Source organism: Grampus griseus (genome assembly GCF_964374135.1).
Source record: "Grampus griseus genome assembly, chromosome: 1".
Lineage (NCBI taxonomy): Eukaryota > Metazoa > Chordata > Mammalia > Artiodactyla > Delphinidae > Grampus > Grampus griseus.
Genome location: NC_139017.1, coordinates 48315789 through 48458444, shown reverse-complemented (window position 1 = coordinate 48458444; position 142656 = coordinate 48315789). Strand labels below are relative to the sequence as shown.

General features: G+C 49.0%; 1 protein-coding gene across 6 annotated transcripts; it reads left to right on the top strand.

The window, feature by feature from the left end:
• Positions 1–72240: 72240 nt before the first annotated feature.
• Positions 72241–142043, top strand: NFASC (neurofascin; the record flags this gene model as incomplete). 6 transcript variants are annotated; one of them, XM_082658411.1, is made up of 29 exons in its annotated part: positions 72256–72346; positions 78423–78440; positions 79061–79166; positions 80939–81135; positions 81605–81727; positions 84853–85023; positions 95653–95764; positions 96205–96389; positions 97708–97839; positions 100320–100463; positions 101124–101235; positions 101531–101697; positions 102194–102341; positions 103573–103697; positions 104597–104641; positions 105887–105988; positions 106279–106476; positions 107296–107366; positions 108711–108933; positions 110911–111026; positions 112649–112853; positions 114025–114147; positions 115212–115385; positions 123258–123479; positions 126976–127092; positions 128276–128428; positions 135890–136021; positions 138283–138352; positions 141812–142043. In XM_082658411.1, 29 exons carry the CDS (start codon positions 72256–72258, stop codon positions 142041–142043), a joined length of 4014 nt encoding a protein of 1337 aa, XP_082514537.1. The 6 variants fall into 6 exon arrangements, with proteins under 6 accessions (XP_082514538.1, XP_082514537.1, XP_082514539.1 ...); XM_082658412.1 differs by lacking the exons at positions 110911–111026; positions 112649–112853 and having other exon boundaries at positions 72241–72346; XM_082658413.1 differs by lacking the exons at positions 78423–78440; positions 123258–123479; positions 126976–127092; positions 128276–128428 and adding an exon at positions 89539–89589.
• Between the last annotated feature and the right edge of the window lie 613 nt (positions 142044–142656).

Here is a 142656-nt window from a genome sequence, read left to right as displayed (position 1 = left end):
CTTAGGCTGGGCCAGGCCTACGTCGGGGGCTGTCCTTGCCAAGTGCTGGTGGTTCTGTCCCCTGCTGCTCACCTTGGCTCAGGTGAAGGAACCCAGCAATCTCCTGGCTGCTTCCTGCCGCCACCCCCTTTAGCTCTGGGAGCCAACACTAGGTTGGATGCTCAAGGTTCAGGTCTCCTTGAGCCCTGCCTTTGGCCCCATTTACTCGGGGTCTCTAGAGGTGAGAGTCCTCCTCTGGTTTATGCCAGGTTTCTGACTTCATGGGTCTTCCTCACAGCTCAGCTGTTACCAGCACTTTGGGGACCTGGGAAATCGAATCATGGCTTTCTTCCGTCCCCTCTCTGCCCTGTGCCAGGCTCTCCAGGGCCCTGCCTACAGTTCTAACCCACCGTCCTGCACCCACCTCCCTCCTTACGCCTTTCTGTCTCCTGGTCCTGATTGCATCTGCCCCAGATCCTGCCTTTTCTCTGCCAGCACCCTTCTCCCCTTCCCACCTCTGTCTTGTCCCTGGTCTGAACCTCACCCAGTTTATACTTCTCATGGATTCTGGTACACTTTGCATGCCTAAAGCAAACATCTGTTGACATTTAAAAGTACTTCAAGGCCCACATTTTCATTTCCGTGTGAACGCAGCATACTCTCTTTCTGGTATGCAAAACTTAAAGGAGGCCCCTGTGATGGAGTCAGCCCACATTTATAATCACTTTTGAAAAAGAGAGGTAACTTTCCATTTTGCTCTGGACTGAGCAGGGTCAGGATGAAGAGGTTGGGTGGAGGAGGGTGGCATAATGCTCTCTGGCTGCCTTCAGGCACTGCCCTGTCCTTTTTTTTTTTTTTTTTTTTTTTGCCCTGTGCTTTTGATGTATGTCCTCATTCAGTTCCTTCAATAATCTGAGGAGGCAGATACCGCAATCCCCATTTTATAGATGGGGAAACAGAGAGGTTAAGTGACTTACCTAAGGTCACACAGTGATTAAGTGAGAGAGTCAGAATTTGAGTGTGGGTCTGTTTAATTCTCCAGGAATCATGCAGCCTCTAGAAGAAGGTGGATTGGATAGGGGATGTTAATGTAGACATAACTGAATTTTGATTACCCTGGAGCTGGATTTTTGACCCTTAGCAAATCCAAGCATCCTGTTCATGTCCCTTCCTTGTAACTCTCCATCCCTTCTCTGTGGAGGGGAGACCCCAGCCTCCCATTGCTCTCTGTCAGCCTCCAGGTTAGACCAGGAGTGTGGGGACACTGCTGAAGCTGTGAGCTTCCCAGAAGTCATGCGTCCCTGAGAATAGACTATATTTTGCCGGAAGAAGGGAAAAGAAAAATAGGTCTGGAAGTGCCTGAATAATACAGTAATAGAAAGTTGAAGTGCTTCCTCTCCCAAAAAACAGACTGTGAATGCAAAATTCTTGCGGATTGTCCAGGAGCGCTGAGTGTGGGCACCTGTGCAGTCCATAAAAATCACTGCTCCCAGTCTCCAGGCTCTGGGCTCTCCTTGGAGCTTTCCCATTCTCTAAGCCTCTTAGCTCCCCTGCTGGGGGCTCTTTGTAAGGGAAGATGTAAGTGGCAGGGTAATGGGCCTAAGCACACACTAAAAGCCAATGGGAGGGACCAGCCACCCAGTTCCCCCCTCCGCAAATTCCCAACCAAGACAGGATGTTATTAACTACTTCTGAGGAAGCATTTGGAATTCTACTTCCATCAGCCTGAGGAGAGGTCCGATGGGGTCTTTGTCTGCCTGACTCTGAAATTCTGGGGTTAGTGGGGAGAGGCGGAGGGAGGAGGGGTCTGTAGGTCTCTTAGACTCAGCACAGAATTGTCTGGTAAATACACAGTCATTTGGGATGTATCGTCTTCCTTACTGAGCCTTTAAGATTTGCCTTCTAAATTATTACTAAAGCATGTGACTTTCTTACCCGAGCTCTTTTTTTTTTTTAACTTTTAAAATAAACTGTATTGAGGTATAATTTCCATTCAATAAAGTGTACTCATTTTAAAGGTATAGTCAGATGAGGTTTTTTTTTTTTTTTTAAATAAATTTATTTATTTATTTTTGGCTGCGTTGGGTCTTCGTTACCGTGCATGGGCTTTCTCTAGTTGCGGCGAGTGGGGGCTACTCTTCGTTGCAGTGTGCGGGCTTCTCATTGCGGTGGCTTCTCTTTGCTGTGGAGCACGGGCTCTGGAGCACAGGCCCAGTAATTGTGGCACACGGGCTTAGTTGCTTCTCAGCATGTGGGATCTTCCCAGACCAGGGCTCGAACCCGTGTCCCGTGCATTGGCAGGCGGATTCTTAACCAATGCACCACCAGGGAAGTCCTGTCAGATGAGTTTTGATAAACTCCAATCAGGATATAGATTATTTCATCTCCCCTAAAAATTCCCTCATCCCACTTGCAGTCAGTTTCCCTCCCGGCCCTGGCCCCAGGCAACCTCTGAGGGCTTTTGGTCATTGTAGATTGTTTCTGCTGTTCTAGATATCTGTATATTTGTATATATAGGCTGGTCTCTTTGTGCCACTTCTAGAGTTTGATAAGCCTCAAGGGAGAGTAAGAGTGATTTGATTTCCCCAGGTCTCTGCACCCTCTCAGTCCTTCCCTGAGCCCTTCAGCCTGTTTTTGCCCTCATTTGTGGACACAGATACATTGGCAGGAGAAAGACACTCCCTTCCCTCTGCTTCAGCAGTAAGTTTAGGGAAAACAGAGGGAGAGGAGATTTCGGGGAATTCTGGCAATGGCTGAGGAACTCCGGATGTGGAGGATTCTGTTCTCAACCATAAAGTGGATGTGGGATCCGGGTTGGAAAGCATGCGGGGCTAGGGCTGGGGCAGCAGGGGTCTGTCCTCTCTCCTGCTGCAGGCTTTGCTGCCACTGTTGCTGCCATTCTTTGCATCGAAGTGGGTTTGAAAGCCGCTCTCCTGGGGAACATTCACCCTGGAGTGCCAGCGTGCTTTTGAGTGAATCGAGGGGCAGGGAGGCACAAGATGCAGACCTCAGAGGGCAGCTTCTGGCGGGGTGCTGGAGTGAACAGGCCAGCTCCTCACACCCTGGTCAAGCCCAGCCTGAGGGCTCTGGCACTGAGGTGTGTGTGTGTCCTGCCCAGCAAGGAGGTGCCAGAGGACAAGCAGCAGGGGGCTTGGGGCTGATCAACACCACGCTTTTCGGCGTGTGTCAGGTCTGCAGCCCACCCCGTCCTCGGGCAGACAGGAAGGGCAGCAGACAGGACTGACTCTTACATGGCAGTAGCGATCCTAGGTGGCAGCCTGCTGGAGAAGGACACATTGCTAAAGATTTGCTACAGTTTGCCTAACCTTTCTGGGATTCAGTTGACCCATGCTACAAGTGGGCCTATTTGAGGATATTTTAAGGTTGTTTCAGCCCTTGGGAAAAAGGGATACAAACTAAAACCAGGATGTTGTCATTATAGTATTTTTTTTAATCATCATCATCATTATTATTACTTTATTATGGTAAAATATATACAACATAAAATTTACCATTTTAACCTTTTTTTTTTTTTTTTTTTTTGTGGTACGCGGGCCTCTCACTGCTGTGGCCTCTCCCGTTGCGGAGCACAGGCTCCGGATGCGCAGGCTCAGCAGCCATGGCTCAGGGACCCAGCCAGTCCGCGGCTTGTGGGATCCTCCCGGACCGGGGCACGAACCCATGTCCCCTGCATTGGCAGGCGGACTCCCAACCACTGCGCCACCAGGGAAGCCCCATGTTAACCATTTTTAAATGTACAGTTCAGGGGCATGAAGTACATTCACTTCGTTGTGCAATCATCATCACCATCCATCTCCAGACCTTTTCATCCTCCCCAGCTGAAACTCTATACCCATTGAACACTAACTCCCCATTCCCCCGCCTCTCCCAGCCTCTGGTGACCACCGTTGTACTTTCTGTCTCTGTGAATTTGTCTACTCTAGTAATCTAGTAAGTGGAATCAGTATTTGTGTATCTGGCTTATTTCATTTAGCATAATGTCTTCCAGGGTCATCCATGTTGTAACAAGTATCAGAATTCCGTTCCTTTTTAAAGCTGAATGTTATTTCATTGTATAAATAGAGCACATTTTGTTTATCCATCTGTCAGTGGCTATCTGGGTTGTCTCTACATTTTGGCTATTGTGAATAATGCTGCTGTTACGAACATTTGTGTACAAATACCTGTCTGGTAATCATGGTATTCAAATGCTCAGCAGTCCCTTCTAGCGTCTCCTCTTGCTTAAACCTACCGCCACCCGAGGCCTGGGAGAGGGATGCATTTCTCTTTCCTAGCCTGCCGCCCTATCCCTTCTAACTTAGTGCCTATGACAAATGATGCGCTTCAAACACTTCAGTCTTGGATGGGTATTTGGGAGCTCAGGTTTCCCAGGCAATGGAGTCGAGTTCCTTTCTTTAGAAGCCTTCTTTTTAGTGTGTCTTAGTTACTGTTGTCCGCCAGCTAACTTCTGGAGTTTGATTCCACTAAGCTTCTTAATACTAGAATACAATAGAACATCTTTGTTCCATTAAGGGACGAAAAGAAACTAAATTTTATCCCGCATCTACTATGGGCTAGGTACCGCTTGAGGTGCTGTCACAGTACTACAAGCTTCACTTCCTTTGCCTCACTGGACAGCCCTGTGAGGTAGGGACAAAGCCTGAGTTTTAAGGGTAAGGAAGCAGAGGAGAGGCAGAGAGGTTAAATTACTTGCCCAAGCTCACAGAGGCCAACATTCTTTCTATATACCACCTAAATACCACCCTGACCTTTCAAATGCCAGAGGTATTTCCTGGAACTTTTCTTTTATAATGGAAATCCATGTCTGGAGTTCCCCCTATGATTTGAAAAGAGTAACCCTTTGGGGTTCCTTGCCCTAGTTCTGTAAAAGGTGGAATCATTAATCAAGGTTTTGTTTATTTTTCAGAATATACAAGAGTAGAGACAGTAGTATCATGAATCCCCATGTCTCCATCACCCAGCTTCAACAAGTATGGACACTTGGCCAATCTTGTTTCATTGATCAGGTTCCTCTTTTTGATCTGTGGGGTCCTCCCAAGTGGAGTGGCAGCAGTTGGTGTTTTCTGGAAGAAGGAAGGGGAATCAGTAGATCTGGGCATCATGAAGCTAAATCTGTTCCCAGCTGGAAGAGTGTTAATTGCTACCGGTTGGAATCCTCTCTGATGGTTCATTATTCGGCTGGGTACTGAACACCATCCAGGAGGCAGGGGGAGGGGGAAAAATCTTTTGAGAGCCCTGGCAAGTCCTGGCAAGGTGTTGTGCAGAGAGGTTTCCCTTTCTTCGAGCATTTTCCTTCTTCTGTTTGTTTTATTGGAATTTTTCTGAGTAGGAGAGAAGGTTATGTGAGGATAACCATTCCCTTAGGGGAACAGCCAAGGCAGTCTTAGGATGGAGCGGGGACCAGTGGGAAATAAGCTTATGGCCTCTTCAACTAGATTTATTTAACAAACATTTTAATTTTAATTTTTTTTTAAATATCCACCATGTGCCAGGCACTGCGCTAAATGCTGGGAATCCAACTATGTACTGTTGGTATCTGCTCTCGAGAAATTTGTGGTCCACAAAAATAACAGCCAGTAACAACTAACATGTGTGTGTGCCAGACACTTTATGTACATTGTCTGATTATACCCCCCAACACAGTCTGTAAGATGGGTACAATTGTGTCTGTTTTGTAGACAAGGAAACTGGGGCTCATTGCCTCCCACGTAGCTGGCAGGGGGTGGAGCTGATTGTGTTTGTGCTGCCCCATCTGAGCAGAATGAGAAGTTCAGGCACAGGTGGGAGAAGGTAGAGGGGGCCGGGGACTGTCTCTTGAGCTGCAGGAACGTGCATGTATAAAACCCCGCGAGATGTGCTTTCTCACAGGATTGGGGGCAGCCAAATGGTAGGTATATTTTTCCTCTCGACTTTACAGAGGACTGTGGGATTTATTTTTATTTTGAAGACGGGAGTTCTTTGGGAGGAGGGGAAGAGTGAAGACTGGAACTTCAGAAAGAGTTCTTTCCTGAGGCTGCAGAAAGGGATGGAGAGAAGAGAATGAGCTAGGTTTGTTCTGTTTTTATTTAAACGAAGATTTGGCATCTTTCAAGGGAGAGGAGTTGTGGGAACGAGAGAAGTGGTTTTAAGTATAACGAAGGGACAGTTTCTGATCTGGTTTGACTTAGTCTAGGTATCAGATGGTTTTGGGTTCAGTCACAAGAGCAGCTGCTGGTGCCATTCCTCTCTTTCTGGGATGAAGTCGGCTTGGTGTGCCCAGTTTCTTTCGCATGGAGGCCTGCTTTGAGTGTGAACATATTTTCGAAGGTTGCATCAGCAAGTACCTCTGTAGCAGGGGGCAGTAAATTATTTATTTTAAAAGAAAACCTATGACTCTCTTTTCCACTCATCCCAGGAAGCCCCTCATCCTTACCCATGTTTAAGCTGTAACCTATAGTGTAAGATAAATGTAGAAAGCTCTGCCTGCCTGACCAAAAAGAAATATGAAACGTTGAAATCAGAGTCCCAGGCTGGGATCTCTTTTAAGGAAAGGAAAATGTTTATTATTAGCATTTTAATTTAGTTTTTAATTCATTTTTTTTAAGTTTTTTTTTTTGCCGTGAGATGGGGCCAGGGGCCATCTGGCTCAGAGGCAGGAGAATGGAACATCTCAAGTTCCTTCCAGGTGTGTGATTTGTTTTTTTTCCTAGTTTCCCCACTCTGAGTTCCCAGGTCATATAGAAGCAAGATTTTATGCAGTATCAGCTTCAGATAGAACCCAGGAGAATATCCCATCTTCAAATCAGCATAGCATCTCCATTTGCACCTGGCTGACAGAGAGAGGAAATAGATGAAAGTGGATGAGGACACCTCTTTTTTTTTTTTTTTTTTTTTTGCGGTACGCGGGCCTCTCACTCTTGTGGCCTCTCCCGTTGCGGAGCACAGACTCCGGACGCGCAGGCTCAGCGGCCATGGCTTACGGGCCCAGCCGTTCCGCGGCACGTGGGATCTTCCCGGACCGGGGCACGAACCCGTGTCCCCTGCATCGGCAGGCAGACTCTCAACCACTGCGCCACCAGGGAAGCCCAAGGACACCTCTTTTAGGAATTGAGCGCTTCCAAACCAGCAGGAGAAAAGCGTGTCTCCACTCAGAATAAATGGCAAGAGTGATGCTGCCTGCCCTCCAGGGACTGCAACTCACAAATGCTGGTTGCTCTGGATACGGGCAGCTGAGGCTCCCTTGGGGCAGTGGTGGCAGTGGAGGCCTCAGGCTGTTGCAGTGATACAGGGCTTGGTGTTGGTGTGTTCTCCATGACGGCGCTTCAGCGTGATGGCAGGGACCAGCTTTGCCTGAGCTGCCACCTTGGCTCCTCTAAGGGCCTCAGGTGGCCCAGCCGGGAGTTGGCGGGGGAGGGGGGGGCAGCGGTGCACCTGAGGTAGGCCACACCTGTGTGGAGCTGCTGCACTTTAGGTGGCAGGTAGGGTTTAGGGTTTGGGCCCTGTCCTGGAGGCTGAAAGGAGGTATCAGAAGGAAGGGGAAACATAGTTTGTGCCTTCAGGGAGCTCCTGGTATGAGAGGGGAAAAGCCCATGCGCTCAGTGGGCTTCCAGTTTGATGCGGACAACGAGATGCACAGGAAGACACAGGGTAGGGGACAAAGAGAAGGAAAAAGCCATGGCTTCCTTATTTTAAGCCCTCCAGTGGCCTCCCTGCATGCTTCCCATAAAGTCAGACTCACCTCCATGGTGTACTCAGTAGTGTACCTGGCCCCTTCCCACCCGTTCCTCCCCCAGGCTCCCTGGTTTCTGCCACACTGGGCTCTGGGCTCTTCCTCAGGATTCCAGCTGGCTGCTGCCTTGGGGCCCTTCCCTGCTATTCCCTTGGCCTAGAGCTGTTTCCCCCGTCACCTCCTCCTCCTTCACCTTATTCAGGCCTCTGCTTTGATATCACTTCGTGACCACCCTGTGTCAAATCAGCCCTTCCTTTCTTCCCACACCCCTCACTTACCTCTTTCCCTACTCTGCTTTTCTTCACAGCACTTGTGTATTTACTTGTTCACTGTTTGATTGCCTCCTCCCCTCCTGGAAGGTCTGCTCCTCCGGAGCTGGGACAATGTCTTGTTTACCCCTGAATCCCATTGCTAAGAGCATCGCCTGGCACATGTGAAAAAGTCAATAAATATTGGATGACTAAGTGACAAACTGTGTAGCTCAGAGGATTGCATTTGATTCTGTGAGAATGTTTACAATGTGCTTTTATATTACTCCACCAGCTGTAAAGAGAAAACTTCTGTAAGTCAGAAAAAGAAAGACAAATACCATATGATATCATGTATATGTGGAATCCAAAATATGAACTTATCTATGAAACAGAGTCACAGACATAGAGGACAAACTTGTGGTTGCCAAGGGGGAGAGGGGTGGGGGAGGGATGTATTGGGAGTTTGAGATTAGCAGATGCAAACTATTACATATAGAACAGATAACAAGGTCCTACTGTATAGCACACGGAACTATATACAAACTCCTGGGATAGACCATAATGGAAAAGAATATGAAAAAGAATGTATATATATGTATAAATGAATCACTTTGCTGTACAGCAGAAACTAACACAACATTGTAAATCAACTATACAATAAATTTAAAAAAAAATTTAAAAGAGAAAACTCTTTTGCAATTCTAATTTGCAGTTGAAAGACATTGTTCATAAAATTAGATTTTGGTTTCTTTAGACAGTACCTCTTACACTGGGGTATACAGACCCCTGGGGGTTCTTGGATGTGCCCATGGGAGTCTGGGGATTTTTTTCCTTTGGAAGTTGTCTGTATATTAGTCAAGTTTGGGAAATCCATGTGTAGCTGTTGGAAATCATGCACATAAGGGCTCACGAGGTAGGGTGCATTGGAGGTGGACTCTGGAGGACTTTCTGGAAAACAGACCTTAAGCAGTAGTTAGAAGAAAGGGGCAGGTCTTAATACAGGACAGAAGAGCTTTGGGTGACTCGCTTTGAGGGCCTGGTTTGTAACGCTAAGAAGCCATATGGGGCAAGCCCTCACGGGCCACTGGGGAGCATGTGTGCCTGGCCGAAATGGAATCTGAACTTGGATAGAACAAGGTGAAGCAGTTAAGTTGAGGGTACTTCATGCTCTGAAAGCCTGAATTTGAGTGACAGCTGTGCAAGGGCTGGGACTGCAGTGGAGCCGTAACCCATAAACTCTGCTTTCTGGCCTCTTCCTCATCACTTATGTGTCACTGAAGTCATGTTGGCATGATCCCCTCCAGGGAGCATTGGCCCCCCTCCTGTGGCCTGTGCAGCTGGGGCATGGAGGGTGCGTGGGAGTCAGCTGGCAGGTGGAAGATGACCCAGCCCTGGGGAAGACGGTCCCCAGCTCACCAGCTTGCAGTCCTTTGTTTAACTGGGAATCAACCAGACCAGAGGTCAGCATTTTCCTTGGGAGACTATCAAAGCTCGCCTGAGGTTGAGGGGGAGCGGGGTCAAGTTCCCAGGGAGTGGGCCAGGATACGGCCCTATCTCCTGCATCAGCTCTCCGTTGTCTGCAGCCCGGCTGGTGCAGCAGCGTGTGATTGGCAAGGTGGCTTCCCAGCCTGGTCACAGGCTGCAGACCTGAGGATCTGGGAGGCCCTTTACAAGCCACGCAGCGACTCCCTTGTTGTAGGGATGGGGTGCTTGAGGCCCAGAGAGTGACAGAAGAGTCAGGACACCCAGCTCAGTGCTCTTTCTGCCGTCTCCTGTTTAGGACAGGAACCCAGGTGGGCCACGAGATACGGGCAGCAATACCTCAGCACCTCGGTTTTCGCCCGTGCATCTCACGCATAAGCATTGAGGTTTGCTTTGAGAAGTTAAAATAAATGTATCCTGCTCTCTGCTGGAGTGACAGTTATTCTCCTTGGACATGGGGCTGTGATGTGGCTTCCTCACCCTGTCAGGCTTCAGGCAGGACTGTGTCTGGGGGACTGTCAGCCCTGCGGGTAATGTCTGTGTATAGAGTGGCTCCCGAGTGGAAAGGCAGCTAGGCCTGAGAAAGAGGATGTTCGTGCCCCGTGATGCCCTACCCTTCTCTGTCCACAGCTTCCTGTCCCCCTCCACTTGTTCTTCCAGGGTCAGTCATCCTGGTGGAGGTTCCTAAAACCACCACGTGGGCTTTGAGGTCCCTTCCTCCTGCCCCCTCCCCCCAGCCTGGAGGCAGGAGAGTGTGGAGGTTAGGAAGGGAACAGGCAGACCTGGCTGGAGCAGGAATACCTGAAGTAGAAGATGAGGTCAGGGGTTTTCTAACTCGTTAATTTAGGATCTGGAGAAATAGGCCATGTCTAAGTGTTCAGAGCTCTGGTTTTGGAGTCCAGGGAGACATAGATTTGCACCCAAGCCCCTCCCTTTGACTTTGAATAGGCTACTTAATCTCCTTGACCTTGAATAGGCTACTTAACTTTTTTGACCCTCAGTTTTCTTATCTGAAAAGTGGATTTAATAGCCCCTGGCACCTCGCACCATGTGGGGATTCACTGAGATAATCCATGTCCACAGGGCACCTATCTGAGTACCCAGCCCCAGAAGGCAAACGTGATAACGTAACTTAGCGTCCCCATCAGCACCACAGGACTGCTGAGTGCCTGCACGGTGCCAACACTATGCAGGATGCCGTGAAAAGTAGAGAGGATCACGCATCAGCCACTGGGCACGTAGTCTGGCTGGAGAATTACACATAAAACAAAGGATAGTGCACAACATACATAGAGATCTCAAACGGGGAGAGATCTGCAAAGGGAAGAAGAGGATTTGAAAGACCTTTTGAGGAGTTACGGGTGGGATTAAGAAAAAACTTGATATATATTCAAAGTAATATTCCACTTTTAGTATGTCCCCGCCCCCACAAGTGAACACTTTAGAATAACACACGTGGAGCAAGGAGAAAGTCCTCCCGCTGAGGGGCAGGCAGAAGTTCCGAGTGGCCAGTAGCCAGGGGAACAGAAAACTCCATCCTCACCCTCGCCTTGCCCTCCCAGGGGCTTGGTGCATGGGTGCCTCCTTCCCAAAGGCCAGAAAGTCTGTGTGGCTAGATAGAGGAGGAATCTTTCACACTCTTCACTCTCACTGGACTCTGTGGGATGCTAGAAATATTTTCCAACCCACCGCAGGAGAAAGCATCGACCAGGGCTGGTGCCAAAATATTCGGTAAATTCAAAAGAGTCTATTGTTTGCTGAAGAAAGCAGCTGAGCTGGAGACTCCTCTTCCGATCTGACATCATAGCCTGGTGGGGTGGGCCTTCCATTCTTGTCCAGCTCCCACTCCCAAGCTCCAAGGTCTTAGCCTATGCAGGGTTCTTTAGGAAAGCGCAGTTCTGGTTCCACCTGTTAGTTCCCTTGCCTTCGGCAAATCCATCAGCCCCTCTGGCCTTAGCGGTTTCACCTGTGAAGTGGTGATGGCCGTTCCACTCGCTCTGAAGGGAGGGATTGGCCAGGTGGGGTGGTCTTTTGCTCCACCGCCAGCTCTCAGGTCTGAGCTCAGATGCAGCGAGTGTTGCCCCTTCCCAGATGGGCACTCTGAGATGCCAGACACACGCGTCTGTCATTATTTAGAACACGTGTGAGCTCTGCTTTGGAATTTGCCTCTGAGCCTGTGGCGCGTTCATTCTTCCTCAGTGAGGGGGAGTCTTCTTCTTAGAGGGAATTTGATTTCGGGGAGCAGCCTAATCAAGAAAATAAGTATAGGATCAAGCTGAATGAAGATACTTTTAGTTGCAAACAAATGAAGCTGATTTCATCCAGCTTCTACACTGACTCAGAAACGGTTCCAAATAAAATTTTAAAAATGTTTTGCTCAAGGACTGCATCCTTAGAACACAGGTGATATGTTCTTATTATTTTAAGGACAGTACTCATTTGGGTACATTAATTCTGATTTTTTTAAATGATTTTGCTACTTTATATTTACATCTCATGTTTTTAAAAAGCGATTATCCTCTTCATTTCCTAATGCATTTGTTTTATGTGTTTGGATATTTGTGCTTTTTATTTTATTAAAAATGTGGCTTGGGCTTCCCTGGTGACGCAGTGGTTGAGAGTCCGCCTGCCGATGCAGGGGACACGGGTTTGTGCCCCGGTCCAGGAAGATCCCACATGCCGCGGAGCAGCTGGGCCCGTGAGCCATGGCCGCTGAACCTGCGCGTCCGGAGCCTGTGCTCCGCAACGGGAGAGGCCACAACAGTGAGAGGCCTGCGTACCGCAAAAAAAAAAAAAAAAAAAAAAAAAATGTGGCTTACTGAGTTCATTATCAATTATAAAAACATAAAATGTTTTATGTTAGTGGTTCTCAAACCTCTTAGCTTATTCAAACCCAGGTGGCTGGGCTCATGCACAGAGCTTCTGATTCAGTAAGTCTCGGGTGGGGCTCGATAATTTGCACTTTAATATACTCCCAGGTGATGCTGTTGCTCCTGGACCATGTTCTGAGACCCCCCCGACCTAACTGAAAGGGGCTTTGGTCATCAAATCTAACCCCTTTATTGTACATGTCGGTTAACTGAGGTATAGGGAGGAGTGACTCCCTCACCAAGTGTTGTATAATTAGATTAGTGACAAAGCTGGATCTGAAACCCAGGCATTCAGTAAGCCCAGTCCAGTGCTTCTCAAATTATTATTTCTTGGTTGGAGATAGTTAACTTGAGTGTAAGGTTTTAAGATTTTGTACGACCTTCCTGATTTCAAATAATCTGGCCTGTTATCCCCTTTAGTACAACTGTGTCATGATTTTTATTTCATCACAGGAATAACTTGTGTTTGATTTTCTTTTTGAAACATTGTGATAATGTTAGACCTTCGCAGTCTCCTAGGAGTTTCGACTCGCCCAGGAAACAACAAGAGTCGGAAGCCGATGCAAAACACAAGAGGTTTATTGAAGGCCGGTGCACCGGGGTTCCTTGGTCCTCACGCAGGAGGTCGAAGAAGGAACCCCTTTGGGGCGCGAATATGTCAGTTTTATAGGTTCCCACTTCCCCGTATGTAAATTATAGATTTGGTTGTGTTTTCCTGCTGATTGGTCCCGGCTTAGGCTCGGACCAGAGAGGGAACTTGTCCCCAGCTTCCTGATTGGTCTTTGACAGATACCTTTTTTACATTTTGTTTATCTCCCTCCTTCTCGGAAGGGGGCCGGACATCCTGGAAATTCACCCATTGTCTAAGAAGCCCCTATTGTCTGGAGAGTTCTTAATCATTAGCTGGAACAATGTCCCTCGAGTCCCACAATAAAATACACACAACACAAAATTTAATATTTTAACCGTTTTAAGTATACTAAGTACACATTGTTATGAAGCCATCACCACCACATCCATCTCCAGAACATTTTTTATCTTCCCCAACTGAGACTCTGTACCCGCTAAACAGCAACTCCCCATTTCTTTGTCCTCCAGCTCCTGGCGACCACCATTCTACTTTCTGTCTCTATGACTTTACTCTAGGTACCTCATGTAAGTGGAATCATACAGTATTTGTCCTTGTGTGTCTGGCTGATTTCACTTAGCACAATGTCTTCAAGGTTCATCCATGTTGAAGCATGTGTCAGAATTCAGTTCCTTTTGAAGGCTGAATAATATTCCACTGTACGTATACACCACATTTTATTCATCCATTTATCCATTGATGGACACTTGGGTTGCTTGTACCTCTTGGTTATTGTGAATAAGGCTGCTATGAACATGGGTGTGCAAATATCTCTTCAAGCCCCTGCTTGCAGTTCTTTGGGGTATATACTCAGAAGTGGAATTGCTGGATCACATGGTAATTCTATGTTTAGTTTTTTGAGGAACCTGATTTGCTTTTGATTCTGGGAGCTTGAGGCTAGAATTATGGACCTGCTATTAACAAATTAGTGGGTAAACAGAGCTGGAACAGTCCCTGGCTCTTATCCATCTGGTGCTAATGTTGGAAGGTGAATCAGCTGCCCTAAGGCCTTGTGATAAAGAGACCTTGTTATTTCCAGTTTACTACCAGAGACTGCAATGACTCCTAGGTTTTTGCTCTTCTACTCCTTGGCTCTGCTCTGATTTCGCTGCCACCAGTCTTCACTCATATTTGCCTCCCTCTTCGTCTTTGGGCATTTATCTGATAGTTTGTATTCTTGTCCATCAAATCTTGCCAGCCCCAAACACTCCCATTGCATTGCAGAATGAAGTCTGGAATCAGTGGGCCCAACCCCATTACACTGCACCTTAAGTTCTCTATATGGAATATGATTGTGATCTGGGAGGCAGCATGCCAGGTGGTGGCGTGGGAAGACCTCACGTGTAGTAGAGATTAAGAAATACTTGTAGAATTAATGAATGAGTGTGACAAGAGGGCTAGAATGCTGTCAGGCAGGGTTCCAGGGCTGGGCATTTTGCAAGAAATAGCCAACTACTTGGATTGGTTTCTGCCGCCACCCAACAGTCTCTGGGGCTGTACCACCTCCAGGGGATCTTGTGCTGCCCTGGAATTAGAGGGGCCAATTGGGAGGCCTAGTGCCTGCTGCTTCCAAGTAGGTGCCAGCTTGAGGGTTGCAGAATGTGTCTTCCTTGGAATCCAGTCTTGTCTGGAGGGATCTAGAGCAGCGACTCCTAGAATTGGCAGAGTGTTGGGGGCTGAAGGAGAAGAAAGAACAGGCTGTAGACGTGCCAACTCAACGGTTCCAGCCCAAGTCTGCAAAAACCCAAATGTCTCTTCAAGTGACTCAAGAGGATATTGTGAGACTTCAAAACCAATTATTATATTTTTAAGTTTAAGGAAAATTAAGACTGTACAGCATTTTCTTTGTGGTTGGTTTATAAAATCCTTCTATCAATGCCGTTAGATCAATAGCAACCAGGTGTAGAATTCCTAAAACGTGTGTATCAGCATCATTTTTCCACCCTATCCAGGGTCAGGGAACTAAGTGGCTAGGTTACTTCCTTTTTAAATTTTAAAGCAAGATGCCCATTATTGAGGTCATCAGAAATGACTCTTTTTGTTCTAGTGCTCCATTATCCAGGTTAACAGAGGGGAACAGTGAAACAGATGTGGTCGTTAATCCACAGAATCCCTGTTGGCTCAGAATAGCATCTTTTTTTTTTTTTTTTTTTTTTTGCAGTACGCGGGCCTCTCACTGTTGTGGCCTCTCCCATTGCGGAGCACAGGCTCCGGACGCGCAGGCTCAGCGGCCATGGCTCACAGGCCTAGCTGCTCCGTGGCATGTGAGATCTTCCCGGACCGGGGCACGAACCCGTATCGGCAGGTGGACTCTCAACCACTTCGCCACCAGGGAAGCCCTAGCATCTTTTTTACTTACTCTGTATCAGCAGATGATACTGCCTTTCTGTATAGAGTTTCATGGTTTACAGTTTGCTTTACCCACGTCTCTCCACAGTGGTAAGTGTCTTGTTAGATCCCAGGACTTTGTGTTTCTCTTCCTCCAGGCCATTTTCCCAGAAGCAGGTAGTCCGGCTTCAAATGTCTATCATCCTTGTTTTCTTCAGTCAGGTTAAAATAGAGGCTTGTAAGAGTTCCCAGATCCCAGGAACAGTCATGGAAGGTAAACATACTGGGTGGTAGTCGGTGATCTCTGGATGCTGGGAGCTGTCATCAGGTCTTCAGAGTACAAATTTATAGAATCCATTAACATCAGTGCTTGCTACTAATTGTAACCAGACCCAACCTTCTCTCAGCATCATGCTGCGACTTAAAAGGGTAATTCCGGCGCAGTAACCGACTACCCTTTCTGGTTGCACTGTAACAGAGTGAGCACATGAGACCAGCAGGGTCTTTGTGGGCCTCCCTTGTCTATGAGAGCTGCCCTGCTTAGGGTGCTGCACAGCACAGAAGCAGATGCGGCTGACTCGCCGGGTGTTAGACCTGCAGAAGAGTTAGTCAGCACTTTAAATCTCCTGAGACACCTCCTTGGTAACATCCACCCCTTCCCCCATCCATTCATTCAGATAGCGTTTGCTCCGGGTGTGCTTGTGCTGGGAGTGGCCCAGGGGCCAGAGCTGTGTGAGACCTGGCGTGTGCCTTCACAGTGCCTCCAGGATGCTTGAGAAAACCAGTCTGCTCTACATGAAGATCTAGGCAGCGATACAAGGCAGGCTGTAAGGCACCCAACCCATGCATTTTACAGATAAATCGAGGGGGCATGTGAAACTCAAGCTCTTGTTCCTAAACTAGGCATGAAGTAATACCAGAAGGGGAGAAGTGAAGTCTTTTAAGCATCATAAGTAAAAGTACTTAAGAAAAACAGTGTCTGTGTCTTTGGAAAGTGAGGGGCCCTTTTCCAAGAGGAGTGGTAGAGGGGAATGACAGTGCATGTATGCCCTGGTGTTTGCCCATTGGTCTGGTGCTCTGGTCATGGGCCGGGCCTTCTTGGGCAAGCAGAGTGGGATGGTAGAGAAAGTGTTACCTCAATTGGGAGCCAGAGAAATTTGGGTCTTCACTGAGGCAGCTAAGCATAAGATGCCTAACGTCATATTTGAGGGTGGAACGTAAAGATCTACCAGCTGGAAAAATCCTAGATTACTTGGCATCTGGCCTGGAGTCCCTAGAACACAGAGCCTAAGGCAAAGGCTTACGTGCTGCACCTTTATCAGGGAGTGCAATCCCAGAGAACAGAAGTGAAGGAGAAGGCGAGATGCAGGGAAAGGGCAGGCCAACATGAGGATCCTTTATTGATCTGGCTAGCACTTGGTATCAAGCCCAACCAGTGGTTCAGTCTTTCAGGGTTTGAAGAACTGACTGCTCCTCAGGACAATCAGTCAGGAGCGGAAGGGGTCCCCCCTCCCATGGGCCAAAGCCTTATCCCACTGGGTGTAATTCCCCTACATTTCTGGGTTGCACATGCCCAGTCCCCCTGAGTAGGCCCTGCTGTGTCTCAACCCCCAGTGTAAATAGGAAGCCCTAAGGCCGGAAGCAGGAGGTACAGGAAGTGGGCATAAGTCTAGGCACGGTTGGGTGGTGCCTGTGTGAAGTGTGTAGCTCTACAGAGCTGGTCACTACAGCAGTGTCTGGGGCTGGAAGGAAAGGCCAAAGGCCCTGGTGACAGATGTGGCTGAGAGGCACTTGACCACACACCCGTACACCACAATGGACAGGAGGCAAGATAGATTTTCTTTCAATACCAGCAAGAGTGTGGGGCACAGAGTGGGGCTGGGGGTGGTGCCAGGAAGCATTATTAGATTTCCTGTGGATGGAGATGAAGAGAAAAGATGCCCAGGTAGCAACAACAGCTGCCGTTTAGTTTGCCGTGCCCCAACCTCTGGTCAAACAAAACTAGTCTACAAAGAAAACGTTATCTTCTCCAGTCCTCCTCCATGGAGCCCTGCACCTAACCCAGCCCAGGGAAAAAGGTTCTGTGGACTCCTCTGTTAATACTTAGCACGAAGGATGTGCCTTGCATCTGTGTAGGCATGTGATGGTTGAGCAAGCAATATACAAGCATAAAAGGGGGGCTTAGAGTTGGCAGAATTGAAATAAAGTCAGTCTCTGACACTGACTGCCAATTTGAAAATTACTTTTACATTCACCCTCTTTACTCTCTTGAATAGTTAACCCCTTCGTCCCTTAAGACCTTCGTTTCTTTAGTAAAGACAGCAGCACTATCTACTGCTGTATCAGTTTTCTATTGCCACGTAACAAGCCACCCCCAAAACTTAGGGGCTTAAAACAACCACCATATCATTTATTCACAATTCTCTGGTCAACAATTTAAGCAGAGCTTGGTTGGGACATTCTTTTTGATGGTCATGCCTGGAGTCACTCACGTGGCTGCAGTCACCTGGTGGCCCAAAAGGATGATTAAGTTGGCCTTGCACATCTGGTAGGTGCTGCTGCCAGCTGCTTGGTCGAGGGCTGTGCTGTCCAGTACAGTAGCAACTAGCCGCATGTGGCTATCGAGCATTTGAAATGTGGCTGGCCCAATTTGAGGTGTGCTGTAAGTGTAGAATACACTGGATTTTGAAGACTTAATAACTGTGTCCCATGTAATCTATCTCATTAATAATTTTGATATATTGGTTACATGTTGAAATGCTGATTTTTTAATATTGGGTTAAATATAGTATATTAAGCTTAATCTCACCTGTTTCTTTTTAGTTTTCTAATATGACTATTAGAAAATTTAAAATTACATATGTGGCTTGCATTATTATATTTCTACTGGACAGCATTATACTATATGAATGAAATATATAGTTGCGTTACAAATGGAACTATGATGTAATTTCACAGTTTATATATATAAATGATGAAATAGGTAAACAGTCCTACCTTTCACCTCTGGCCCATACATTTCACTTCTGGTAGAAGGACCAGAATGATTTAAAGTTGGGGAGCTTGGACTAGCATACAGAGTCTTGCTTTGTAACACCTCTGTTTTGTGAAGGAAGGAAACAAAGGCCCAGAGGGTTAAATGACTTGGTAAGAACTAGAGCCCAGGACTCCTGCCATCCAGGCCTTGGCCGCACAGCTCATGGCCCTCAATGATGTGTCATTGAATCCCAGGCTTCTCAGTGGACCATCTGCTTCTCCAGCTTAGGTGCTTCCCTCCTTCTAGACAGCCCCAAACCCTTCCCCATCACATCCCATGCCTTCATGCCACTGGCAGCCCAACTCAATCCCCCCAGAAGCAGATACAGTTGCTCAGAGTCCTACAGTCTGACATTCTGCTGTAGTCAGTTGATGTTCACTCACCTTGCTGGACCAGGTGGACAAGATGGTGAGCAGGACCCCCAACCCAACCTGGAACAAACGATGAAAAGTAGAGACTGTAATTAGTGACAGTCACTGAGCTGGGCTGAGGAAATCCACCTAGCCTTTTGACCCAAATGCTCTAGGTCCTAAGGAAGTCTGCAACTTCTGTGGCCACAGCAAAGCAGAACTGTACCATATACCTTGCTGAAGCTCAAAGATAAATATTATTATGCAGCAGGAAAACAATTACCAGGTTTTGTAGTGATCCTGTGGAGACTTGAACTAAAGCACAGCAGGAAGCATGAATAGGAAGGGATAGAACAATTAGATACCTGGGAGCCAAAATATCTATAGACAGGAATTGGATATGGGAGGCTTAGGGTTCTCAAGTCTGGCCAAGTGGATAATGGTGTCATTCACTGATAATGTGACCATAAGGAAGAGGGAGAGGTTTGGTAGAGAAGATCATAGGTCTGGTTTAATTATGTTGTTTTTAAAGTACCTATGGGAGACCCAAGAGGAGATGGTCAGTAAACAACTGTAAATATGGATTTAATTGTGGGAGAGGAGGAAGGACATGAGAAATTGACTGGGAGCCTTATCAAGTAGGAGGTAATTAAAACCCTTGGCAAAGATAAGATGCTCTGGGAGAGGCGGGTGTAGACTAAGAAGATATTGCTTGAGAGGGAGACCCTGGGAAACAGCCATGTTTGAAGTACAGGGAAGGGAAACAGAACCTTCGAAGTAGGCCAAGAAGTGATCTCGTAACAGAGCTTGGTACTTAATCTATAATTGCTAAAGAAAAGGAGAAAGAGATTCCTGGAACATCGTGGGCCATGTGTTTAGCATTTTATTCCCCAAAGGGCTGTGTACAGAGAAGACAGGGAGTAATATTTGTTGAATTAAATTAAGTTGCATTGTATTGCACTGCACTGGTTTGAACTGAATTGAGTTTACTACTTCCTGGGCTGCCCTAGCTGTTTTAGGCTTTTTCCCTGCTCTGTTCAGCTTCTCCCCATTTCCCTCCTCTTGTTCACTGTGTCCAGTATACAGCAAGAACTTTGTTGCCCAGTTAAACATTTCAGGGTCTTAGTAAAAGCTGATTATCTCACCAGTTACCGTTTGCCAGCCTTCAGATGACTGTGAACAGCATGACTACATAACAGAGGCTTAAGTAAAAGGGCACCTAATTACCTCTCATAATAAGCAGTCTGAAGGTAGGTAGCTTCAGGTTTGGGGCAGGACTTATGTTATAAAGGACTCAACTTTTGTTGCCTTTCCTCTTTGGTATCTTAAGTTTGTTGATCCTTAGTCCCCAGGTTTAGCACCTCATGCTTATGGGATGTTTGCCATACTTCTAAGCATCATATCCCAAAATAGTCAAGTTCTTGGAAGGAATAAAATGTCAGGCCTCTGCTGTATCTTTGACAGAGATAAAAATCTTTGTCAGAAGTTTCCCCAGCTGATTTCCTCTTATGTCTCATAGGCCAACTTGGCCATTACTAAACCAAACACAAGCAAAAGGAGATGGTGTTACCATTCTGATTTAGCCAAATCATGGCTCATCCCTTGGAGCAAGAGGAAGATTTACCTTCCCTGAGCCTGGTACCACCAGGAAAAAAATGGGGTCCTGAAAACTAAGGAAGAAGGAGGGATGGGTGTTGGGTAGGAAACCAATGGTGTCTTCCATACCCATATTTTTGGTCCTTGTAACTTAGGCTTGAGAACATTCAATCCAACATTTATTGAGTGGCTACTGTGTAGCAAGAACAGTTATTTTACCACTGAGGCAGGTAACAGGTCAGGTTTTAAAATACTGACTAGATCCTTCTGCCTACCACCTTTCATTGGCCTCTGTTATTCCTTGGAGGCCTTTCCTGCTTGGGATACTGAATCAGCCCTCTGGGCTTTGCTCAGTTCTAAATCAATATTGTAGCCACTTGCCTCACCATCTTGGCTGGTGCAGCTAGTCCTGACTTTGGAAACCCTGTATTCCTATCATCTTTGTTCTGTTTGTGGTGGACCTTGTCCTCTGTACTCCTGGTCTCCCCTTCAGCTCCTCCCTTTAAAATACTTTACCACCTATTCTCTTTTCTGTCTGTGATGAATCTCCCTCATTCCCAGTTTCCATCGGTCAATCTCAATGTCGTCTTCAAGCTTGTTTGCTCACTGTCTACTTCCTACACCATTCACCCTCTTCAACCTTGTGCCTTGCATTACTTTGTTCTTGAGGAGTCACCTGCTCACCTCTGTTGACTGTTCCCAATTTGAACACAGTCCCTGGCTTAGAAAGTTCCAGTGAGTCCCCATTGCCTGTTACATGAAGTCTCTAGCCCGACAGAAGGATAGCCACCGAGCCAATAACAGTGTTGTCTATGTAGAAGAGACTTGAGTGAGAGAAGAAGGTGTTAAGGGGTTCCGTATTACTTCAATCTTTTACTGCAAGAATGTATTCTATGTAACTTGCAAAATTTAAAAAGAAAAAACCTCTAGTCTAGCATTCAAAGTTTTCCACGTTCTTTCCGGGTCCTCTTCCACTGCTCTTCTGCACGAACTTTCCTCTCCATTCAAATTGGCATCCTTCCTACCCTCAAGGCCAGGCTTGAATCGTTGCACAAACACAACCTAGTATCAAGTGACTCATGACTTTCCTGCCAGACTTAATTTCTACACCTTCTTTAATCTTCCAAGACCTAGACTGTCTAACAATTTGCTCAAGAGCCCCCATCCCACCTCCTGGCAGCCACCACCCCTCCCCATGAGTCTCCCACAAGCTCTTCCTTCTCTGAACTCCGAAGCACTTTGGCTGTTGTACATCAGGGTTCTCAATACATCTGCCCCTTTGTGTCATTGATCTCTGCTCTTTGGGTACTGCCTAATAGAGCATCCATTCTCACTGCCTTTACTCGTTCACATTCTGATTTTAGCTGACGACACGGAATGTGGCTGGAGTGACCCGAAAGAGGATTTCACCTTACAAAAGTGAGCTTTAAGATGTGGTCTCCAGAAAGGCCTTGCCTATAAACTGGAATACCTGAACTATTCATTTGACTTTTAAATGTAATATCTCTGATACTGTAGCCTTGAGGCATTACTTAAATGCCACATTGTTATTTACTATTCTTATTTATCTCATCCCCCTAACAAGATTGTAAACCACATGGACAGTGTCCTATCTTATTTATTTCTGTTTACCCCCCACAGTATCTTTCCTAGTAAATATTTGTTGGTTTGATTTTAATCCTATTTTCTTACATTTTCTTCATGTGAAGAAAATGCAGATCAGCACTCAAGACTCATTCTTTAAATACTTAAGACCCTACATTTGAATTTGCGGGTTGATGTTTCCAACCCCCTTTGTATAAGTAAGTGGCCCCTCTAGCTCTATAAGCACCTACTTGGAGGTACAAAGTCTTCAAGCGCCTTCCCCAGGTTTCTACTTTCCTCCCTAATCTGTAGGAGGTTGAGAATGAAGGGAATTCGTTCTGCCAGTGGGTTAGGTTGCCTGGAGATGGCCTGGTCCACTCGTCTCCTTGAGATTATTTTGTTTAGAAGCTTGTGGACTGCACACAGCTCTGCCCACTCTCTGGCCTGATGAAGACAGCATGGTGTAGGCCAAAAGGAACAAAATGGAGGCGGGGAGCCGGGTGGGGTAATCAGAAAAGCTGAATGCAGAGAGTGAAGTTCACTGCCTGGAGTTGCTGTGAAGCTGGTGGGAGGGGTAGCATCCCAGCCCCCGCCTGTGGCTGCTGCTCGTTGGGTTCAGTAATTGTATTCTGAGTAGCATTTAGACAGGCCTAGAATGTGAATTCTTGCAGGGGAGGCAACCAGCACAATCCTGCTTTGTTCCAGTTCTTTGAGGACTAAGGAAATAATTTTTAAAACAATACCCTCCTTCCTGGGCTGTCACTTGTTTGTTTGCTCTGAGGATTTCTCAGTAACTCTTTGGTCTCTGTTGTGTGTGTGCTCCTAACTCTGTGCTCCCAACCACAAGCAGGAATTGGTAGAAAGGAGGGTTTGGGTTTATATGAAAGGCTGGGGATGTATTAATTGTGACATTCTACGTACGTTGGACACTCATAAAGGGCCATGGACCAGGGTCTCTCATTCACTGTTCCTTTAGGCATCCATTCAATAAACACATTCTAGGCCTTGGTTTTGTGTCCAGGACCATTCTAAGAACTATTTGGGGTGGAAAAGAAGTAAAAGATATGGTTCTTGCCTCAAGAAGCTGTAGTGAGCATATAATAATATTATTATTAATAATGGCTGACACCATTTATTGAATCCTTTTTAGTCTGACTAGAAATCAGGCTAAAGACATTATAGATATTGCTCAGTTTAATCAGCCAACATTTCTTGAGCACTTCTTGTCTAGGCACTGTGCTAGGGGCTGGAGTAGGGATCTTAGTCTAGCAGGAAGACAGATATCATTAAACAAGTGATTACAGGCATGCAGAGGTGCCGTGTCACTCTCAAGGGTACTCCTCCCAGCAGCATTGTTACTGAACCAAACAGATCCACTCACCTGCGTGCAGTAAAGGCAATCTACTGACATCCGATTGTGGTGAAGGAAAGTGCAGCGTTTATTGTAAGGCGCCAGGCAAGGAGAACAGGTGGCTCATGCTCTAAAACCCTGAAGTCCCCGAAGGGTTTCAGCAAAGCATTTTCAAAGGCAAGGTGAGGGAAGGACATCCCAAGGTATGTGATCAGCTCATGAACATTTCTCTGGTTGGTTGATGGTGAGGTTGAAGGTGGTGTCACAGGGGTTAACATTATCAATCTTTAGGTGCCAGTAGGTCTGGGGGCTACATGCTCATGGTCACCATGTAGTCCATTTCTTCCATTTGGTGGTGGTTTTAGCATCTGTATAACAACCCAGGAAATACGCATCAGATACTATTATCTAAGTACTTCAGAGAGAAGCTACAGCGTAGGGGTCTGTCCTGGGAAGGCCCCACAGCGTCCTGCTCGATTACAGTATCAGATCACCTACAGCTTGTTAGAAATAACAAATGTAGGGCCCCACCCAGACATGCCGTATAAAATATGGCACGATCACTGGGTGATTCATTTATATGTACACTGAAGTTTGGGAAACACTGGCCAGCAGACAGGGATTAGCTTGGTCTAAAGTAGAGGATGAAGGAAGGCCTCGCCCAGGCAGTGACTGTTAAACCGAGATGTGATGAGGACCCAGCAGGAAAGAAGATGACAGGTGGGGCTGGGATGCAGCGAGTTTCAGGCAACGGGAACAGCCTGTGAGCATGTGGGGCTGTGAAGTACAGTGTGGTAGCTGAGCAGAGGGATAGGCAGGAGCCAGGAGGGGAAGGCCTGGTAAACCAGGGCAAGGAATTTAGATCCAGTGAGAATGGATTGAAGAGATACTGTCACCAATGCATAGATGAGGCCACCAGAGCTCAGATAGGTTGAGTAATTGGCCCATAGCCACACAGTTAGTAATTCACTGGTAAACTAATCAAAGCTGGGATGGATATCCAGGTCTCTAATTCTGAAGCCCATTTTAGGAACCACTACATAATTTTGTCCTCTCAGGTCATTAACAAGACAAAATATACACACAATATAATTTTTAATGCATCTCTGTATAATTTAGGATTTGAAGACTCTTACAATGGCTTAGATAAAACAAGGTGATTAAATTTGGAATAAAATAATAAAACCCATGAACTGAGAGGAGATATAAATTCCATCTGAGCACAGATTTTCCCCCCCCCAAGTTTCTTAGGAGATAACGGTATAAAAGGAGACACTGTAAGTTGTATAGCTAACCCTTGTTATCTGAAAAAATGAAGTAGACTTCTTCCTCAGGAAGAACCTTTTTCTTTCTCCTATCATTAAACTGTAAGAGGAAGCATGAAACGACTAATTGTGAGGGCAAAGCACTCTGTGATTAAACTAGGCTTGTGCTGCTAGGCTGAGAGAGCCCTTCCTTTCTCTCTGCTCACAGGGTGGGCAGCATGGCTCATGGGGCCAGAAGCCAGGAGGGAGGGGCAGGGAGGGAACGGAGAGACCAAGTGCAGCCGGTGTGCTCTGCATCTCAGTCCAGATATGTGAGATTTGGGCATCGCAGGACGAGCTGAGTGCCTGATCTCCTCCCAGGAGCGTGACTGGGTCCTGTGTGGTTCATGGATTTCTGAGAGGTCAGATTGCAGGGGAGGAGAGAATACAGGCCCCTGTCCTTGGTGTTGGGGGACGTTAATAGAGGAGATGGGAGCCCTGGGGTTCAGGGGATTCTAAAGCTATTGGGAGATATGACCTTTAATTTGGGTAGCTTCCAGTCTAATGGGAGAGGCACAGCCCCTGCCTTCGGACAGCTCCCAATGTGGTGGGAGAGGCACAGCTCCTGTGTTCATGAAGTCACCCTGAAGGGGAGTGGCAGACCAGCCCCAGGGAGCCCCCAGGCTGATGGGAGAGATAGAAAGCACAGACATAGGAGAATAAATAAGAGCACAATGATCAAAGTTACCAAAGCCATAAAAAAAAGTCACAGCCTTTCTGACTCCACACTGCCACCAGAGGACTTTGAAACCTTCGCTTCTTCTTGCCTTTTCCTGGCAAGCTGCAAAAGCAGCAAGTGCTCATCACATCTGTAAAATGGGAAGCCAGTGAAGTCAGTCATGTCAGAGATTGTGCCCGTCTTGGTTGAGCTGGTCTCCTCTGCCCAGGGCTTGTTTCAGGTGCCTCCTTATGGCCCTGGCAGGAGGGAAGGAGAAGCTCCTGAACAGAGACAGATAGCTGGCAAGACCCAGGCTGTCTCTCTGCTCCCCTCATCCAAACCCCAGCTTGGCTCACAGCTCACACTCTGCTGCGCAGGTGAGGCTGGTGGCACAGGTTGGGCCAGTTCCCGCCTCTGGAGGACAGCTGTGCCTCTAGAGCACTGTCTAACATGCGTTGTATTTGTCTGGCCATCCTTGGCAAAAATGGAATCCTTCTGTCTCCCCGCCCTTCCTCCCTATCACCTCCCCTGGAGACCATGACTGCTGATGTCAGGCAAGAGAGAAAGAGAACTCGAGGTCTACTGAAGGCGATGTTGGATTAATCAGGAAGCTCTTGCTTTTGTCCCACAAATGACTTACATGTCACCTTGAGCAAATTCTCCTCCATTCCTTTTCTCTGCTACCAGGACCACTGTTTTCCCATCAATATTAAACTAAGGAAGCATGGTGGACAGGAAAGACCACATGATGTGAAATCATGAGACCCAGGTTCAATTCCTGGCTCTCCTGCTTCTAACTGTATGACCTTGGGTAAGGCAAATCCACTTTCCCACAGATAAAGGATTTTTAAAATTTTCCTTATTTTTTTGGCTGCGTCGGTTCTTAGTTGCAGCACACGGGGTCTTCATTGAGGCACGCAGGATCTTTCTTTACGGCATGAAGTCTCTTCATTGCAGCGCTCGGGCTTCTCTCTAGTCGTGACGCACAGGATCTGTAGTTTGCGACACGTGGGTTCTCTAGTTGAGGTGCGCGAGCTCAGTAGTTGTGGCTCACGGGCTTAGTTGCCCTGCGGCATGTGGGATCTTAGTTCCCTGCCCAGGGATCAAACTCGCGTCTCCTGCATTGGAAGGCAGATCCTTTACCACTAGACCACCAGGGAAGTCCCCAGATAAAGGATTTTTAAAAATCACTTGAGCTTCAGTTTCCTTACCTGTGAGATGGAAATTATGACAGTAATGTCTACCATACTGGGAGGTTATGAGGGTCAATATAGTGAATATGCTGAAATACTTGGACAATTTTAAATCGCTTAATAACCAGTGTTATTTTTTGAAGGGGAGATAGATACCCTTGCCTTTCCTCCTCACATGGTTGTGGTGGTGATAATATTGAAAAAAAAGATCATATGTGAAAACAAAAAGTTTATTAAAATGTAAGAGATTAATATTAGCCAAAATAAATATTGAGTCCACACAGGTTTGAGAGCCTGAGCGGCAGGAACAGCTAATTCATGACCAGTACTATGTAGGGCTGAGGGGGAGAAAGGATAAGTGGGAAACCAGGTCTCAGGCTCAGAGAACCCAGAGTCTAGAGGGAGAAATGGCTAAGGGTCGTGGCAGTAAATACATAATACCAACTGCTGCATTTCAGACTAAGTGCTGGGGAGGTTCAGAGGACTCCAGGAAGCCTGTGTGGAGGAGATACTTTTTACTATAGCTACATGTATAAATGTATTTATTTATTCAACAAATATTTTTGACCACCTTCTATGGGCTGGACACTGTTCTAGATGTCAGAAATATAATGGTAAATAGATAAAATCCCTGTATTTCAAGGAACTTACATTTTAATAGGGAAAGACAGGTAATAACCAAACTAAAATTAGTAAAAATATGTGGTACATTAGGAAGTAATAAGTGCTAAGAAGTTATAAAATAAAGCAGGTAAGGAGGACAGAGAAGGTTGTTGGGGCAAGATGGTTTGTAATTTTAGATGCAGTGACCAGGAATTCCTTACTGAGAAGGGAACATGGAAGCAAAGATCAGAGGGAGAGAAATAAGGTAGTAGACGAGAATGGTGGTGTGGACCAGGAGAAGAGCAGCAGAGGAAGCGAGGAGAGAGCAGATTCCTTTTCCAGGAAGAGGTGATAGGATTTGCTGATGCTCAGGGGCAGGGTGAGAGGGAGAGAGCGGAGTCAGAGATGACTCGAGGGTTTGTCATGAACACCTGGAAGAGCTGTCATTAAATGAAATGGGACTCCACTGTGCCGGTGGAGTCGGAGGAGGAAGGTGAGATCAGGAGCTGAGTTTCAGACTCTGAGACACTTGTTAGAAATACAATCGGAGGTGCCACGTCGGCAGTTAGATACGTGGGTCCAAAGTTTGGTGGAGAGGTCTGGGCTAGAGATGTAAAGCTGGGAGTTTTGAGCATACAGGTGGTGTTTAATGCTGTGAGACTAGATGGGATCACAAGGCAGAGGGCCCATGTAGAGAAGACCTCCTAGGACTGAGCCTGGGGCACTCCATCCAGCACTAGAAGTTGGGAGGAAGAGGAGGGTCCAGCAGATGAGATGGAGAAAGACCAGCAATAAGGAAGGAGGAAAATCAGGAGATTGTGCTGCTCCAGATGTCAAGTGAAGGAAGTGCTCCAGGAGGACAAGTGATCTGTTGTGTTACGAGCAAGAAAGATGAGAGCTAGGAGTTTATTTACCCCTGGACTTACACTACTGAGGTGACCTTGATAAGAACAGTTTGGGTTGAATTGTCCGGGGGGGGAATCTTGACTGGTACGGGTTTAAATGAAGTTTAGAGAAGAGAAATTGGAGGACGTAAGCGTGGGCAGGTCTGTAAGGATTTGTCCTGTAAAGGGAAGAGAAATAGGGCCATAGCCAGAGGCAAGAGTGTGGGCAAGGGAAGGCTAGTCCGTGGGTTGGGATAAATCACAGCATTGTAAGCTGGTGGGAAAGATCCAGTAATGATGAGGCAGGAGGAAGAGAAGAATTGCTGGAGCACTGTTGCCGAGTGGGCAACAGGGGATGGGGTCCAGAGCACAGATGGGTCATCCACAGATGTGGGAGAGAAGGTGAAACATACAAGACAGAGGTAGGTGGGCAAATGGAGCGGCGGCACCTGTGGAAGTTCTTACTCATTGCTTCTATTTTCTGTCAAAGAATAAACGTGGCCACCAGCCAAGAAATGGTGGGGGAATCCCAGTTTCAAAAAAATAAAGGGTAAGGGGAAAAAAAGAGATGCAACTCCAGTTTCTTTAAAAACAAATAAAGTGTAAGGGAAATAAAGAGATGAAATTTACAGATTAAAAGAGACATAATTATCAGCTAACGTGTGGACCTTATTTGGATTCTGATTCAAACAACCAGTAAAAAAATGGACATTTGTGAGCCGGAAATTCAGACATTGAATGGATATTTGATAATAAAAGTTATTGATAATTTTGGAGGCGTGATGTTACTAAGGTTATGTTTTGTAAAAGGGTCATCTTTTAGAGATAGATGCCAAAAAATCACTATTTATAGATGAAATTATACAGTAACAGGGGTTTGCTTCAAAATAATCCAGTGGAGAAGTGTGTGTGTGTGTGTGTGTGTGTGTGTGTTAGATAATGTGTGATTGGCCTTGGGTCAGTAATTGTCAATGTTGGCTGGTGTGCATATGGAGATTCACTCACTATACTTCATAATAAAAATTAAAACAAAGGAAACAAGAGTGGGGAAGGAGAGGTTGGGGGTTAAGAAGAGAGGGGAAGGTGTGAACTGCCATCTGGGAGGGCAGATGAGGAGGAGATGCATTCGATTGTCCCATGCCATTAGAGGCCCTCTTGAGATTCAAAAGCATGAATTAAAATGAAGCCAGGCAGCATCGAGGTATGTATTTCCTCAGCCACAAGCAGCTGCACACGTGGGGGCACAGAGTAGGTGAAGCGTTGTGGGATTAGCCAACCAAGTACAGGAATTGAGAATATCATCCTCCCATTGTGTTGATAAAGTCTTGGAGGACTGGGGTTCTGTCTTTGCTTCAGTGACTTCACAGCTAATTTGACTAGCTGATTCCCTAGCCCACCCACATGGTTTTGTTTTGTTTTGTTTGTTTGTTTTTTGTGGTATGCGGGCCTCTCACTGTTGTGGCCTCTCCTGTTGCGGAGCACAGGCTTCGGACGCGCAGGCTCAGTGGCCATGGCTCACGGGCCTAGCCGCTCCGTGGCATGTGGGATCTTCCCGGACCGGGGCACGAACCCGTGTCCCCTGCATCGGCAGGCGGACTCCCAACCACTGCGCCACCAGGGAAGTCCCACCACCCACCTGTTTTGACTAAACTCAATACTCTATCGCAAGTACTTTAAAATGATTTACTTGGAGGTGCTAAGTGGAGAGGGGAATATGGGGATATATTGTTTAATGGGTACAGAGTGTCAGTCTGGGAAGATGAAGAAGTTCTTAGGATGGATGGTAATGATGGTTGCACCACAAGGTGAATGTACTTAATGCCACTGAACCGTACACAAAGTGGTTAGAATGGTAAGTTTTATGTTATGTATATATTACCAGTTTTTTTTTTTTTTAAAGATTTACTTGGTTGCATCTACAAGCAAAAAAAAGTGGGAATAGAAGTGGTTTCAGTTGCCTTGTGTCTCATGCTCCTCCCCTTTGGTCCTAAGTAGCAGGTAATCTTGGTTTGCGAGTCCTCTCCCCATGTGCACGTGGCTGGGACAAGTGTGATATTAATGCCTCTCATGAACAATGTCAGATCCCCATTTTTTTTATTGAGGTATAGTTGATTTACAATGTTGTGTCAATCTCTGCTGCACAGCAAAGTGACTCAGTTTTATACATATATACATTCTTTTTTTAATATTCTTTTCCATTATTGTTTATCCCAGGAGATTGGATATAGTTCCCTGTGCTCTACAGTAGAACCTTGTTGTTTATCCATTCTAAATGTAATAGTTTGCATCTATCAGCCCCAAATTCCCAGTCCATCCCTCTCCCTTCCCCTCCCCAACCCTGGCAACCACAATTCTGATCTCCTTGTGAGTCTGTTTCTGTTTTGTAGATAGGTTCATTTGTGCCATATTTTAGATTCCACACATAAGTGATATGATATGGTATTTGTCTTTCTCTTTCTGGCTTACTTTACTTAGTATGATAATCTCTAGTTGCATTCATGTTGCTGCAAATGACATTATTTTGTTCTTTTTATGGCTGAGTAATATTCCATTATATATATGAACCACATCTTCTTTAGCCATTTGTCTGTCGATGGACATTTAGGTTGTTTCCATGTTTTGGCTGTTGTGAATAGTGCTGCTATGAACATAGGGGTGCATATCTTTTTGAATTATAGTTTTGTCCAGGTATATGCCCAGGAGTGACATTGTTGGATCATATTTTTGGTTTTTTAAGGATCCTCCATACTGTTTTGCGTAGTGACTGTACCAACTTAACACTCCCACCAACAGTGCAGGCGGGTTCCCTTTTCTTCACACCCTCTCCAGCATTTGTTATTTGTAGACTTTTTAATGATGGCCATTCTGACTGGTGTGAGGTGATACCTCATTGTAGTTTTGATTTGCATTTCTCTAATAATTAGTGATGTTGAGCATCTTTTCATGGGCCTACAGGCCATCTGTTTGTCTTCTTTGGAGAAATGTCTGTTTAGGTCTTCTGCCTATTTTTCTATTGGGTTGTTAGTTTTTTTTGTTGTTGAGTTGTATGAGCTGTTTTTATATTTTGGACATTAAGCCCTTGTCAGTCGCCTCATTTGCAACTATTTTCTCCCATTCCATAGGTTGTCTTAGGTTTTTTTATGGTTTCCTTTACTATGCAAAAGCTTGTAAGTTTGACTAGGTCCCATTTTTTTTGTTTGTTTTTATTTCTATTGCCTTGGGAGACTGACCTAAGATAACATTGGTATGATTTATGTCAGAGAATGTTTTGCCTATGCTCTCTTCTAGGAGTTTTATGGTGTCATCTTATATTTAAGTCTTTAAGCCATTTTGAGTTTATTTTTGTGCATGGTGTGAGGGTGTGTTCTAACTTCATTGATTTACATGCGGCTCTCCAACTTTACCAGCACACTTGCTGAAGAGACTGTTTTTTTTTCCCATTTTATATTCTTACCACCTTTGTCGAAAATTAATTGACCATAGGTGTGTGGATTTGATTCTGGGCTCTCTATATTCTGTTCCATTGATCCGCATGTCTTTTTTTGTTCCCATACCACAGTTTTGATTACTGTAGCTTTGTAGTATTGTCTGAAGTCCGGAGAGTTATATCTTCAGCTTTGTTTTTGTTCCTCAGGATTGCTTTGGCAATTCTGGGTCTTTTATGATTTCATATAAATTTTTGGATTATTTGTTCTGGTTCTGTGAAAAATGTCATGGGTAATTTGATAGAGTCAGATTCCCATTTTCACTTGTTAGCTTGTTCTGTGAAGCATGTCGTTGAGGCCTAGTTGGGAGTCAAGGACTCAGGGTGTTTCCCACATCCCTGATGATGGCTCAGCCTTTGTAGAGTGCTGCCCTCACCCCCTCCTGTCTATCAGTTTGTGATCTTTTCCAAGTCTCTTCCATCTGAAGCAGGAGCCTATCTTTCACTGGAGCATTTCTTCCTAGGTTCTAGTCACAGAACTAGGGGTCCAATTGCTATGACATACCTACTTTATCTTCTTTAAGAAGAGTTTTCTATAAATCAAAACATTTCTCTGGCAAGGTCATGTTACCATTACAATTTGTCTTTCATTCATGGTGTATTTTAAAACCAAGACATATGGAATATATAAACCAAGGGTAATTATACCCCTTTTCCCCCTTGGGCATAATGACACTTTTCTGATATAATCACAAAGAGAACTTTTAAAAGAAATCCAGGGCCATTCACAAAGTAGCAGTTGGAATGTTGCTTTATTGCTGTGAACTAGGCTTCCACGTGGCATCAAAGAAGTGTGGGCTCTGGAGACACCCACCAACCTGGGTTTGAGTGTTGGCTCTGCCACTCACCAGCTGAGAAACCCTAGGCAAGTTTTTTTTTTTTTAACATCATTAGGCTTCAGATTTCTAATGTGTAAAATCAGGATAGTAATGCCTTCCTTATAGGAATGTTGTAAGGATTAAAAGTGATGGTTAGTGTAAGAATGGATGTCTGTTCTTAATTTGCCCTCATTGCTGCTTCCTGTTTTAACAAACATGGTTGAGAAAGGATTAGAACGTAGATAGCTGTGTGACAGAGAGATCATTGAACATCTCTGAGCGTTATTCATATTTCTCATCTATTTCTGCATCACTTTTCTCATCACATTGAATGATGGAATTCAATTAGAGATTTCTGAGATCCTTTCATTTTAGGTAATCCAGGATTCCTTTGACCCACTGGAACAGACTTTTGTGGGGGAGAACCTCAGGTACAGAGCATTGGATTAATTATAATCCTTGGTTCATGATTCATTCTCATCATTGGTCCATGCATGCCCTGCTGTTTTTCTTCTCTCTTTTATTCCTTCTCTCCCTCCTTCCCCTCTTCCTTCCTTCTTACCTTCCTTCCTTGCTACCTGCTTTCCTTCCTAATTGGCTATCTTTGTACCTACTTATCTATAGTAATACTGTAAGTACCTGCAAATCTACCACCTACTGCAAAAAGTAGGACTTTGAGAATAGCAAATATCTAATCTTATGGTCCCACTACACCCATTCAGCTGTCCTCTCCACCTCCCCCACTACCAGAAGTAATCATTATCTTTCTTTTTCAATTGTAGTAAGATATACATGACATAAAATTTACCATTTAAACCATTTTTAAGTGTGCAGCTCTGTAGTGTTAAGTACATTCACGTTGTTGTACAACTAGTCTTCAGAACTCTTTTCATCTTGCAAAACTGAAAGCCTGTACCTATTAAAGAACAGCTCCCCATCCCTCCTCCCCCTGGCAACCACCATTCTACTTATGTTTCTATGAAATCTGACTACTCTAGGTACCTCATATAAGTGGAATCATACAGTATTTGTCCTTTTGTGACTGACTCATTTCAATTTACATAGTATCCTCAAAGTTTATCCATGTTGTAGCTCATGTTAGAATCCCCTTCTTTTTTTAAGGCTGAATAATATTCCATTGTATGTTTATACCACATTTTGTTAATCCATTCATCTGTTGATGAACGCTTGTGTTGCTTCCACCTTTTGGCTATCTTAAATAATGCTGCTGTGAACATGGATGTGCAGATATTTCTTTGAGACCTTGCTTTCAATTCTTTTTTATATGTACCCAAAAGTGGAATCGCCAGATCATATGATAATTCTGTCTTTAATTTTTTGAGGAACCACCATGCTGTTTTCCATAAAGGCTGCACCATCTTACATTCCCACCAGCAATGTAGAAGCGTTCCAGTTTCTCCACATCCTCACCAGCGCTGCTATTTTCTGTTCCTCTTTCAGCACTTGATATCATCAGATTTAGTAATTTTTGCAAATCGAGTGAGTGTAAATTGGTATCTCATTATGGTCTTGATTTGCATTTCCCAATATCAGTGTGTTTATTAGCCATCTTTCTATTGGATTGTTTATCCTCTTATTTACTTATGGGACTTATTTATATATTCTTGATAGTAATCCTTTGTCAGATGTGTATATCCAATAGCTTCTCCTAGGTTTTTTTTTTTTTTTTTTTTTTGTGGTACGCGGGCCTCTCACTGTTGTGGCCTCTCCTGTTGCGGAGCACAGGCTCCGGACGCGCAGGCTCAGCGGCCATGGCTCACGGGCCCAGCCGCTCTGCGGCATGTGGGATCTTCCCGGACCGGGGCACGAACCCGCGTCCCCTGCATCAGCAGGCGGACTCTCAACCACTGCGCCACCAGGGAAGCCCGCTTCTCCTAGGTTTTAATTTGTCTTTTCCCATACCTTAAGAGGTTTTTTTCCCCGAGTCGGGTCTATTGAGGTATAACTTAGATAGAATAAAATTCACTTTTGTTAGGTGTACAGTCCTATGAATATTACAAACACATACAATTATGTAACCACCACTGTAATCAAAATACAGAGCATTTCCGTCATTCCATAAAGTTCTCATGTACCCCTTTTTGGTTAATCTTCTCCCTCCCAATCCCAGCTTCTGGTAACCACTGATCTTTATTATGTCCCTAGAGCATGCATTTCCTAAAATGTCATATAAATGAAATCACACAGTATGTAGTCTTTTGAGACTGGCTTCTTTTACTTAACAATGCACTGGGGATGCCTCTGATTTGCTGCATGTATTAGTAGATCATTTCTTTTTATTGGTAAGTAGTATTCCATAGTATTATGTACCACAGTTTATGTATCCACTCGCCTGTTGACACATATTTGGCTTATTTCTAGTTTTTGGCAATTATGAATAAACTTGCTATAAATATTCACATGTAGGTTTTTGTGTAGAAATATATATTCATTTCTCTTGCATGAATACCTAGGAGTGGGATTACTGGGTTATATGGTAACTGTATGTTTCACTTTCTAAGATTCTGCCAAACTGTTTTCCAAAGTAGATGTACTATTTTTTTATTCCCACCAGCAATGTATGCAAGTTTCAGTTCACATCCTCACCAGCACATGGTATTGCAAGGTTTTTAGTTTTGGGGTTTTTTTGAGCAATTATTCTAACAGGTATGTAATGGTATCTCATTGTGGTTTTAATTTGCACTTCCCTAATGACTAAGGGTGTTGAACATCTTTTTGAGTGCTTATTTGCCAAATATATCTTCTTTGGTGAAGATCTGTTTAGATCTTTTGCTTATTTTTTATTGGGTTGTTTGTTTTCTTATTATTCAGTTGAGAATTCATTGTATATTCTGCAACCAGCCCTTTATCAGATTTATGTTTTGCAAACATTTTCTCTCAGTCTGTGGCTTGTCATTTTGTTCTCTTAGCAGTGTCTTTCCAGTGGCCATGCAGGCCCCTCTAGCCTCTCCTGGTTGCTCCTCCCCTCACTATGCAGCAGGCAGAGCTGCAGGGGCCCACTTGATGCTGGCCTCCCCACTATCACCAGCAATCACTCTGGGCACATTTTTTAATTGAAGCATAACTGATGTACAATATTGTATAAGTTACAGGTGTACAATATAGTGGTTCACAATTTTTAAAAGTTATACTCCATTTATAGTTATTGTAAAATATTGTCTATATTCCCTGTGTTGTACAACATATCCTTGTAGCTTATTTTATACGTACTGGTTTGTACCTCTTGATCCTCTACCCCTATACCCTGGGCACATTTTGAAGATACTGTTTCTCCACATTGTTTACTCTTCTGTTTGGTCTAACTTTGCTGAAACTGTGAGTGAAAGTGCTCACATCTGTCTTGAACTTTCCAGAGTGAATGCCCATCTTTCTTGCATTTAGAGAACCTCTTTTTCCTCTTGCTGATGGCTTCAGAATGCAGGTCCAGCTGTACTGAAATAACAGTGTCGGATTTTAGTGGGATTTTTTTTGCTCATTTGGAATCTGAGACCCACTTAGTGAAGCAAGTTATCAAGGAAGGCTAACGAATCTCCCTTCTTGGAAATGTCATTTTTGAACACTCGTGATGCTCTTAGCGTTGGGCAATTTGTTCTCAGGAGCAATAGCTTTTAAATACATCTAGGTTTTAGAAATACTGTCAAAATTCTGTAATCTGTGCTAGCCTGTAATGAGAATATGTTAAAAAATTATTTCCATCCAGTTTGTATTACTTTATAGGATAGCAGATTTTTCTTTCCTAATTTGTTTTCCTATGCCTAACATTAAGTTGAATCTGCCAAAAGAAAGAAATGAGGTATAAAAATTGGAAATGAGGAGATATTATCATTATTTACAGATGATATAATTATTTACATGGAATTCAAAAGGAATCAACTGAAAACTATTTTTAATTAATTTTTAAAATTTGAGACAATTATAGATTCATATGCAGTTACAGCAGATAATACAGAGAGATCCCTTATACAGTTTGCCCGGGTTCCACCAGTAGTAACAACTTGCAAAACTAGGATATTGATGATATGCTGTCAAGATAAAAAACACTTCCATCACTACAAAGATACCTCTTGTTGACTTTTTATAGCCATACCCACCTCCTCCCATCACCACCCCCCTTCCTTAACCCGTGGCAACCACAAATCTGTTCTGCATTTCTATAATTTTGTCATTTCCAGAATGTTATATAAATGGAATTACACACTTTAACCTTTTGGGTTGACTTTTTTCACTCAGTATAATTCTCTGGAGATTTATCTAAGTTAATGTATGTTTCAATAATGTATGTTCTTTCCTTTTTATTGCTGGGTAGTGTCCCATGATGTGGACATTCTGCTGTTTGTTTAACCATTCAGCCATTAAAGGATGCCTGGGTTGTTTCCAGTTGGGGGCTATTATGAATAAAGCCACTATAAACATTCTTGTACAGGTTTTGGTGTGAACATAAGTCTTTATTTCTCTGGGATAAATGCCCAGAAGTACATTTGCTGGGTTACATGATAGTTACATGTTTAATTTTTTTTTTTTGAGAAACTGCTGAACTCTGTTCTAGGCTGGATGTACCATTTACATTTCCACCAGCAATGGATGAGTGATCTAGTTTTTCCACCTCTTGTCAGCATTTGCTGTTGTCACTATTTTTTATTTTAGTCATTCTGATAGATGTGTAGTCATATCTCACTGGGTTTTTCTTTTTATTGTGGTTTTAATTTGCATTCCCCTGATGGTTAATGACGTTTAATATCTTTTCAAGTGCTTATTTGCCGTCTGAATATCTACTTCAGTGAAGTGTCTTTACCATGACTTTGACCATGTCCTAATTGGGTTGTTTGCATCTTTACTGCTGAGTTTTTAGGTTCTTTATTTTATATTCTAGTTATATTCTATGACAGAGAGCTAGTTCTTTGTCATCTGCCTGGTTTCTCCCACTCTTATCTCCTGAAAAGCAAAGTTTTAAATTTTGAAGTCCAGTTTATCAATTTTTGCTTCTATGGATCTTGCTTTTGGCATCAAATCTAAGAACTGTTTGCCTAGATTTTCTCTTGTATTTATTCTACAAGTCTTATAGTTTTACATTTTAACTCCACCATCCGTTTGGAGCCCATTTTTGTATAAGGACTTGGGTTAAGAATTTTTTTTTTAGCCTGTGGATCCTATGGACGTCCAATTCCTCCAGCACCATTTATTGAAAAGGCTATCTTCCTCCACTCCTTTGGCCTCTTTGTCAAAAATCAGTTGAGCATATTTGTGTTGGGCTATTTCTGTGTTTTCAGTTCTGTTCCATTGAACTATGTGTCTGTTCCTCCACCAATACCACATAGTTTTGACTACTGTAGCTATATAATGAGTCTTTCAATTGGGTAGCCTGATTTTTCCCATTTTTCTTCTTTTTCAAAATTATTTTAGCTATTCTAGTTCTTTTGTATTTCCATATAAATTTTAGAATAATCTGTCTATATCTACTAAAAATCTTGGGATTTTGATAAAGGTTGCTTTAAACCAGTGTATCAATTTGGGGAGAATTTGCATGTTTACTGCATTGAGTCTTCCAATCCATGAACATGATATGTCTCTCCATTTATTTAGATCCTTGATTTACTTCATCAGTAGTTTTCAGCATACAAGTCCTGTACATGTTTTGTTCATTTTATACTTATTTATTTTTTTGAGGGGCTGTAAGTGGTATTTTAAATTTTTTCATGGGTTCATTGCTTATATACAGAAATACAATTGATTTTTGTATGTTTGCCTTGTATCCTGAGACTTTGATGGCTCCAGTTCTAAGACAATTTTTTGTAGTTTCCTTGGGATTTTTTACATAGACCATCAGGTTATCAGTACATAGAAACAGTTTTATTTCTTCCATTCTGACTTGTACGCCCTTTATTTCCTTTTCTTGTCTTATTCCAATGGCTAAAATGTCCAGCACTGTGTTGAATAAGAGTGGTGAAAGTAGACATCCTTGCCTTGTCTCCAGTTTTAGGGGAGAAAACATTCAGTTCTTCACCATTAAGTATAATGTTAGCTGTGGGTTTTTGTAGATTTTTAAAAATCAAGTTGAGGAATTTTCTCTCACTTCCTATGTTTCTGAGACTTGTTTTCTTTATCATGACTGGGTGTTGAATTTTGTCAAATGCTTTTTCTTCATTGATTGATATGGTCATGTGTTTTTCTTCTTTAGCTTGTTAATATGGTAAATTACATTGACTGATTTTACAATATTAAACCAGCCTTATCCCTGGAATGAACCCTACTTGGTCATGGTTTATAATTCTTTTTATATATTTTATATATTTTTTTTTATATATTGCTGAATTCTATTTGCTAATATTTTGTTAAGGATTTTTATATCTATATTCATGAGAGGTATTATTGATCTGCTAATTTTTTTTTCCTTCTTTCCTTCCTTCCTCTTTCTTCCTTCCTTCCTTCCTTCCTTCCTTCCTTCCTTCCTTCCTTCCTTCCTTCCTTTCTCTCTGTCTCTCTTTCTCTCTCTCTCTCTCTCTCTCTCTCTCTCTCTCTCTCTTTCTTTCTTTCTTTCTTTCTTTCTTTCTTTCTTATACGGTCTTCATTTGATTTTGGTATCAGGATAACACTGGCTACATCAAATGAATTCGGAAGTGTCCTCTCCTCTTCTATAGTTTGGAAGAGATTTTATAGAATTGGTGGTGATTATCTTTAAGAGTTTGTTAAAATTCTCTAGTGAAAGAATCTGGGCCTGGAGATGTCTCTTTGGGGAATTTTTAAATTATGAGTTCAATTTCTTTAATGATTATAAACCTATTCAAATTACCTAGTACCTATTGAAGACTGTGGTAGTTTGTGTTTTTCAAGGAATTGTTCCATTTCAACTACGTTTTTTAATTTATGGGTGTGGAATTGTTCATAGTATTTTCTTAGTATTCTTTTGATGTCTGCAGGATCTGTAATGACATTCGCTTTTTTCATTCCTGATGTTGGCAACTGTGTCATCTCTCTTTTTTTTCTTCTTCAGTTTTGCTAGAGGTTTGTCAATCATATTAACCTTTTCAAAGAACCAGTTTATTTCATTGATTTTTTTTCTATTGTTTTTGTTTTCTATTTCATTAATTTCTGCTTTTTATTTCTTTCATTCTTCTTGCTTTGGGTTTATTTCGCTCCTCTTTTTCTGCTTTCTTGAAGTGGGACCTTATATTACTGATTCGAAACTTTTCCTTTTTTTTTAATGTATGTATTTAGTGCTCTAAATTTCCCTTCAGCACTGCTTTAGCTGTGTCCCACAGATTTGGATATATTGTATTTTAATTTTCCTTCAGTTCAATGTATTTTTTAAATTTCCCTTGAAGCTTTCCCTTTGAATGATGAATTATTTAGAAAATAAAATTCAAAATAGTGGAATTCAAAATTAATATAAAACAATTCTTTTTTTAAATTTTTATTTATTTATTTATTTTTTGGCTGCGTTGGGTCTTCATTGCTGTGTGCAGGCTTTCTCTAGCTGCAGCGAGTGGGGGCTACTCTTCATTGCGGTGCACGGGCTTCTCATTGCGGTGGCTTTTCTTGTTGCAGAGCACGGGCTCTAGGCACATGGGCTTCAGTAGTTGTGGCACACGGGCTCAGTGGTTGTGGTTCGCAGGCTCTAGAGCATGGGCTCAGTAGTTGTGGCACATGGGCTTAGTTGCCTCACGGCATGTGGGATCTTCCCGGACCAGGGATCGAACCTGTGTCCCCTGCATTGGCAGGCGGATTCTTAACCACTGCACCACCAGGGAAGTCCTTAAAACAGTTCTTTAAAGTAGCTTAATGAAAGATCAAATGCATAGTAATAAATATAACAAGAATGTATATAATCTATATGAGAAAACTTTAAAATGTAGTTGAAAAGCCCCAAAGAAAATTTAAACAAATTTAAGGTATGTCACATTCTTAAGTAGATTCAACAACATAAATATGTCAGTTCTCTCTAAGTTAATTTATAATTTTAATATGATTTTTATAAAATACCATCTGATTAAAAGACAAACCTAGAGAATCTGATTTTGTAGTTCATGTGAAAAAAAAAAAGCAAAAATAAACAGGAAAATTCTTAAATATCAAATCAAATAAACTACAGTAATTAAAAGTGTATGGTACCTGCGTATGAAGAGATAAATAGATGAGTGGAAGAGAAGATCCAGGAATAGACCCAAACACATAAAGGGGTTTAATATATGAAAACAAAAAAGGTATTTCAAACCAAAGGGTAAAATGTGAATTCTTCAGTACATGGTGTTGGGAAAGCCATCTTATATATTTATAAAGTTATAGTCCTCCCTCCTATGATTTCAAAGTAATTTTCAGATGAATAGAAGATTGAAACATAAATATTAAACTATAGAAATGCTAAAGAAAACATGGGAATACTTAAAAATATTCTTGAAAGAAGAGGCCTAAGTATGACAAAGGATCTATAACTATGAAAAAACTTTTTTTTGCATGGCAAAAACACCATAAATAAAGTCAGGATAAAAATAATGATATGGACAGTTTGCAGCTACTCTTATAAATAAAGGGGTAATTTTCCTAAAAAATAAAGAGTTCCTTCAAACTGATAAGAATAAACCAACTACCCAGTAGAGAACTGGGCAAAGAATACAATAATTCAAAGAAAAGAAAAGTGCTCAACCTCACTATAATAAGAGAACCACAAAGGGACACCAATTTCTGTGCATCAGATGGTTAAAATTAAAAAATAATAATAGCAACAGCATGTTGGAGAAGGAAAACAGGAACTTTTAGAAATTGCTGGTGGGAGTTTAAGTTGTGAAAACTTTCATGGAGAACAATTTAGCCACATTCCCTTTGACCTAAGAATTCTGCATCCAAGAATTTATCCTAAAAATAATCTTGCAAATGAGAGAAATCATATTTATCCAAAGATATGTATTGCAGCAATTTTCTACATCCAGGGGTTACAAACATCCTAAATGTCTATCAGTAGAGGGTTGAGTAAATTATTATATGTTCATACAATGGAATACTATACAGCTGCTAAAAGTAATAAGGCAGTTTCACATGAACTAATATAGAAAGACATCTAAGATATTAACTGAAAAAGGCAAGTTAGGAGAAAATTTGTATAGTATGCTTTAATTTTTAAAATGTATCTATGTATGCATGGACGTCTCTGGAAGGATACACAGAGACTGGTAAGAGTGGCTGGTGGGGGAGAGGGGCTCAGTGGGACTAGGAAGCTGCAGGACAAGATTGGGAGGGAAATTTACTTATATATACTCTACTTCTACTATACACTCTTGTATCTGTTGAGTTTCATATCATATGAAGGGGTTACCTATTCAAAAAACAAATAAAGTAATTTTTTAAATGTTTACGTAAGAACCTCAAGCAAGAGACAGAGACAGAGAGAGTTCTTGTTCCCTGAGCTCAGACTAAATATCCAGAGGGAGGCAGCACATGAACCAGGACTCAGGACAAGTTTGACTTTGTACTTCTTCAGAAATAAGCATTTGTAGAATCATGGAATTCCAAGGTGAAAAAGTCTTAGAGTCCCCAGACCCACTTTTCTTCTGTGGCAGAGGGAAGGACAATCTGAGAATGAACATGAGATGCCCAGCAACCTGGCCATGGTCCCCACCCAGCTGGGCCTCAGAGCTGCTCTTCTTGCAGCTTGCAGGGTATCAGGTGTCTTTCTTGATCCCTGATCGTCCCCAGAGCATCAGGTGTCCCTCCTGGAACCTTCCTATCCCTGGGTCAGCTGGAGAGTCTAGACCTTGGGTTTGAAGCCGCACTTCTCATTTAACCCTGAAGTCCTGTGAGTGATGATAGAGGTATCAGGGTAATGGCAACCTCACTCATCTTTGAGAGTTTTCTGTTTCTCTTTCTTGATATCTGTCTATCTATCTTCAAATCACAGTTCTCCGTGGATCCTCACAGCAACCGCATAGGGCATATCTGATCCCCAATTTTCAAATGACAGCAAAATATTTATACAAAGATTTGTTTTCCAAGTACGTTTCTCATTGCAGCCCCCCATTAACCTCATATAGGCAAGGAAAGTTTTATTAATGCAGATATAAAAGATGAGAACATTAAAGAGGCACCTCTGAAATAGTGAGCCTTTGGGCTAAGAACATGTGGGCTTGAATCCTGACTCAAAGGATTCTTTACACTTATTTCCTCCAGGGTAAAGTGAGGATAATAATATCTATATCCTTGGTCACCATATAGGGTTGTTGTTAGGATTAAATGACTCTGGTTCTAAAGAGTTTCAAGACATTCTAAGATTTCTCATTTCTCAACCTGTTCTATCATTTATTTTTATTTTTATTTTGAAAATGTGTTACAAAGAAGAGAGAATAATGTAATGAACCTGATGTATCTTTCACTCTCTTCAACAATGATCAGTACAAGGCCAGTCTTGTCTCACGATACCTCTACCCACTCCTCCCTCTTTTGCTTTATTGACCAGATTTTAAAATAATAAAGTGTATTCCTAACATCCCTAAAAGGTGACTCACAGGTTATTTGGGCTTTTAAAGAATATTATTAGCGATTTATAAGATTTAAATGTTTAAACACATTTGTTATGTTTCAACCTATCGTAGTCATGATCCTTTTTAATGCTCAACTTGACCAGGGACACCTTATGCTGGGTAGCTTCCAAGTCCTTTTGGCATAACTCTAGTAATCTTTTTTTTCTTTTTTTTAACATCTTTATTGGAGTATAGTTGCTTTACAATGTTGTGTTACTTTCTGCTGTATAACAAAGTGAATTAGCTATATGTATACATATATCCCCATATCCCCTCCCTCTTACGTCTCCCTCCCACCCTACCTATCCCACCCCTCTAGGTGGTCAAAAAGCACCAAGCTGATCTCCCTGTGCTATGCAGCTGCTTCCCACTAGCTATCTAATTTACATTTGGTAGTGTATATATGTCAGTGCTACTCTCTCACTACGTCCCAGATTACCCTTCCGCCTCCCCGTGTCCTCAAGTCCATTCTCTACGTCTACGTCTTTATTCCTCTCCTGTCCCTAGGTTCCCCTAGTCTGAAGTCAGGGAGCCTGATTCCTCCAGCTCTGTTTTTCTTTCTCAAGATTGCTTTGGCTATTCGGGGTCTTTTGTGTTTCCATACAAATTGTGAAATTTTTTGTTCTAGTTCTGTGAAGAATGCCATTGGTAATTTGATAGGGGTTGCAATGAATCTGTATGTTGCTTTGGGTAGTATAATGATTTTCACAATGTTGATTCTTCCAATCCAAGAACGTGGTATATCTCTCCATCTGTTTGTATCGTCTTTAATTTCTTTCATCTGTGTCTTACAGTTTTCTGCATACAGGTCTTTTGTCTCCTTGGGTAGGTTTATCCCTAGGTATTTTATTCTTTTTGTTGCGATGGAAAATAGGAGTGTTTCCTTAATTTTTCTTTCAGATTTTTCATCGTTAGTGTATAGGAATGCAAGAGATTTCTGTGCATTAATTTTGTATCCTGCTACTTTACCAAATTCATTGATTAACTCCAGTAGTTTTCTGGTAGCATCTTTAGGATTCTCTATGTATAGTATCATGTCATCTACAAACAGTGACAGTTTTACTTCTTTTCTGATTTGGATTCCTTTTATTTCTTTTTCTTCTCTGATTTCTGTGGCTAAAACTTCCAAAACTATGTTAAATAATAGTGGTGAGAGTGGGCAACCTTGCTTGTTCCTGATCTTAGAGGAAATGGTTTCGGTTTTTCACCATTGAGAACAGTGTTGGCTGTGGGTTTGTCATATGTGGCCTTTATTATGTTGAGGTAGGGTCCCTCAGTGCCTACCTTCTGGAGAGTTTTTATCATAAATGGGTGTTGAATTTTGTTGAAAGCTTTTTCTGAATCTACTGAGATGATCATATGGTTTTTATCCTTCAGTTTGTTAATATGGTGTATCACATTGATTGATTTGCGTAAATTGAACAATCCTTGCATTCCTGAGATAAACCCCACTTGATCGTGGTGTATGATCCTTTTAATGTGTTGTTGGATTCTGTTTGCTAATATTTTGTTGAGGATTTTTGCATCTATGTTCATCAGTGATATTGGCCTGTAGTTTTCTTTTTTTGTGACATCTTTGTCTGGTTTTGGTATCAGGGTGATGGTGGCCTTGTAAAATGAGTTTGGGAGTGTTCCTCCCTCTGCTATATTTTGGAAGAGATCAAGAAGGATAGGTATTAGGTCTTCTCTAAATGTTTGATAGAATTCGCCTGTGAAGGCATCTGGTCCTGGGCTTTTGTTTGTTGAAGATTTTTTTTTTTAACATCTTTATTGGGGTATAATTGCTTTACAATGGTGTGTTAGTTTCTGCTTTATAACAAAGTGAATCAGTTATACATACACATATGTTCCCATATCTCTTCCCTCTTGCATCTCCCTCCCTCCCACCCTCCCTATCCCACCCCTCCAGGCGGTCACAAAGCACTGAGCTGATATCCCTGTGCTATGCGGCTGCTTCCCACTAGCTATCTACCTTACGTTTGGTAGTGTATATATGTCCATGCCTCTCTCTCGCTTTGTCACAGCTCACCCTTCCCCCTCCCCATATCCTCAAGTCCGTTCTCCAGTAGGTCTGTGTCTTTATTCCTGTCTTACCCCTAGGTTCTTCATGACATTTTTTTTCCTTAAATTCCATATATATGTGTTAGCATATGGTATTTGTCTGTTGGAAGATTTTTAATCACAGTTTCAATTTCAGTGCTTGTGATTGGTCTGTTTATATTTTCTGTTTCTTCCTGGTTCAGTCTGGGAAGGTTGTGCTTCGAATTCGTCCATTTCTTCCAGGTTGTCCATTTTATTGGCATATAGTTGCTTGTAGTAATCTCTCATGATCCTTTTCGTTTCTGCAGTGTCAGCTATTACTTCTCCTTTTTCATTTCTAATTCTGTTGATTTGAGTCTTCTCCCTTCTTTTCCTGATGAGTTTGGCTAATGGTTTATCAATTTTGTTTATCCTCTCAAAGAACCAGCTTTTAGTTTTATTGATCTTTGCTATTGTTTCCTTCATTTCTTTTTCATTTATTTCTTACCTGATCTTTATGATTTCTTTCCTTCTGCTAACTTTGGGGGGTTTTTTTTTGTTGTTGTTGTTATTCTTCTTTCTCTAATTGCTTTAGGTGTAAGGTTAGGTTGTTTATTTGAGATGTTTCTTGAGGTAGGATTGTATTGCTATAAACTTCCCTCTTAGAACTGCTTTTGCTGCATCCCATAGGTTTTGGGTCATCGTGTTTTCATTGTCATTTGTTTCTAGATATTTTTTGATTTCCTCTTTTATTTCTTCAGTGATCTCTTGGTTATTTAGTAGTGTATTGTTTAGCATCCATGTGTTTGTATTTTTTACAGTTTTTTTCCCTGTAATTAATATCTAGTCTCATAGTGTTGTGGTCGGAAAAGATACTTGATATGATTTCAATTTTCTTAAATTTACCAAGGCTTGATTTATGACCCAAGATATGATCTATTCTGGAGAATGTTCCATGAGCACTTGAAAGGAAAGTATATTCTGTTGTTTTTGGATGGAATGTCCTATGAATATCAATTAAGTTCATCTTGTCTAATGTATCATTTAAAGCTTGTGTTTCCTTATTTATTTTCATTTTGGATGATCTGTCCATTGGAGAAAGTGGGATGTTAAAGTCCCCCACTATTATTGTGTTACTGTTGATTCCCCTCTTTTATGGCTGTTAGCATTTGCCTTATGTATTGAGGTGCTCCTATGTTGGGTGCATAAATATTTACAATTGTTATATCTTCTTCTTGGATTGATCCCTTGTTCACTATGTAGTGTCCTTCTTTATCTCTTATAATAGTCTTTATTTTAAAGTCTATTTTGTCTGATATAAGAATTGCTACTCCAGCTTTCTTTTGATTCCTATTTGCAAGGAATATCTTTTTCCATCCCCTCACTTTCAGTCTGTATGTGTCCCTAAGTCTGAAATGGGTCTCTTGTAGACAGCATATATATGGGTCTTGTTTTTGTATCCATTCAGCCAGTCTATGTCTTTTCGTTGGAGCATTTAATCCATTTACATTTAAGGTAATTATCAATATGTATGTTCCTATTACCATTTTCTTAATTGTTTTGGGTTTGTTTTTGTAGGTCTTTTCCTCCTCCTGTGTTTCCTGCCTAGATAAGTTCCTTTAGCATTTGTTGTAAAGCTGGTTTGGTGGTGCTGAATTCTCTTAACTTTTGCTTGTCTGTAAAGGTTTTAACTTCTCCATCAAAACTGAATGAGATCCTTGCTGGGTAGAGTAATCTTGGTTGTAGGTTTTCCCTTTCATCACTTTAAATATGTCCTGCCACTCCCTTCTGGCTTGCAGAGTTTCTGCTGAAAGATCAGCTGTTAACCTTACGGGGATTCCCTTGTTTGTTATTTGTTGCTTTTCCCTTGCTGCTTTTAATATTTTCTCTTTGCATTTAATTTTTGATAGTTTGATTAATATGTGTCTTGCCATGTTTCTCCTTGGATTTATCCTGTATGGGACTCTCTGCACTTCGTGGACTTGATTGACTATTTCCTTTCCCATGTTTGGGAAGTTTTCAACTATAATCTCTTCAAATATTTTCTCAGTCCCTTTTTTTCTTCTTCTTCTTCTGGGACCCCTATAATTCAAATGTTGGTGTATTTAATGTTGTCCCAGAGGTCCCTGAGACTGTCCTCAATTCTTTACATTCTTTTTTCTTTATTCGGCTCTGCAGTAGTTATTTCCACTATTTTATCTTCCAGGTCACTTATCCGTTCTTCTGCCTTAGTTATTCTGCTACTGATTCCTTCTAGAGAATTTTTAATTTCATTTATTGTGTTGTTCATCGTTGTTTGTTTGCTCTTTATTCTTCTAGGTCCTTGTTAAACATTTCTTGTATTTTCTCCATTCTATTTCCAAGTTTTTGGATCATCTTTACTATCATTACTCTGAATTCTTTTTCAGGTAGACTGCCTGTTTCCTCTTCATTTGTTTGGTCTGGTGGGTTTTTACCTTGCTCCTTCCTTCATCTGCTGCGTATTTCTCTGTCTTCTCATTTTGTTTAACTTACTGTGTTTGAGGTCTCCTTTTTGCAGGCTGCAGGTTCGTAGTTCCCATCGTTTTTGGTATCTGCCCCCAGTGGGTGAGGGTGGTTCAGTGCCTTGTATAGGCTTCCTGGTGGAGGGGACTTGTGCCTGTGTTCTGGTGGGTGGGGCTGGATCTTGTCTCTCTGGTGGGCAGGACCACGTCTGGTGGTGTGCTTTGGGGTGTCTGTGAACTTCTTATGATTTTAGGCAGCCTATCTGCTAATGGGTGGAGTTGTGTTCCTGTCTTACTAGTTGTTTGGCATGTGGCATCCAGCCCTGGAGCTTGCTAGCTGTTGGGTGGAACTGGGTCTTAGCATTGAGACAGAGGTCTCTGGGAGAGCTTTCGCTGATTGATATTACATGGGGCCGGGAGGTCTCTGGTGGTCCAGTGTCATGAACTCGGCTTTCCTACCTCAAAGGCTCAGGCCTGACACCAGGCTGAGCACCAAGAGCCTGTCAGCCACACAGCTCAGAAGAAAAAAAATTAAAAAGAAAAATTATTAACGTAAAATAATAATAATAGTTTTAAAAGAAAAGAGCAACCAAACCAATAAACAAATTCACCAATGATAACAAGCGCTAAAAACTAAACTAAGGTAAACATAAATATCAGAAACGAATCAGCCGCAGACAGCAAACCCCAAGTCTACAGTTGCTCCTAAAGTCCACCGCTTCAATTTTGGGAATATTCATTGTCTCTTCAGGTATTCCACAGATGCAGGGTACATCAAGTTGATTGTGGGGTTTAATCCGCTGCTCCTGAGGCTGCACAGAGAAATTTCCCTTTCTTTTCTTTGTTCGCACAGTCCCCAGGGTTCAGCTTTGGTTTGCGCCCCACCTCTGTGTATAGGTCGCCCTCAGGCATCTTTTGGGAAGTCTGAGGTCAGTAGGTGTTCTGTAGGAGTTGTTCCACATGGAGGTGTATTTTTGATGTATTTGTGGGCAGGAAGGTGATCTCCACATCTTACTCCTCTGCCATCTTGAAGGTCCCCCCAACTCTAGTAATCTTTGACGCTTTGTTTGCTTTTATGGTGTAACAAGATGCTCTAGGCTCATCTTATATATTTGCTGCTTCAGACCCTTCTCCAAGGAAGCCTGATTTCTTTGTGGGGGATGGTATATAGAGTTCATAATCTGATTGCTAGGGGGTACTCATTCCTTCCAGGATGATCCTTGTTTCTAGGCCTTGCTAGGTATTTTGTGTGTGTGTGTGTGTGTGTGTGTGTGTGTGTGTGTGTGTGTGTGTATGGATGGATGTAACATAAAACATATGGAGCTCATCCTGATACTCTCAGTTCACAATCAGGACTACAAAATTTTAACCTGATCTCATCGAGCTTACATTTGTATCTTCTTGCAATAGGAAACCCTTGTTTTTCAGTAATATAAATATTATTAATCATTTGGTTTATCCCACAATACACATACAAAAGTCTCAGAATAACAACAACAATAATAATACCATAACTTCATCAATAATATGATTATCGAAAACAGTTTAGGATTTTGGGGTGGGGGGAATGAGGCAGTTCTTTTTATTCTTAGGATATATCCCTCCAAGGATATAGAGTCAAATTACTGTGTTTTAATTTCTCTATGTGTAGTTATGCCAACCAGCTGGACATACAGACTCATTTGCTACACTTTCATTTTAGGGATTTCTTTCAAAAATATTGTTGCTTATAATTATGTCAAATATTTACATGTTCCAAAGCAAATCCACAAAACAAGGTATATTCAATATCCCTGTTCCCTCCACCTCATTCCTCCCCCTCCCTATAAGTCCTTTAAATTTTATTTTATGCTTTATCCTTTTATTGTCTTTGCAGAATATAAGCAAATACATATATATCTTTGCATTCATTCTCCCTTTCTTAAATAAATGGTAGCATATTAAGCACACTTTTTCCTATCGTGTTTCTTTTCACTTGACAATAATCCTGTAGGTCAGAACTTGGGCATCACATAAGATATATTTCAAAAAGATTCCTAGAACTGAGGCTACTGGGACAAAGAGTAAATGCATACTTATTTTGATAGATATTGCCGCATTCCCCTCTACAAAGGTGGATGTGACCATTTTCTGCAGACACGTTTTAATGTTAAAGCAAATGATTAAGTGAGATATGTTATCTGTAGTGAGAAAGGCTAAATGATTGCCGCAAAGGACCAGACCTGGGACTTGAACTCTTGAAATGCCACCTCATAGTCTAGTGGTCTGACCCACTGTCCTGTACCTTCTCCCCATTTAACAGATGAAGAAAATGAGTCACATGTAGGGACGTGATCTATGCAAAATGATAAAACAAGCTAGGACCTAAAACCCATGTCTCCTAACACTAAAATTAGATCTCCTTTTAATGGGTAATTTATTTATGGTGAACTTGGTTTGATTATCTGTAGATGGGGAAGAAAAACATAATAGTTCTCCTAAGTAAAAAAGTTAATGAGATAATTATGGGTAAATTCTCCCTTGGGTGTAGGAGAGATTCTTTGAGGAGTGGCTTAACTCCTTCAGGTGACTAGGGATTCAGCAATTCGATTATGATGTCAGGCCACAATAATGATCTTATGAAGAGAGAGATGATCCCAGCTTCCCAAAGTCCAGCACGCTTAGGCACCTCGCAGAATCGGTCCCATTTCTTGCAGAGTGCTTTGAATTTTTGTGAACAAAGATGCTGTTATGCTATGTAAAACTGCCCAAATGGGTGTGGACAACGATGTAATTTCCCAGTGAATGAACAAGCTGCAAAGCACAAAGGCTTTTCTTTTCCTCTCCCAAAGTGACCCTGGGGTTCTTCTTTGTGCTTGCTTTGTGACAGGTTGATTGACTTATGTGCAATTTGGGACGCTGGAGTGTTCCTTCCCGCTGCAGACTGGAAGGGAGCCCCCTCTGGTGTTACAGGAAGGAGGCTGAATGAGGCAGAGACGGTGAGTGGGGCTTGGGCCTGGGCCTGGGCCCCGTGTCTCAGGGGTAGGGTGGGAAGAAATTCTCACCTCCTGCCCCTTCTCTTTGATGAGAGACGTTTCAGGCCCCGGAATTTTCTGAGGGGACATCTCCTTCCTTCTCCCCAGAGTTGGCCACAGAGCCAGACCTCAAGGCTCTCCTAGGCCAGAGGCTGACTTTGGGGAAGCATTTGTTCCTTTTTCTCCAGCAGATGCAGTGAGCCGGCATTAGCCCTGCCATTGTCCCGACTGTTCAATTGAAAAATTGGGAAACAGCTGTGTTTGTGGCCCTCACTCCCCCTTAGCCTGGCCTCCACAACCTGGGAGCCTCCTGAGTGACAGCCCCAGCATATGGGGGGCGGTCTGAGAACCCCTCCTCTGGGCGGAGCAGTGGGCCCTGGCAGATGGACAGCTGTCCAGGGCACCGTAAACAGCTGAAGCTGACATCACTGAAGCCACACCCTGTGTCCAGGGTCTGCATTGTTCCATTCTGGGGTAAAATTTCCTGCTGCTCCCAGCAACTCCTGTCTTAGTCTCAAGGCAGGGATGGCAGGGGAGTACATGCAAGCAATAAGGGCTACAAATTTAACCAAGGAGTAATTGGCATTGAATCACACGCTAGCAGCCTGGAGGCTTCTGGGCTGGCAGAGTCTGACCTGGAGGCCCGAACAGAGAAAGGTTTCCCTGTTCTTGAGTGTGGGCATCTCAGCCTCATTGCTCCAACTCCCTTTTCAGATGGCTTCTGTTCTCCCAGAAAGAGTTGGAGATTTAGGCTGGGAGGATGCAGGCAGGGAGGGAGTTGAAAGGTAGGAACAGAATACGCTGATGACATGGATTCTGGCTGTCCTTGCTTTGTGACTGTAGGAAAGTTTCAAACCACTCTAGGTTTATACAGTAGGGATAATAATGAACATCTTGTAAAGATTAAACACATAAAGAACCCTGCACTGTGCCTGGCTTATACTAGGTATTCAGTAAATGAAATTATTTGTCATATCAACAGCGGCTCAGATATACTTGTTTTATGAAGGTAGTTTCTGTGTGGGTTCTCTTAGGTCTGCGACTTGCCTTAGAACAGTGTCAGGTTTCGGGGACCACCAGGGAAATCCATCTGACCACAGGACTTTTTCACCTGTTACTAAGTGTTGAACTTTAACATACTGGCAGTAGTGGGGCAGGGGGTGGGGCACCATTCTTTTGGTTTGTATTTGGAGGACTCTGATTGCAAAAATAGTGTACAGGTTATTATAATGGGCCTGTAAATATATGTAAAACAGCATGGGAACAGATCCCCAGGTTTGTGCCAGAATCAGGGGTTAGTCCAGCTTTGTGGTCACCGTGGCCCCTCTCTTGGCACTTTTTCATGAACCCCCCTTACTTTCTATCTCTGCTCCCCCTCCTAAGGCCCCTCCACACTCCTCCCTGGGCACACACACTCTGGGTTGCCTAACCAGATCCCTGCCTAAGGAACCTGGGAGCCCCCCGACCTTCTCTGATGATAGCAGTGTCACTACCCAGCAGCACATCTGAGTGGCAGCCAGAGTCACACCTGCTGCATCCTGCCTGGTGCAGAGCAAACCTATCCAGGCTTTGCACCTCTGGACCCTTCCAGTCTAATCCACGAGCCCAAAAATCGGAACCTGATATTGGTTCACTATAGTTCTACAGTGCATTCATTTACATTAGTTGTGTCATTTGACTTTCACGACAATTCTGTGATGTGGGCAAGGCTGGCGTCATCATTCGCATTTGATTGATGAATACAATGAGGCTCAAGAAGTTACTTCTCCAACGTCCACAAAACGAACAGCAACGGAACTCATATTAGAACTCAGATGTCCTGGGGCTTCCCTGGTGGCGCAGTGGTTAAGAATCCGCCTGCCAATGCAGAAGACTCGGGTTTGAGCCCTGGTCCGGGAAGATCCCACATGCCGCGGAGCAACTAAGCCCGTGCACCACAACTACTGAGCCTGTGCTCCAGAGCCCACGAGCCACAACTACTGAGCCTATGTGCTACAACTACTGAAGCCCGTGCGCCTGGAGCCCGTGCTCCGCAACAAGAGAAGCCACCGCACTGAGAAGCCCGCGCACCGCAACGAAGAGTAGCCCCTGCTCACCGCAACTAGAGAAAGCCTGCGCACAGCAACAAAGACCCAACACAGCCAAAAATAAATAAATTTTTTTAAAAAAGAAAGAACTCAGATGTCCTGAATTGTGGGCCGTTTTTCTTGCTGGGACACCACACTGCCTCCTCCAGTCTGAGGCACCCACACCTTCAGGAAGTCAAAGGATCAGAGGACCTTAAGACATACAGGGAAACTTTTAACAGAAGAAGAAAAGAGCGCACACGTATGGCCACGTGAGGACCACTAAGCTCTGCGGGGGTCTGAGCCGGTTCTTTAGAGGTGGTAACAGCCATCCTTGCCAGAATCAGCACTGGAGGACTCCCCAGCCGCCAACGCTGTGCATTTTCCATTTAATCCTCCTCACAGTAACCCTATGAAATAGGGCCCATTGTTACCCACATTTTACTGGTGACGTAAATACAGAAAGGTGGAGGAACATGCTCGGAGCACCACAGCTGAGAAAGCGGCAGCAGCTGAATTCGAATCCCAGCAGTTCTCCAGCTCTGGGACCCACACGGTTGGCCATTTGGGCTCGGGGTTGCAGGGTTTTTTCAGGGTGGTTTGGGGCTGCATAGATGTTTCTGAGCAAGCCTCCGGCCAGGTTCCAGGTAAGAATCTGATTTTGTCTCTCCACTTGGGAAGCCTCAGAGGAGCAAGTCCTCTGTTTCTCTGTCCTCCTTCCCTCTGGCTCTTCTCCTTTTGTTCTGGGCCACTGCCATCTGGAGCGGCCCCAGGCATCTGCTCCCCAGCACAGGTCTCCTCCCTCCCCCCTCCTCCTGCAGCCCCAGTGTGAGGCACCTTCCCACACAGACCAATCTCTCCCATCCGGTGTCTCCCCTGCCCCAGTGCTTCAGCCCCTGGGCCTCGCCAGGCACTCAGAGCAGACACCTGCCCTCTGATGCAAGGCAGAACCACCCAGCTCCCCCAGGCCTTCAGTTTCTCAAATGGAGTCATTTGGTTAATGGCACTCACACTCCTCAACCCCTCTGCCTGTTGGTAAGAAGCTGGGCCTTTTCTCTCCAGAAACATTACAACAGGCTGCTGTGGCCAACGTGGGCTCAGGACACACCACTGTGGGATGATTGGGGAAGGGCCGTGGAACTGCATTAGGAACTGTTTTGCCTCCGCACTCCCTGCCCCAGGACCAATTCCGGGCCCCTGAGGCAGCATCCATGCTTAGCCACCTTCTCCTGGGTGCTGAGATCTGCAGGGCTAGGTGTGGAGCCACAGCTGGCAGCAGTGAAAGCTATTCCCCTCAATCGCGTGTGCTATCTACCTCGTTTCTGCTGAGGTGATGCAATCACTTCTACACCCCTCTCAGCCTTCCTTGCTGCCCTACTAAACCCACCTTTTTACTGGAGGCTGAGCTGTTGGGTTTGAGACAGCATGTCACCCTGTGAGTTTCTGTTTCTAATGGGAGGATTATAGACTATAGCAAAGGGAGGGCTTTCTACAAGCAGGTGTATGCGCTCACTCGGGGCATTAACACCAAGCTTTTCCCTACACCGCTGGAGCCAATGGTGTCTTCGGTGTGAGCATAATAGCCAGCACTTTGCACCAGACTTCTAGACAAATGCATCTTATAATGCAGGAAACAACCTTCCCCTGTCTGTTCCACCTCCTCTCCACCACGCGCCTGTATTTTCACATCTCCTCCAGCCTGTAGAAGCCTGCCAGGATGGCAGTTGGATCCAGACCGATGTCTGTGTTGGATGTGAATGCAGAGGGCTGGAATGAGAGGAAGAACAGATGCTGCTCCCTCCTGCTGTCTTAGTCCTTTCCTCCCTGTGCCTCCTTATCATGTCACACAGGAATCTTAAAAATGCCACCGGGGTTGTGCAATCCTTGGAATATCAGCAGCTAGACCAATATTGGCAGCAGGATGGAAGCCTCAGAAGAACTGACCTGGCTCCATTGAGGTTGACTCGAGTCTGGTGCAGTTGATGTCATAGGTCATGGACCACTGGTGGAAGAAGCTGGCATGAACAAGGGCAGGATTGGGGCCATGCAGGGTGGTCTCCAGGAGTTTGAAGCACTTTGGTTAAGGAAGCCAGGGTAAAGGCAGGAGAGAGGGCAGCGCAGAGCTGCTTTGGCTGGTCTGGAATCTTGCAGGAACCTCCCTGCTCTCTGGTCCACAGTAGACAACACTTGTGCAGATAACCGTATGTCGGCTCTAAGAGTGAATAATAACTCCTTGGCCACAGAGCTAACGTATGGTTATTAGCACAGGCATTGTGTACTTTGTACATCTACAAAATAGATCTGTAGGTTCGAAAGTCCAGCTTGTCCAAAGTCATGTAGCAAAGCATTGCACCAGCTGTAACTTGTCGGGAAGGGGAAATGACTAATAGTTTTTGAATGCTTAGTTTGGGCCAGGCCTTGTGTTAGATGCTATACATAAACGTTAGCCCATTAATTCATTCAAAATGAATTAAATCAACTCAGTTAATAATCATCACAATAATCTTATAATAAGTAAGTGTATTATCCCGTTCAAAGACAAGAAAACTGAGGCTCTAAGAGAGAGAGTAAACAAATTGCTGAAGACCACGCAGCAGGTCAACGGCTGAGGTGGGATTGAAACAAAGGTGCGTGGCTCGCGAGTCCATGCCCCTTCCATGTGCCAGAGGGATTATACTACGTCACTTACTCTCGAAGCTGCGTCTCAGAATCCATGTCTGGTGTGTTTCCCCTGGTCTGCATCTTCTTAGCTAGCCCTGTTCTGCCTTGAGCTGGTGCTCGCTTCTATGAAGAACACAGGAAAAAGGTGGAAGCCACTGCCCGCACTCTCAAGAAGCTCACGGTCCAGTTAAGGGGCTGGAGGTCATCTCTCTTTCCCTCAACCCAAGCTTCTTCAATAATCTTGCCCCACCCCCCGCCCCTTTTTATTTTTCCTGCTTGAGCTCATCCTATGGTTTTCAAATGGCTTTAGAACCCTGGTCTGTTGAAACTAGGCTTGGAATCCCACAAATAGAGGGTGGAGTAAGCAGCTTAACGTGAGTGACGTTTGAGCAGATGGGTCCAGATGGTAGCTCCTCAGATGGACAGAGGCCCCGACTCCAAATGGACACTCCACTCAGGGAGCCTGGGAACGCATTGGTCAGTGACTCGAATGAGGAGCTGGGGTTTGAAAGAAAGTTGGCTATAGGGGTTTGTACAGCTATCACCCTTCAGGAAAGCCGCCAGGACAGAGATTGAGCGTTCAGGCTGTTCTTTCTGCAACATTCCCTTTGTACAGCGTTTTGCAGTTTACTGTGGAGATAGGGACTAGACAAACAGTGACTTGTTCTGGGTGGCATCCAGGAACTTAGCCCTAGGTCTTTTTTAAAAAATCAATGTTCAATATGTTAAAGTTAGGAATCCCCAAACCTAATTTTTCTTCAACTTTTCATGTCAACTGACAAATTTTAACAATTCTCTTCATAAATCTCATAAATTTTAACAATCACTTGTTTGATTCCATTAATAAACTTAGTTAAATTCCTTTGAACATTTGAAACTGCATTTATAAATGTAATCATTCATTTCCCTTTTTGAAGTATCACAGTTTTCTTACAAAATCTTCCAAGTTCTTATGTAATTAATTCTTTTTTCTCATTGATATTTTAAATAACAGCTTTATTGAGATATAATTCACATACCATACAATTCACCTATATAAAGTATACAACTCGTTAATCAACTATACTTCAATAAAAAATAAATTTGAAAAAAAAGTAAAGTATACAATGCTTTGATTTTTAATATATTCACCAAGTTGGGCACCAATCACCATAATTAATTTTAGAACATTTTAATTACCTTCCACTTCCACCACAAAAACCTATACCCATTATCAGTCACTCCTCTTCCCACCCCCGACCCTGGTCTTCCTCTAGCCTTAGGCAATCACTAATCTATTTCCCACCTCTGTAGATTTGCCTATTCCAGACATTTCGTATAAACGGAATGGTACAATATGTGGTCTTTTGTGTCTGGCTTCTTTTACTTAGCATGATGTTTTCAAGGTTCACCCATGTTGTAGCATGTGTCCATATGTCATTCCCTTTTTATGGCTGAATAATATTCCTTTATATATAGATATACCACATTTTACTTATGCATCATCAGTTGATGGACATTTAGGTTGTTTCAACTTTTTGGCTATGATCAGTTATGCTACTGTGAACATTCATGTTTAAGTTCTGATGTGGACATACATTTTTAGTTCTCTTTGGTATATACCCAGGAGTGGATTGCTGGGTCATGTGGTAATTCTGTGTTTCATGTTTTGAGGAACCCTAGGTCTTCTCATACTAAATCCAAGCCTCCCTTTCAGGCCTTCTACCTTCAGTCTCTACCTTCTCTCCCACTCAGGTCCCTCCTTCTTACCCTTCCCAAATATTGGGCTGTACCTTGGACACATAGGATTATGCTTACTTCCCCCTCCAGCCTTCGTCAGAGCAATTTCTCTTTACTAACAGGCCCAGGGGAGCCGGCTCTGCTATCCCAGGTGTCTTCTCCCCCACTTGGAGGTGGGTGGAGAGCTTCACAGCCCTCTCTCTTCTCCCTCCAGCTGTGAAGAAGATGTGTGTCTAATTGCTGTGAAACTTCCTCCCTGAGGGTAGAAAACAGGGAGATGAGTGTGAAGTTGGTTCTTAAGTTGTAGAGAGGTGGGGGCTCTTCTTCTCCTTCTTGGAGGTGGCAGAATTTCTCCCCCCACCGAGGGAAGGTTGTTACCTGTGTCTTTAGCTGATGTCTCCAAGGTGGAGGCTGTCTGCATACCCTACATGTTAACTTTTGTTCCCTTTGCAATTTGCTTTACCTGCTAATCTCTATAAGAAAACTGGTCAGAGCTCAGTTAACCCCGAGCAGGGGCAGTGAGTGGAGCCGGAATAAGGGAAATTCACAGATATCCACAAACCTTATTGAAGGCAGCCCCTGCACAGCGTGTCACATCAGCTAACAGGCAGCTATACTGACTACATTTGAGAGTCTTTTCCATTCCATGTGTGTTTCCCAGTCCTGCCTCTTGGAGGATGAACGAATAAGCAATAATAATGAGGAGAAAATGGACAGCCCCAAAGAACTTCAGAAAGCTGGCTTCAGAAAGCACCGGCGATATCCCTCCCAGTGTGCCCAGCAACTGCCAGCCTGTGCGGTCGGCTGTCCAGGGCTGGGCTGTGGACCCAGCTGCCTGGATACTTTGGGCTGTCTTGCTATGCCAGGCTAAGATGTGTCAGGCTCCAGTTGGCCTGGGGTCAAAGAAACAGGATAAGGCAGCAACCCCACGTCTTCCATATATCGGGTTGTATGTACAAGGGTGTTCATTGTAGCATTGTGGTGATGGAGAAAAAATAAAGAAAAATAATCTAAAGGTCCACTATAAGCAGATGGTTAAAAGATTTGTCGTAGATCCACAGAAATCAGTTATGAAAAGTATGCAGCAGGTCTCTTACGTCCAAGCTCTATTGACTTAGTGACTCGCCCAGCTCTGCCCGCACAGTGAGGTGCCTGTGCCTTTCCCCCTAGAAGGGGGGCACTTTCCTGGTGGGCGCAGCCTTCGTGTGGAGCCTGGCTGCCTGGTGGCTTTTGCACACCAAGGTGCCCCGCAAGTGCTTTGTGCCCCAGAGAGCCTGCAGTGAACACGAGAAATTCACTAGATATTTATGGTGGGCACCTCGAGGAAAAGGTCCCTTCCCCCTTTCTTCTTTCCTGACCCCTCCTTCCCTCACCCCCAACTTAATAAATAGCCCAGTGGTTCAGGTTTCAACCTATAGATTAGTTCTGGGTGTTGAGGAGGAAACAGCTGTTTTCAGCCAAATCCTTAATCCTAAACCCAGGTGTCCCCCTCCACCCCCTCCCGGCGGGAATCAAGGCCACCTGATACTGCTGTTCCCCCACCCTGCACTCCTGCTGAGACCCTGACAGCCTCTGTGAACTTAGCCCAGGCAGGGAGAGGAGGGGCCGGACCTGCTGGTGCCCCTGCCACCAAGCGGAACCCTATCAATGGTTAAACACACAGCCCCTCACTCCTCCCAGATCTCTCCCCCTGACCATGCAAGGGAGCCAAGCATGAAACACAGCCACCGAGCAGATGGAGACCACCCCCCTCCAACCCCGAGAAGGGAGGAGGGGGGAGGGGGCTTGAATCCCATAACAAGGTGTCTTTAGCTGTTGGAAAATCCTAGAAGACAACTGGTTCAACCCCACACAGGGAGGAAGCGGGGTCTCCCCTCCTGGGCAGCGGGGAGAGGCAGATCTAGAAGCAGGCTGGTGAGTGCTTTCTTAGGCTGTCAAGTCCTTGGGCCCGGGAGGGTTTGGTGCCGTTACCGCTCCATAAAGGGGAGGTGGGAGGACTGCGCGGGCAGAGAGACTTTGTAAAGATGCTGAGACTGCGGTCATTTCGTGGGCGGTGAAGGGGAGATGTGAGATATCAAGCTTCCCTGGGGCTTTCTCAAGAGGAAGGCAGGGAGCTCCCCCTGCGGCTTCCCCGTCTTGTCTCATCCTCTTCCAGAGACCCCTCTATCTTCCTTCTCCCTGCTTGGCGCTCTGTCTCTTTGGGACAGGCTGAGGATCACTAATAGGGGGCATTTCCAGTTTCCTAGGAAACCCCTCTGGCCTTCAGATGCCTGTGAGTGGAGGGAGTGAGTGGGCTCAGGTCACCATCTGTTGCATGGTTCCTTCCTTGGCATGAGAGTTGGAAGGGAGGAGGGGACCCGAGGTAGGAGGGGAAGCAGGGAGGAGGGTCCTCCACAGTGCCCAGGGCAACCCTCTGCTGAAGGTGACCTCAGAACCAGGGCAGCTAAGCGGAAGCGCTCGGGATGAGACGCGGGGAGGCTGGGAACAGAAGTGATGGCCATTCTGGAGTTAGTGCCTGGAGCGGCTGAATCCCAAGATCCTGAGAGTCTGTCTGTGGGTTGGAGAAAGCAGGGTGGCCTGACTGCGATCAGACAGAAACCCTGAGAGGGAGTGGGGGAGGATTTCAGGAAAAAAAGGAGATGAATGTGTCTGCTGAGCAGGGACAGGATCTATCTACTTCATGGGATGCTTAATAGATATTATTATTATGATTTCACAGCTGTTATTTTTATTACTCAGGCTTATACTGTAACAACAGTTTTTATCATTTGTGATTTAATCAAGGGTTTATAATATACTAATTCATTGATGGGATGCATATCTCTCAGTAATAGGAAATATCTGATAAGATGGCTTTTCACTGGCCCCACGAATATTTATCGTACTGTCTCACTACAAAGGGAGACAAAACATGGACTCTGACCTCAATAAGTTCAAAGTCTGATGCAGGAGATGGATGTTGGAGCAACTATTCCCACAGGCAGTAGGAAATGACCCCTAGAACAGAGTGTGCTGGGGAGCACAGGGGAAATTGCAGCCCACTTTCGGTGGGAAAGTAGGGTCAGCATCGCAGAGAGGTTGCCACTGACGGCCTTGTAGAGAGGTAAGGGGTTAGCACTTCCAGCCTATGCAGAGTGTGGCCAAAGGTCCAGAAAGCACCTGGCCGGTCTGGGGAGTGGTGCGAGGTCTGGGCTGGACCTGCGGGAGAGGAGGCTGAGCGGGGCGGGAGTCCGGTCACGGGGGCTTGCCTGGTGCACAGAGAGTGTAGATATTGTCTCTTAGGCCAGTTCCTCGACTGTTTTTTCTGCCAAAACAAACGTGATAGAGGACACACACTGGCTCTTTCTCCGTTCTTCAAGAAAGAAAACAGAAAGTGAGGGAAAATGTGATTATTATAGCAGTAACCTGAGCCACTCAGATTTATATATAAATCATTTACAACTGTTCTTGGTTTGTACTGGGAACAGATTACTTGAGAAATTCCTTATATCCTAGTCCTGAGTTCCAGCTAAGAGGGCCTGCCTGCCTGTCTACAGGGAACCCCCCCGCCCAGTCTGGAATACTTCCGAGCTCTTTTCAGACCTCACACACACGGCCCTTCCTCACTTATTTTGATGTGCCTCTGTTTCCTCTTTTGTTTCAGCTCCTCTCTCTGATTTCTGAACAGGTTGCTTCTGGGCACCTATAGTAATAAACCCTGCTGCGTGTTTGTTTGTTTGTTTTTAATCTAATGCAGAATGGCTGAGTTTTGCGTTGGCTCTGTCAGGCTTTTATTATCTCTCTGTTCCCCCACAATATCCTGTGGCAGTGATGTGTGAGTGTATTCCTTAGTTGGTTCTTGTAGTACTATTCTCGTCATTCCATTAGTTTATTCTAAGAGCTAGTTGCTGGCACGTGGCCTCATAGCACTAATCTGTTGGTGTGCGTATCCCCAGGCAGTAATTCGGGAGCACAGCCTCAGACTACCTGCAGAGCTGTTTGTTCACGACCCTGGGCATTTCGAACTGAACTTGGTTCCAACCTCATGATCTCCCTGAGCCCCAACCACTTCCAGACTTTTCCCCTTTCTTTATTCTTTTTTTTTTTTTTTTTTGTGGTACGCGGGCCTCTCACTGCTGTGGCCTCTCCCGTTGCGGAGCACAGGCCCTGGACGCGCAGGCTCAGCGGCCATGGCTAACCCAGAGACCATCCTCAAATCTCAGGGAGGCCTTGGAGGCCATCAAGCCATTCATCTGTCACACACACCGTCTCTTTCACACCTGCCCAGGGGCACCTGTGGAATCTGGAATCTAGGAGAAGACAGGTGGAGTGACGGGGAGAGGAGAAGTGGTCGAGAAACCTCACCCCTGGGCTTAGCTCCCAGAGTAGGAGGATGATTTAGGGCAGAGAGTGGCCTGTGGCTAAGCCCCAGACCGGCCAGCAGATGGACAGCACGATGGGCAGATCACAGGCCCTCTCTAGGACTTAGGTTTACCTGATAAAGGTCTGTGTGTAGTGGAGTCACTTGAACAGTGAAACAGCTTCCATCTGTACTGTGCTTCACATTCCTATGCATTATTCATGGGATTCTCACAATGAGCCTCTGCAGCAGGCAAAGCGGGAATATTTATTTCCATTTTTGAGATTTTAAAAAAGGCTTAGAAAACAAGTAATTTACAAAAGATAAGTGGCAGGACTGAGATCTTTACTTGGATCTTCCTTTCCATAAATGTTTCCTGCCAGGGGCCCTGCCAGACACTAGGGACACAAAAATGATCAGGGCATTGTCTGAGCCTCACGAATTCCACAAAGAGGGGAGAAAGCGTAAGCCAGTGGTGAGCAACCTACAGCCCTCAGGCCAATCCCAGCCCACTGCCTGTTTTGTAAATAAAGTTTTATTGGAACATAGCCATGCCCATCCGCTCACTTATTGTCTATGGCAGCCCTCACACTGTAATAGTAAAGTTCAGTACTTGTGACAGAGACCGTCTGTCTTACAAAGCCTAAAATATTTACTGTCTAGACATTTACAGAAAAGGTCTCCAACCCTTACTTTAATCACATAGTTTTGCCAGTGTGCTAAGGGCCTCAGAGAGGCAGGTTTAAGCTACAGTAGAGATGAGATGGACTCTCAGCTCTGCTTGGGGGTGGGGGACACAGGCTAAGCACAAGGAATTCTTCACTGAGCAGAAGATGTCTGAGCAGTGAGGTCTTGAAGACTGAGTAGGAGTTAATCACGTGACAAGGAGGGAAGGCCTTTGCAAGCACAGGGGACGGCACAGGTAAAGTGTGGAGGCTGTAAACGGTGTGGTATGCTTAGAAAATGGCACAGCATTCAGTAAGGAAGCATTTAGGGTTTGGGTGGGCTTGGAGAGGCCTCCAGGAACCTGATTTCAAAGAGCCTTATATGCTACGCTTGGGGGGTTGGATTTGATCTTATAGACTGATGGGGAGAAATGGAAAGGTTTGCAGCAGAGCACTGATATGATCAGGTGGCCGTTTAGAAGAATCACTGTAATAGCAACATGGAGAATGGATTGGAAGGAGACCAATTGGGAGGTTATTGCAGTGGTTCATGAGACATGATATTTATCAGAGGTAAACAGGTGGGAACATGCAGAAGGGAGGGGGAATGAGAGACACCAGGAAGGAGACAGTCCAAGGGCCTTGGTGCCTCGATGTGAGATGTGAGAAGAGGTGGGATTTAAGGGTGCTTCCAGGTGTCTAGCTTGGTGACTTAGGTGGGTACCACCAACAAAGGCAGGGAATAGAGATGGAGGGTCAGGACCCTGATGGAGACACTGAGGACATCAGGCAGAAGAGGATCCAGCAGTGTGATCAGTGCCGTCGTGGAGGCCCAGAGAGAAAACGAGGCCCCAGGGTGGTGTTTCAGAGGCCAAAGAGGAAAGGATGTTAGGAGGGATGGATGGGGTGGTTAACAAGTGTTAGTGCCTCCAAGAGGTCTGGCAAGATAAAGACTGAGAACACTGGTTTTGGCCATCGGGAGGCCAATGGGAGGTCCAGACAGGAGAGTTCCAGGATGTCGTTGGATGAGGAGTGAATGGGAATGAAATAAGTAAAGACAGAAGCCATTGACCACTGTAGGAAAAAAAAAAAAAAACTTTTATGAGAAGAAATGGAAGAAAAAACTTCAGGTACATGTAGGGAGGCTGTGAGATGCAGAGAATGATGTTATGGTTTCGTTATGAGAGAAACTCATGAACATGTTTCTCTGCTAAGGCAGGGAGCAAGTTGAGAAGAGTTTGGAAATTCAGGAGAGAGCAGATAGTTTTGGGGTTATTTTTCACCAATTTATTTATTTATTTTAAGATGGGGAAAAAAGCACTGATTATGACACCCTCCTGTGTCCCTCTTCACACACCCCATTAGCACGGGAGGGTTTCGAGGGGGGGGTGCTTTATCTCCTTCGTTTCCAGCACAGTACACACTTTGGCTACATTTTAAGGGCCTCAGGAGATGGAAATCCCCTGAGTTTTCTTTCTTTCTTTTTTTTTTAAATATATTTGTTGGAATATAATTGCTTTACATTGTTGTGTTAGTTTCTGCTGTACAACAAAGTGAATCAGCTATATGTATACATGTATTCCCATATCCCCTCCCTCTTGAGCCTCCTTCCCATCCTCCCTATCCCACCCCTCTAGGTCGTCACAAGCATCGAGCTGATCTCCCTGTGCAATGCAGCAGCTTCCCACTAGCCAACCAATTGAGAGCAGAGGGTTGGGGCCGGGTCCAGGCAGAGGCAGGCAGGTAGGTGGAGGGAGGAATGCTTTTTTAATACAGAAAGTGGAGGTCATGGGAAGCTTATGTGTTCAACCAACAGACTAGGAGCATTTCTGACTCTGACAGCACTGTCATTTCCAAGTGATAGAGAACTCAACTCCAGCTGGCCTAAAAATTCAAGAGAATTTTTAATATAAACACACAAGTAATTTAAAATCCCCAAGTAGGGCTTGCTTCAGGAAATGCTCCATCAGTGACTCAGTGACGGGAAGGATCAGGTCTTCCTGTGTCTTCTCTCTGCCTTCTGCAGTGTTGGAGTATCCTCACATTATGCTTGGAGACCCCCCTACTCCCACTCCCTGAAGCTCCATCCTCTCCCCTTAGCGGGATTCCTCACTGGATCTCTTTCAGAAGAAAGGGGGAAACTTGTCTTTCTCAGAGCTTTTAGCAGAAGTCTACGTGAAGCACACTGCCTCCGGCTGGATGAAGTATCCTTTCCTAAACCAACCATATTGGTGAGGGGTAGGGAATGCTAATTTTCTTATATTAATCACAAGCCAGCCCTGGAATTGGGGTAGGATCATTCTGGGAAAGAGGCAGAGATAAATTTGCTGAAGAAAAATGTGGGTACTATTATGGACAGAATCGTGTCCCCCCCAAAATTCATATGTTGAAGGTCTACCCACAATGTGACTCTATTTGGAGACTGGGCCTTTAAATAAGTAATTAAGGTTAAATGATGTCATTATGATGCGCCCTAATCCAATAACATTGGTGTCCTTATAAGAAGAGGAAGAAACACCGGAGGTGCATTTGCACAGAGGAGAGGCCGTGTGAAGACACTGCAAGAAGGCAGCCATTTGGAAGCCAAGGAGAGAGACCTTAGGAGAAACCAACCCTGCCGGCACCTTGATCTTGGACTGCCAGCTTCCAAAACTGTGAGACAGTGAATTTCCAGTCTGTGGTATTTTGTAATGGCAGTGCTAGCTGATGAACACAGGTACAGTGGATAGGAGGAGGAGAGCAAGGATGCTGGATAAACATCCAGTAAATGCCCACTAGGTTCTCTGTGTGCTTGACAGCCTCAAGGAGTTCACTGGGGAGACAACAATCTACACCAAGACCTAGCACTCATTACAGCGAGTATATCCCAGAATTCTCTGAGAGCAAGGAGGATGAGGACTGCATCCAGCCTTGGTGGGATAGGGTGTTCCAGGGAAACCAAGGAAGGCTTCCCAGAGGTGGTGTCACCTGCGCTGAGCCTGAAAGATAACAGAAAGTTGAGTGAAAGAGCAGAAAAGGCAGACTAGGAAAAGAGAGTAATTTATGTAAAGTTAGTGTGAAAATAAATGCCACCCAAATGAGAACAAGCAGAGGCTATTTGGAGTGAGCTATAGCAAGGGAGTCAGCCACCATCACTTGCTTTGGCAGAGACTTAAAGGCAGAGAGGGGAGAGGACAGGTTTTTAGTGAAAGAAAGGGAAGACTTCCTGTATGCTCAGACTGACGTGGGCACCTGGAGGCGGGCTAAGTAGAAGCAGGCATCCCATGTGATTGGTCTGAGAAGCATATTTGTCTTTCCCGGGTTGGTCTTGAGTTGGAAGTACTGGTAAAAAACATCTGAAAGCCTGTAGTCACTGCCTGAGTCCTGACCACTCTGGGCTGTCTGCTGCAGAGGCTGTGGGCCAGGCTCCTGCTGTCGTAGATGGTGTGGCCGTTGTCTGTGCGGTCCTCTCTCAGTGGGTGGATGATCGAGCGAGGCCTATTCATGGAACTAGGAATAATTCAGTATAATGGGGTGAGTGGAGGAGCGGCGGATGAGACTGGGCAGGTATGCAAGGGCCTGATCAGGGAGGGCTTTCAAAGCACGTTTTATTTTAAGAGAGACATAAAGGACAGAAGCAGCTGGGGTGGGGATGGACACAGGCTGACCAAGGGTGTCAGGGATTGTGAGGCTGTCCCGAGAAGGCACCCCAGGCCTCAGTGAGGAGATGCTAGCCACGGGAAGCCAGACGGTTTCCAGTGCAGTGCTGCGGCCCCAGCCTGGTGTGCTGTTCCTCACGCCTGCACCTGGCTGTTGCACTCACATGTTTTTGCCACTGGGCGCAGGGTTTCTGCATTTGGGAAGTTAGGCTGTTGCACAGGGGTTTTCAGTTCTTTGTTTTACTAACAGAATCCTTTCTTGAAACGAAACCTTCTGCAAAAGCCCAATGTAAAACAAGGACTGTGAAGCAGCTAGCCACCCACCCTCCCCCTCGGAGAGGGCCTGAGGCACTTCCAAAGAAGCCACCCAGCTTCTCTGGACCCATCGTAAACACCCAGCACTAAAAGATTTTTGCAGAATTTTTCAGCTCTGCCCTCACCACCGGGAATAAAACTTTGTGTGATGAAGTTTCTGGGTTTGGAAGCTGAGGGGCTGGCCTTGCCCCAGAGGATACAGCGCCTCCTACAAGGTCTCCCTGCTTCCAGTGTTGTCGATCTACATTCCACCCTCCACGCAGCAGAGTGGTCTTTACAAACAAATCTTATCGGGTCGATTCACCACTTAGAACCCTACAATAGTTTCCTGACATGCTTAGAATATATTTTAATTCCTTACTTTGGCCTTCAGCCCTCTGGGAGTATACTCTTGTCTCCCTCTCCGACTATGACTCGTACTGTTCCCCACGTACCCTCCAAGCTCCAGTCACACCAGCTTCTTTCAGTTTCTTGCATGTCCCCATCTGCTTCCTGCCACTGGACCTTTGCACAGGCAGTTCTATCTGCCTGGAATGTTTTTCTGACCCATCTTTACAGTGTTGGCTCCTTATTGCCATTTATATCTTGGTCAAATGTCACATTTTCACAGAGGCCTTCCTTGCTTTTATCACATCACCATCACTGTAGTTTCTCTTTTCTTTTTTTTAATAGACTTTATTTTTTAGAGCACGTTTAGATTCACAGCAAAATTGAGCAGAGCGTGCAGAGATTTCCCATATGCCTCCTGCCCCCACACATGCACAGCCACCCCTGTGTCATCACCATTCCCACCAGAGTGGTACACTTGTTACAACTGATGGACCTACATTGACACATCGTTATCACCCAAAGTCCATAGTTGGCAATAGGGTTTACTCCTGGTATTGTACATTCTATGAGTTTTGACAAATTATAATGATACCATTAGAGTATCACACAGAGTAGTTTCATTGCCCTAAAAATCCTCTGTGCTCCACCTATTCATCCCTCCTTCCCTCCAACCCCTGATCTTTTTATTGTCTCCATAGTTTTGCCTTTTCCGGAATGTTCCATAGTTAGAATCATACAGTAGGTAGCTTTTTCAGATTGGCTTCTTTCACTTACTAATAGGCATTTAAGTTTCTTCCATGTCTTTTCAAGGCTTGATAGCTCATTCCCTTTTAGTGCTAAAAAAATATTCCATTGTCTGGATGGACCAGTTTATTTATCTATTTACTTACTGAAGGACAACTTGGGTGCTTCCAAATTTGGCAATTATGGAAAAGGCTACTGTAAACGTTGTGTGCAGGTCAGATTGTATTTCCTTCTTTGCACTTACTGCTGCCTGATTTTGTTGTTGTTGTTGCTGTTCAACGTTTATTTCCTGTCTTCCCCACTGAGACGTAGGCTCTGCAAGAGTAGAGAAACCTCAGCTCTTGTCCCTGTCTATTCTCTAGACTGGCGCCTGCCACCAGGTCTGGTAAGTGAACGAATGGCCGGCTGACTGCTGGCCAAAAGTCCAAGGCGGGTTCTGCTGCAGGGGCCGTGGTGCTGCCGACTGAGGCGTGTCTCTGCGCAGCCTGTCTTTTCTCCCCATCACTTCAGATGTGTTGTGAACACCACAGCTTGCTCAGAATGGGGCTGCGGGAATGCGGGGAGCTCCTGACGGCGACAGCCTGTGGGAGCTGTGGGCCTCTCGTCCATCTGCCAGGGACAGCTTGTGGAATCAACACCAGGGGCCCCCCAATCTGGGGAAGGAAAGCAAACCAGGACCCAGAAGAAGGGAAAAATAGAAAAGCACCCTGATTGCGGTTGGATAAGTAGTATTGCTCCTTGGAGCAGTTGCTGGTAGTGTCCTGGAGGTAGTTCAAAGCCCGATGGATAGCACTAGCTAACATTTCTTGAGCTTGTACCCCCATGCTTTGTTAAGTGCTTTCTATAGGATTTGGGGTATCAAGTCACAGTGGCAGCCCTCTGGGATAGGTGCTTCTATTATATGCATTTTTCAGATGAGAAACACAAAGCTCCAAAGTTTCAGTACTTGCCCGTGATCCCCCCTTGTAAGTGGGGAGCGGCTTCAAACCCAGGTGGTTTTGCTGCGTGGCCAATGCTCTTGAACTCACCCGAGAGAGGCCGTCATGTCTGCTGTCCCCCCCAGTGGCTGATCATCACTCAACTCACGTGCGCTTTCCTGGGCCCCATCTTAGATATTTTGAATTCAAATCTCCCACAGGGCTTGCAAATTTAAAGTCCTTGGGTTCAAGAAGGCCTAAGTGTGTGAAGCACCCCCATGTAAGATAACAGAGGTTCTAAGGGCATTCAAATTTTAAAAAAAGTTTTAATCTGCAGGCTTGATTTGACGCCCTACCTAGAAGTTTGAGGATCCAAGTATTTGTGTATTTAAAGAGTACCCAGGGGGGCTTCCCTGGTGGCGCAGTGGTTGAGAGTCCGCCTGCCGATGCAGGGGACGCAGGTTCATGCCCCGGTCCGGGAAGATCCCACATGCCGCGAAGCGGCTGGGCCCGTGAGCCATGGCTGCTGAGCCTGCGCGTCCGGAGCCTGTGCTCTGCAACGGGAAAGGCCACAGCAGTGAGAGGCCCGTGTACTGCAAAAAAAATAAAATAAAATAAAGAGTACCCAGGTAATCCTGATAAGCATCCAGTTTCCCTCCTGTGGGGGCACATTGTCAGGGACACATCTGACCAAATGCCATATGGATTCTTTATGAAAAGCAGTGAGCTCAGCACATCACATGCAGAACACTTCATATTCAGGTGACTCTATTCTCTTTTTTCTTTTCTTTCTTCTTCTTCTTCTTTTTTTTTTTTTTTGGCTTTTCTTTTCACACAGTGGATTGGGGTGCGGGCATCTCAGGTACACAAGAATTGAATTAATCATATTCTCTAGTTCATAGTACACCACCAGTCCACACAAGATTTCTCTTGGTTTTATTTATTTTTGTTCTTTTCCTCACTCCCCGTGCAATAGGCCCCCCTTCAATGTATTTTGTAGCCTTACAGTTCACCTCTTTCCTGTTTGATTCGATATAAAAGGATCCTTCAGGTACATCATAGTGGTAGTGTGTGTGGGTGGTGTGTCTCATTTTCATGATTGGTTTTGTACGATGGCTGTGGATCATTCTTCCTTGCATCTCAGAGAAGCATCTGCCTCTCTGGAACTTCCTCCCATTTGATCCTTCTTTTGCCCCCGTGGAGCTACACAGAAAAATTCCACGCCCTCTTCCGACTTTCCAAGACAGTCATCACCACCCCCTCTTCTGCAGCCTCTATCTGCCCTCTCAAGGATATGGGATTTTCCTTATTCCTCCACGGGATGCTCCACAGTTAGATAGCATTTCCCTTGAAGAGCCCTGACAACTCCACCCCCAAGCCCCGCCCCCAGCTGGATGGTCTGCTTCTCCTCTCCCAGCGATAACCTGCAATTTGTTTATTCATTTATTCTTTGATGGACATTTGGGCTCGTTCCACCTCTCAGCTATTGTGAATGATGCTGCTATGAACATGTGTGTACATGTACTTGTTTGAGTCCCTGTTTTTGATTCTTCAGGACATATACCTAAGAGCAGAAATACGGGCTCATATGGTAATTCTTTGCTTAATTTTTTGAGGTACTGCAAAACTATACATTTCTTTTTTAAGTTGCAACTTTGCTTAGGACCTATCATGCATATTGAGAGACAGGGAAATTGGATGGAAAAACCCTGAGTTAGGAATCAGGAGACCTGGGTTCTTTTCCTAGCTTTGCCACTAACCTGCACAGTGACCCTGAGCACATCACTTCCCCTTTCTCCGCTCTTGTTTCCTCATCTGAGAAGTAAGGGGATTGCATAAAGCTACATGCTCTTTAAATTATCTTCCTTTTTAAAGGTTTTATTGGAAAAATTGGATTCCAGGAGAAGAGAGAGAGAGAATTGTCAAACAGCTAAACGTGATTATTTCTCTGTTCTTTTCCTGCTGTGTTTTTAAATTGTGAGTTAAAGACACCCCAAATAATTGGACTTTCTTCTTGCCAATGTGTGTCTAGTTAATGAATAGCTTCTGGCTTCCCGTTTCCATCAAGATTCCCAGAATAAGATATCCTTCTCTTTCCCATCACTTCCTACCACTTGGCAGCTCCTGAACAAAACATGGCGGTCATGGAGCCAAGACTGGAGCCATCCCCACTGTCCTCCTGGAAGGAAAGCTGAACCTCCCCCCGGTGCCGGTTCCCTCAGCACTAAGGTTGCAGTTGGATAACCTGAGTCGAGTCTTTAGAAATGCAGGAGCCACGGAGAGGCATTCGCAGACTCTTTTTGAGACAGTGTGAGGATCATCTTAGGAGAAAGAACCAAAGACCTGCTGTGATGCCTTCCAGCCAGACAGTCCCCGCCTTGGGACATTTTGTACTTTCTTAACTCTCTTACAGCTGGATGGTTCCCTGGCCAGAGAGCAGTGCCTGTGTAGGGAGGGAATTTTGTCCTCCACTGATTGGAAGCCTTCGCAGTTTGCTGCCCAGGTCCAAAGCCTGTGTTCTCCTGCGCCGCCTGGTGGTTTTGTGGGGAAACAGGTTTAAAAAATGTGATCCAAGTGGTTTATTATTTTATTTGCTCATTTTTCATCCAAAATAATATTTGCTCATTTTTATTTGCTCATTTCATTCATCCAAAACCATCACATGGTTTTGAGTGCCTGCTATGTTTTTGGCACTATGCTGTATTCCAGGAATCACAAGACGAGGCACCTTCCCTTACAGTACCTTCCTTTCTATAGGGGGTACAGACTAGTGACTTTTAGAGTACTTTTAGAATACAAAGTGACAAGTGCTATAATAGGGGGTCATGAGTGGTGTTCAGGAGCGCAGACAAGGGGGCACATAAGTCATACTTAGCATAGCCTGATGAGAGAAGGCAGGTGCAAAGAGTGTTCTAGACAGAAGTTAATCTGTGCAGAAGTCAGCACAACAGAGCATTATGCACTGAAAGACCTGGTAGAAGACCCATGGTGGCCGGAACACAGAACACGAGGGGATGGTGATAAGAAATGACCTTGCGGACGGGGCTGCATCATGCAGGGCTCCTGAGCCATTTCACGGGCTTCAGCTTCAACTTCGGAGCAGCAGTGAGCTAGTGAGTTTGACTAGGGGAGTGGCATAGTTATACTTGCATTTGAGGAGTAAGCACTCTGGTTGTGGATGGAGAATGAACCAGCGAGGCAAGAGTAGACGTGGGGAGAGACCACTTAGGAAGCTGTTGCAGTAATTGGCGTGAAACAGTGGTGCCCAAAACCAAGGAGGAAGCAATGGGAAAGGAGACCAGCAGATGGAGTCCAGAAATACACATGAGGTTGGAGGCTGGTATTGGGCCCAGCTTCCAGGAAAGAAATTGCTGAAATCTGAATCAGCATCCTCTAGTTTGCTCACATCCCGGCACAGGGCATGCCTTACACCCTCAGTCTGGAAAGCTGCGAGACGGTGGGGTTGTACAGGTGATACAGGCTTCGTTTTGCTGCCAAATTGTTTTAAACAATGTGTCCATTTGCTAGATGGCTGTTGGTCCAGCAAAGCTGGAGGAATTGTGGGGAAACTGCCTCCCACTGTCCTCTTTGCTTTCTTTGGCCCCATGGTAGGTAGAACAGCAAAATGGACCAGTTTTTACAACTCGGTGTTTCCGAGCCTCGGGCAGTTTTATAGCTCAGTATCTGAGCCTCAGCTTAGGCCATGCTTGCTCTTCTCTCTCAGGACAAGGGGAAAAGGGTTTGTCTCTCAAGGACCTGTTCCAGGCTCCTTGGACAGCCATTTTTACCCCTTACCCCTGTAAGCCCTGGAATGACGTCTGGTGCTTAAGGATGTGAACATCGTGCTGTCATAAATGTTGCTTATTCTACCAACCTTCCTGGAGCCTCCTGTCCTGGGCCCTCATCTCAGCACTGCCTTTATCTCTTAAGGGACAACATCAGGGACCACCGCCAAATATTTAGCTGCACAAAGTATTTGCAGAAATCATTCATTTACAAAAAGTCTTTGGGGCAACCAAGTTTTCACTTACCAAACTTCCGGCCCACAGTGCGCTCCCCTCCCCCTCTCTCTGGGTCAAAGGACAGCACTGTGATCTTGTCTCTGTGCTGCTACCCCAGACACACTCGGCCTCGGGTCCACTCATCACACGTGGTTCATAGAGGCTGTGAGATTGGTGCATTTCCTGCTGGCTCAGTGCATGACACCTTCTAGGTGCTGGACCTGGGAGCCAGTGTTTGTTTTCATGACTGTTCTATGCTGAGTTGTCCTTCCTTCTAGAATACTGGTTCTCCACAGGGGGTGGTTTTGCCCTCCAGGGGACAGTTGTCAATATCTAGAGACGTGTTTTGATTGGAGGCAGGAGTGAGCTCTACTGGCATCTAGTGGGTAGAGGCCAGGAATGCTGCTCAACGTGCTACAATACCCAAGACAGTTCCCCACACAGAGAATCACTGGGTCCCCAGAGTCAATAGTGCAAGGTTAAGAAACCCTGTATTGGAACATAGGTCTCTATCCAAGGGGACCCTTGAGTCCTCGAGGCCCTGTAGGATTGCTGGAGCAAACCAAGAGTTCAAGAAAAACTCACCTGTCATCACATTTCTTTCCACAGCTGAGCTCTGTCCGGGAGGCCCAGTTACAGCGGCTGGAGGCTGTGGGCCAGGGAGCAGGGAGCGAGGCCCAGTGCTCAGGATGGCCAGGCAGCAGCCACCGCCCTGGGTCCACACAGCCTTCCTCTTCTGCCTGCTCAGCCTCAGCGGGGCCATCGAGATTCCCATGGATCGTGAGTCCTGCGCTGTCCTCTTTTATTCTCCTGATTTGTGGCAGAGGAATTGGAGGGTAGGGAAGGTCAGGGGAGAGTGAAGACCATTCAGAGATGTTTGGGGATGGGGAAGCAGTGGCTTCTGGATTCAGAGCTGGGTTTCCCTCCGAAGAATCGATGCAGGTGGCCTCATACTTGGGGACCTGAGTCCTTGAGTCGCAGTGCCGTCTCTCAGGGCCATGGCTGCGAGGATGGCTGCCTGCAGCCTGCTGAGTGGGACCAGAGCCGGCAGAGTTTGGAAGTCTAGTGTCACTGGGGAGTTCTTCCCTCCACACCCCTCCCTCGGCCCTCCGTCGTCTTGACTTACCTATCGAAGTGGAGTTTCCAGGGGCCGAGCGTGGTGGACAGCTCTTATTTGCCTTTCTCATATGTCCAGGTCCTCTTGGCTGAAGTGATGAGGGGGACAGATGGCCTGGGAGGGTTGAGAAGGAGATTACTTCTGCAAAAGACTGTGGCTAAATGAGACATTAAAATAGAGCCCCATTATAATGTCACCGTGGGAGAACCAGGCATGGATTCCTTCTGTTTCTTTTCAACTTTCCCATGGTAAAGTTGAAAAGTAAAATCCATGGCATCTGTTTACCATGGTGGGGGAATTATTCGGCCATCAGGATCATAAGTAAAGCTTAAAATGCTGATCTAATAGCCATGTCTCCAGCAACCGTATCTGGTGTTGCATTCATAAATGGCCCGTTGACTGGCAGCCATGCTCCTTGGCTCTGCATTTAGATGTGTACCACCTTTGCCACAATTCTGACACTTTTGCCAGAAAGTCTTGGCATCCCAGTGCTATGAGGTAGACATACCACCTCTGTCCCCTGTTCCCTGCTTCTAGGAATAGATGGGGCCCACGTGTTGCCAGCATTGACTTGGGCTCTCTCCAGGTGACAGGTGTCTGGGGAGGGGTGAGAGAGTGATATAGCCTCCAAGAAGTCCCCACTGAGCTCTCCAAAACCAGCCGCTGGGGCCTGGAATTAGCACAGCTTGGAGAAGAGTTGCAGGTATCTCTGCTCCCCGCCCCCGACTTCACCAGTAATAGTTGCTCAGAGGAGTGGGTGCTTCTGGACGGAGGAGGCCAGGAGAAACTCTAAGCTGGACCCTGAGCAAGATGGACAAGGTCCCTACTGCCCTCCCTATGGCCCCAACGTGTGTATGTGTGTACTTGTGTACATGTGTGTGTGTGTGCGCACTCGCACGCACGCACTTAGGGAGGGAGGGAGAGGGGAGTTGTAAAGGGGACTGTTCCCATGGAGACCATCTGCACTGCTGGCTCAAGGATAGTTTCTCATTAACAGTCCCAGGCAGATAGTCTAATAAGAAGCATGATAAGGCCTCGTCCTTGGAGAGGAGAGGGGCTGCAGAGGAAATTGCGTTATGAAGGAAGTGGTGAAGGCTCATTTCTCTTCTGCCGCTTCTCCTCACTCACCTGCCACTTTGATCCCCGGGGCTGGTGGGTGAGGGGTTCCTGCAAGGTGAACCTGTAAACAGATGGCTTTGATGTCTGTGTTAGGAATCTGGAGTCCTAAAGCTCAGCTGTGCCCCGGGCAGGACCCCCCCGCAGTCAGTCTCTCCAGAGCACCACCTGTGGGCCAGAGAGCTGCCAGGACCCTGAGGAGGGTCTGCAGGACCCCTTCCCATGTGTTCACGAGAACTCAGGTCCCTACTTGCTCAAGGTCACACAGCAAACGGGTGATGGACTCATGGAAAGAACCCAGGCCTCTTGGATCCCCAGTCTGGCACAACATGCCGCACCCCTACCTCTGGTAATCTGCCCCCTTTTAGCTCCTCTTGGAGCCCCCATTATTCTCCCTGGAGTAGCAGCTGCTGTGTGCTTAATAGAGAGCTAAGAGCTCTCCAGGCATCATCTCCCATGATTGTCACAGCGAATCCATGAAGTAGGTATTATCCTTAGCTGACAGGTTAGAAATCTGAGGAGCAGAGAAACAAAGCTGTTTTCTCCTGCTCATAGTGGCGGGGCCAGTGTTCCTCTGAATGAAGAGGTGAGTCCTTCTGCAAAGCCACTCCCAGTGCCCTGGGCTGTGCACTCCTGGCGCAGCTGCTGGAGCCTGCCTCATACATACTTGTGCCTCCCTGGTTGCTGCAGGCACAGTGGCCGTGGCGACGTCTCCAGACTGAGTCTACAAAAGCTGAATGCAAGGCAAGAGTGAGGCAAGCCCTTCGGAGAATACCCAGTTGCCATGGGAAGAAGTCCTCTTCAGCCAGGACTTTCCCTCCCCCTGGGCCCAGGATAGACGCCCCCCAGATTATCTGAGCCCATCCTTCCATCTCACCCTGGGCTGAGCCCCAGTGGAATGGGCTGGGGAAAGATCGGGCTTTCTCCCCTCCACCCCCAGCTTTATTGAGATATTATTGACATATATGTCAATTTAAGGTGTACAACTCGATGATTTGATGCACATACACAGTAGGAAATGGTCACCAGAATAGGGTGAATTAACACATCCGTCTCCTCACATAGTTACCTTTTTGTGTGTGTGGTGATAACTTTGAAGATCTCTCATAACAATTTACAAGTATATAGTACAGTACAGTTAATTATCGTTGCCATGCTGTACATGAGATCCTCAGAACTTATCCATCTTGTAGCTGAAAGTTTGTGCCCCTTGGCCAGCATCCCCCTACTTGCCCCACCCCCGGCCCCTGGCAACCACCATCCTACTCCCTATTTCTTTCAGTTTGACTTTTTTAGATTCTACATATAAGTGAGAACACACAGTATTTGTCTTTCTCTGACTTATTTTCACTTAGCATAATGACCTCAGGGTCCATCCATGTTGTTGCAAAAGGCAGGAGAGGTATCTGCACCCCCATGTTCATGCAGCATTGCTCACAATAGCCAACGGGAACCACCTCAGATCAGGCGCTCGTAACTTTCTCTGTGTGTTGGCTGGAAGGGACTGAGGGGCTCAGGCCAGAGGCTCCCCGGCCCGGCGTGCCCTCCACTCGCTTCCCCTTTGCGAGGGCGTCGTCTGTGCCTTAAGGACCAGGGCGCTGCTTCTGCCCTGGGGAGCTTGGGTGCAGCAGCCTTCCTGGAACGGACCCCCGGGCCGAGGCACAATCCTTCATTGAACACTCGGCCTCCCGTTCCCACTGCTCTGCCAGCCGAGTCACATGTACCCCAACTCACCACCCCGAGCAGAACAGCATGACCTTTGGAAAAAGCAAAGGGTTGCCCCATCCACCGGAGTGATTTTGCCAGAAAAGTGAGTCTGCTGGCAGCTTGCCCCTCCGTCTCCCTCCCCACATCAAAGAACTCAGCATTTTTCTCCTAGGAACCCACAGAGGAGGGCCCTGGGGTAGGAGAAACACTTCCTCCTCACTGTCATCCCGGGCAGTGAGGCTGCAGGACACCTCAGCAAAGCACACACATATACACACACACTCCATTCTCCAAGGGATGACTGCTTTGGTGGTAGATATCAGAGCCAGGGAAAGAAAAGTGGTTCATGAATAAAGAAACCTTGCAGACTGGGCAGGCATCTGCCTCACCCCCTGCAGAGACCATTGGAAGACTTTTCCTCCCCCTTGGAAGTCAAAAGAGCAAATTCATTCTCCACTTGACATCGTCATCCAGCAACTTCCATAGAAGGAGAGAGGGCAAGTGGTGTGACACGGGGGGCAGGGGCGTTCCCGGGACTAGATGGGTCGCCTTTGTCCCTAGGAAGGCTGTCCTCGCTGTCTTCTCCCTGTGGCGGCATGTCCTCTGGGTTGATTGTGTCCCTGTAATAAACCCCTTGGTAGCACCATGGTGGCTGCAGATGTCATTACCTCTTTAGGCAAGTAGTTTCTCAGGAGGCCCCTGGCCTGACTTCAGTGTGGGGCTGGGGACAGCATCCTGAGCGTCTCCCCTCCCCCAAGCTCTGTCCAAAGTGTCGAGAACAGAGTGCCAAGACCCTACCAGACGAGCTCATCTCTCCGGCCAAGGATGGATTTGCAAAAAGAGCTCTCGACCAGCAGTGGGAGAGCTGATTCTCATTCCTATTCTGCAGCAAACTTCCTATGTGACCTTAACTGAGTGACTTCCCTTCCAAGAACCTGAGATTCCCTGGGCAACGTCTAGGGCTGTTTCCATTGAACTGGCCTTTATATAAAAGAAGCTGGAAGCCCATGTGGGCAAAGCAGATCCTTTGTCAGGCTTTCCATCCAGGGTGAGGCCAGAGTCCTCAAATGGATAGGAGGACCCAAGAGACGTCAACTGGGTCTGGAGTTGAAGAACCCAGGGGTCTGGGCTGGTTGTCAAAGGAGTAGGTCAGGTGTCAGCCCTGCTGCTCCGGACAATGGTCCCTTACCCCCAGCTCCCCCTCCCTGCCCAGCCCCACTGATTTTCCAGAATTACCTTTCTTGGGCCGTGGCAGGGAAATCATAGAGGGTGAAGATGCTGCAGTGGGGCGCTCCACAGAGCCTGTGTTCAGAAACCACAGATTTCTGCTGTTCCCCTGGACTTTTCTTTTCCTTTTTGTTTCCTGCCAGGGCTGCCCCAGGCACATGGTAAAGCAGATAAAATTTCTCTTCAGTGCCCGAACAGGCCACACAACCCTGGCCCAGTGAAAGAATTGTTTTGAACCTCTCCATAAGCCTTACTCTCAACACTTTCACTTCCTGATAGCACGTGTAGCAGGGCCCTCATCCCTGCTACCCTCCGTCTCCCCTCTCTGTCTCCCTTCTCTCTCCTGTGGCTCCTGTTGCATCTCTTAGTCCCGTCTTAACTCTGCCTTCTCCAGGCCGCCCCCTCTCTGAGCCCCTAAACTCCCCTTGCATAGCTCACTGCGGTCAAGTCAGAAAGCTTTGAGGTCACCGTGCTCAGCCTTCCCCCAGGAAGCGATCACTCGGAAAAGGTCAGCTCACAACACCGGCAGTGTCTGACATCCCCACCAGCATGAAATAAGAATGGCATACAGAAATATAATCATGTAATATATATATTGTATAATTGTAAGGGAGAAAGTTATAGCAACACATGTTCTCTTTTCTGCAGACAAATTTTAACCAAGCCCTTCTCCCCCCCGAGAGTATACCCTCTAAAACCTCTGAAACCTTGCTATTCAAAGTGTGGTCCACAGACCACCAGCACCGCCATCACCAGGCTGCTTGTCAAAAAGGCAGAAGCTCAGACCCCGCCCAGACCTACTGAGTCAGAACCTGCATTTTAACCAGACCCCCCTGCAAGGTGATTCTCATGCTTCTCAAAGTGTGAGAAGCCCAAACCCCAAACATGCGCACACCTGTACATGAGCACATGCACATCTCAGGTGAGCGCCGGGGAAAATTTGTGCCACCTGCCTCTTTACCCTCTTTGTAAAAAGCACAGAAAGGAGTGGTGGGCTCTGCTTCATCCCCAGAGTTTTTCAGAAGCAGAGTTTCCCTAGAACAATATACTTCTGCCATGAGCAGACGACGATAATTCATCCGTCCCTCGAGTTTTCCAAAGGATGGCAAAGGAGGAGACCATGAGGAGAGAAGGTGCTTTCAGGTGTGAAAGAGAAGAAGGTGTAGAGGGAGGAGTGAGGCCTGTGGACCTGGCTGGGCCCTCGGGCTTCCCCCTGTAGCGGTGGTTCAGATCCACTCCTTCCCTGGTGCCCCCAGCCTCACCCTTGCACCCTTGGCTGAGGAACCCGCTTTTCTCGGGCGCATCTGGAGATGACAGGCTGCATCTTCGGACCCCAGCCTCTTCTGAGCAACATTGCCACTCCTGATGGGAGACATCCCTGGAGACGTCATCATTTGGTCAGAAGGTGGTCATTCTGCTCAACTGCACAGTCTGGTCTCCTGGGGGAGGCATCACCTTCTCCGTGAAGCACTTGCGGGTCTGTCCCCACCCCCGTTTGGCTATTCACGGAGTTCCGCAGCTGGGAGGAGACAGCCCGCACGCTGCCCTCCCCAGGCCTGCCTCGCCCTCTCCCTGTATGCTGGGGTGTGAGGCCACCTGGGCGATCAGTCGTGTCCGACCACAGATAACCGATAACCATTGTCTTCTTTTCTCCCCCCCTCACAATGCTAACCCATCGGGAACTAACAGCAAGCATTCAGAATGAGCGTAAGTCCCCTGGGTGCCTGTCTGCACTTGTGCCTCCGGGAGTTAGGAGGGCAGCAAGGAGGGGCGGGAAAAGGCCAGGGCGGAGATCCCTGGAGAACTTTGAAGTCCGGGACTCCAATGAGAGGAGCTGGCTCTTTAGCTGCAGACAAGTAAGTCCCTGGGAGGGCTTCTAGGGACTGAAGCATCTTTCAGCTCCAGCCTCACCACAGTTTGGCCAACTGTTGATCCTCCAGGGCTCAGAAGGTTCTGGAAATGGCCGCTAGGTTCTGGAAATCGAGCAGCTTTTGGCTCCTTTATTCATTCAACAAACATTTGTCAAGAACTGTTGTACGCTAGGCATCGTACTAAGCACTGGAGTACAAGAATGAGTAAAACAAAAGCCTGGCCTTCAGTTTCTCACAAAGATATTATGAGATCTTAAAGGGATTCTTCTTATGCTTAGTCCTTGACACACACCCCCTTTCCTGCAGCCCCGTTTAAGGAGCTGGGTCTCTAGAATGGGGCGCTGTTCACCCCCCGCTTGCCTGCTTGTCTGTGTGGCTCCTGAAGCTCTTAATTTCAGCCGCTCCCCAAGGGCAGGTCCCTGCAGCCCTGACTGCCCACTGTGTGTGCCGTTGCAGTGTCCCAGCCCCCAACCATCACCAAGCAGTCAGTGAAGGAGCACATCGTGGATCCCCGCGATAACATCTTGATTGAGTGCGAAGCAAAAGGGAACCCTGCCCCCAGGTGAGTGTACTGGCAGGTAAATCCAAGCTGGGTGGAGGGAAAGGGGCCTGCGAATAGGGCATTTAAACCGTCCCCTTCCGCCTGGGTCTGATGATAGTTGAAGCAGCTGAGAAATTAACTGTATCCATTCAAAAAGTGTCCATTAGGCACCCACAGGTAGAAGGTACAATTTGGATAGCCAGGAAATTTAGCTGATGAGGACACTGGGGGCCAGAAAACTCAACTGGCTTAAGTTCACGCCAAAAAGCCAGGACTAGGTATTAAGTTTTCCGACTTTGAGTCAAACATTCTTCCCACTGCCTATGTTCCCAGCAGCCACCCCATGCTTAGGTTATAGGAAGTTCCTCTTCAGGCTAACTTGAGTCTTTCATTCTGAGCTCGTCTCTACTTATTTATGTGCACATCAGGATCACATGAGGTGTCAGCAGACATGAGTTGCAAGCCTGCTGTGCCAGGCTCTGTGTTAGATGTTCCTCACACTGTCTGTTCAAACACCTCACTGCCGTTTGGGGAAGGACTCGTGTCCTGGTGAAGAGGCCGTAAAGTGGAGGCACAGAGATGTGAAGTACCCGATCCCAGGCCTCTGACTGCCCAGGCCAGGTTCGTTTCTACCAAGTGATAAGCGTTGGTGATAAGGATGCAGGACGCGTCCACCACCTTCAAAACAGCATCCACAGGCCGGAGCTTTCAGGAGCCTCATGCTGGATTCAGACCCAGATGTGACAGGCCCCCATGTAGAGTGTGTCTGTCAGCAGGAGAAATGAGGCGGGTGGAGCCTGCCTCAGGTGTGTGGCATCTTGCTTCTGCCTCCCTCCCCGGGTGTGCCTGAGATGGTCTGGCCCAGAGCTGTGAGCCCGGGAGCAAGCAGGGCCTCTCTTGCCCATGACGGGAGAAGCAGGAGTCACCCTGAAAAGTCAGGCAGGGCACTGGTGACCTTGCTTCTGAGGTTTGGTCTTTCTTCCACGGTCCTTCGCAGGAACAATGACTCTGAGACACCGAGCAGCCGCTATGGCTCCTGCTTCTTTTACTTAAGTCCTGGGCAGCTGCAGACACATGTCCCCCCAGGAGAAGCAGGGATGTTCTAGTCTCTCCACCCCGGGGCTCAGTCTTATTAAGGCTGCTCTTTCTTTCAAAATTGCTCCTCCCGAAATGTACAGCCACCGTTTTATAATCTGCATCCACTGATCTCTTCATAATCAGTGGATCTTTAATCTTTATAATCTGCATCCAAGATCTCTTACCTATGCAGTGGCATAGGTAACCCGGGCCATTTCGATTATCAAGTAGAAGACACAGGAGGAACAGGGCTGGCTCTCGCTGATGTGTTCCGGTCACAGGGAATAGGAATTTGGGTTTGCATTCCTAGTCGGAGGCTGGGAATGCTTGGGGGTGGAAGTCGCAGCTGACTCTGGATTTAAAAACTCAAAATTGCTGCCTACTCCTCTAAAGAGCACAGCCCCCAGGGGCTACTTGGTATCTGTCACTTAGAGCCATGACTACCAGCCTGGGTTGGGTAAAACTACTAATGTCAGGGACCTGCCCCAGGGGTTCACCTGGGTGGGACCCGGGTCCTGGCATTTTATCAGGCATTCCAGCAGGTCCTGCTGCTCAGCCAGGGCTGGGACCCATTGCTCTGGAGGAGCAGTTATGGGCCTGAGTCAGCGTCTAGGGCCCTGAGATTCTGACCTGGAGCTCAGAGCCTGGAGCCCACCCTGCTGCTCTTCGCTGTCCCTGCCCACCCCCCTCCAACCCACCCCCTTCATTGTCCACAGCTTCCACTGGACTCGCAACAGTAGGTTCTTCAACATCGCCAAGGACCCCCGGGTGTCGATGAGGAGGAGGTCTGGTACCCTGGTGATCGACTTCCGCAGTGGTGGGCGGCCAGAGGAGTATGAGGGGGAATACCAGTGCTTTGCCCGCAACAAGTTTGGCACGGCCCTGTCCAATAGGATCCGCCTGCAGGTGTCCAGTGAGTGCATGGGGCAGGCCCAGGATGCCCTGGGTCAGTGGAGGGCAGGGCATGGAGGGTCATTCCAGAAGGGTTGCCCCACCCTTGTCCTGCAGGTACCTTGGTGCCCCACGTGTCCTGCTTGCTTTTCTGCCTCTGAGCAGGGGTTCACCTCCCCCAACTCAAAAAGATTCCTTGGAAAAGAAGTTTCCAAAACGGTCGTGAACAACTTCACTGGCCACTCCGGGCGCAGGGCGGGGAAGGAGAAGAGGCTTTAAGGATGTGCATCCAGTCACATGAAATAGGCCTCTCCCGCCTTTCCAGGGCTGCGCCTCGCTTGGACTCACAGGCCCCGTTCCTCTCTCATGCCTCCCTTGTTCTCCCATTTCCTCCTCTCTTTGCCCTCCTTGCGTGCCAGCCTCTAACCCTGCTCCTTGCCCCAGCCCAGCCACTACTCTCATCGGATCCTCCTTTGTCTGTTTCTCCCTAGAATCTCCTCTGTGGCCCAAGGAAAACCTAGACCCTGTCGTCGTTCAAGAAGGTGCTCCCTTGACGCTCCAGTGCAACCCCCCACCTGGACTTCCGTCCCCAGTCATCTTCTGGATGAGCAGCTGTAAGTCTTGGGGGCCTGGTGTTTTATTTCTCTTTTAATCTTAGGGAGTGTTAAATGGGGAGGGGTCTTCCCAAGGCTAGACGACCTTGACTTGTGAGAAGCAGATATAAGGTGGCCATGTGGCAGAGGACACCGGCTTTGCAGAGAGAGGTTGCTAGGGCTCACTCTTTAGCCTGGCTGCTATTAGCTGTGTGATCTTGAACAAGCTGCTTAACATCTCTGGGCCTCAGTTTCCTCCTCTGGAAAAAATAGGGCTGGTAATCGTACTTATCTAATAGAATTATTGTAAGGATAAATGAGTTAATACATCCAAAGTGCTTAGAACAGGGCCAGACACACAATAAGTGCTCAGTAATATTTGTGAGGATTAAAAAGAGGAAGAGCAAAAGGAATGGGACGGAGGAGAAACTGGTTTTCAGTCGGCCAATTGAAGGCAGGTTGAAACCAAGCCTCCTCTTTCAGTCTTTGGTGCAGCTGGATTTACTCTGATTCACTCTTCTTGTAGGACGGAAGCGGGATTCAGGAATGAAACTTCTGATAAAGGAGTGATGGGGAGACAGGATGTTTGGAGTCGGGGACAGAGTACATCATTCAGAGCTTGTCCTGGCTCAGTTTTGGGCAGAGGCTCACTTAACTGCTCTGGACCGATGTTTATTCCTGTGTTTTCAGTCAAATAAAGGGAGAGGGCATTATGAAGATGGATAGAAGACTGCTATCTATCTGAGCATCATCCTGGCTTCCTTCCTCCCTCCCTCCCTTCCTGAATACCTCCCATCCCCTCCTTCCCCTCCTCCTTCCCTATCTATCCATCCTTTCATCAATCTATAGATACTCCTCCCTGTCACCCATCATTCTCTCCATCCCTGAATTTTTTTTTTAATATTTATTTGATTTATTTGGCTGCGCCGGGTCTTAGTTGCGGCACGTGGGATCTTCTTTGCCACGTGCGGGATCTTCCTTGCAGCATGCGAACTCTTAGTTGCGGCATGTGGGCTCTAGTTTCCTGACCAGGGATCGAACCTGGGTCCCCTGCACTGGGAGTGTGGAGTCCTAGCCACTGGACCACCAGGGAAGTCCCCATCTCTGAATTCTTATTAGCCTGCTTCCGAAAGAGGCTGCTTTCAATTGTTTTGTGAGGTGAGGATGGCTTTGTGCTCAATCATTGTTCCTGCCTTGCCTCATCACTGTGAGTATATGTGGGCGACAGGCTGGAGGGTTGGTTTGTTAGCTAACAGTTCAGACTCTCCTCTCATCCCCCCCATCACACCAAGTTGTGTCCATGCTATCTCCTGAGCAAATCTCATGGCCCTCCTCTTTCCATCCTCTCTAGCATCTACCCAGCACAGGCCACCGTCAGCTTTTCCCTGGGTTAGAGTAATCATCTGTACCTGGCCTCCCCTGTCTTTCTAAAAATGTAAAACTGATTCATTCATGCTCAGAGTCCTTCACTGCCTCCTCATCACTGCCCATAAAGCCCAGACCCCTTTCCCTGGCACACAGCTCCTGACGTGGTCCCCTCTGACTCTCCAGCCCTCCCCCTACCCCCTGCCTCTCCCCACCCCCACTCCCCTGCTCAGGCTGTGGATTCTTAGCATTAGCACACACTGTTCCTGCTGCTTAGAAACCACTTAGGTCCTTTCCCTTCTGCCTGGTAAATGTCATGCAGCCTTCAAGTGTCAGCTCAAGCCCCAGAATGGACTGGGTGCTCCTTCTCTCAGCTCATCCCGTTCTCATCTGGGGCTTCCCACGCACCACACTGCATTGCATTTATCTGCTGTCTCTTCTACTAGACCGAAGGTGCTTTGAGGGTAGGAACTGTCTTTCTTTCTTTTTTTTTTTTTTTTCTTTGTGGTACACGGGCCTCTCACTGTTGTGGCCTCTCCCGTTGCGGAGCACAGGCTCCGGACGCGCAGGCTCAGCGACCATGGCTCACGGGCCCAGCCGCTCCGCGGCACGTGGGATCTTCCCGGATCGGGGCACGAACCCATGTCCCCTGCATCGGCAGGCGGACTCTCAACCACTGCGCCACCAGGGAAGCCCGGAACTGTCTTTCTTATCTGTCTTTCAGCAGTGCCTAGCACAGTGCCTGACACCTACAGTAAATCTTTGATAAATGAATTGAAAAGCTCACCAGCCCATCATTGGAAAGTTGGCATCATTAACCTTTAAGAAATGCTTTAAGAAATGGTGATTTGATAAACAACAAGGTCCTACTGTATAGCACAGGGAACTATATTCAATACCTTATAATAACCTATAATGGAAAAAGAATCTGACAAAGTATTTTATATATATATATATAAACTGAATCACTTTGCTGTATACCTGAAAGTAGCACAACATTGTAAAATAAATAAATAAATAAAATAGAACCACTTTTCAAGAGAAAAAAAAGAAGAAATGGTGACTTGAGAAACAATCGTCAGGGATGAGAATGAGATACCTGTGAGCAGTCAGCCTTATTAAGTATATTTTTTTAAACCTAACAGCCTAGAAACCTGATCATTTGAGTTTACAGATGCAGTGCTTGAAAGAAACGTAGATTATGTTGTCAGCATTCTCAGCCACTCCTATGATGTCATTAATTCTAAAAAGCACACATTTTCATATTTTAACATCTCTAAAATTGGAAGGTGTCCTAAAATTGTTGGTATGCATCGTTGATTGGTATACCTCTTACAATTATAATTGGTGGTGCTTTTTCTTTCTTGGGGATGAGTAGACGTTTAAAAAATAAAACAGGTGAACTTGACTCCCAGTTTGGGGAGCATCTGAAGGATTGTGTTTCCTCCCTCTGGCCTCGGAGCCAGTCAGATCTTTTGTGGCATGAACAGGAGATAGAAAAGCATGGTCACGGAGCCTGAGCATGGTGGGCAGGCAGGTCTGAATCGAAATCCTACTCCCCTCTCACTGCTTTTGCGACCCAGATCATGTTAAATCCTCTGCTTTCTTATCCTTAAAATGGGAATAAGCCCTGCCTCAGAGTTGAAAGGGTTAAATCAAATAATGTCAAGCTCCCAGCCCCCACCTGGTCCTCTGTAGGTGCTCAATTACCAGAACTATGATGATTTTTATTACTGTTATCGTTACTGCTAACCTCCCACTGTACCTCTGCTTCCTTATAGCCATGGAGCCCATCACCCAAGACAAGCGTGTCTCCCAGGGCCATAACGGAGACCTGTATTTCTCTAATGTGATGCTGCAGGACATGCAGACGGACTACAGCTGCAATGCCCGCTTCCACTTCACCCACACCATCCAGCAGAAGAACCCATTCAACCTCAAAGTCCTTACCAGTAAGTGCAGGCCCCTGCCCGGGGCTGGGAGCTGGGGGCTGGGGGCAGCAGCCCGCTGAGCCCAAGCGGCCCCTGGCACCTGGGTCTGGGAAGAGCCTTGTCCCCAATCTTGACCTAGAAATCCTTGCAGCTCATTGTGCCTGAGTGACTTTAGCTGCTGTTCAGCCACATCTCTTGATTCTGGAGCCTTGAGTTAAACTTGGTCCTACTCCACACCAGCGCTTCTCAAATTTTGGTGGAATCAGAATCACCTGGCGGGCTTCCCTGGTGGCGCAGTGGTTGAGAATCTGCCTGCCAACGCAGGGGACACGGGTTCGAGCCCTGGTCTGGGAAGATCCCACATGCCACAGAGCAACTGGGCCCATGAGCCACAATTACTGAGCCTGCGCTTCTGGAGCCTGTGTTCCGCAGCAACGGAGGCCGCGATAGTGAGAGACCCGCGCACCGCGATTAAGAGTGGCCCCCGCTTGCCGCAACTAGAGAAAGCCCTCGCACAGAAACGAAGACCCAACACAGCCATAAATAAATAAATAATTTAAAAAAAAAAAAAGAATCACCTGGCAAACTTGGCACCCGTACCTAAGCCTAGCCCTCTCCTGCCCGGCAGTCTGGGGCCTCTTTGGTCTTCATTGGTTCTCCAGGTGTTTAGGGACACACCACAATTTGAGAAGCACTACTGTAGGTGGTCATCCACCATCGCTCTCATGCAGCCAGCTTGATTATTTCTAGTCTTTGTTTGGTTATCTTTATTTCTAGAATAAAGCAACAGTATGGAATATCCACATTAGTGAGTACAGCGAAATGAATTGTGTTTGATTCTGTAATAAGTATATGCTGGACCATGTGGAGTCTCTGTGTTTAAAAGTTGCAGGTTTATCTTTTAGTTTTATTTGTTTTCAGTTTTATTCCCTGATTCTGTTTGGCTGGTATCAGAGTGAATCAGCATTTCCTGACCCATTTTAGCATTGTGACCCTCCACCAGGAGAGAAAGAAGACAGGTCAGAGAGACACTTTTTTTGCCAGGTGCCAGCCGGCCTGAAGCTTTGGCTGCAAAGTCCTCAGCCTGCTCAGGACATTGAAAGTGGCTGTGTTGGTTTATACCATGGATTTGTAACTTGCCTTCTGTAGAAAAGCCCCCCATAGACCTTCGTCTGTCTGACCCAGCTCTGAGTGTTGTTTTCAATGCCAGGGGCAGAGACGGTCATGGGGGAGGCCAGGCAGAGGGCCCCACGTGGGCACGGGCAGTTTCCGCAGGTCGAAGGAAAGAGGCTGAGCCCTGGCTTCCCGGAGCGCCCCCCGGAAGTGGGTGGGTGGTTGATGACGCCTCCTGGGTGGGCACAGGCGGTGGGGGAGAGGCGCGGGTGAGCTCACCCCTCGGTCAGGACAGGTGGGCTCTTCTCTCCCCACCAGTTCCTGCTAGTGACGGGAACCCCTGGTGCTGAGAGTCAGCCCTGCCCCACGCTCCGTCTCCACCGCAGCACGGAGGGGGACCCACAAGAAGCAGCGTCCCTTCCGTTCCCCTTCTCCTGTTGTGGTCCTTTTCTTTCTTCCTTTCTCTTCATGTTCTTCCCTTTTCTTTTTCACTTCCTTCTTCACTGTTTCGCCTCCCTCTTTCTTTCTCTCTTCTTTTCCCCTCTCATCTTTCTCTCTTTGAACCCCGTTTCACCCTCCTCTAATTCTCCCTCTCCTGCCTGTACAGCTCCCCACACACTGCTCTGAGTTGCCCGTGCTCTGGTAGCCAACACGATGGCCAGCAACCCAGGGACAAGCCCCCCTTGTTCCTGGCAGGGTCGCCCAGCTCCGATCCACTTGCTACCTGTTCCCTGGTTTTCTTATTCCGGACCCAGGCCCAGAGAGGACCCCTGCAAAGAAAGTTGGGTTGTCTGAGATGTCGCCTCAGTGCAGGGGCGATCGCCTGCCAGCTGGCTGAGCTGGGGAGGACAGTGTGGTCTGCCCAGGACCTCAGAGGGGCCTCCGGAGCCAGGACAGAGCAGGCAGCCTTGGGCAGTGGGAGAGACAGGAGTACGAAGAGCAAGATGCTCCCTGGATAGCCTTCAGTGCCATCACCTTGAAGTCTGCCTGCTGTTTGCGGACTGAGTCAGGGGACCATCTGCAGTCCTGAGCAGAGGCCCTCACTGTTACACGGGGTAGAAGCAGGGAGGTAGAGGTGGGGAAGAGCCTTCCTCTGTGGAATTAAGCAGCTGGAGATTTCAACAACATTTACAAGTTGAACTTTCCAGAAACATCCTTTTCCCTACCAGAGGAGGTAAGGGATGTTTGTTTCTGCTTCATTTCTGGGTCCCCTACTCCACTGAAATCGCTTTCCCCCAAATGCTGAGAAACCCCCTGGGTGATGGGAACAGAACCCTGTTGGCTTCCTGGAGTTCTCCCAAGGGCAGCTTTGGCCGGGAGCAAGTTCTGGGCATCCGAGCCAGCCCAGAATTGGGCACAGTTGCTTAAAATAACTCAGTTGTGCTCTCTCTGCTTTCCTGCCTGGAGAGGACACAAGCTTTTTCTTGTACCTTCAGAACCAGGTCTGGGGGTGGGAGACAAAACAGACAAGTTGGGACAGCTTCAAAGACTGTTCTCACCAGGGTTTTCTTTCACAGTCTGCCCATTGGGGAAGAAATACATCTCATCACAGCCCAGTTTTTATTACCTGCATTAAAGGAAGAAGAGAAAGGGATCTAATACCAAATACTGGGCAATATAAAGTCATTTTAAAATTTTGTTTTGGGATGCAGTCAAAGACAAACAGTGAAGTTGGAGTAACAAAGAGATGCCTGTCCCACTTTGTCCACACCACCCAGGCACCGGGCGCCTCCTGGGGACAAAAGGCAGCCGTGGTGAGGGAGGAGGGATGGCCCTGAGGCGGACGGTGGAGCGCTAACCCTGCTTCCTTCTAATGTCTGTCGTCTCAGGGACCTTCTTAAAGGAGTCAGAAAGTCTCCCTAAATCTCTCAGATGTGCTCCAGAATCCACAAACCAAGAGGTCAATCCTGAGCTTGGCCACTTCTGTTTCACCTGGTGGCACTGGGAGCATGAAGCAAGGGCCCTTTCACCTGTGTGTGCCCTGTCCTCCCCAGGAGGGGGACGTCACCACCCAAGGCCAGTTGCTGCCCCTCCCGCCCCTTTGCCACCCTGTCCCTTCTTTCCACTGCAGATCAGTTCCCACCTTTAGCTCCAGATAAACCCACGCCAGCTTCCCAAACGCAGGCTAGGTCTTTTACAACTTGCTCCATTTTAAAGGATGGTTCTGAATAATGAAACTCCTTCTAGCAGGTGTTAAGCAAATTTGCGATGCAGCGCAATGCGGGTCCCAGAAAAGAGCTCGCCTTGCCTCCCTGGCATGAGTGGTAACAGGATTTGATCTGTCTTCAAATATGCAAATGTTCTGGCAGCACCTCTCCCCCCTCAGGCAGCTGGGCTCAGTCCAGGCTTCTCAGGGCCGTCTGCTTGGCTTCCAGTTGGCTGTTCCACTCCCCACCCTCTGTTGGTACTGTCAAAACTTGAACCCAGTAGCTGGAAGGGGACAGTGATAGGAGAATGAAAATCTACTTAAGGATGTTGGCATGATGGGGCCCTATTCCAGAATGCCTTTTTCACTGAGGTTGAAATGCCCAAAGGTTTTAATTACGTAACGTTGGAGCCCACTGATGTTGTTCCTTAAGGAATGGCTTCATCCCAAGCTAGTCTAGAGAGCTCTGAACCTCTGTCTTCGTCTGCAGGCCTTTCCCTGTTCTAAGTGTAGAACTCACAGCTCACACTCTCTCCCCTGTCCCAGGCGGCCTTTCTAATCCTAAAATCTGAACCTCAGCCTGGCCGTCCCCACCTCCCTGGACCACTCCTCACCTCCTCAGAAGGAGGCCTTTCTGCCAACAGACACATCTCGGAGACCAGGGCGGTGCCCCCCTGGACAGGTTGGGGGGTGTTTGTTGCTGGTCAGCGCATGATTGCTGGACAATGCCAAGGGTCTCTCTGTCCCACTCTGTTGATGATCTGTTTCTCTCTGTCTTGTCCCCTCATTTACCTCCCACCCCTTGCAAGTTAACTTCTGCTCAGGTAGGGTTTTGCTCTTGCCCCAGGGCTCACTAACACTCCTTTCTCTTCAGCGACCCCAGGAGCTGGCCTGATCCAGAGTCCTGGGAACTGAGGATTTTGGTGGGAAAGAGTTGTTCCAGTTGCTGCGGGATACCACTAATTCTTATCTCATTTGTTTGAAAACATAGTAGGACCAAGCAATTAAAGGTCAAGCCTAATTTCTTTATTAAAAAAGAAACATTATTGCCTTCTTTTGCAGGATTTAACCTTTTCTTCCCTTTCGGGGGCTGTTTTGTGTTGCTTGTTCTTCACCAAGCCCATTTCCTTTCCAAATATGCTGTGTGTTTCCTTTGCAAAAGACCACTGGTGCTCCCTGGTTGTTTTGTGGCTTTGCATTTCTGTTGTTCTCTCCCGTTTATGCCTCCATGACCTCTCCGTGGTCCCTGTTTGCTCACCCTCTTTTGTTTATTGCAGACCACCCCTATAATGACTCGTCCTTAAGAAACCACCCTGACATGTACAGTGGTGAGTCGCCGTGGTAACCTTGGGAGTAACCTTGCCGGTCCTAACCCCAGTTTGCCTAACTTGACTGATACCATGCCATTAACTCACACTGGGTACCGAGTCTGACAGTTGGCCAGGTCAAGATACCAAGGCGCCACCTCTAGAGCGCTGCTCACGGGGAGGAAGGTGGCCAGCGTGGGAGGGGAGGTGCGAACCCTTCGAATGTGCCAGCCTCCAGTCTGAGTTCTGGACAAGTTGGTCAAGCCAGGGTAGGACTTCAAAAGAGCTTCTTGGAGGGTTCAGTAGAAACTTAGGAATCAGTGGTGGATGGATGGAGAATACCTGAGGATAGGGAGTTCCCACAGGCAGGAGGAAAGGGGAGGTCTCGTCTCTATCGGTGGTTTAAAGAACACAGAAAGCTTTGTAGTGTGTGCTTAGCTAGCTCTTAAGTGTCTGGATGTGAATTGCCTGCACTGGCCTCTAGCCTTAGTTACTGGGGTACCCTTTCACAGGTCCCATATCCCTTTAAAATCCATCTGGGAAATAGGAGGAAGAGTCTAGCTCTGAGTTCTCTTTCAAGGTAAGTATAAAAGAAGTTGGACCATCCACTGCAATCTATCACCTGGGTCTCTTCCCTGCTGTGGGAGTGCATGCAAATCCAGTGCCCATCCACCCACACATTTGCAAGTCATGGAATAATTTCCATGAGGCCTATTTCTAACTCGTCACACAACTGGTTGCTCAAGCTGATTAGTAGAGTAATTGGCTGTTTCCACACCTGAGCTACCCCCAGCCATGGCTCAAGAATGTCTTGTTTTCCTTGAGCAGCCAGAGGAATCCTCATTTGCTGGCTCTGGAGAGGCAGCTGGCTCCCATCATCAGTTATGCCTCGGAAGCTGAGGCTGCAGGTCCCCAGGGGGGTCATTGTGGGCTCAAATAGATAGGAAGTGTCTGTATTGTGATGTGCTAATATAAACAATGATCGGTGTCTGGACTCGGGGGTGGGAAGAGGGAGTGAGAGCCAGCGAGAGTGGCAAAGGCTTTAACTTGGCACCGGGCAACCAGAGCCACATTGAGATCCTGCCAAAGAGATTTACTGCCCGAGGAAGCAGGGGACCTTTGTTGGATTCGGGGCATTGTTTGTTTTCAAAATAATGGGGCCAACACCATTGTGTCAAGAGCCCCAGAGCATTGGTGTGGAATGTGCCTTTTTCTCAGTTGGACTCCGGGTAATCTGTTATGGAAGTATTCTTAAAGCTGGAGTCTATCAAAGCCAGAAGGTCTCTTAGAGGCTATCTGGTCCAAGCTCCTTGCTTTATATAAGACAAGCCACTGAGGGGGACATGCATATAGAGTTGTTTTATCAGTTATATAAGTTTAAGCGATTCCAGCCATTTAAACCAGTTTGTGACCAGTGGTAGATATTATTGTAAGTGAATAAGTAGGAGTTATAAGAACCATCCAGGGCTATGAAACCAAGCAAAACTCATAAGAGCTCAGAAGAAGATGGACCTCATCTCCTCAATCCAAGGCAGAGTGGGGCTGACCAAGTATGACCCCAGCTGGAAAGGGTATAAAGTCAAAGTGAGGTACATGTTGAACAAAGGACAGCTAACTTGAATGCTTCTAGAAAGAAACAGAAAGTGAAAAGAAAGGAAAGAAGATAAGGTCCTTCCTGAGTTCGGGGAGCTGGACAGAGAGACACAGTATGATGAACAGTACCCAGTACACCTCTGAACTTGGCTTTGAAGTATGCCTCTTTTGTAACAGTAGGGCCAGCCCATGGCTATACTTTGTCCTAGTGATCTCTATAGTGGTTTGGTATCCTCTGAACATATGCCAGATGCCCCCTGACCTGCTAAGTAGCAGGGGGAAGCTGGTCTGAAAATTGTAACTTGCCACTTAGGATTCATCCAGGAAAGGAGAAAGGGAGATAAGGATGTGTGCTGTGAGGCAGACTGCCTTGAATTAAACTCAGCCTCCAGGACATACCATTGAGTGACCTTGGGCAAGTCATTTAGTGTGTCAGACCTTTAATCTCCTCATCTGCAAAATGGGTGTATTACCTGCCCCGAAGGCTTGTTGTGAAGCTTAAACAGGATAATGTGCTTATGTTCCTAGTGTGGTGTCAGACACAGCAATGATTAATAAATGTTACCATTATCGGTGTTAAAGGCTTGGTGTTGACTATATCAAGTACAGTTGTTCTTTGCCTCTAAAATTAAGAGGGACGTGGAGAACTTGAAGAGAAGCTTAGGGGAGAGAGGCAGGCACAATTATGGGAAGAAAGTACTACGGAGGGAGAAATTTTAGGGCAGACTAGCTTTCCAGAAAGCTTTTCAGATTCTCAGCTATGCTGAGAACTGGATAAGAAAAACCTCCAACTACAGCATGAGGGATTTGGGTTAGATTTATGGAAGAGATTTCCTTGGCAGTAGAAGGTATCAAATTTACTAGACAAAGAGTTTTTCTTGTCTTCTGGGGTTGTTTTGTCAGCCGTTTCTAGAGCCAGAGAGGTGGTGAGATGCCAGGGATCCAGGCCCATGAGTTCTCAGTTCTGAGAATCACAAGTTGCTAAAGGTAGGATCCAGCCGCCCCTAAAAGCTGTTTGTGGATTTCAGATACATCTGATTCATTGAACTCTCTTCTGCTGACACACAGTACTTGACAGAGGGGGAGCAACTCGGGTTTTCAGCAATTTTGACCCGTACTTTTGCAGGACACGATTGAGGCATTTTTCATGGGCTCTTTAAAGCCAAGGTGGTTGAGGCAGAGGCGTCTGCTGACGTCCCCCTGCTGACCAGATTTCCCTGGAAACTGATGAGCCTGCTCTTGTACCACATCTTGTGAGAGGCAGGAGAGGATGGACTGCCCTTGGCCTAGAGGTCAGATGGGCCTGCATGGGAAGCTCTTCCCCAGTCCTCACAGATGTGAGCTTTAGCATCTGGGTTCTGAGACGCTCAGATATCAGGTCCAGCCCTGAAGATACGGGAGAGTCAGGGAAGCGTCATCAAGCTGGAGAGGCTGGGATCCCCACCTCTGAGAAGGTGGCGGGATCCTATGATGCCCTAAAAGACTCTGTCATCTTCCACCATATAGAGTCTCTAGAGTAATCAGTCGCCTTTGTCTCCGACCCTCCTTCTGGGTCTACGTCTCCAGGGAAAGAAATGAGCTACCCTCCCTTGGGAGCAGTGGCTCCCAAAACCACCAGCTGGATTATCCTTTGTAAATTTTCCTGCAAATCCGTTTCATGTAAGACCACATTTTTTTCACGATCTCCCCTTTGGGTCCAGCTTTCTCATCCCTTAATGATACCATGTGTCACCCTGCCTCCTCTTCAAGCTTTCTGTGGCTTTAACAATCCAGCTGAGATGTCTTTGGAGCCTCTTAATGTCCAGCCCAGCTTCTGTTTTTCCAGTTTGGGCCTGACTTGATTTAATAGCCATTGAGGAGAGATAGAATCTCAGCTGAGATGGTAAGAACAATATTTGAGAAAAGCATCACGGAAGAGTTTCACCAGAGCAGCTCATTAAGACAAAAATATCTTTCTCCTTTACGTCTTTGGCCCTTGAATTTTGGTATTCTTTGGTTTGAGTACAAAAACTCTTCCCAAAGCTGACTGTCAGAAGTAGGAACAAGTAGGGTATCCATCTTTAAAGAGAGAGGCGATATAGAACAGATGCTAGAACACAAGCTTTGACACCAGACGGTCCACAGTCCAAAATCTAACTGGCTTGTGACCTCGGCAAGTCTGGTGACTCCACTGAGCCTCAGTTTCCTCTGTGGAAAATGGGAGTAATACCCCCCAAGTTTGCCGAGAGGATCGAACGTGATGATGGTGATGGAGATGGAGCCCAGCCCCAGCGCTCGGCCCATAGTAAACGGCCAAGTGGCGGCCTGATTATTACCTCTGCTTTAGGATGTTCTTCCCTGTAGTTTTGAACTTTGGCTCATTTCCCAGTAGCTTCTCCTCCTTTGGAACAACTCTGTGGCTGCTAGCCCACATCCTACAATTGAAGGATTGCTGTAACCTTTTTATAGTCACAGCTGCAGTGTGTCAAGGCAGCCACAGCAGCCCTCGGTGTTCATTTCCCCCTTTCCTGTACTTAATGCGTTGCTGGTCGTGTGTACTTGCAGGGCTGCACGCTGTGGTGTGAATTAAATGTCCACAGGGTCACAGATTGGTTTCTGCAGGTTTTGTTCCCATGTGGAAGGGGTATGCCGACTGAGTTGCCACGTAACCCCACGGTTCGCAGCTCTCCCAGATTCACCAAACCGGCACCAGAGCCTCCTGCCATCAAATCTTCTCCTCATGTGCCCCTGACCTTGTGTTGTCTGACCGTGTGGGTGATTCCGGGATGATGGGTGGGAGGAAGCTGCTGCTTTGGTATCAGGCTTCTTCGGTACTGAGAGCTGGATGCTATAAGAGTTATAGACGGTAACCAATTAACCACATAATGGCTTAACCCCTTCAGTGGCCACTGTTGTATATGTGTGTGCTGGTGGGACAGATGAGCATATCTACAGAGAGAGATAACATGGGGTAAATTGTTGCCTTTTTTATCCTCTTCTCCTCTTGAATTTATTCATCCCACAAACACTTACTGAACACTCGATATGTGCCACGTACTGTGCCAGTGGCCTAACTACCTCCACGTTTCATCAGTTCTTCCCCTTGACGAAAGGATAAAAGAGGTGCCAACTCTACGAAACACACTCCCCTGATGGCTGATGGAGAGAAGCTGGGCGCCCCTAGGACAGGAGCCCCACTGTTCCAGCCAGCCATTAGCTAGCGCAATAAGTCCAGCAACGTCACAGACACAGAGATCCCCCTGCCACTCTGTCCTCATTCTGCCGGCACCCAGTAACAATACCTGACTCCTGCCGGGAAGAATGCCTCGCTCTCGCTCCAGGCATGTCTGAGGGCTCCCAGCTCCTGGCAGCCCTGCCTCCCCTCCAGCTCTCACCTCTCCAGCTGAGTTGAAGACCCATGAAACCCATGGGTAGGCCCAGCTTATATTTATATTTTTAACTCTTCTTGTTTGCAGTCATACACCTTTTGAGCAGGGGTGACTGCTCCAGTTTCCCTTTGCTTTGTGGTTCCTGGTTGCAAAATCCTTGTTCTTCTCCGTCCCATCTTATCCGCTTCCATAGAACTGTGCTCTGAGGGAGAGGTGAGGCTGAGGTAAGGTGGGGTCCACTGCGCTGGGGTGACCCCAGACTTGCATGACCCCTTCCACAGGGAAATAGCCACCCTGACAGCGTCGCTCTCTGTGAGCCATCTGGCTTCCAAAAGCTGTGTGCATGTCATTGATTCCAGACCCCATGGCTGCTCCAGCCTCGTTGAATTGCAGATCGCCTCTTCCATCTTGGCTGCCCCTTGCCTCTCACCCCTCCCCCAGTCTCTCACATCCAATTAACACCCTCCTCCCCAACCCCCTTCCAGAGTCATTAGTGAAGAAGCAGAATGGTCTTGGCCCCAAAGTGATTTCCTGTCATCTCTGTTCATTAAATCTCTCCATGTCTTTGCTAAACCATTAATAATACTCCCTGCATCTCTGACTGTTCATCTGAGTCTCTGTGGCTTCATCCCAGCTCCTTGTCTCCAGGGTCCCAAAGAGCAGGTTATCCTGTGGCCCCCAGATGTTCCTTCTCTTTCTTCCACTGCTGCTGAGATGGCCTCCCTGGAGGCCACCGTGCTGGCCTCTGGATCCCAACACGAGATGCTCGGGGAGTAGACTACTCGCTGCTCAGGCAACTCCTCCCCCGTTCCAGGGCCAGAGAGGCTTACTGAACTGGGAGGGAAGCTGGGCTCCTCTTGGCAGATCCTGTCAGAACGTAGAGCTGCTCACACACATGTGCTGGTGGGGCCGAGGAGCCCTGCGCTTCCTAACACACCTCTCTTAATGATGCCCCGGCCCTTGGGGTGGTCTCAGCGGGGAGGGTCTGGGGCTTGGTGCCTCTGAGGGTAAGGGGGTAAGCAGGAGGGCATGATAACCTTTCTCTCTAGCCCGACAGCTCTGGCCTAGCTGGGTCAGCCCTCTGGGCAATAAGCTCACGAGAGCTTGTTCCATCCTGTTTCAGCCCGAGGAGTTGCAGAAAGAACACCCAGCTTCATGTATCCCCAGGGCACTGCAAGCAGTCAGATGGTGCTGCGTGGCATGGACCTCCTGCTGGAGTGCATCGCTTCCGGGGTGTACGTACAGTTTGCACCCCGACTTCTGGTCACCCTCCAGGAGGCTGGGCTGGGGGTTTGTGCATGCTCTGTTCTTGCCACATTTTGGGGGGGGCGGGCGTTGTGGCAGTGCAAAAAGCGAGGCGAACAGCTCCTAGTGAGGACGATGCAAATCATAGTCATCTCTATCCCACTGGCCGCCTCTCTTTTTTAGATAATGAGGAAAGGAGGTGGCTAGGCTTCCTGTATGTGTGTTAGACCGTCTTGTGACCTTAGATAAGTCCCTCAGGCGCCCTGCGGCTGAGCATCCCCTCTGCATAGGAGGCATCAGCTCTCAGAGGACCTGCATCCTCCTGGGCCCGAGTACACTTGAAGGATACCTGGGTGTCCCGGGCTCCATACAATAATAGCAGATGAGTCCCTTCATGATAAGTCCCTGTTTCTCGCCTGGTCCCTCTTAGCCCAACACCAGACATCGCATGGTACAAGAAAGGTGGGGACCTCCCGTCTGACAAAGCCAAGTTTGAGAACTTTAACAAGGCCCTGCGTATCACCAATGTGTCCGAGGAAGACTCCGGGGAGTATTTCTGCCTGGCCTCCAACAAGATGGGCAGCATCCGGCACACGATCTCGGTGAGAGTAAAGGGTACGTTGTGTGTATTTCTCATTACGATGATTTTGCCAGCCCTACGCTCCGTGGCCACCCTTCCCTCTCAGGGTGGTTGGGGGGCAGGGTGAGTGGGGAAAACGTCCAGCACGCTGATTAGTGGCAATAGTGTCCTGCAGGAATGGTGTCACCCCCAGGGGTGTGTGTGTGTGTGTGTGTGTGTGTGTGTGTGTAAAAGGGCGGGGGAAAGAGGGAGGTGTTAAGGGAGGGAATCTGCCCTGACCATTGCCCAACTCCTCTTTGTGCCTGGGGCTCCCTCAGCAGGTGCGCTTTCTCCTGTGGCCTATCTGGATCACCCAGAACCTTTCTGTCTTTCGTTTCGCAGTCCTGTTCACGGCGTGTTGTCTTAGGCCTGTGCTGTCTGTATACTTGTGTGTGGTTCTCTTTTAAAAATGGGGTGTCATCATGGCCCAAATTATTTTTCAAAAAATCACTTCCCTCCCCCCAAAGCGTAGATGGGCCACCTGAGCTGTTGTAGGCAACAGAGCACATCCTCTGTGGGGGTCCCAGCCACGGGCTGTGGGGGGGGGGTGCACTAGTCACTTCTCAGTCTGAGTGGTGGGCTGAATGAGGATTGGGGTGATGAGGTCTGAAACCGCAGTGCAAGAACTTTCTAGTACATGCTCAGGTTGACTTGTGACCTTGGTTTCAACACCACGCTCGAACCAGGGGCTCTTAACCCTTATTGGGGTTTCAAGATCTTTGGGACTCTGATCCAAAGGACCCTCTTCTCAAAAAAGTCCATATCCACATGTTCACAGAAATTTCCAGAAAATTGGAAGGGGTGGCCGGCTAAGAGCGCCTGCTCTAACCGAAGCTTAGTGTCTAAAAGAATGAATATCAGGCCTTTCCTAAATGGTCTGATCCTGCAGCAACAACCGCAGGAATCCACAGGGCCGAGCCCTGCTACTTGACCACCCTCCCTGGCTCAAGCCCTTGGGTGCACACCACGAGTGCCTGGGGGGCTCTCAACGCATTGGCCGCCCGGTCGTCCCCTGAGGATTCCGATTAGTAGGTCGACGATGGGCCCTGGCACCCATGTTTGTTAACAGCTCTTCAGGGAGCCCCAGTTTAGAACTCTTGTTCTGTGAACTTGAAATAAATCAGTCAGCATCTGTAGTGCCAAGCTGACCAAAGGCAGCCTAGACTGTCACCCTATCGGGATGAGCCCTGGGCAGGTGGCGGGGGCCTGGGGCTGGCACTCGGGGGCTCCTGCCTTCCTAGAGGGGGCCCACTGGTTCCTTCTGGCTGCTCCTGTCATCTGACACCCCTGCCTATGCCTGTCCTTGTCTTCCAGCTGCTCCCTACTGGCTGGACGAACCCAAGAACCTTATCCTGGCTCCTGGCGAGGACGGGAGACTGGTGTGTCGAGCCAACGGGAACCCCAAGCCCACCGTCCAGTGGATGGTGAATGGGGAACCTTTGCAATGTGAGTAACGCACTGTTCTCCCTCCTGCCTCTGCTCTGTCTCCTGCCAGAGGATGCAGCTCACCATCCCTGCAGGCCAGCCCTGTTGCAGCAGAAGTGAGGGAGTAGCAGCAGAAGTGAGGGAGTGGCCCATCTCTTTGGACATCTCAGGAGGCAGGAAACCTGCCTCATTTGTGTGTGAGAGAGAACAGAAGGCCCGTGGTTATGTTCCCATGTTTAGGGGATTTCTGCTCCCTGGGGTTTTTTCATAAATTTCTGCCTTCTGCCCTTTACAACTCCAGAGCCCAGTTCAAGGGCTAGAGACCTCAGCCTGTATCTATCTCCTGAGAGTATAGGCTCTGAGTGATGGCTGGGGCTCAGGAGGTAGACGAGAGCTCGGGAACTCATTCCCATCGTTTACCCAAGTCCCTCTCTCTGCCGAGGGCAAAATAAGAGGCAGGGTTACGCGACAACATGAAAGATACGGTCAGAAATGAGGGAAAACTTCCCTATGAGAGCAGAGGTGCACAGTGCAGTTACTGAGTGCGCACAGACGTCAGGAAGATTCAGTCCTACCCAGATACCGGAGTGGGTGACTCCAGCCAGAGGTCAACTTTTCACATCATTTTCACTCCAGTTGCATTTACTTTTTAAGTGTCCTGTCCTTACTTTCTCTAAGGGGTCAGAGGAAATGCAAACAGTGTTATCAACCCGATGGGGCAAAAAATAGATGGCAAGACCTCAGAGCCTAACTCACAAGCAACAGCTGATAGAAACAGGTGGCAAGGCAGGGAGACAGGTAGAGGAGAACGCACCTTCCTAGACATTTATTGTGTGCCAGGCACTGTGCTTTCCTGTTATCTCTTTAACCTCAAACATTAAAGATGAGGAAATGAGGCTCTGATGGTGCAGGGAATTGCCCGAGGTCACATGGCTGGTGAGTGGGGAAGCTGTGGGCTGCTGTGACAGCGCAATATGTCTACCCTGTCTAGTACTGAGCATCTAGTTATCCCAGGAAATATCCTGCCTCTGGATACGAGCGACACACGGACACGGCCTGCCCTCTGCCCTTCTCCCTGTCCTGGTAGCAGTGTGGGGACAAAGCAAACAAAGGCTCTAAACTTCACAGCACCATTAAATAAATGCAAAGTTCAGGATTTACAGCTGAGCCTTGGCCCAGGGAAAGGTCCCCCGTCACTCAAGGGAGTGACCGGGAGGAAAGCTGGTCTGTGGGAATTGCCGGGCAAGGAGACTTAAAGTTGCTGGCATAGGCTTCCTTTGCGCTTTTTTGCTGAGTGGAGACTCTGGAAAGATGATAAGGATGCTGACCTCGGCTTTGTTCACCTGCTGATTCCCTAGTTCCGGCCTCAGACTTGCTATCTGTGGGGTGGAGCCCACGGGGCCAGACCCTGGGTTCCTCTCTGCCGACTTCTGTGGTAGGTCTGAGTGATCCTGGATGAGTTCCTAGATCACGCAAACCAAGTCATCTGACTCAGTCCCGAAATCTTACAGAGGAAAGGCACCTTCTGGTGGTGAAAGATGAGAAAAGTAGGGATTCTTTACACTTCTAAAAAACTTTTATTTGTACAGCTCATTATCTCATTATCATTCTCTTATCTTAACCTTCCTCAGAGTAGGGGAAAGATGGGAGTAATGCTTCCGCATTTGACAGGTGAAGGAAATGAGGCCCAGAGGCGTTATTGATTTGCCCCTGGTCTTGGAGTGATAACAGGGACAGGTGTGAGACCCCATGGTCACTCCCCAGCCTCTGCTCTCTGCATCCCCAGCCAGTGGTACCAGCAGAACTGCAGCAGGGATTGTCTTCTCAGTGTGCACTCGTCTTGGGAAGATCAGGTAGCTTTGGCAAACGCAGGGACTCATTCAGCTTTCAGCAGACATCGACTTCCGGATTTAACTTTGTGAATGTCTGCAGAGTGCTCTGCTCAGAGGATGGGAAGGTGGTAGGTCCCGTCTAGTTGGACATTGCTTTATCCTTTTCAAAATACATTTGAGTATATGCACATTGAATTAAAATAACAACAACGATAATAATCAGTGTACGCTGAGCCCTCTGCTAATGGCATGCAGAGAATCTCCGGTCATCCTCACAAGAGCCCCACAAGGTGGTATGTTATCCCCATTCAGTTGACAAGGAGACTGAAGTGCAGAGCCATTGAAGAGTGCCGGCAGGTAGTGTGGTTAGAATTCACACCCCTCCTGTTTCCAAAGCTTACGCTGTCAACCACAGCTGCCCAGCTGCTGTGTAGGTTTGACCGGGATTCCTATTCCCATTGGATGGATTGAGAAATAAACTCTAGTGGGCTCAGTGATGGACCCAGGCCACACAGCTAGGCAGTGGTGGGCCGGAAGCTGGGTCTGAGCTGGCCCAGTGCTACTGCCTCCGCAGCACCCCAGTCCTACCAGGGAGTCCTGGCCAGAGTCCCAAGTGCCCTTCGCCCTGCCCTCCCCCTTTCTCACAAGGAGTGTCTTTTCTGACTGTAGCGGCACCACCCAACCCAAACCGTGAAGTGGCCGGGGACACCATCATCTTCCGGGACACCCAGATCAGCAGCAGGGCCGTGTACCAGTGCAACACCTCCAACGAGCACGGCTACCTGCTGGCCAACGCCTTCGTCAGCGTGCTGGGTGAGTGCACCCCTCCCTCCGCTCGCCTGCCTGGACCTTGCTCCCCTCATGGGCACACTTTCTTCTCCAGTGATTGACCAGGCTGGTGGGGTATGAGGGCGGCAGGATGGGGGAAGCACGGAGACCCAGAATGACATTTGCGGGGAGGGTGGAGGACTTAAAATCCATAGAGCTGGGTGTGCAGACAGAGTTCATTCCATGCCAAAAGTCAGTCTCAGTCCCCTTCCTCCCCTGATGAGAGGAGGGACCGTCTCGTCTCCTTGGTGTGTCCATGTTGACTCTCCCTGGGTTCTCCATGGTCTCGGTGGGAAATAGTCCTGAATATGTTTGTGGCATTCCCAGAGCAGGGAGAGGGCAGTGGGCAGGTGCAGCGAGGAGAAGCCTTGGGGCTGTGGAGGGGCAGGTATAGAAGCTGCTGGAAAATTGGGGGGAACCCTTTGCAAAAGCTGGACTAGATGTAGGGTAGGTGAAGGACAAATGGATAAGCTTCCTCCTTCCTCACCTAATCCTCAGAGGCTTCTTAAAGGTGGGAGGTTGATGGGGGAAGGTACGCTGGTGCTGAGAAAGCTGCTGTGAGGAGAAGGAACAGAGAGATAAGACTGGTCCACAAAGAGGAAGAGGAAGACTCCCCACCCAAGGTCAGTTCTCTGGGAATTGCAGACGTGCCGCCTCGGATGCTGTCACCCCGGAACCAGCTCATCAGGGTGATCCTGTACAACCGCACGCGGCTGGACTGCCCGTTCTTTGGGTCTCCCATCCCCACACTCCGATGGTAAGTTCCAGGAGACCAGGCCTCCCCCACGGGGTCCTCTGTCTCGCCTTTCTCATTCCATCTGGCCCATGAGAGGTATTCAGCAAGTCCTGGGAGCCTTAAAGGGTTGAAGCTGGGAGGAGTTGGCAGATCAGCTGGGTCAACCCTCTTATTGTGCAAAGAAAGAAACCGAGGCCCAGAGACTTGCCAAGGCCACCCAGTGGTCGGAGGCAAGACCCACAAGGCTCGGGGCTCCTCCCGCCCCCCGGGCTGGTCCTTTCTCAGTATGCTGTGTGTCGTGCCGCTCTGTTGTGAGGTTTAAGAATGGGCAAGGAAGCAACCTGGATGGTGGCAACTACCATGTCTACGAGAACGGCAGTCTGGAAATCAAGATGATCCGCAAAGAGGACCAAGGCATCTACACCTGTGTTGCCACCAACATCCTGGGCAAAGCTGAGAACCAGGTCCGCCTGGAGGTCAAAGGTAAAGCAGAGAGTTGCTAGCTAGAGGGAGGGGTGGGGAGGGCAAGGAAGCCATCTCCTCAAGGTTATCCATGTGTGTCACTCACTTTGAAAATGTGCCACACCTAATGCTTAATACCTAGTGGGACCTCCCTCCAGGTCTGTGTGTCCTCTCCGTGGAAGTTTCGTGGCCAGGGCCTCTGGCTGGCCTGGTGTTGTGAGCACTGAGTCATTACCAGCCTGGTCCAAACAGACGTAGGCAGGGACGCCTGTTACCCACATCAGCTCCCCACTACCACCCCAGAAAAGACGTCCTATGTTCCTGGACTGGAGAGAAAGGATTTGGGGATTGGCTACTGTTTGGGATCCCCCCATACCAGGCGTCCCCTACCATTCATGTAACCGAATCCTATTTCTGCCACTTCCGTGGTCCATCTAACCTGGAGGTCATGCATGTCACACTGTGTGGCCACACGGGCGTGGGGTGGCAGAGACGAGCTCCGGGGGCTTCCCCACAGACCCCACCAGGATCTACCGCATGCCTGAGGACCAGGTCGCCAAAAGGGGCACCACGGTGCAGCTGGAGTGTCGCGTGAAGCACGACCCCTCCCTGAAGCTCACGGTGTACTGGCTGAAGGACGACGAGCCCCTCTACGTCGGGAACAGGTTTCTGCTCCCCCCTCCTTCCTTCCTGCTGCTCCTCTGGGGCGTTTTGTTTTCCTTTGCTCTTGGGGATGCATTGAAGAATGCAGGGAACCTGTGTCATGTGTGTCACTGGGGAACTGCTGAGGAGGGCGTGACAGCCTCAGCGACTCCCTCCACATCAGGCGAGACCCCCCTCCCACTGCAGCTTCCCCCCCTCCCCCGTCAGGGCTCTGCTTCTCTCTCCTCCTCCTCCCTCCCTCACTTCTTCTCTTGTCCTCCTCCCTTTATTTTGATCCTTTCCCTTCCTCCTTTTCACAGCCAGGACGCCCTCCCCATCCTCTCAGCCCTGCCTGCAGCGCTCCTGTTCTCCAGCAGAGGGCACGGTTGGCCAAGCAGACTCTAACCCTTGTGGTTAATGGGGCTCTCCGCCCTTAATGCACCTGGGACCGCTTACCAGGCCCAGGCCTGCCCCACCCATCCATCATCCCAGATTCGGATTTAATTGGAGTTGAGGGAGGGCCCAGGCATAGATAGTGTTTAAAAGTCCCACCAAGGTGTTTGTAATGTGCAGCTAGGGTTAAGAACGGCTGATCCGAGCCTCCCCTCAGGACTCTGTCCGTCTCGGGGCAGGTTGAGCATCGGTACCAGCTGTTTCCAGCGATGATCTGGTTTTCTGCAGGGGCGTAGCCTGTGGGGGGGTGCAGGCGTTCTGGCCCTCAGCCATGCTCACAGTCAGCCCTGCTCTTTGGTGCCCTCCTCCCTCTGTGGGAGACAGTACAGAGGAGCCCGGGGCACCTGGGCTGAGCCTGGGCGTCAATCTGGGCTGAAGACAGAGCTGGAAGTACGAGAAGACCTGCCTTTTGGACGTGGGCCTAACTGTGCCCTAATTCGGGAGGGGAGCACAGCACAGGAAAGGCACAGAGAGCAGACCCAGTGTGGGAACTGAGGACAGTGAATATGGGCCAGGGCTGCTTTGGCTCCACCCACTTTCCCGTCCCCTCCCGCAAGCACCATAAGTGCTCAAGGTGACATGAAGACCCTGCCTCTCTCGAAGCACTGAGGTGGAGCCTCACGTCCCCTAGGAGGGGCTGTGGCGGCCCAGCCCAGACTACAGCACCGCCTCCTCCCTTCTGACCCACCGTGCCCACTTCAGGGAGAAAGCAGCCGGGCAGTGCCCAGCATTCCTGCTGCCTGCCCCCTTCACTGTCACACTCCTCACCTTCCTCCCAACCCCTCCCCGATACCTTTGCAGGATGAAGAAGGAAGAGGACTCCCTGACCATCTTTGGTGTGGCCGAGCGGGACCAGGGTAGCTACACATGCGTTGCCAGCACCGAGCTGGACCAAGACCTGGCCAAGGCCTACCTGACCGTGCTAGGTAACTGCCGCTGCCCACACTGGCGCTGATCCCCACCCCCTATTTCCCGAGGCCAGAGAAGCGGAGGATGGTTCCAAGGGCAGAGCCCGTGGTCAGCGAGCCAGCCAGGCCTGGTGATCCTCCCGCCAGGCCTGGTGATCCTCCTGCCTTCTGGTTTAAGGGTTAGGAAGCTGCTCCTTTCTGAACAAGCTGTGCTGGACGCCTTACCTCCTGAATGGAACCATTAACTTGCCCAAATCCTCACCTGAAGGGTGCCTGAAGGAGAGAGGGAAATGGACAGGGGTTCTCATTGGGATCATTTTTACCAACTTTACAGCTAACTCTAAACCACTAAGTCAATTAAAACAATCCATCCTTGAAGCAAGTTCAGGATCCCTGAACTTTGTGCTTGTCCTTCCAACACCCTCTGCTAGCCTTCCTCTCTGCACCCCTTTCCTGATGGGACTTCACAGGTGCTGTGCATTTTGGGCGATCCTGTCTTGGCCTGCCCTCGTGTCCAGGCCAGACTGTAAATACTAAGCCATCCCAGACCTGGGGACGTAGCCTCTCCCGTCCGGGGAAGCAAATCACCTCCTCATCTCTGCTGTCTCTGGGCCCCCTATTGCCATAACTCTCAGTGCACTCCTGTCCCTCAGCAGTGTCGCTGCATGGTCGCAGGGAACAGTGGGCCCAGGCACAGTCGTAGCATTGGGACAGGAGGGACCCAGGGTGTCTGCCCCTGGCTGTGGAGGGAGCACAGGCAGGCCTTTGTGAGGGTGGGGCCCTCTCCGTGGAAGTGGGGGAGGGGTGAAGTTGCGCAGGGGCAGCTGTTCAGGCCTTGGCTACCTATTCCCACCCTTCGAGAACACCTTTATCCCCACATAACCTGCTAACCTGGATAACCCATCTTACCTTTGCAGCTGATCAGGCCACTCCAACTAACCGTTTGGCTGCCCTGCCCAAAGGTAATTCATACTAATCCCGGGGACCGTTGCCAAGCACTCGAGGTGTCTGGGAGGGAGGAGTCCAGGAGGAGGAAAGCACTGCCGGACAGGAGTGCTGTGTACAGGCAAGGGGCGGCCTGCCCCGCTCCCTGCCAAATCTGACTCCTCTGAAGAGGCCCACGTCACCTACCCTAGCCCATCACAGCCCGACTCCCGGCTTCCTGCTCCTTTCACAGACTGAGCTCCAAAGTCCGGCTGTCGCTCCCGCGTCCCCAGTCCGTTACTCTGGCCACGCCCACCACTCCCTGGGGGTGGCCTGTTCTCCTCCCCCAGCTTAGCCTCTGAAGTGTATTCAGTCAGGAAACCCACTTGCTTTGAGTTATCTGTAGGCCCATCTGTTTTGCAGCCTTTCACATCTACTATACACCCATTTCCAATCCGCACACGTTCGTGTGCAACACACATGAATGTGGGCTCCAGTGACTCACCTTCCAGATCCTTCCAGTAACCAGCCAAAAGGTGGAAATAGCTGGCTCAAGGAGCCAGGATAGGAGAAAAAAAATCACGCCCACCCTCAGCAGTCAGTGGCCAGATGCCTTTATCCCCAGGCCGGGAGGGCACGCACACACACTTAGGAAATCCAGTGAGACTGGAGCCCCAAAGAGGTGCTGCCCCCACCCTTGTTAGGGCCTCTGTCCTGCTGTCCATCACTGAAACTTCTAGACTGAGTCCCTGTCTCCTCCCTGGCCTGGTCCTCCGTCTTTGTCCCCTCTATTCCCTTAACTGGTCTGCCCTGCTCAGCTCTCCAAACACCCCCCGGGCTCCTGCCCCCTCAGAGCCTCGGCACACTGAGTAGAAGTTAATTATGAGAAAATGAGACAAAATCCCAGACTTCTTCACCAGTTTTCCTAAAGGTTGTGAACATGGGTCTAATGCAAACGGCAGCATTTCCCAAATGCTTGCACTCCGAGAACATCCACAGCAATGGGGTGGGTTGGCCCCAGCTCTCCCTGTGCCCTGCATTCCTTGATATTTTGGGGGTGGTGGTGGAATTCAGGGTTCTCTCTTTGTTCTTCCTTGAACCCTGAGGGAAGGGGGGAGTCCCTGTGCTGACCCTCCGGCACAGGCTGGGGTTGGTTCCTGCAGTGGTGACCTCAGCCCGCCAGAGTCCTGTCCGTGGGACAGTGTTCAGGGCTGAGGCCAGCACAGGGACGGGCCGGCTCTAACTCGGGAGGCCTGCGTGGTGTCTTCTCCCTCTGCTGTCAGGACGGCCAGACCGACCCCGGGACCTGGAGCTCACCGACCTGGCCGAGAGGAGCGTGAGACTGACCTGGATTCCGGGGGACGATAACAACAGCCCCATCACAGGTCAGCCGAGGCCCTGCACTACTGTCCAGAAAGGGGGGACGGCAGCCCGGAAGCCGGAGACCTGGCCCTGGTTTCTGGTCCCACTTCGGCCTCACTCGACGTGTGTCCTGGCCTGTTGACAGAACGCGTGGAGGCCTTGGTTTCCCTTTCTGGGTTTTGGGAAGAATACCAGTGCCTTTGTCTACCCAAGGGAGATTATAAAGACTAATGGAAACCATGAAGGAGTGCTCTTGAGAAAAAACTCACTAACTCAGCTCCCCAAACAGCTCTGTCTTCCTTTGCCCCCTCAGACTACGTTGTCCAGTTTGAAGAGGACCAGTTCCAGCCAGGGGTCTGGCATGACCATTCCAAGTTCCCAGGAAGTGTCAACTCAGCCATCCTCCAGCTGTCCCCCTATGTCAACTACCAGTTCCGGGTCATTGCCATCAATGAGGTGGGCAGCAGCCATCCCAGCCTCCCGTCCGAGCGCTACCGAACCAGTGGAGCACGTGAGTGCTTGAGGGCTAACGGGAGGTACTGAAGCCAGGTTCCCCAAGTTCAGACTGAGTTCCCCCGGTCCCCAGCCACATGAATCTGGGCAAGTTACTTAACCTCTCCAAGGCTCAGCTTCCTCATCTGTGAAACAGAGAATAATAACACCATCTCCATCATGGGGCTGTTGTGAGGATTACGTTCGAAAATGGGATTCGGGTACTTACCGTGATGTGCATATAGCAAGCACACAATAAAAGTTAACTGTCATTTTTATTATTACTAATATTATGAATAATTCTTGATGCTCTGCTTCAAAGGGAAGAGCTATGGCAAAGATTTGCAGTAGAAATATATAATCTGGGGTTGCACCAGGTTTCTTAACACACTTGGGTAATGAAATGTTTAGATTTCTAAAATCATGCTGGTTCATTGAGGGTGGAGACGCTCCCCAAAAATGTTGAATGCCAGGGTAAACCAGTCTGGCATTAAACATGCTTAGTGGGTAATCCACACAGGGGATAAGCCACATTGAGTTGGCTGTACTGAGCATCTAAAGTGTGGAAAGCCTCATGATAAATGCTGTCTTGTAAGGGATTAAAATTCAAAAGAAATTATCCCTGCTTTGGGGGGTTTAAATATTAGCTAGGAAGGCACATCAGCCTTATGAGAAAGTGGCAGAGCGAGTTCAGCTGCTTATGGGACAGAGTGTGTTGAGAGACGCTGAGAAAAGACAGAGCGTAGAAGGGAGCAGTCAGGCTGCGGGAGAGAGGCTGCTTACTGTGCCCTGGTAATGCACAGACTGGGGTTGAACTTTGCATCCATTTGGATTCCAGCCCCTGAGTCCAACCCCTCTGATGTGAAGGGAGAGGGGACCAGAAAGAACAACATGGAGATCACGTGGACGGTAAGAGCCCCTCGCAGCCCATCCACGATGGGCTTGCTTGCCTCGCAGCCTGGGAGCCCTCGCCCTTCACACCCCTGTGACTCCAAGGCCGCAGGGTGGCTCAGACTACCTGGCTGGTGCGGGGGGTACTCGTCTCTGCATTGAGCATCCAGAAACCAAACAGGAGAACGTCTAAGAGCAACATTGAAGACGGGAGACAGGAGCAGAGATGACCAAGGAACAGAGACTGTCAGTCTGGCAAAATCACACAGAGTCCTGCAGGATCAATGGGCTTCTTCAGAAGAGGGAGAAATTTAGATTAGTCTGTAGGAAAGATTTAGCCCAAACACCAGTACCTCGCTTTGGTGTGTTCTGGGGGCCCATCACTGGAGATTGCTGGGAGTGGGGAGAGACCAGCCTCTGAGTGGTCCTCCAGTGCCAGCCATCTGTAAGTCCAGGATGGACAAGGTGACTTAAAAGATGTCCTCCGGGCCAGGATTGAAAAAGCTCATCTTCATCTCGGCTCACTGACCCACATTTTCCAAACCAAAACTGGGATATGTGGCCTCAAAATGACTTTTTTCCAAACCCCTTCCAAGTCTAAGAGATGCAAATTCAGCCACTGAAATATTAACATTTTTGTGCTGTTGACGTGAGTAGTGGAAACAGGGAGATAACAGAGTTTGGAATCACGACCATCCCCGTCTTCGGAGAGCCTGGTATCACAGCAGCCTTGGCAACTGGGCAGAGCCCAGACTTAAGACACCGGGACTCGTCTTGCAGGACCTTGCAAGGGTCGGTTCTTGGTCTACGGCTCTGTATTCCAGGCTCCCAGGGGACTGCTTCCTGGACCAGGCCCTTAGGGAACAAAAACAAGAGTTATGCTCACTCCCAGCTCCAGCCTTTTGGGAAGGACAGGGCAGACATGCAAGGATTAAGTAGGACTGAAATCTGGAATTTTGCGTTCATTGGCAGCACGCATGCTGTGGCTGAACCAAATTCGCCCCTTTCTGACTTTGGAGACATTATGTCACTGTCCACATTTTGTTTTCTGGTTGCTCCGTCACAGGAAAGAGTCCTGTCGACAATAAAGCTTTCGCTCCCTGTGCACCTGCCAGGCGGGCTGGCTGTGGAATCAGAGGGACTAGGGCTTGGGTGGAGAATCTGCGCGCTGCTGGCTTCACAGGACTCCAGGCTCTGGGGGGACTCAGAGTGGGGGCCACGGTCTCCCCAGCTCTGCCAGGGGGCTGGCCGCTTTGGGGCACTTTGGGGCAGGGTGCCTAGCACAGAAAGAGTGCGAGCCGTGCGTGGCCTGGGCTCCTCGCCTGCACCCTCTCCACTCCTGCCGTCTCTCTCCCTGCTCAGCCGATGAACGCCACCTCCGCCTTTGGCCCCAACCTGCGCTACATCGTCAAGTGGCGGCGGAGAGAGACCCGAGAGACCTGGAACAATGTCACTGTGTGGGGCTCCCGCTATGTGGTGGGGCAGACCCCTGTCTACGTGCCCTATGAGATCCGAGTCCAGGCAGAAAATGACTTTGGGAAGGGCCCTGAACCAGACACTGTCATCGGTTACTCTGGAGAAGATTGTGAGTACCCTCCCCTGTCCCCACCCAGGACCCTGATGGCTGGGCTGCACAGGCCACCCTCACAGACCAGGAACCTCAGGGTGGGTCGGGGGTCTTCCGAGAGCATCCTGGGAGGACAGCCAGTTCCCAGGGAAGAGAAATCCCCTGCAGTGACCTAGAGCAGACAGGCCCCAGGTAATGCCGGGAGCAGAGATGGTATCATCCAAACACTAGTTAGTATCCTAGTCCCATACTCTCACTTTATCGACATGAAAACTGAGGCCCTGCAAGGGAAACCCCTGCCAATATTGCACAATAGCAAATGCCAGGCTTGAAAATAGAACCCAGGCCTTCTGATCTACCTTACTGCCAGGGCTTGCTAGCACCACGGACCATCCGTCCCAACGGGCCATAATTAGGCACCTCCACTGGAAGCAGGGCCACAGGCCAGACTCCTCCCTGGGCTCCCCAGGGGAATCCTTGAGGAAGCAAGGTCCACAGAGCCCCAGACTGGAACCCTCCAGACCAGGCACTGCGACATTCCCAGTGTCGCTCTGAGCCCTTGGAACTGAACATAAAAAGAGAAGTTCTTTGGAGGCTGTCACTGAGTAAATCAACACAATTCTGGGCATATATGTAGAAGTATGTGCCTGGCTTTCCAGATGGTGGTAGCCTCTCTGCCCCCAGCACATCAATCCTGTAGGCTTTTGAGCAAAGCAACAGCGTCGGTGACGCCCCTCCTGGTCAGGGCAATCCATGTCCTGGTGTGTTTGGGTCTGATCCAAGAAGAAATCATGTAGGTGGATGAGGTGACCAGAGGGAAGGGAGGAGAGAGTCTTGGGGAGGAGCAGAGTCACAAGGGCCAATGCTGGGGTCAGGAGTAGGGCCAGTGGGGTTCATAACGGTGAGATGGGAGTAAGTGAGGGTTGGGCGCTTCCCTGGAAGTGATTATGCATTGGACCCACTTGGGAGATAAGTAGACGGGATCAGCAGGCCCTCCGTCTGTCCCACGCCTCATCTGCACGGTGGCAGACACTTCCGGACAGAAGACAGTAGGGACTACTGGAGGGTAAGTATGGAAAAGGCAGCATCTAGCCATGGACTTCACGGACCACCTCACGGCTTCCATCGCATCCGTGTACCCCTGCGGCAGATGCTTTAGAGAGGATGGGGCACACCTGCTTTTGCAGCAGAGTAGAGAAAACGGGGTGAGAACCAGTTATGGGGGAGAGAGGAGTGGCCCTCCCTTTGCAAGTAGTCACAGGATCAGGATCTTCTCCTGAACTTGGTTGGGGTGTCTTTAGTCTGTAGGTAACGTTTCCTGCAGGGCCCTGGCAGAAAATAAATGCCACTCAAAGGGGACTATTTCTAATGTGAGGACAGGGTTAAGAGGGACAGCAGCAAGGTACAGCAAACCAGCTGGCGCGCCAGCAACAGCAGGAGGCTGTTATACCGCTCCGGCCCTGAGGGGCTGGCGGCGGGCGAGTCACCATGGCCAGCGAGGGCTGCCCTTGGGTAGAAGAGTGCACTACTGTCACCCTGCCTCCCCGCAAACGGGCAGCCAGGGGGGTAGATACCATCTTCCCTCTCCTGCCCTGGGAGCTCCTGTTGGGCAGACCCATCTGGAAGCCTGAGAACAGGGGAGCCCCGCTGACACGGTCCAGAGAGGACAAGCCTCCCGGGACCCAAAGCAGGGTGGGGAAGGGTGGCCAATGGGATGGAGGGGCAAACAGAGACTCTGTGTGACGGTTGCACATAATTGCCCCCTAAACGCGTAGGCAGAGCCCTCCACCTGTGCTGCCGCCCTTTTGTCCTGAGCCTCCCCACACTCTTTCAAGTCCAGGCTGGTGGAGGAGGCATGGCCCCTGCCCTCAGGGAGTACCCAGTGTCCAGAGTGGGCTGGAGGTGCAGGCCAGCAGAGAACAAGTCGGAGGGGGCTCCGGAGTCAGGGGCCCAGCCCCGCCTGCATAACCAGCTCTCTGTCCCAACACATTGCAGATCCCAGAGCTGCACCCACTGATGTTAAAATCCGAGTCCTGAACAGCACAGCCATCAGCCTTCAGTGGAACCGCGTCTACTCCGACACGGTCCAGGGCCAGCTCAGAGAGTACCGAGTGAGGAAGCCAGCCCCAAGCCCTGTCTAACCACCCGGCTCGCTAACCAGGGCAAGGGGGTAGCAGATGCGGGCCATAAGATATGTGGAAGGGGTCCCTTGGGATAGCTGTTGGAGCCAGAGTTGGTTCAAGAAGACGATGTCTAGGGTTAGCTGTTCAAAAATACACCCAGAAAAAAATATATATACACCCAGATGTATCCTGCACCGGGTATGCTGAGAGATTCTGCTCAGCAGAAAATCATGTGAAGGGTGTTGGGTTTGGGTTGCCCGTACATAGCACATTATGCTTGTAATACATGTGTGTGGACACACATGTATCTTCAGAAGCAGTGTTGGGGCACCGCTGAGCTACACCCCTCCCCTCTCCTAACGGCCCCCGCTGGGCTGCTTGCCTCACCCGGTCTGATTTCATGAAGCCCCAACTAACCGGAAGAGCCACTAGAAGGGTACAAACCCTTCCCTGTTGTCACAGCCAACTCCGATTATCGAGGCCCTTGGCTTCCCCTGGCCACCTCTTCCATCCCTGACGTCTCTCTCTTTGAAAGGGAAGGGAGAGAAAACCCAGGGTATGCAAGGCTCTCCCTGATGAGTAGCTCTTTTTAAAACTTCCTGGGGAGGCTGTAGCCCCGGGGTAACACAGGCTTAGGGGTCATCGAGAGTTGGCTGATGGACAGTTGGGGGCACACAGAGGGAGTCAGTCTCTTCTCGGGAAATGGATTTGGTAGGTAGGGGAAGGAAGGCGAGGTGATATATATGCTTAAATGAGCTCTTCCCCAACTTGCACCCTTAACCTACTTGCCTAGAGATTTTTTTGGCTAAAGCTCCCTTTGGGTCCCCCTCTTAAGTCTGGACTTCCTCCTTACCTTGCCCTTGGGGGCCCCGGGTGATGCTCGTGTGACAGCTGACCTGGGGCTTCTCCTCCACTGCTCATCAGACCCCGTGTCTCAGACTCTCTCGACTGTACCTGTGACACTACCGCCTTGCACAGGCCGTCCCATCCCATCCGAGCTCTTGCCACCCCACAGCCCGGTCTCCCATTGGCTTGGACGTGTCACTATCCTAAAGGTCTTTAAACAGTATTAAAAGGAACCATTTGACTTCAATGGATTAAATCAACCCTTTCTTATATTCAGACTTCCGGGGGTAACCTGCTGCTTTTCAACTCCTGCCCGCTGCCAATCTAAACCATACTAAATCTAACTCAAGGTGATGCGGTCTTTGAGCACGGAAAAGAGCTTTCCGTGCCTGGACCCTTGGCTCAAATTTGTGGTTCTGGCACGGACTCCCTGAGCAACCTATTCCCAGCTTGGAAAGAAGTCTCAAGACGGAGCCGCTCAGCTGTAAGTTGGGCTGACTTGCCTGTTCCCCAGAGAGGTGACATGGCTCAGAAAATGATTGAAACCAAAAACTCTCATTTTGTTTGACATCAGTCCCCACTCACTAGTGGCTAATGTATGGGGACTGTCAGGACACCCCCAGCCCTCTGTGGGCCGGACGAGGTCGTCGGGGGTTTGGAGCCTGTGGCCAGCAAAGGGAACACCGGTCACCACGAGCACCACCACTAACAACTAACCTGGCCCTGCCTGGCCGAACCCTTACCGGCCTGCCTCTGTCCTGAAGGCCTACTACTGGAGGGAGAGCAGCTTGTTGAAGAACCTGTGGGTGTCTCAGAAGAGGCAGCAAGCCGGCTTCCCCGGCGACCGCCTCCGTGGCGTGGTGTCCCGCCTCTTCCCCTACAGTAACTACAAGCTGGAGATGGCTGTGGTCAATGGGCGAGGCGATGGGCCTCGCAGTGAGACCAAGGAGTTCACCACCCCGGAAGGAGGTAGGTCCGGCCGCAGCTCCCTGGGTAGGGCAGGACGAGGGTGGCACGGCCAGGTGGCCCTGAGCGGCTCCAGCGTGGCTCGGCCTGGACCACACAAATTGACCTCTGCCTGACCTCAAGGAGGGATGACCAGCGAGCTGAGCAGCTCCGGCCGTGCTCATGGAGCACCGTCACCAAGGCGGCTGCCCTGACGGGAGATTGTACATCAAGACGAGACTGTGCTGGCTGCTGACATGATTCCAGACGGGATGTGCACACGGACTCCCAAGGGCACTGCGGGAGCTGGGGCTGCCTGCCCACCACCTCCTGAGGGAGCTCAGGCACCTTGACCCCAAGAGGCACCTGGTTGGTTTGCCGTACCCGAGGACCTTCACTCTTGTTACACCACTGTAGTCAAGAGACTGCCCCGCAGTGGGTGGCCCGGTCCTGGGAGGCAGACACCTGCTGAGGTCCCGGCGCATCTCCTGTTCCTGCCAGCCCTCTTGAACCAGCTGGGCAGTGGCTTTGCCCTCTCCTGTTTCTCCTTTCTCCCTTCTTAACTATTATTTTCCCCATTCTTCTCTTCCTCCTTTGTCCTCTCCTCTGTTCTCCCCTCTTGTTTCTTTACTCCTGTCTCCCCTCCTCGTCTGGTTCTCATCACCAGCCTCTCCCCATTGCTCGTGCTCTTGGCACCATCCACATGTTCCATCGTGGGTTTCTCTCTCTTCATCCCCGAACCCGGCGTTCTCAGCCCAGAGGCCAGGGCCTGACGCTTGGACCCAGCGGTGAGAATCCTTGTCTGAGGATTGGGAACTGCAGGCTCTATTACCAAACGGCTAAAACTGGTTCCCTGCCTGGGAATGCCTGCCCACCTTGGAGGTTTCTTTGCAGGATCAGAGCCTAACATGTGTTGAATCCAGGATAGTTGCTAAAGGAGAACTTGACTGACTTCTTCCCCATGTAAACCGAGTCCGAGCCGTGCTTGTCCTAGATCTGGGGAAACGCCATCCTGGATGGGGCGATGGGCGCTGGCCACCTCGTAGTTCTCTGGGTTCTGGCTTAACAGCGATCCAGCACGGGGGTTGCCCAGAGGTCAATGCCTTCATACTTGTGCTTTGTTTTTTGTGTTTTCTTCATCTTGCCCACCCCTCTTCTCTCCCCCATCTCCCCCACTCTCTCCTCCTTCCCCAAGTACCCAGTGCCCCCAGGCGTTTCCGAGTCCGGCAGCCCAACCTGGAGACAATCAACCTGGAATGGGATCATCCAGAACACCCCAATGGGATCCTGACTGGATACACTCTCAAATACGTGGCCTGTACGTTCTGCCCTCAGAAACCCCATTCTCAACACTTTCCCTAAGGAATCAAGGTAGAAAGCCTGTGGGTACAGAGGTCGTTGTGGAGGGATAGAGGGGCCAGGGAAAAAGTTTCCTGTAGGGTTAGGGGAGGCAAGTGAGACCCAGTCCCTGCTCTTCTGACACACCTCCTCCCGCAGGGAGCTTCCAGTCGGCCCAGTGAGACAAAGGGGACTTCCGGTTTGATGAGGGATTCAACCCCTGCCCTCAGGAATCTTAGAGTCTCTAACACCTACAAGTCTAGGAGAGAAGTTTCCTTACCTGATGGACCTTCCATCCGATGGGCGGATAGTACGTGCATAGGAATCCAGGGGACACCTTCATAAGGTGCCATTTATGGTAAGGCAGCTGTATGTAGAGCTGCCATGGAATTGGGAGTGGCTCAGTCAGGAGCCTGGGTCTGGACGACCTCACCTAAAGCGTTCAGCATCCCCAGGCAGGGACAGGAGTGTCATGCGTTTGAAAAACTTTAAGTCTCCCAAAGTGGGTGACGGTGTGCCTCAATGTGAAGCTCAAAGGACAGGTACTGTGCCGTTGAGGATGTTAATAGCCAGCTGTGTGCGTGGTCCTGAATCCATCTCTGGACCTGACCTTCCCCCTTTGAGGTATTTGACAAAGGAGGCCTTTTACAAAGGAGGCATTAACAATGAAGAGCTCTAGTGGTTTTGCCCTAGTTCTGTTTGAAAGGAAAAAAGGAACTTCAAGTTCTGTTCTTGTTGAAAAGGCTCGAGGATTAAAAATTGAATCTTTCCGAATCAGCCGCATAACTTTGCACTGAGCTGGCGATAATGAGATCAGTGGAAAAGTGTTACCCTGGTGCGTCATCAAAGAGCCAGAAAGGAGTTCTTGCACAGCCCTCGGCCTTTGAATCACCTCCCTCCCCTGAGTCCTTAAGATCACGGGCAGGTTCCACGGGTTCCCTTCCCAGCAGAGTCGGGAAGGCTTCGTCCTTCCAGCTGCAGATCATATAACCCATCATGGTCAATGTTGCTAAAGTTCAATTCCACTTACCTGTCTCTCCCCAGTTAATGGAACCAAAGTAGGAAAGCAGATAGTGGAAAACTTCTCTCCCAATCAGACCAAGTTCACGATGCAAAGAGCAGACCCCGTGTCGCGCTACCGCTTTTCCCTCAGTGCCAGGACGCAGGTGGGCTCTGGGGAAGCAGTCACAGAGGAGTCACCAGCACCCCCGAATGAAGGTAGGTGCACTGCGGCAGCCTCGGGGCGAATGGTCCCGGGGAATTCAGATGCCTAGAGAAACACTCACTCGGCCTTTGGCCTCCCCGGCCTCCTGGGACGGAGAGGCTGCAGGCCCTCGAGCCCTCCAGAGGAGGGAGCCACCCTGTGTGCTGAGAGGTAGGTACCGGCGATGTATCTGGAAAACACATCTTCTTACTGATGCAGTCAGACCTGGATCCCGACTTGGCCTTAACTTACTCAGCTACTTAACATCTGTGATCTTTCCTTCTGGTGGGGGAATAGGGAAGAGAGTGTGAATCGTAGCTGAGTTGAGGGGATGAGAGAAAGCATACTGGAAGTAAATGTGCTCACGAACTCCAAAGAGCAGGGAAGATGCTCGCCTAGTGAGGGAGGCAGCAGTACAATGGAGACCGCCCCGTGAGGGATCTGGGGGTGCCCCTTCTTCTCTCAAGGATGCGTGGCACCGAGAAGAGAGGGGAACAGCTGTGACTGAAGCTAATTGCCGGGATCATGAGTAGAGCAGGAGGTGTAGTCCCTGTAGTCCCTCCTTGCCGCCTGAATTGAGGGAGTTGTCAGGCTGAGGAGAGGAAAGGGGGTTTGGAAACAGCCACTCGCCAAACCAGCTCCACAGAGAGCACGTGAGTTCCTCTCCTGGGTTCTGGCATCTAGCAGCGTCGCACCCCGCCCCAGAGCTGCACCTACCTGAGAACTCCACTAGAGGGGGCTCCAGGCCTATCTGCACACGTTCTGGCTTCCAGGAAGCTCTCGGGCAGGCGAGCCACTAGAAGCCTCGATATTGGCAGATCCCCTATGACAGCGGGTGGAGGCTCTGCCTCTCCAGAGGTACCATGGTCTCTTCAAAGGCCATTTCGTGAGCACCCACAACATGAGGTGCCAGACGCTGTACCCAAAACAAGGGATGTAAAGCTAATAAGCTCACAGTCTAGAAGGAGGGACATCCACAGGAATATCTAATTGTAATTCACCATGAGCTGTGCATGTCTAGATGGCAGAAGTGCAGTGGCTGTGCAGGGGAGGGGGGTTGATTCTACAAGGGAAGACTTCAAAGAAGGGGTGATGTGATTAGGAATCCTTGAAGCTGACAACAGGTTATCCTGTCTAGTGCTTTCCCCAGAAGGCTGAGGTCCGGTGGCCTGACCCTGGCCTGATTGGACGTCCTGAGCACCGGTACCCCCAACCCAGGAGAGGAGCAGTGCTTCCAGGCCCTGCTGCCTCTGCTGCCTTACCCCAGGCTCCCAGTGCAGCTTCATAAGCAGCCCTGCATCCCTCCCCAGGCCCCACTTCCCTGGCCAGTAGGCCAGCACTGAAGCAGAGAGGAGAGGGGGCAGGCAGAATGTAGAGAAAGGCTGACAGTGCTGTGTCTCTACCTCTCTGCTCTTGTAAACCAGGAGTGAGCTACACAGTAAGCTCCCCTCCTAGTGTACCCTTCCAGTCTCCTGGGGACTTGGGCAATTTATTAGGGCTGGGGGACTTTGGGTAAGTGGTTACTATATGTCTGTTACCAAAGGCCAGGCCAGGGATGATGCACTTCCTTGATTACTTAATTCTGTAAGGAGATACATAAAGAGAGCCTCTTCTCCCTCCCCGTCTCCCCCCCATTACAGAACATCAGATGAACAAAGCCCCGTTGCCCGGCCCCAGTGACCGCCCCAGGGAAGGATCTTCAGCTCCAGGGGACAGGAGAACAAAGAGAGACTTTCTTCTCAACCTAGGGGTTTGCGGCAAATTCAGGAATTCCTTTTAAAGGGCTCTCAGTCCCCAGCTGAGTTTCTTCCTTCATATAATACAACGGGGCAGCAGGACAGCAGGACAGTGGCTCCGGGCTCCAGTCCATCACACGCCCCAGCCTTCCGAGGCTGAGCTGGTGTGGGGAGCGTTCAGCCAGCCAAATGCGCTCCCTCTCACCCACCCCCCACCCCAGCACTGTTCAGCGCCTGCCCCTGGGGATGAAGGAACCGTCCTCTTGACAGGCGTTGATGTCCTCCTAAACCACCTGTACCTTATGCCTTCAGTTCCTGGCGTCACTGAGGGTTACCCAGACTCCTTCACCCCAGCCCAGCTAGGAAAGGACACACCCTTCGAGAAAGACCTGGGAATACAGCACTCGAGGTGGACTGTTTCTGCTGCCACCTCTTAGCTGTCCTTGAGTAGAGGCAGAAACGAGTATATTAGAAAGGTTTCCAAGACCCAGGAAAGTTTTCCGTAGGAACGTGCCAGACCCCAGTGGAGTTGAACATGATCCCCGAACAGCAGGTGGCATCCTCAGGGCCGTGACCAGCACTTGGCCACACCGTCTGGGTCAGATTTGAGCCAGAACCTTCTCTGTCCTGTGATTGCTTGTCTTGTGGTTTCACCTGTGCTGTTTTCTCTTCCCTCTCGTTCTTTCGCCCTCTCCCTCTCTGGCTATCTTGGGCGCTGTGTTCTGAAGCTGCTCCAACCGCAGGTACCGTACCAGCAGCGGAGGTAATGGGCATGGCATGGGGCGATTCAGGTGGAGTCCAGCCCAGCCAGAGCGGAGAAGGAGGGAGAGGCTTGGGGTGAAAGCATGCTCCGGACTCACCCTTTCAGTGGTTGGGAAGCCAGACTCTCCAGGAGGATGTATGTGGAGGATGGGACCAGAGGAGATCAAACACGTTCTCCTCCCTTCGCTAGAGAAGGAGGTTGGCTTAGAAGAGGCCCCACAGGCATAGGCTGCAGACCTGTTCTCTGGAGCTGCAGCTTTCTCTGAAGCTGAGTGATTACTTCCCCTGAGCCACCTGGGGCCTTGCCCAGGCTTGACATCTCAGAGCACAGAGAAAGGGTCCACAGCCTTTGGGTGGCCAACTGCGCCCTAGAAGGAGTGGGGGCAGCCGGCTCCTGTCTCCTGGTCAGGCTGCCATCCCCTGAAAGGGTGGCCTGTGGGGGAGCACGCCGTGCATGCTGGCCTTGCATGCTGCATGGGGCCTGGCACCAGCTCTGCCACCCACCATGGCTTCTAGTCAGTGAGAACGAGTCTGCATGTCCCAGGACGGGGCCGGGTGCCCCAGGACCTGGAGTCTCAGTGGACACCATGCACTGATGGCCCGCTCACCCCTCAGAAACCCAGCTTCTCAGAGTCTTGGGTGTTAAGAACAGTCTCCACTCTTGGGGTCTGGGAGGTGGACGCACAGTGAGGAGTTGGGCAGGCAAGGCTGGAGCAGGAGATGACCTGCTAGCCAAGGTCCTTGTCTCAAGTCCTCATGTTGTGGGTTTGAGGAACATCACCACCGAAGGCCGGTCCTCAAGCTGGAGGAACTAGGCAGGGGCCTCAGGGTGCCTTCCGCTGCCCTCCTTTGAGGCAGAACCAAGGCTATAGGGCAAGGGTTTGCCAGAGCCTTCTCAGGCTCCAGGCAGCAGGGAGAAGCGAGAGCCGGGTGAGGAACTGGAGGGCTGGCTTAGGAAGAGGATGCCACCTTACCCGGTTTGGTTCCCCTCCACCTTCACTCATTTACCGCCCCCCGCCCCGCTATTTTAGGTTGATTCTGTTTCTGTTGCGCACCCTGCTTCCTTTGTTTGCGTTTGCTCCACCAGTCAGATCTGGGTGGTGCGCTGCCATCATCCTTCCCACCCCCAGTCCTCTCCATCCCCCCCGCCCCCAAATAACCCAGGCCTGCAGGGGCCAATGCCTCCCCACCTCTGCTGGGATGTGAGGCAGAGAGGTGTCCCGGGCCTGGAGACCGGGAGAAAGCCATCCTTGCAGTCTGGGAGTGGCCCTAACTTCCTGATTCAAGTTTGCATAAGGGTTTCCCCTGGGACTATTATAGCAGGTGCTCAGGGCAGCCGAAGCAACTTAGTGGAGATGGAAGGGGAGATGCAGGGAGGGCACCACATGAATCACCTAGACGCTCTTTGGTCAAGCAGCTCGCAGTCCACCTTCCCCATTCTGGCACCCAGGACCCAAAGCAAGTGGATCTGGTCGCGGGGAATATGCTTTGCTCAGTGAGCATCCGTGCCAGTCTGTGCTGCCCCTCTCGTGTGTGGCAGGTATGAGGGGGATGGATGTACTTCCAAACACCCCACTTCCTACTTCTCGCTTAGGAAAGATCCAAGCTCACCCTGGTGTGCAGAGGCTGCCAGGGCCTCTGTCCATCGGTCAGATGTGTTTCCTAGGCTCCAGCTTCCATGTGACATGGTGGTAGAGGCACAACGCGCATCTTGGTAAATGAGCTGTGCTGGTAACATCAGCCGTTCCCAGCCTTAAATGCATAAGAACCTCCTGCACAGTCTGCAGGTGCGAGGTGATGGCGCTCAGGTTCTATACTGGTGATGCGGGCCTGGAGTCCAGCCCGCTGCTCCCTTCCCTCTCATCTTCTCCGAACGTGGGCATTCTCCCCCGCAGACTGATCTGTTCCTATCTCACCCGGTAAAGGTAATTCCTGTCATGCACCCCTATCTGCAGTCTCTTAGGGTTGCTGCCCATCTGTCCTGGCCATCTGTGATTTGGCCAGGGTGGTCCGTGCACCAGGTGGACATGTTTGGACTGAACCCTCCACCTTGGAATGTCTGGAAACTGCTATCCTTGTCTTTGACTCGGCTCATATCTGCCAGTGTTTGGTGGGCAGCTCAGGTGCCCAGGTTCTGGGCAACGAAAAATGAATAAGAGACGTGTTGTCTTAATTTTCTCCATCTCCTGCATGGTGTCGCCCAAAACTCTGGTGGAAAACGCTTGGCCATAGCTGGGGTGCCTTCCAGTGTGCATTAGGTAAGCCATTAGGTTGACACTGCCTTCAGGTAGGGGTCCTGTGCTTCCAGCTCCAGGCCCACTGTGGCGCCCCATTACTCTCGGTCGCCAGGCTGGTGGTCTCCACTGGGCAGTGACCAGGGTGGTTCTCCAGCCCATAGTTCCTGCTGTGGCTGAAGATGACCCCCTAGCCCAGCAACGAGTCTGTCCAGCCTGTGGGCCACTCTGACTGTAAGGCCCGCTTCTGGTCCTTATTCCCCGTTTATCTGCTACCCCCACCCCGCCCCAGGGGTTGAAATCATCTGAATCCCCTTAGACCTGAGCACTGGACAGTTTCCCATGGAAAACCTGCCCTCCCCTCCCACCTATAACAACTCACTCACCTGACCCTTCTGTCCCTTCCCTCAGAGCCTTGCCTTCTTACCTCTGCCTTCCCAGTCTCTCTGGCCCTGTCCAACCCTGGGACAATAGACACAGCTAATGAGTAGGCCAGAGAGGATGCTGATTTACCAGCTGGGACCTCAGCCAGCCCAGAAGGTGTCTTCTCCGCTGTGCCTCCAGTGCCGGGGACCCTCTGGGAGGACGCCTGGAAGCACCTCCTTTCCTCCCACCCCGTTCTGGTCCCCTCTCGCTAATACCTGATTGTTGCTGCTGAGCTGAAGGCTAAGCATCTAGGTAGCCATCATCAAAGAAAACCCTTCCTCCTGTCACACTTGGCAGAGGGAGGGGAGGGAGTGTGGAAGCATCCTCAGTCATTGCTCATTCTTGTCTCTTCCCAGCAGGGCCCAGGAAGAAACTCGCTCCAGCCTAGCCTCTCTCAGCATCTCTGTTTCTAGGGCTGCTCGCTGGAGCGCCCGGGGAAGCGTGTGGGCCTGGCTGTAGGCCCTGTGTGAGCATGAGTGTGTGTACCTGCTTGTATGAGGACCAGGGCCCACGTGAGAGTGTGAATAGCTTCCGGGGGCCAGGAAATGCAGCACCACTGTGCACATAAGAAGGGAAGCCCACGTCTCTGCACTGCACAGAGTGGGATGATTTAACTTTAAAGGCATTTTCAGTTTTTTGATGACGCCTTTTAAATAGTCATAGCAAAGGGGAACCTTGTGAACATTGCAGTTGCCAGAAATTATTAGAAAATACACTATTGATAAGGAGCCAGAGCAGAGCAGTCCTATCCAGATGGACAAAATAGCTTCTCAGGGTTCCTTCCGGCAGCTCAGAACAGCAGGGAAAGCCCATGTGTGTTCCGTGGCCACGGGAGCTGCCAGGCATCAGGCCTGAGAGGGAGCTCACCTTTGCCTTGTGATCTCTCAGGCCCTTATGTGTGTGTGTGTGTGTGTGTGTGTGTCTTGGTGGGTGGGATAGGCGAATTCCCGCAGGCTGAGCTCTTACAGCGCTGAGCTTGCATTCCAGGCCTGGGGCCACCTTGGACTGAAATACATCCTTGAATACTGACTGTGAGAGGGAGAGTTTTTCCCACCGCACTTTCCCTCCCCCCACCCCTCCCTGATGTCTGCCAGTTGACTGGGGTTTGGGGAATATAGCGCAGTCTGCCTTCACCTTGCCCAGGAATCTCTGGAATGCATGGGGCATAGTCAGCTGCCCAGTGTGACTTCTGTGGTCGGCACCCTCAGGCCCAATAATGCCTCTGATCTTACAAATAGGGAAGCGACTGGGATCCCGGGAACAGTCCCTCCTTCTCTATGGAGAACTTGTAATATTGGAGTCCCCGGGGGAATGAAAGGGCTTCTGTTGGTCAGGCCCTTGTTGAGAAGACTTAGGATCTCTTGATTCTTTCTTGAGAAAGGCTTTCTGGCAATTTTCTCTCTGGTTCCCTCGCTGCCCTGGCTCCCTTCTGGAGAGCGGGGATAGTATTTTCCTGATCTTCTGCAGATTTGGGATAAGGTAGGATATCACTCTTCCTTGAAAGTTAGAGTTACCTACTTATGTCTTAACATCACTGCCTTCTGCCCCGTCAGTGGTGACACTAGAAAGTAGACTGTGGTCAGATCACAGGAGATAGTGGGCAAGGAGGAGAGGCAGCTCTGTCTCTCTCTGATTTGCCCATCATTCTTCTCATACCCTAAGCTTTAGCAATACTGGAACTAAAGAGTAATAGGCCAGCCCTTTGTTAGTGTCCACAACCCTTCTGTAGAAGGAAAGACGGTCTATGGAAATGTTGTCATGATAGACTTAGCCCCTTAGGGCTGACCGACGACAAAGGGTAGCTTTGGATGGGAGATGAGGAAGTAAGAGGTAGTGCAGATTCGAACTTCTCTGAAGATTTATGCTCCTTTGCATTTATGCTCTTTTGGGAATTTCTACATCTACTGTGGGCTGGGAAGATGGTGCTACTGAGCGCAGGCCACACTGCGAGTCCATCAGTGCCCTTTTCCCACATTCTAATCAAAGGGAAAGGGCTTCCGGTGTCCAGACCCCAGATGCCCTAGAGAGAAAGGCAGTTACTACAAGTCAGGGTGGATTGGGGTAATCTGGGACCGTCGCTGGACGGAGAAGAAGGGAGGAGAGGCCAGGGAATGAACAAGAGCTGAGAGCCTGGGGAGGGGCTGGCAGTGGAGGTAGGAAAGACGAACCAAGGTGCAAGTCTTGCCCACAGAGCGGGGATCGTTCTCTCTCTCTGCCACTGGGTTTGGGTGGTGGTAGAACTCAAGCAGGCAGGAGAGGGGGTGATTTTGGCGTGAATGGGTGGGAATGGCAGGCTTCCCGGCGCTCCTGCAGGGCAGGGCCCCGCAGCCTGCCCACCTCCGAGGCCGGGGCTCCAGGCCTGGACCCAAGTGGTGCTGCTTGGCCTGTGCTGGGTGCTGCTTGACCTGGGACTCCATGTCATCCCTGGGGTCTGAGTGATCTGGTGCGTGTCCCGTCTTCATCACGCCCTTGGCTGTGTGCATGCTGGCGCTCGGAGCCACACAGACCATGAGAAGAAAATGAAACACACAGGCTTCATTCTCTTTCCTTGCCATGGTCCTTTGTCTTTCACGGCGACCCGTCTCACCCAGTCCATCCTGCTCGGGGAGGCTTCTGGTCCCTAAGCTCCGTCTCTTCTGCGGGCTGCCTGCCTTGCACGTGGGGCCGTGTGTCCAGGCTGGGGACGGCCACACCGACCAGACTTGGCTGTTTTACATTTCCCCCTTAGCTCCTCCCACGTCGCCCCCGACCGCGGTGGGTGTGACGGGCACGGTGGGCAGTACTGATGCCACTGCTGCCACCACCGAAGCCACAACAGTCCCCACCATCCCAACTGTCGCACCCTCCACCGTCGCCACCACCACCGTCGCCACAACTACTACAACCACTGCCGCCGCCACCACCACGGAGAGTCCTCCCACCACCACCAGGACTGAGATTCAAGAATCCGGTACTGCCCGTCATCCGTGCTCCTGTCCCTCCAACCACAGCCTTCCTCAGATGGGGGGGGGGGGCGGGTCTGAGATGGTGCTGGTCAACACCTCCCTTTGTTTCTGCTTTGAAAGCACAGGAGACTAGATTCTCTGTCTGGTGGCCTAGAGGCACAGAGCACCCGCCCCTATGGTGGCCTCCACTGCTCAGAGCCCCTGTCCTAACCTCGGATCCCTGTTCTTTCACAGAGGGCCCCCAGGCCCCAGACTGTAGGGCTGCCTCCAGCCACATGCTGAGGGATCAGCTTAGGGCTGAGCACTCCAGAAGACGGAGAGTGGGGAAGGAAAGGGCCTGACACTGGCCAACCAGCCTGAGAAGGCTTCCTGTCTCCGCCATGACGCCCCAGGCTTGCAGCAGAGGGCTGAGGAGTGGGGAGTGGCCAGCCATGCCAGGTTCTGTCCCCAGAGCCCTGCGCCTCCCTTGCACCTCTCCCCGAAAGGCGCACTTATAGACTTTTCTAGTCAGAGCTTGCAGGAAATGGCATTACCAAGGAGTCCTGTAATGCCACAGAGTGCTCTGTGGCTCTCCCCACTCATATTCCCCACACCCCCAGATATACACACGGAGGGAAAATCGCAGCCTTTCTAGGGGCCCTTGGTAAATAAGAATCGATCCCAGGGCTGGCCTGCTGAGCCCAGAGAGTGTGCTGTTCTTGCATCGCGCAGCCAGGCCAGGAAGCTCTGTTCTTCCAGCATGAGGAGACCCCCTCGGGAATCCAGCAGTACTTCTAAGAACTGACATCAAACAGTCTTATTACCACGGAGGGGAGGGCCTCTAGCTTGTGGAGCCACAGGCCAGCTGTAAAGCACGATGCAGCCGGCAGGGCTGGCAGGAAGCACCCGGAACCCTCCTCCGGCAGCCGTAGAACTGTAGGCCCCCTCTGTTTCCCGGGCAAGTCCCCTCGCCTTCCGAGGCCTCGCTGTCACCCATCCCACCCCTCTTCTCTCAGCACTTGAATGAGGATAGAGGCTTAACGCATGTGCGAGTATCTTCTTCAATCCAATTACATGGAGTTGTGTGAGCCGTAAGGGGAGACACGTGGTACGTAGCTGACATTATGCTCCTCAGACCTTGAAAACACTGATTTGCCTTAAAGCTGCAATAACGAGAATTTAAACAGCGTGCTCTGTAGGGAAGAGTTGGCTGAGAGAAACCTGCTAGGCTATGAGAAGCTGCCATTGGCAGTTTGGTGACTGACGGGTGTTCTTTGGGTCCACAGTGAGGCTTCTTTTGCATTCAGGGGGGCCTCCGTGCCCCACTTTAATGCTCCGAGTTCACAGAAGAGGTGTACCAAGAATGAAGACAGGGAGTGGGTCTTGCTCGTTCTGGAAGGATTGGCCTCGCTGTCACAGAGGAGTAGCCTATGGACTCTCACATGCCAACTGCTAACTGAGCCTGAGATGCTGCGGGGGCCCGGCCACACTCTGACCTTATCCTTAGAGCTCGGGGGCTCCCCTCAACATTCTCATCTCCCTCAACGCAGCAGAGTGGCTCTGTCGTCCAGGATTTTCAAAATGAAAGTTCATCTTTATCGTGTCTTACAACTTAGGACAAAATGTTTCCTAAGTTGACTCTTTTGGGTGGTGAAATGGGACTTTTTCTTTGTCCTTAACTTGTCTTTTTCAGTTTTCAAGGGATACGTCTTAAGTCTCACATCCCAGGAGCTGACAGGACAATCCCTGCTTCCCCTCACTTCTTCCTCTTGTTTTTATAGTAATTGATAGCTTTCCTTCTCGGCGCCTGTCTTTGAGCTTTTCTGTTCTTTAGTGATCGTCATCTTGGTCTCTCTAGATGCCAGTGCCTTCTTCCAGCTCCCACCTCTAAATCATTTTGGTTTCCCATTGCTTGACCTTATCTAATAGTGCCCCAATCTCCATTACCTTTAAGACAGTCAGATTTGGGCCAGGGTTGTATTGGTGGTCAGACTGTCTAAACGCAAATTCTTTGGCTATTTCCAGGGCCCAGGGCTGAGGAGGAAAAATCTCAAGTCCCCACATCATAACTGATCATAATTCATTCCCACTAGAAAGAGCCGTGAGATTCTAAGGAGCTGGGATTTGGGCTGAGTTAAAGCAGCCAGTACAGCGGAAACCTTTGGCAGATCAGTAAAGAAGGCTGCCTTCTGCCCTCCCCACGGAGAATGCCTCATGCCATCAATGGAATCTCTTTCTAAAATGAATCATATTCACCTGGGGCGACTGACAACTGACAAGGTTGTAGTAGAGAAGGTGCTTCTTTGAAGTGGAGACCAGGAGATCTTTTATCACTTCCCCAGCCCTGCAGACTCAGTCACATGTCAAATAGCTAATGAATAAATGCATCACCAATGTACTCTATTCATTTATTTTTGACAGGTGAGCCGGTGACAGTGCCCCCTTGCATGCTAATAAACTATAGAGGAGCCACACTTGTAAAGTCTTTGAAATAGAAGCCTTCGTGCTAGTATTCCGCTATTAAATCTTTGCTGGGAAATGGGGTAATCAGACCGCTGGGATGCTTGAAAAATGATTACGTTTGAAGATGAGTGCCATTCTCCTGTCCACAGGCTGTAGTTTCAGACAGGGTGATGGCTTTGATAGAGTAGCTCCCAGCTCATAGGAACTAGATAATTAATGTCTTCTGTGTTCCATAGAGATCGGGCCTCAAAGATACAGTGCTGAGAAGGCAACAGAGCAGGATTCTTCTGGTATCTGGACCACTGAACGTTGGGTGTCAAGAAGGAGTTATCTTCTCTGGTCCCCTCTAGCTCATGAAAGGGAGAGGAAGGATTTGTACTGTCTCTGCTTGGGGCCCTGGGGTTTTAGGCCCCCAGTCCCCTTAGAGAATCTGAGGCCATTTTTCAATAATTCAGCATCTTGTTGACCAAGAATGACCCCAGGGGCTCCTCAGACTAGAGTCACCCTTGTAGGTTGCCATTCTCCACCTCCAGTTTCAGGATCCCATTAAGGCTTTCCCCTGTTTGGTCCTGTCCTTTCTGCAAATCTCAACATGACTCTCAAGTGGCTTTTCAAGATACCCTCTCTCCTTCCTGTAGAATGTCTATAGTTGAGGGGAAAGAGGCTGGCACACCTCTCCCGCCCCGTCTGCATCCTAGCTAATGGGGCTTTTCACTGGCCCCTTTCGCTGCACTGTTCACATCCACGACAAGGGACCTAAAAAGGGAATAAACCCAGGTTAGAGCCTCCAATGGCCTGGATCAAACCCACTCTTTCATTCCTACTCCCACCTATGTGGACACACAGTTTCCGGCTCTCCCTCACATACGGGTCCTCCTGACTGTACTTGCTCATACCTAGCCTGGCTACCAAGGCTGCAGCTTGGAGCTCTGGCGGGCCCTGTGCACAGCCACTTCCTACTCTACCCTTTCCTAGCTGCCCGCGTGTGTGTGTGTGCGCGTGTGTCTACAGTGCTGCCTCCCTCCTCACCACTAACTCCTCTTCTAACCCCCCTACCAGCCCCCGATGAGCAATCCATCTGGAACGTCACAGTGCTCCCCAACAGTAAATGGGCCAACATCACCTGGAAGCACAATTTCGGGCCCGGAACTGACTTTGTGGTTGAGTACATCGACAGTAAGCATTCTGTGCGGGTGGCGGAGATGCCATTAAAAAGATCCCATGCGCTCCCCCAGGCTCAGGGAGGCCTTCCAGCCGCTTCGTTGTGGCTTAATGAAGTCGACATGTGCTCAGGCAGCAGCGAGGTCGGAAGAGCAGACTCGAGGAGGAGGAAGGGGTTTCTGCGGCCGTTAGTGAAGGTCCAGGGGTGCCTTGCGGTGGGGGCGGCCTGGGTGAGGGGCCCTTCGTCCATTTCCTGCCCAGGATGACGGTTCTGGTGGCCCCCAGATGAGCCAGATCTCACCTTTGCTTGGATCTCCTTAATTCAGGTTCCAGATTCTCAGCTGTCTCCCCTAGACAGGCTAGGCCAGTCCAGACTTGGGGTTCAACTGTGCTTTGCTCACAGAGGGACACTAGCTGCTCACAGGTCAGAGACACCGTCCAGGGTCACTCGTCTCAGCTGGTGGCTTGAGCTGAGCTGTTCATTCTTTACTGGAACTGGGGAGCAAGCGTCGAGATTTGTGAGGCTGTAAAGTGTGGTCAGGCTATCTGCCTTCTCTGACTGAAGGCCCCTGTTCCTGAGGGCTCAGACCCACCATGCTGGCCTATTTGGCTTGTGCTGGAAATCAACCCAAAGCTCTTTGAGGGAGAACAAAGCCAACTCTTAGTTCTCTGCGGTTGGAGAGATATTCACATCCACAGAATACAGAATTCCTAGTTTGGTCCGCACTTTTTCAGACGACACCCAGGCACTCGCTTCTCCTGATGTGTGAATTCACCACGCAGTGAGAAATGAGAGGGGAAACCAGGAGTGAGAGCTGAGAAGCAGAGGCCGTCTCACCTCCGGTTACCGTGAGGGATGCTGACTGGCTCTCTGACCCTCTCCAGGGTAACGGAGCGCTGGCTGACACCCTGAGAGCTTAAGGAAGCAGGTCATGATGTGCTAAGTGCTTAAGACTGGGGTGAGGACAGAAAACTTTAGGAGAGGGAACAGTGTCCTAGGCTGCAGGGCCATCGTGTAGGAGAGTCAGCATGTGAGAAAGCTGGTGGAGCTGCCCGGTGACCTCCAGGTCTGCAAGACAGCCTGGCCCCTTCCCCCACCCTCCATGCTTCTACCTTTGACAGGTGCCCAGGAGCCTAAGCACTGCCTCTCCAGCTCATCATGCCCAGCCTTAGGCTGACTGAGGTTTCTGTTCCCCAGGCAACCATACGAAAAAAACTGTCCCTGTTAAGGCCCAGGCCCAGCCCATACAGCTGACAGACCTCTATCCCGGTATGACATACACGTTGCGAGTTTATTCCCGGGACAACGAGGGCATCAGCAGTACCGTCATCACCTTTATGACCAGTACAGGTGAGAGGGGATCTGGCCTGGCCTGGCCGTCCCCTACAAGCATGGGGCATGTTGTTCTCATTGTCGGCTTCCTGCTTGTCTCTTCTCCTCGGAAAGAAGACTCATCCTCCCATTTCCTCACCTTGCATGACGTGGCTCGGCTCTTCTTATGTGTCAGTCTGCAGCTCCCCGGAAGACAAAACGAGCCAAAAGTGCATGCCAGTAGATAGGAAACCATGCTTCTGACCCTGTGGGGATGAGTGGGATGGCAGGGGGGAACGGAGGTGTTGTAGAATGAGGGCAGGGGAGACCACCTGTGCTCCACTGTGCTTGAGCCACCAGGGCTGGGTGTATATGCAGACATGGTCCCCTCGTGTGGGTCTGGGGGCAGTGTGTCCCGGAGGCACAGGGGCTTGCTTCTCGCACGTGGGGTTAGGGGATAGGCCATCCAAGGGTCTTGACCCCAAAATCCTCCCAGGAACCAAACCAAGGATCAGCATGTATGTCACTGCCTTGCCACTGTCATCTGTTGTTTAAAAATTCGAAAGTGTGTTACACAAGTTGTTTTGGTTTAATTTTGCCCCAAGTTTGTCGTGGCTTAAATGTAGTTGACCTTTGGTCGTTCTGGGGAGGGGAAGAAGCTTTCTAATCCTAAAAGAGCTCTGGATCTATCAGGGCTGTGGATAGAGAAGCTTCTTCACTTGTACCAACTGGGGCTCAGTAAAAGGTACAAGGTTCAGAAATCTCTCTGTTGATCAGGGTGGCTGGCAGTCTGGAGACCGTGAGGACACTTGCTTCTCTGTCTGTGTGTCTCTTTAAAATCATCCAGGCAAGCTAGCCAAGTGGCCAGTTTGCTGAGCCCTGGGGTAAGGATGAGTGTGGAGAAAGAGACTGAGAGCGGGAAGCACCAGTCCCTGCCTCAAGGCACATCCTAATCAGATGCAGGTTACTAGACACAGGATAAAGGAAAAAACACAATGATTTATATGAACTTCTGAATGTGGACTTAAGTACGTATTACTCTCCCTGCGCCTGGCTTGACGAGGCTGATCTTGGTAGCTTGCATCTTGAGAGTCACTGCCCATGTGTATGAGGGCCTCACTCCACCCCTGCTAGCCTGGTGCCTCCTGGTCTGGGTGTCCCGGCCTCCTCCCTGTGTCTCTGCCTGTCCTGTGCATGCCCATGCCATCAAGTCTCGGGGAGTCTGAGAGTCCGGCTGCCTGCTTGAGGCTAACGTGGCCAACTCAGGCAGGATGTCCGTGAGCAGCCAGGTCACCCTGGGAGCCAGGCCAGGGGACTGGACAGTTGACCAAGCAGAGCAGGTGGCTGGATTCTGTCTGACCCAGTCGGGGTCCCAGGCTGTTGCTCACCAGTGCGTGCATTTGATTTTGCTCATTACAAACCTGAGTCCAGCACAGGGGCAGAAAGCAAAGATGAGATTTGAGGGTAGCGTTCCATCCTAGGGATTGCAGCAAAAGCCAGCTCAGCCTGCTTTCAGACTTCGACTTCTCCCAGAGCTGAGCCCTGGGACTGTGGGTGAGGGTTGGGGAGAAGGAGCCAGAGCAAAAAGGACCAGCCCCTGCCCTGGGGTATGTCCCAATCTGCTTTGAGATATGAAACATGCACTACAGAAAAATAATAATAATGATTGGTAATACACTTCTGAATATTGACTCAGGTGTTCATCTCTCTTTTCCTGTGGTTGCTATGGAGAAACTGATCCCATAACTTGCTTTCAGAGTGATTGAGGCCTTCAGCACTTGCATGTTTCCCCAGTTCCTCCCAGTGCAAGCTGGAGAGGGCAGGTATGACCCTCGCCCTGAGTACATACAGCTCACTTACCTCCCTGGCTGGCTGGAAATGACTATGTGCAAACTACATAGAGAAGGAAAATATTTCCACTTTCTGAAGTTCATGTGTGTCTGTGAGTGTGTGTTCAGATCCTTTGAAAACACACAAAGGAGTGGCAGGACTCCAGAGTCAAGTTCACACAATGTCCCAGGTCTCTGTGTCTCATCAACGTAAGTGATCATCTCTGGGCCCAACCACTAGTCATTTAGGCAACCACAGGCCATCACTGTAGTCTATAGACTCAAACATGCTACAGTGGTTCAGGAAGGAAATGGAAGAAAACCACAAGGAATGCTAACAAGCTCCCTGACTCTCACCAGAAAGATCTCACATGGGAAGTTAATCACCAATTCTTGAAGCTTTTGAAGCCAAAGAGACCCGAGGGACCACAAACACATAACCCTGGACTCCAGGAGGCCTGCCAGCTCTTACATCCTGGGGCAGGTGGGATGGGGGGCTGACGGGGGCCAGCGAGACAGACAGCAAACTGCCTTAGACCTCAGGGACTCCGGGAGGAGGGACGTTAGGGGACCTACTTGTATTTGGCCTCTTTCTGCTGTGTTTGGGAGAAACCCAGGATGGAGCGAGGTGAAGATGGAAAGGTGTAAAATGATGCTTAAGTGAGAGCAGCCAAGCTAAACTGCATTTGAAGAAGCCCAGAGGCTTCCCTGGTGGCGCAGTGGTTGAGAGTCCGCCTGCCGATGCAGGGGACGTGGGTTCGTGCCCCGGTCCGGGAAGATCCCACATGCCACGTAGCGGCTGGGCCCGTGAGCCATGGCCACTGAGCCTGCATGTCCAGAGCCTGTGCTCCGCAGTGGGAGAGGCCACAACAGTGAGAGGTCCGTGTACTGCAAAACAAACAAACAAACAAAAAAGCCCATCCCTGTCATACTTGTTCATCTGCCCTATTTCTGAAATATAATTTTTTTGCTGACTTTGAGTGACTGGCCTCTCTCCAATGGCCAAACCAATTTCCTCCTGATTAGAGTTCGGAGTTATGGGAACTGTCTGCCTTGCAGGTGAATTGCCCGTTTCTGAGCAGGATTGTAGGGTGCGGTGTGGAAGGCACACAAAATATGGCCTCTAGGCCAGAGTAAGAGTTATTAGGACCTGTGTGTCCCCAATGAACGGCTGCTGTTCTGGCTTCCGTTAGCTACAGCAAAGGTGGTGAGTGTAAATATACCCTGGTCTTGGGATGTTGCTATTACTGTGTCCGTTAGGAATCTGGAAACATGTTGAACGGATCGATTAAGAGTGGTGTTAGCAGACAAATGTAACTGCCTTGCAAAAACGCCTTATTCCTCTCAGAGTCTGTGTGTGGGGTCACATTGTGAGTGAGATCACGTCCTAAATTTCTTTTGGTTCTTGAGAAACTGAGTCATTTTGATGGGGTCTGGTTGAGCCCACCTTACCCCAGATCCCACTGGGTTTTTGGTCTCTTTGTTTGTTTTTGTGTATCATTGACACTGATTAGTTTTAGGCGTACAACATAATGATTTGATCTATGTATATACTGCAAAATGATTATCACTATAGGTTTAGTTGACATCTATCACCAAGCATAGTTACAAAATCTACTTGGTTTTGAACAGCCTTCTGTGTCCAAACTTCACAGAAATTTCTTTTGATCTTTTCAGTGAGGACTGAAGGTAACATTTGAACTTTACGTGGTGCTGTCAGGAATGGAAAGCTACATTTAATTTCTAAATTGCCCATATGGCCACTTTCCCTGGTATTGTGACTTTCTCTCCCAAGAGAAAGGAGTCTCGTGGGAGACGGCTATCAGCAAGATGGTGGAGCAAACAGGTCACTGCAGACATTCAGACCAACTTCTCTGCAAAAGGTGGTGACCACCATCCAAACACAAGTTGAAGTGGCTCCTTCATCCCAGTGCCCAGGTGGCACGTGGTCAAGCCAATATCCATGTGACCCTCCAGCTGTTATCAGGAAAAAATGCAAGAGACACCCCAGGTTAACCATAGCATATTAGGATTAAATTGGTCATTAATCAATAAGTAGTCAATGACTGCTTGTTAGGTGACCAACATCATGCTAAGTACGAGGGGGCCCAAGGAATCCCCTTTTCTCAAGCCTTAATAGTATCATTGGACATCAGAACGCAGGAAACAGAGCAATTAAATGTTACATTGTGCAGAGTAAATAGGGGTGAAGTGGGGGTTCAGAGATTGGTGTGAGCTGGAGGAATGGGAGATTCAGGAAGGAGGGGGTACAATGTGGAAAGGTGGAGGGCAAGAAGGGTGGCAATCCAGGCTGTCTGGGGCAGGATGGGAAGGATGCAGGGAGGGGAAGACCAGAGCACCTGGCATGATGGAAGTGTTCTGGGAACATGATAACATGATGTGTCATTGTATCCTTGGGATCTGATGGACACTGGGGTGAGGGGACTCCTTTAGAATGGTGCAGTGACGTGAATATAAGAGACATTTTGGAAGGAGTAAAATGATAGCCCTTAGAGATGAGTCGTGAAGCCACTGGCAGAAGCATGGGGGCAGGAAGGGGGCAGAGGGACCGTCCAAGGAGATGTCAGGAGCAAGCCCTGGGCTTACAGTGTAGGACAGGCTGGAAGGACAATGAGAGATGAAAAAAGGATCACCAGTTGGAAGGGCAGGACTGGAGGGCAGGTGAGAGTAAGAGTCAAGGGTGTCGAGGTAAGTCTGGGAAAGATGCCCTCAGTGGTGGTGGATGAGCGCTGAGTACAGAGGGGCTCGAGGTTAGCATCTTGGGGGCAGAGAAAGGAGTTGGCAGGAACTGGAGATGATGGAAGATCAAAGAGTTTACCTATAAGAGGACAGTGCATGCACTAGAGCCAAAAAGTCTGCCAGGTTCCTCAAGGGTTTTTTGTTTTAAGATACAAGGAGCTTCAACGTGCTTAACAGCAGAAGGGAGGAGATAGCACAGAGGAAGAAATTGAAAATGCTAGAGTTTTCAGAGATCCTTACAGGATTGAGCCACCAAGGAGGTGAGGCATTGGACACAGAAGGAAGGGACAGTCGTGGAGGCTGTGAGGTTTCAGTGGTCTCCAGAGTGGGGCAGGTGAGCTCGACACCGAGACACTGACTCAGAGAGAGGGTCACATGGGGGCAGCGAGAGGGGGAGGGGGAGCAGTTGGGAGGGGCAGTGAGAAAGGAGTGGAAGGGTGGCCAGGCTGCAGAGAAGGTCCAGTTGAAGTACGACTTAGTGAATCTGTGAGGGGCCTGGGTCTTCATCTTCCTCCAGCAAAGCTCAAAGCAAGCACAAAAAGATGCCATAACTGCCAAGGGGACCCACAGCGGGCGACTGAGTCGCGTGCTGGAATGGGTGATGCAGAAGGGAGGGCAGCGTGGAGTTTGAGGGAAGCAGAGACCCCATCAGGCCAAGAGGATGAGTGGACTGAGCGAAGGGAAGGAAGTCAGGAAGCAGATCAAGTGCCTCTATGTTCCAGGCTGTGTCCCAGCACTGGGGGGATGACAGTAACCCTGACAGTCCCTCCTTCAAGGAGCTTACTTCTGGGTGGAGAGATGAGAGCGGAGTAGTGAAGAGCACAGACTCGAGCTGTGACGGCCAGGGGTCACAGCTCAGCTCTACCACTTACCAGCTCTGGGCCCCTAAGCAAATCACTAACCTCAGTGCCTCAGTTTCCCCACCTGTGAAATAGGGGTAATAGTAAAAATCCACCTTATGGGGTTGTTGTGAGGATTAAATTAGATAATCATGGGAAAGCACTTGGAGTCGTGCCAGCCCATAGGAAGTGCTTATGGGTGTAAACTGTTAGTAAGATAGCAAATGGTTATAAGTGCTATGAAGAGGACAAATTCGAGCCCTCGGATAGAGAGTGGCTGGGTGGGGGAGAGGGCTTTTGCCTTAGCTGGGAAGTTCCAGGAAGGCCTTTCCGAAGAGATGACATTTGCTGAGGCAGCCATCTGAAAAAAAGAGCAGCAGATGCAAAGGCCCTGGGGCAGGAGTGGGAGTGGCCAGTGTGGCTGGAGTGTCCAGGGTGGTGGGAGATGGGACTGATGGAGCCCAGCAGATCAGGATAAGGAATGGACGTTTTTTCCTAACAGTAATGAGAAGCATTGGAGGTTGAAGCGAGGAAGTGATCTGATCCTGCATGGGGTTTAGGAAGACCTCTCTGACCCTGTGCAGGAAATGGCCTTCGGGAGCGGGAGCGGAAGCAGGGATGGGATTTGCCCCACAGCGTACCTGGATCAGGGTAGTCACAGCCATGTTCCCATGGGACTCAGCTGCTTTCCATCCCGGCTGCCTGGGCAGCCAGAGCACAGAGAGCGTGGAAGGTCTTGTTCATCAGTCTTCATTGTTTATTGAGACCCATCTTGGTGCAGTACCCTTGGCTAGATGCTGAGAACGCTGTAAAGACAGTTTCTCTGCCCAAGAAGAGCAAAGGGTAGACTGCACCCAGATACGTGCCCCACAAAATGGTGTGTGATGCAGACCCTAGAGTACGGCACGGGCCCAGGGTCCATCCTCTGTGCCTGTGCTTCTCCCCCGAGGAGGCCCTGAGCTTTGGTTCTGGCTGCGTGGCTCTCAGCACTCCCGATGTTGTCTGGCTCTCCCAGAGGCCGCTCCGCTCGCTCTGCTGGCCCCAGGGTTACCCAGGGTCTGTTCTGCCCCTGTGATCCTTCCTGTCCTCCACGTCGTGGTTTCCGTGGAAGGCTGCTTCTTTTGTTCTCCAGTCCATAGAAAGGAAGAGGGCAAGTGACTCCTACCCACCCCACCCCTTCTGATCTCTAACCTTAGCCATTGGTCCTCCAGGACACCATCAGATCTGCTTCTGGTCTCCAGGCCCGCCCATCCGCCCCTCGCGTCATGAGGGTGTCTGCCCACTTTGAGACAGGTCTCCACATGTCCAGGCAGGGACAGCGAGGGGCCCGCTGTCACAGGGGTCTCCACGTACGGAAGTGGTCTGGGAGAGGCAGCATGGGGTGTGCTGAATGCACAGCCCTGTCCCTAACCTCGCCACCGGCCCGTCTGGGCTCCCCACACAGGGGCTGTCTTTGCTGTCAGGGAGCCCACAGTGCAGCTGGGGAGACACAAGGAAGCACGGGGCATCCTGGAACGGCACCCCACCTGCGACCCGCTGCCGGGAAGCCCGACTGGCTTCAGGGCCGTACGGGTGGGACAGGCCGCCGCTCTGTGCCTGTGCAGGCCTGCGAAGGCGTTCGTTCTTCCAGGGGTTTTGCCATGTGACCTTGTTCCCTGACGGGTAGCGTGCAGGCTCACCCCTGTGGCTCATTCGTGGGAAATCATAGTCAACCCCTGGCCTTCCCTCATTCCCCGCCAGGCTGTGCCCAGCCATCGGCTTTGCAAGAATGCCACGCCTCATGCTTAGGAAACTTCCCATCCTAAAGGGCCTGTTCAGCCTCCTGCTGCTTATTCTGCTTCCTGTACCCCTGTCCTGTGCTTCTTTTCTGACCTTTTGACCTTGACTTTTACATTATTTTCTCTTTGTCCCTGTAGCAGCGTAGGGTAGTTTGGGCCAGAGAGCTGCTGGGTGGTACCGTTAGGCTGCAGGAGCAACCTGGACATGAAATAACTGAAGTTCTTCCCTCCCCTCCTCACCTTCTCCCACGTGAATCATTCACCACGTGTTTGCTTCTGGCCCTCCCCCGCCAGCCTACACCAACAACCAGGCGGACATCGCCACCCAGGGCTGGTTCATTGGGCTCATGTGTGCCGTCGCCCTCCTGGTGCTGACCCTGCTCATCGTCTGTTTCATCAAGAGGAGTCGAGGCGGCAAGTACCCAGGTAAGAGGTGTCAGAGGAGTGGGCTTGGGGGACAGGGCCAGCGGGCTTTCCTGTGAGTCACCAGGTCCCCTGCCAGCTCCAGGAGGCTCCGCCCTCTCAGTGAGCACAGTCCTTGCCAAGCTTGGACGTACAGTCCTCTTGCCTGTTCCGTGCATCTCAGAGTTGCCAGAAAGCACTTGAGTTAATTAAGTTCGCCTGAGGTGGGGGGATGGAACAGTCCAGGCAGCCAGAGAGGAGATGGAAAGAACCCTGGCTCCCATTAAGAATGACCTTCCCTCCCCTTGACTCACCACCCATCTGCTCAGTAATTGGCTTTTTTCAGCCTGAATCTCATTAGGATCCTATGTTCCAGTGAAGTGGGAAGGAGAGATGCATTTTCTGGAACTGTAAGAGAGAGGCCGGAGTGAAGAGAGGTCTGGATGGAAGAAGCATGTGCATGAGAGAGGCCGCAGAGCTGGGCTCTCAGCGTGGCTGGGTTGAAATCAGATATACCAATAGAGGGTCAGATGCTCCTACATGAGGAGCTGGCAGAGGCTGAGGGGTGGGTTGCACTGAGAGGGACCCCCAGTCCTTAAAGGGCTTTGAGCTTTTCTTGAGTCCCAGAGCAGTATTTCTCTTCTGTGGCCTGAAGATCCTCCAGCCCAGACAAACCAAGGTCAAGGACAAGGACCTCTGGCTTTTTTGTTTCTGGAAATATTGACTGTTTTTCAAACAGGGATGAGAAAGCCATCTGTCTGTGATGGAGTGGGTAGGGTGACAGGAGACAGGATAATGGATGACCCTGAGAGTGAAAATCCAGCTGGATTGCACAATGAAATTGCTCCCTGCCCCCAAAGCCATCGCCAGACACACCCCGTGCTCCCCAAGTGCCGGCTTCTGCGCATCTCTGTGAACGCATCCTCCTCCACGATCCCCTAAAACTCAACTCAGAGAGGAGATTCTGTTTTATTTTCTTCCCCTGGCCCGTGTGCCCTCAGACCCTAGGATTCTAAAGAGTTATGCCTCTCCTTCAAGTCAGGGAGGGCAGGAAATTATACTCCTTTATTGGTGAATGTTGTTTTCTTTCACTTTGTTGTGCTGTGTTGGGGCTGGTTTTCTTCTGTAAGACAGAAAGGCAGCGTTAGGAGAAGGGCAGCCTTTCTGAGCTTACCCTCTGTTCCAGGTGGAACTGATGCACCTGAGAACTGATCAGATAAACTCAGCCTTCCTCTGCCCGTTCCAGAAAGTTCTTCTTACAGCTAATCTCCTTTCCTCCAGCTCCAAGGGAAGCCCCCCATCCATTAGGAAGATGAGTGAACCAGGAGCCTTGAGGCCAGGGCTCCAGTCTCCACCTTAAACTTTAGTTGCTAATTAGTTACGTGACATCTTCAAGGCCTCAGCTTCCCTCCCCTAAAATAGGGGTGATTATCCTGCCTCGTACCTCAGGAAGAAACGAAGTCACTCACCTCAGTGTCTGCTGTGTGCCAGGCTCTGTGCTGGGTGCTAAGGATACTAGAAGGAGAGGTGACCCCTCCCTCAAGGACAGTGCCGCTGGCATAGGAGGAGGATCACAGCACAAGACAGGGCCTGGGAGGGACGCTGATACATCACAGAGGAGGTGTGGGAAGAGGGAGTCGCACAAACAAGTGAGGTCACAGTTAAGAGAGCACCTTCCATTCCAGAGGTGTGTGTGGCGTGTCCTGTCTGCCCAGGGCACTCTCTTAGGAGCTTTGAAGAAACACAGTCCCCACCCTCGAGAAAAGAACTGGCATTCTGTTACAGGCAAAATAAATGTGCACACATGATTATAACATGGAACCAGATTAAGAAAGGTGCCAAGGAATTCCCTGGCGGTCCAGTGGTTAGGACTCAGCGCTTCCACTGCAGGGGGCATGGGTTCGATCCCTGGTCAGGGAACTAAGATCTAGTATGCCGAGTGCCGCAGCCAAAAGAAAAAAGAAAAAAAGAAATGTGCCAAGGATCGCGTCCATTTGGTGTTTGGAGAAGACCTCACGGAGCGGTGGTGGGGAGCCGGGTCGGGGGAGATTTCAGTTGTCAGTGGGGATGTAAGAAAAGCCCCAGTGACGGGGAGGAGGAAGCAGAATTCACCTGGCACCCGAGCAACCGTGGGAGGCAAGAACAAGGGGGGCATGGATGGGGCCTTGTTAAGAGGGAGAGTCACGGAACCCAGAGGCGGCTTCTTTGGCTGTACTTTGGGGCCCCGCAGAGCTCGAGCACGCTCAATCATGACGTCTGTGTCTTTGCTTCCCTTACTGACCAAGTGCGAGAAAAGAAGGATGTTCCCCTTGGCCCTGAGGACCCCAAAGAAGAGGATGGCTCCTTTGATTACAGGTGCGCGATCTCCTTGACTCCTGTTCACACAGAGCACCCCTTGTCAGGTGGGTTCTCCTCACCCCCCCTGAGGCAGCCCCCTTCCCTCAGAGCTGCTCAGCTGGGCTGAGACGCTACTGCACGGATGTCCTCTCCCATCAGGCTGTCACCTCCGCCTCTGTGACAGCACCCCCATACCCCCGGGGATGGCGCACACTGCCCAACACACTTACACTCGTTCGATGAACAGCATTTCATTCATTCAGCTGCACGACTCAGGTTTATTGCATCTTTGTATGTGTGTTTCCACCTTTTTGCTCTGAAAGCGCACCCAGGCCCCCCTTGCTGTGAAATGAGCTCTGCTCTCAGCTTGCTCTCTGCCTACACCCCACTTTCACTCCGAAGATGATGACCTGGGGAAGTTGTAATGTCTTTAAAACTCAACTAGGTGAGGGATGAAGGGGGCGTGGGGAGGTGTTCTAGGCCTTTTCCTCAGGAACTAGAATGACTTCTCTGGGCTGCAGCTTGGAATAGGCCTTGGAGAGGCATTTGGTCCAGTGCCTGTGTCCCAAATGAGAAGACCAAGACCCAGGCTGGGAAGTGACCTGGAAGATTCCTGTGCTCTCCACTCAGTGAGCTAGTGCAGAACTGGAGAGCCCAGGGGCCCCACGTCCAGCTACTGCCACTGTCCTATGCCCATGCTCCCTCTCAGATCTGGACGGGCCTTTGTATCTGGCTTAACAAAAGTTGTAATCTGTCCATTTTATTGGCAAGTATGCTTTGAGTGAAGGAATGGTGCAGGGTGAGTCATGGAGGTCTCGTTCCCAGGCCAAGTGCAAAGGGAGGAAATCTTCTGATTGGAGCCCTCCTTCCCCACCCCCACCAAGTCACTCTCTGGGGCCAGGTCACCCCATCCTCCTCTGACCTCTCCTTATCCTATCTTGGGCCGCCGCCACTCTGCCCATCTGCAGCCTCTCAAACAGGATCAGATCAATGGGCGGCAGAGCCTCTGCCCACACAGGAGCCCATCTGGCGGCTTATAGACGCTGTCTATCCATCCAATTCATGCATCCCCAGGAGCCTCTCAAAGAACAAGCACGAGAGACCCTCCCCAGGCTGTCCTCGGCACCCTAGGTGGGGCCCAGCTTCCCCATGGGCCAGGAGCTGTCCTCTGGCCATCAGTTCCAAAGGCCCTGGGCCTTCTCTCCCCAGGCCCTCAATGCAGCGTGAGGAAGGGTGAGGACCTCCTCAAATACAGGGCCAGGTAACCTGCGCTATGAGAAGCCACTTCCTCAGGTACCTCTCCTCCACCAGACACCAAAGCTGTTGGGCGAAAACACCTGCCTCACCACCCCAACCCCCTGACCCACCGACACTGAGGCTGGAGACACATATACTGGTGCACGCACGCACGGGCTTCCACACCACACACACACACACATGTACACGCACACGTGCACGCACATACACACCCCTTGGCTTCGGCTCTGGGGAGGCCTGCGACATCCATCCTAGAGCCCCCACTTGGATGAGTCCAAGAGTCCGAAACTGGGAAAGGGGAGAAATCAATACATTAGAGGAAAAACCAAGTTTCTGGGCGGGACAGGCTGGGGGTCTGGCTCACCCTGCTCGTCTGGGACCTCGCTGCCCGAGCACCTCTCTGGTGTGTCTCTCTCTGCTTCTCTCTCCCTTGTCTGTCCGCCTGGTCCTCGAAGGTCTCCTGGAAGGTAGACTAACAGGTGGCTGGACCAGGGGGCCACAGTCATTGGGTTTCTTTCAGGCTTCCCTTAGGAGAGGTCTGTTCTTTCCAGACCTAGATCCTCTTTCCCCACAAGAACCTGACACACTAAGGACCCCTCCCACCCCCACTGGGCCACCCTGTTCAGTGATTGCATTTAGCTTGGGGGCCTGGAATTCCCGAGAACCACATAGACACAATTGTCACTCCCTTGCAGGGGGAATGGAGGGCGCTGGGGAGAGGGTGCCTGTGAAAAACACTGGCAAGTAGGGTAAGGAGCCTGGTCATTAGAATCTGCTGGTTCTCAAAACGTGAATTCCACCCCCTGAACAAATACAGCATAACCCCAGACACCCACTTCCCTCACTCAGCTGCCTCTCCCACAGCACTGCCGTCAGAGAACACAGTTAAGCAGGGTAACGGGCCGCATTCACTCAGCTCATGGGGGCAGTGGGCTAATAGCCTTCCATCTCCTGACGCCTAGGTCCTCTGGCTCCCGGCCCTCCCCCCACAGCTGTCTTTGACCAGCACTGCGGTTAGAAGTGAGAACTCACGGCCCACTCTAATGGCAACTCAGCCGGTGGTTTGCCACAAGCCCAGGAAGGGCTAAGTGTGGCCTGGGGCAGGGGAGTGGGGGCGGGGGGTGTCTGCTCAGACTGCCTGGCACCGCTGTGGTCCTGCCTGCCGGGACCCAGATGCCCACTGCTGGTCCAGCTGCCCCCTGCCGGGACCTCGTCTCCTCTGAAGTGCAGCCAGCAGCACCTGGTCCCCGCCTCTGAGCCTAGAAGAGCCAGGGGAAGGGCTGTGGTGCCTGAGCAGATGCCAGCCCACTCGGGGTATCTCACTTCCTGGGGGCACAGCAGGCACCCCAGTGGGTAGACGCCACTTTAACTACCAGCTCTCCTTGCATGAGAGGAGCTTAAGGGCAGGACCTGGGGCCTCAGAGGGGGGCTAAGCTGGATCCTCTGAGCCTTGCTGGTTTTGTCTCAAGTTCCTGGCCCCTCCTATCTCATTTGCATGTCCCTCCCTCCTCCCTCCATCACTTGCTAGCCCTGAAACAACAGCATCTGTTTGTGGATAAACCAGAACTGAGAGGAACACCACCAAGACAAAGAAGGGGAAAGGCAGGGAGAGGTTTGTCCCTTTAAGGCCCAGACCCTTGCTTTTTGTCACGAGCAGAGTCTTTCCAGAGCCAGTCACAGATCACAGAGAGTCAAAGCTAGTTGAACCCTCTTGATGGAGGAACTAAGGTCCAGTAAGAAGGAAGGGCCTTCCCAAGGCTGCAGAACCACACAGTGACACACCACACTTGGGACACACCAGAACTCCCAAGTCCTTGACTCCCCTTCTTTGACCCTTCCTGTCCCCCTGGTCTACAAGCGGCTGGCTCTGCCTCACCATGGGGTGGCGTCCTCTGCCTGCTTCCATCCCGGAGAGCGACCCAGCTTCCCGGAGAGGACCCCAGACCCAGCGTCCAGGAGTGTGGGTCCATCCCAGCTCCGCACCAGCTTGCCCCTCGCCTGGGAGACGATGCTGTCCTCTCTAGGCCTCAGCTTCCCTTCTGCAGAACTGGCCGGACGGGGAGGGGAGTGAGGGCTGGTCTGGGTCATCCTGAGGTCCCGTCCTCTCTGAGCTGTGTGGTACGCGTGCCTGGCAAGAGGCTGGAGGCCTTCCTCCACCCGGCCTGGGTTTGGGCTGCGCTGGGTGGGCCAGCCCTGACTCTCTGTCCTCTCTCCATCCAGTGACGAGGACAACAAGCCCTTGCAGGGCAGCCAGACGTCCCTGGATGGTACCATCAAGCAGCAGGAGAGTGATGACAGCCTGGTGGACTATGGCGAGGGCGGCGAGGGACAGTTCAATGAGGACGGCTCATTCATCGGCCAGTACACAGTCAAAAAGGACAAGGAAGAGACAGAGGGCAACGAAAGCTCAGAGGCCACATCTCCTGTCAACGCCATCTATTCTCTGGCCTAACAGAGCCCCCCAGGCACAGCCACTACCTTGCAAGTAGAAGGAGGGGAGAGGGGGAGACGAGCCACTGCAGACCTACCACGAAGCCACCACCACCTTCAGGGACAAGGGTACCACATGGGAGTCTGCCAAGCTGTGAGGACCAGTGACCACCCAGCCAACCGCAAGCCCCCTCCCGATGACCCCCCCGGGGTGCCACCGGTGGGCGAGCTGGAGCCATGGCTAAGCTCAGCTGGAGGGAGCCCAGGTCCCTTGCTCAGCCTCACAGCCACCCCCAGCCTCTACCCACACTGCCTGCCCTTGACCTCAACACACACACTCACCAGTTTCTGTTGGTTATGGTACTTACTCATTGTCTTTATTTTTGCTTTGTGGGTCTTCTCCTCCAGACCCAACATCTACATTTTCTTTTCCTTTTGAAGAAATGTCCCTGGAAAAAAAGAAAGAATAGGTGGATTCTACCCCAGGAAACTTCAGAGATAGGCAAAAAAAGGATTGATCCATAAACGAACATACAGAAAAGCTATAGTATTCAAACCGCAGCTGGGCCAACGTATTTCCGAAGGATGCCTTTCTCGCCAGATGCCTCCCCTGGCCCCCAACCCATCCACCTCAG